Source organism: Ovis aries, chromosome 2 (assembly GCF_016772045.2).
Source record: "Ovis aries strain OAR_USU_Benz2616 breed Rambouillet chromosome 2, ARS-UI_Ramb_v3.0, whole genome shotgun sequence".
Lineage (NCBI taxonomy): Eukaryota > Metazoa > Chordata > Mammalia > Artiodactyla > Bovidae > Ovis > Ovis aries.
Genome location: NC_056055.1, coordinates 11881748 through 12004568, shown reverse-complemented (window position 1 = coordinate 12004568; position 122821 = coordinate 11881748). Strand labels below are relative to the sequence as shown.

General features: G+C 42.0%; 3 protein-coding genes, 1 non-coding gene and 2 pseudogenes across 9 annotated transcripts in view; 2 read left to right on the top strand and 4 right to left on the bottom strand.

Moving 5' to 3' along the window:
* Nucleotides 1-10298: 10298 nt before the first annotated feature.
* On the top strand, nt 10299-41093 carry ZNF483 (zinc finger protein 483). Its single transcript, XM_027964005.3, has 7 exons — nt 10299-10334; nt 10687-10788; nt 12435-12960; nt 13409-13497; nt 16555-16681; nt 17061-17156; nt 25123-41093. The coding sequence occupies exons 1-7, from the start codon at nt 10299-10301 to the stop codon at nt 26685-26687; spliced, it is 2541 nt and encodes an 846-aa protein (XP_027819806.2). The 3' UTR covers nt 26688-41093.
* Nucleotides 21833-22483, bottom strand: LOC114112854 (large ribosomal subunit protein uL15-like; annotated as a pseudogene).
* Nucleotides 41094-42920: 1827 nt separating the features above from the next.
* On the bottom strand, nt 42921-73723 carry PTGR1 (prostaglandin reductase 1). Of its 6 annotated transcripts, XM_012113517.5 has the most exons (11): nt 73681-73723; nt 72908-73053; nt 72366-72481; nt 63153-63198; nt 62168-62224; nt 59701-59868; nt 55504-55621; nt 52597-52752; nt 49089-49197; nt 46630-46748; nt 42921-43269 (listed from the first exon to the last, which is right to left on the bottom strand). In XM_012113517.5, the coding sequence occupies exons 3-11, from the start codon at nt 72469-72471 to the stop codon at nt 43159-43161; spliced, it is 990 nt and encodes a 329-aa protein (XP_011968907.1). In that variant the 5' UTR covers nt 72472-72481; nt 72908-73053; nt 73681-73723; the 3' UTR covers nt 42921-43158. The 6 variants fall into 6 exon arrangements, with proteins under 6 accessions (XP_011968907.1, XP_060264899.1, XP_004004063.1 ...); XM_060408916.1 differs by having other exon boundaries at nt 42921-46748; XM_004004014.6 differs by lacking the exon at nt 72908-73053.
* On the bottom strand, nt 67932-70483 carry LOC114113266 (pleckstrin homology domain-containing family A member 1-like; annotated as a pseudogene).
* Nucleotides 73724-77874: 4151 nt separating the features above from the next.
* LOC114113290 (U6 spliceosomal RNA) lies at nt 77875-77977 on the bottom strand. The gene has a single exon (XR_003588353.1). It is a non-coding gene; the product is annotated as a U6 spliceosomal RNA (small nuclear RNA).
* A 42898-nt stretch (nt 77978-120875) lies between these two features.
* Nucleotides 120876-122821, top strand: part of DNAJC25 (DnaJ heat shock protein family (Hsp40) member C25) — a 20552-nt gene continuing 18606 nt past the window's right edge. Inside the window, exon 1 of the mRNA XM_012113497.5 lies at nt 120876-121291. Within this exon, the coding sequence (XP_011968887.3) occupies nt 120959-121291 (333 nt within the window). The 5' untranslated portion in view covers nt 120876-120958. The remainder of the gene's footprint in view (nt 121292-122821) is intronic.

The window sequence follows — 122821 nt, the reverse complement described above, 5'->3', positions numbered from 1 at the left end:
AAAATATAGATTCTAAACAAGATCTTTTTCTAAATAAGATACTGATTTGATGTTCACCATCATCTGTTTAAAAAAATATATGAATATATAACTAGTAATAAGAAAATTTTACATAATTGCATTTCCTTATGGAACTTGTACTTTATTTACTTCAAAAGCTCACTGTACTCATGAATAACTTTGTTATTCTTAGCAATTTTTTTGGCCTCATGGCATATGGGATCTTAGATCCCTGACCAAGACTGAACCCAAATCTCCTGCACTGGAAGCAATTTATAATTTGTACTAATGCAATATAGTTTTAATCTTAAAAATCTTATTGTTTTACTTTGTCATCCTTTTCTGCAACAAAAATATGTATATAAATTTGAACATTTAAAGATTTTTCTATGTTTTTTAAAAACAAGTATTATGACCTGCTGCTGCTGCTGCTGCTGCTGCTGCTAAGTCACCTCAGTCCTGTCCGACTCTGTGCGACCCCATAGATGGCAGCCCACCAGGCTCCCCCGTCCCTGGGATTCTCCAGGCAAGAACACTGGAGTGGGTTGCCATTTCCTTCTCCAATGCATGAAAGTGAAAAGTGAAGTGAAGTCGCTCAGTCATGTCCGACTCTTAGCGACCCCATGGACTGCGGCCCACCAGGCTCCTCCATCCGTGGGATTTTCCAGGGAAGAGTCCTGGAGTGGGGTGCCATCGCAAGTAATCGTAATTAATAGTACACAATTTATGAAAACAACATGAATACATTACAAGCATTTTTAAGGCTTCAACTATTACTGATTAACATATTTTTTAATGTTACAACTTTTGAGTTATTAAACATAAAAAGTAAAATATTATTGACAGTGTATCTCAGTGAAAGAAACAGGAGCTTTTGACAGGAAATTTAAAAGGTACCCAGTTGCCTTCATTCACTTCCTTATTACCTGATTTGATATATCCAATTATCCCTTTGATGACAGTAGTGGAACTGTTCCCCTCTAAATGCAAACAACCCTAGTTAGCTGGGAGATGGCTAAGAGGCATGTCTTGCTTTTGTAATGTGAGAGAAGGGCTGTTGTGAAATAGAAACCTTGATTTTAGAGGCATGCTTAGGCAAAGCAATTTGAAGGAAGAATATATATCATCTAGAGATTGAGTCTCTTAAAACTATCCATGTTTCTATATCCTAAGAAAATCATGTTCTCCCAGAGGACCCTTGTTCCAGAACAATGCATCTTCAGTGTTCTTCCTTCTTATCCTAGTCTGTCTCCAAGTCTCTCCTTAAAAAAATAACCTACCCCAATACTTTTCTTTCCATTCTCATATCCGGGCTGCACCTTATTCTTTCCTCAACCACTTGGACTTTCCTGAAACTGATCTCTTGAAGACCAGCCAACTGCAAACTCCAGTGGTTACTTTTCATTCCAACCTCAGTAAGTACTATTGACTCCATCATCCCTTTCAAAACTCTCCTCTGTTGATTTTCCTTCACCACTTTCTCCTGATTCTTTTCTACTTATCAGTTACCTTCGTTGTCTTCTTTCTCTGCCACCCTCTCAAAATCATCATTTCTTTGGATTTTAAACACAGACCTCTTCTCACTCCACCTGTTCTTCTTTGCAATCCCTACTCCCTCATCTTCAATTACTAAATAGCCTTGATTTCCTTCTCCAGTTAAGTCATCTCTACCTAGATGTCCCACATGTTTGTCAGTATTAAAAGGTGAATTTTCATCTCCTTTCTCAAACCTTCTTCTGGTGTCCCTGAGACTGTGTGGATCCAGCATCCAGTTGATCAAACCAGAGACCTGGGAGTAGCCTATAATCCTATCTTCTCTTACACTTTTATTCACTATCTACAAATTGTCACTAAATAGTATCAGAGAAGGCAATGGCACCCCACTCCAGTACTCTTGCCTGGAAAATCCCATGGACGGAGGAGCCTGGTAGGCTACAGTCCGTGGGTTCGCTAAGAGTCAAACACAACTGAGCGACTTCACTTTCACTTTTCACTTTCATGCATTGGAGAAGGAAATGGCAACCCACTCCAGTGTTCTTGCCTGGAGAATCCCACAGACGGGGGAGCCTGGTAGGAGGCCGTCTATGGGGTCACACAGAGTCGGACACGACTGAAGCGACTTAACAGCAGCAGCAGTGTCAGTTGCGGTTTGTCTGGTTCCTGGTACAGAAAAAAGTTCATGAATGTATAACAGTATGTGAAGAAGAGTACCAGAGTAGTCTGGGCTTCCTAGATGGCGCTAGTGGTAAAGAACTCACCTGCCAATGCAGATGAAAAGAAATGGTTTGATCCCTGGGCCGGGAAGGTCCGCTGGAGGAGTACATGTCAACCTGCTCCAGTATTCTTGCCTGGAAAATCCCATGGACAGAGGAGACTGGTGGGGTACAGTCCATGGGGCAGCAAAGAGTCGGACACAACTGAGTGACTAAACACAGCACACACAGCACTGACGTAGTTTACAGAAACAAAGAAAAACTACACATCATGAAGGATAGAAACTGGGCGGTTCTCAGGATCTCCATAACAGAAACTTGAAGATCATCCCTCAAGGAACTGCCCCCAAATGATTCAGCAACAACACAGCCTTTCACTTCCAGATGTTGCAGAATAAGAATCATAAATCCCAAACTTTGATTCAACCTTCGTTGAAATTAAAACAGACCATAGGTTGAAATGATGATAGGTGAGACTTATGTATTGTTGACATAAATTCTCTTGGAATCCAAAGTACTCCGTTGAATTCCCTGGTAGTCCAGTGGTTAAGTCTCCATGCACCCACTGCAGGGGGCACAGGTTCAATCCCTAGTCAGGGTATTAACATCTCCCCTGTCACAAGGTGCAGTCAAAACAACAATAACAACAGAAAACCCAAGGTACTCTGTTGGTCTAATACTCAATAACAGAAGAGACGATTAGAAAAATTTACATTCTGATGACTAGAGGAGCACAATGAATAAGAGATTAACTCTTAAATGGACCAAGATCATGTTTAAATTTCCAACATATGTCGGTTCTGTTTCTTGTTATTATGATATAGTTTCTTTAATACCTAGTAAGAGACTCCTGTCTTAAGCAGTTGAATTTTCTTATTCACATCACAAATGAATTCACAAATCTCTGAGGCACTGAATATACTCTGTGGCTTCTTTTTATCAGCCCAAGCGTATTCTGAATTCCCTTTTCTCATAGCTGTAGAAATTAAAATCACCTCAGTTGGTTCAAACCCAAAGCAAAGTTTCATTTCTTTGACAGTGTCAAGTTTAAAAGCTTGGGATGAGAGAGTTGATTGATTTAGTTTAGATCACTGACCCACCCTGTGATAGGGAATGGGAAAATTGAGCAATAAAACAAACAGTAATAACCACATCCCACTAGTCTGAAGAGCAAATATTCATTCTCCCTAAAATAGCTCTATTTGGGAATTTCCTGGCAGCCCAGTCGTTAGGCCTAGGACTTCCATTTCAGGGAGGGGATGGGGTGATGGGGTTAAACTAAGATCCTGCAAGCTGTATGGTGTGCCCACCCCCCCAACAAAAAAAAGCTTTAATCTGTCACTTCCTGTCTGTGCCTTGCTTTAGTCTACTTATTTTAAAGACATCTTTTGGTAAAAAGAAGTCCTCTCTTTCATCTTTTGCATTCTAACTTCATTTTATTTTGAAAAAGATCACAACTGTTACTCTCATTATCAGAGATTTATTTATATTTGAGATACAGCGCACCTTATTGGCAAACTTTTTCTGCAAAGAACTAGCTAGTAAATAGGTTTTGTGGATCATACAGCTTCTGAGTTACTCTGCCATTATAACACTGAGAGTAGCTGTAAACAATGGAACCTGGCTGCGTTCCAATAAAGCTTTATTTACAAAGACAGCAGCCTGGCTCATAGTTTGCCTCTCATCTAGGAGAGTTCTGAGAAAAAAGAGTCTGGCGAGTGAACAGTGTAGACCTGCATGTCTGAAAACATCTGTATCTACACTTTAACAACCAGAATGACTGCAATAGAATTCTAAGTTGGAAATACCTTCTCACAATTTTGGAGGTACTGTTCAATGTTTTTCTACCTTCCAAAATGCCTCATTTCCTTCAGCTGAGCTAAATCCACTAGCCTTCAAAAGTAAGACTTTGCTTTAGGCTTTTATTTAGGCTTCCAGAGCTACTTTGCTTCATTATTAACTTTTTTTTTTCTTTTCTAAAAAGAAAATCCGTTTGAAGAAATTGACTGTTATGTTTTCCAGTGTCCTTCACCCAAGGAATAGCTTTTCCTATAATTTGGTACCAAAAAAAAGTTTGAATCTCAGAGAAACTTCTATTCTGTCTTTATGAGACAATCAGAATTAAATAACCCATTGTGATTTACTTGATTGTTAATGTCCTGTTACATTAAACTCATAACATATCAATTCATTTGTATACTCAGATGTTTAATAAATGGAAATAAATTGAAGGAAAGGAGACAGGGAAGCAACTATTTTGGCAGGTACTGCAGTATTCCAGATGAAAAATAGTAGAAATGGAAAGCTGAGCTTCAAATTCAAGAGACAATTCACGATAGATTCAAGAACAGGAAGACGAATCCTGAATTTTCCAGTTTAGGAAAGTTTCCAGGAAGTGACAGAGTAGCTAATATCACTAACCAAAGTAGGGGCTTTCCTGGTGGCTCAGACGGTAAAGAATCTGCCTGCAATGCGGGAAACCTGGGTTTGATCCCTAGGTTGGGAAGATCCCCTGAAGAAGGGAACCGCTACCCACTCCAGTATTCTTGCCTAATTCTTGGGCCACGTGATGTGAAGAGCTGACTCATTGGAAAAGACCCTGATGCTGGGAAAGATGGAAGGTAGGAGAAAGGAGGACAACAGAGGACGAGATGGTTGGATGGTATCACCAACTCAATGGATGCGAGTTTGAGCAAGCTCCCAGAGATGCTGAAGGCCAGGGAAGCCTAGTATGCTGCAGTCCATGGGATCACAAAGAGTTGAACACAACTGAGGGACTGAACAACGACAAATCAAGGTAGAGGAATTGGTATGGAGATGAGAAAAAAGCTAAGAGGCTAGGTTTTGAATATGTGAGCTGTCTTAAGTAAACATTATTGATTATCACTCCCTTCCTATCTGCTGCTGCTGCTGCTAAGTCGCTTCAGTCATGTCCGACTCTGTGTGACCCCATAGACGGCAGCCCACCAGGCTCCCCCCTCCCTGGGATTCTCCAGGCAAGAACACTGGAGTGGGTTGCCATTTCCTTCTCCAATCCATGAAAGTGAAAAGTGAAAGTGAAGTCTCTCAGTCATGTCCAACTCTTTGCGACCCCATGGGCTGCAGCCCACCAGGCTCCTCCGTCCATGGGATTTTCCAGGCAAGAGTACTGGAGTGGGTTGCCATTGCCTTCTCCGCCCTTCCTATCTACTTACTTTCAAAAAGTACTATAAGTGCCTTAAATATAGGAGAGGTTATATGGAAGAACAAAGATTGTCATTAACGAGAAATCCAAGTTGTAAAGCAAACAGGAACAGGCAGCTGAGGTCAATGCAAAGGTGAACATTCCTAAACCAGTAACCTTTCCTAGTTACATCCACTGTAACTAGGTAAGGTCAACACATTCAGAAAATCATCTGGCCACATTGCAGCCTGTCCTTGTTTCTTGTCCCCAAGAGCATCAGAGGCCAGCCAGTGGGGTCTTTGGAGCAAAACTGGCATCCAGTGTCTAGCAAGCAGCCAGCTCCAAGGATGAGAACTGATTCCTGGGTCATGAGTGCCTAGCATGTTTCATAGGAGTCCAGTTTTGTATTCAGGGCCTCAAAGAACATTTAATTCTAAGCCCCACCCAGAGAAATATACTGTGACTCTGCCCAGATTCACCTTTGGAACTGGATCTATGAGGCAAGGACGATTCATAGGCAAACAGTGCTATACACACTATCAGACAGAAGAAGAATAGCTGTTGACACCATTAAATTTACCCCAGGCTAGGATTATATCTACTACTGAGGGCAAGAATCCCTCAGAAGAAATGGAGTAGCCATCATGGTCAACAAAAGAGTCCAAAATGCAGTACTTGGATGCAATCTCAAAAACAACAGAATGATCTCTGTTTGTTTCCAAGGCAAACCATTCAGTATCACAGTGATCCAAGTCTATGCCCCAACCAGTAATGCTTAAGAAGCTGAAGTTGAACAGTTTTATGAAGACCTACAAGACCTTTTAGAACTAACACCCAAAAAAGATGTCCTGTTCATTCTCGGGGACTAGAATGCAAAAGTAGGAAGTCAAGAAACACCTGGAGTAACAGAAAAATTTGGACTTGGAATACGGAATGAAGCAAGGCAAAGACTAATAGAGTTCTGCCAAGAAAATGCACTGGTCATAGCAAACACCCTCTTCCAACAACATGAGAGAAGACTCTACACATGGACATCGCCAGATGGTCAACGCCGAAATCAGATTGATTATATTCTCTGCAGCAAAAGATGGAGAAGCTCTATACAGCCAACAAAAACAAGACCAGGAGCTGACTGTGGCTTAGATCATGAACTCCTTATTACCAAATTCAGACTGAAATTGAAGAAAACAGGGAAAACCGCTAGACCATTCAGGTATGACCTCAATCAAATCCCTTACAATTATACAGTGGAAGTGAGAAATAGATTTAAGGGCCTAGATCTGATAGATAGAGTGCCTGGTGAACTATGGAATGAGGTTCGTGACATTGTACAAGAGACAGGGATCAAGACCATCCCCATGGAAAAGAAATGCAAAAAAGCAAAATGGCTGTCTGGAGAAGCCTTACAAATAGCTGTGAAAAGAAGAGAGGGGAAAAGCCAAGGAGAAAAGGAAAGATATAAGCATCTGAATGCAGAGTTTCAAAGAATAGCAAGAAGAGATAAGAAAGCCTTCTTCAGTGATCAGTGCAAAGAAATAGAGGAAAAGAACAGAATGGGAAAGACTAGAAATCTCTTCAAGAAATTAGAGTTATCAAGGGAACATTTCATGCAAAGATGGGCTCGATAAAGGACAGAAATGGTATGGACCTAACAGAAGCAGAAGATATTAAGAAGACATGGCAAGAATACACAGAAGAACTGTACAAAAAGGATCTTCACGACGCGGATAATCACGATGGTGTGATCACTCATCTAGAGCCAGACATCCTGGAATGTGAAGTCAAGTGGGCCTTAGAAAGCATCACTACGAACAAAGCTAGTGGAGGTGATGGAATTCCAGTAGAGCTATTTCAAATCCTGAAAGATGATGCTGTGAAAGTGCTGCACACACAGAAGTAGATTTTTCCTGGAACTCTCTTGCTTGTTCAATGATCCAGCAGATGTTAGCAATTTGATCTCTGGTTCCTCTGACTTTTCTAAATCCAGCTTGAACAAATGCAAGTTTGTAAGTTCACAGTTTACATAATGTTGAAGCCTGGCTTGGAGAATTTTGAGCGTTACTTTACTAGCATGTAAGATGAGTGCAATTGTGTGGTAGTGTGAGCATTCTTTGACATTGTGTTTCTTTGGGATTGGGATGAAAACTGACCACTAGACCATTCAGGTATGACCTAAATCAAATCCTTATGATTATACAGTGGAAGTGACAAATAGATTCAAGGCATTAAATCCAATAGAGTGCCTGAAGAACTATGGATGGAGGTTCATGACATTTTACAGGGGGCAGGGATCAAGACCATCCCCAAGAAAAAGAAATGCAAAAAGGCAAAATGGCTATCTGAGGAGGCCTTACAAATAGCTGTGAATAGAAGAGAAGCAAAAGGTAAAGGAGAAAAGGAAAGATATACCCATTTGAATGCAGAGTTCCGAAGAATAGCAAGGAGAGATAAGAAAGTCTTCCTCAGGGACTGGCGCAAAGAAACAGAGGAAAATAAAAGAATGGAAAAACTAGAGATCTCTTCAAGGAAATTAGAGATACCAAGCGAACATTCCATGCAAAGATGGGCTCGATAGAGGACAGAAATGGTATGGACCTAACAGAAGCAGAAGATATTAAGAAGAGGTGGCAAGAATACACAGAAGAACTGTACAAAAAAGATCTTCATGACCCAGGTAATCACAATGGTGTGATCACTCACCTAGAGCCGACAGTCTGGAATGCAAATTCAAGTGGGCCAAAGGAAGCATCACTACAAACAAAGCTAGTGGAGGTGGTGGTATTCCAGTTGAGCTATTTCAAATCCTAAAAGATGATGCTGTGAAAGTGCTGCACTGAATATTCCAGCAAATTTATCTGGATGTAGCATGTTTCAATAAACTCTCCTTTTCATTGTTCTGAAGTATTCCATTGTATGGCTGTCCCATTATTGTTTATTTTGTAGCCATTCATCACTTGCTGGTCATTAAGATGTTTCCAGTTTTTAACCATTACCAAAAAAAAGCTGCTGTGAACAGTCACATAAAATTATGCTTTCATTTATATTGAGGTATAATTCACTCATAATAAAATTTACATATTTAAGGGGTACAAGTCTATTTATATAATGGCCAGGCTCTTCTGTCCATGGGATTTCCCAGGAAAGAATATTGGCGTGGATGTCATTCCCTTCTCCCGGAGATCTTCCTCATCCAGGGATTGAACCCAGGTCCCCTGCATTGTAGGCAAATTTTTTGCCATCTGAGCCACCAGAGAAGCCCATATAAGTTGACAGGCATACACAATTATGTAATGACCACCATAATCAAGCTATAGAATATTTCTATCACTCCAACAAGTTCCCTGAGTCCCTTCTTTCCACTCCTGGTAACTGGCTACCACTGATTTCATTTCTGTCCCTATAGCTCTGTCTCTCTAGAATGGCATGTAAATGGACTCATACGTTGTATATACTGTTTTTTTGTCTGGCATCTCTCACTTACAGCTTTTGAGATTCAGCTATACTGCTGTATATTTCAGCAGTTTACTCCTCTTTGTTACTGAGTAGTATTTCATTATGTGAATGTAAGACAATTTGTTCACTAGTTGCCACACATTTGAATAGTTTCCAGTTTGGGGCATATGCATTAATAAAGTGGCCATAAGCATTCCCATACGGCTCTTTTTGTGGGCATATGTTTTCATTTCTGGTGAGTAAATACCTAGGAATGGGGTAGGCTGGGTCAAAAGAGTCAGACACTGGTGAGTGACTGAAATGAATGAACTGACAGTAAGTCTACATTTAATTTTTTAAGTACGTGTGGTTAGGCAGGAGAGCCTTCTTTTTTTTCTTTTCAGGCAAGAGTCAGCACTCCTAGACAGGAAATCATGGCCTCTACTGGCTCTTGAATCCTTAGAGTCCCAGCTGAGCCAGGGCCGTAGGTACCGGAAACAAGGTCTTGATATCCCTGAGGCAGCTCACAGCTGCAGGAGCTCAGAGATCCCCAGAATCCTAAGGAGATACCTTGAAGGCTGCCTTTGGAACTCAGAGGTGGAGACGAGCAGGCAGGACCATGGCTTTTTAGTTTCTTTAACGTGGGGTGATTTTAGAGGAAGCAGAAAAATCGGACAGACTCACCCCTTCACACACACAAACTTCCTCCTCACTTCCATATAAGATATGGCCTGGAAGCTGGGCAAAGGACTGTGAAAACAGGAAACTGTAGGGTACATAAAAGGTCATAGGGGAATACTAGGCAGCAATGAAAATAAATAATTTTCATTGATTTGTAACCACAGGCAACAATAATGATAAACCTCAGAGACATAATGTAGATGAAAGGAGCTATATACAGAGTCCATGTGATGATTCTTGTTGTCTAGGCTCTAGGTTCCAGGTATGGAAACACATAAAATTGCTCTACTCTGTTGTTCTTGTTGTTCAGTTGCTCAGTCGTGTCCTGCTCTTTACTACCCCCTGGACCGCAATATGCCAGGCTTCCCTGTTCCTAGAATTCTCTCCACAAAATCACTGGAGTGGGTTGCCATTTCCTCCTCCAGGGGATCTTCCTGACTCAAGGCTTCATTGAGAGCATATGAAAGGGTGAGAACATGAGCCATGCAAGATATCTAGGCAGGTGGCAAGTCAGCCATAAGTACCAGGCAGGTTGGAGGGAGAAGGATAGCCAGGCGGTCACTGTGACAACACACAAGTAGAGGAAGAGGTCAGGGAGTTTATCAGTGGCCAGATTCCATCAGCCTTGTAGGTCACTGTAAAAATTAGAATTTCTACCCTGGGTGAAATGGGAAACCTTTTCAGGGTTTTCAGCAGAGGAAGTTCATAAGCTGTTTTCGTATTTTAAGCATCTCTCTGGTTGCAATGTGAAGAGACAAAAGAAGAAAAGTGAAATCAGGACGCCATTGCAATAATCCAGGCGAGGCATGATGGCGGATTGGACAATCATGGTGGCAGGCGTAAAAGTAATACGTTTGACATTTAATTCAAGTTGCGGCACTATGACTTGTATTGAATGCGTTGCTAATATGCTTCTGTGGTGGGGGTTTTGCAGCCTGGATTTCAGGGAAGGGTGAGGAAGGAAGAGGGGAAGGATGCTTTGAGGTTACCAAGGAAACAGAACATCATAGATCTGAAAACCTGAGATGACTCTAGGCCTTTAGGCCTCTGGCGCAGCAATAATTCCGCAGCTGAGACCACCAGCACTTCCCAAAGACCATGCGCAACAGGCCAGGGTGGGAGCCTATGGAAACCACAGACCTTTCGCAAAGCTGTACAAGCGCATCCCGGGAATCGTAGTTCTGCGCCCCTGCGCAGGCGCATTCAGCTCCCCGCCGCCTTGCGCGCGCAGCTCCTGCAGGACCAGTTTCTAGAAGCTCATTGCGGTGGCGTTGGTCCTGGCTGCGGGTCTTGACGCAGGTAGCGGTTGCCCCTGGCCTCTAGTTTGGGGGCCGAGGCCAGGTTGCTAGTTCTGAGGGCGTACCTGGGGCGGGGTGGGGGCCGAGAGCAGTCTCGCTGTGCACTCCCAACATTGCAGCTTCTGCCGGAGATAAGCGCGCTCCTGGATGGAGCTTTCCTCCATCCCTTCCCTGAGCCCACGGTCTTGCAACTTCGCTACTTTGGTATTTTGGGCGGGAAAAGTTATTGTGTGTGCGTGAGGGTAAGGGGGGCTGTACCGAGTATCGCGGAATGTTTAGCAGCATCCCGGGCTCCACTCATTAGGTACTAGCAGCATCCCTCCTCCCCAGTCGTGATAACCAAAACGTCTTCAGACGTTGCCGAACGCACCCCGTGGGGCAAATCTCCCCCCACCTCCTCTTTTGGGAACTTCTTTCTGCCTGCGTCACATTTTCACGGAGCCTTTATTGTAAACTCTTGGAGATCGGAACGAGTGTCTTAGCCACTGCAGAGTCCCAGGTGTCCAGAGCGGCTCTAGGTACGTGGTGGGCGCTTAATATTTGCAGAGGAATAAATGACGTCATGCATAGTGTGCGCGGCACTCTGTGCCCCTCGGAGGTGGGTAATTAATTGACGTTGTAGCTTTAGGAGAGTGTCCTCACTTGTCGCAGTGTAGCCCATCTAAGACATCTAAGACTATTGTCATTTCTTGAGTGCTTTAGGGTGGGGGTCCCGTCTGACCCGTTCACGTCTGAATCCATAGTCCCTGGTTTCAGATCGTTGTAGATGGTCAATTATTTGTGGAATGAGAACGCATGCCACACAGGGCAGACTGCGCAGAAGAGTACTTGGGGATCAGAGAAAGCCTCATACAAGAGGTGGCAGTGGAGTCGGGTTTTAAAGAAGGAGCAAGTTTGGTAGAGGAAAAAACGGCAGCATTCCAAGGGGAGGGAATGAATGACTCTAGTGCAAAGGCGGAATGGGGTAGAGTTGCTGGAAATGGAGAGATACCCCTTTATGGCTGCAGTGTCCATCAGGGGCAGCTGCAGCTGAAGGTGAGGTCATGAGGACAGGGTTTCAAGATCATCATGTGTGACTTTTGCGTTTGAATTTTGTGTTGAGACAGTTGGGGAATTACAAGACCGTATTTTGCATATTAGAAGAAATCCTTAGGCTTCAGTGTAAGACTGAAATTGAATGAGGCTGTTCTTAGGTAATTTCAGTAGGAGAGAATGGAGAGGTTCTTAGGAAATAAAGCCGCCAGAACTTGGTTATTGATTGTGTGAGAAATTTGAGAGTCAAATATGAAATCAGGTTTTTGAGTTGAGCAACTGGTGGGGAACTGTGTGGCCATTCACCAAGAGAGGGCAGGAGTGGAGTCAGTTTGGAGCCTCTTGTAGCAGTGAGCCTTTTCTGATATGTTTAGCTGATGAGTATCTGAAGAAACTGTTACCTTCATTTACCCTCAAGTAACTTCTCAGCTTTTCACTTAGGGGAGAAAATCATTCTTTTAATATAGTAGTCAGGCAGGGCAGTTCTACGCCTCTGAGAACGTGTGTGTATGTGTGTGTGTGTCTATAACAGAACCAAATCAAGAACAATGTTTTTTAGGATTCACAATTTGTTTCGCTTAATTTGTCTCTTATGTTTCTTGATGGTTTCTGCAGGACCATAAAGTGGATCCTTGGAACACTTGGTATTTTGCTGGAGAGTGCCTGTTGGTGGACTGTGCTGACATTCAGAATCTAAAGGAGACTGGATTTCTGTTGGTGATACATACTGCAAGCAGGAGTAGCCTAAACAAGATGACAGCTATCTCACCAGATCCTCACACTCTGGTCTCAAGTGAACAGAACAAAGTCCTTAGGATGGAGACTCCCGGGAATCCAGAAGCTGTCATGAAAAGAGACACTGCTGACCCAGAGTCTTTCAGACAGAGGTTCAGATGGTTTTGTTACTCTGAAGAGGCTGGACCCAGAAAAACTCTGAATCAGCTATGGGAGCTTTGCGTTCAGTGGCTGAGACCAGACATCCACACGAAAGAACAGATTCTAGAGCTTTTGGTGTTTGAGCAGTTCCTGACCATCTTGCCTGGGGAGATCAGGATTTGGGTCAAATCACAACATCCTGAGAGTAGTGAGGAAGTGGTGACCCTAGTAGAGGATTTGACCCAAGTGCTTGAAGAAAAGGAAGGTGAGATTAATAGGTAAAGGGGGGAAGTGGGGGAGATCATCTCAAGATATGACAGTAAACTCCCCAAAAGAGTGTTTTCATTCAGTAAGTGACTTTTGTGCAAAATGAAAGAAGCAAATTACTATATGATACTACACATATGATGTTCTACCTTAATACATCTCATAAGATTATTATGAAAAGTAAATACATTAAAGTAGTGGGTATATGGAATGAAGGAAATCAGATTTTGTGAGCCTAAGAATTGAAAGAATATTTTAGAGGGTAGTAGGGGAAAAAGCTTGGGTTTCAGTATGAAAATGTATGTGTGGCTGTCCTCTGTGTTTTAAGAGTGTAGGAAGAACTTTTTCTTTGTTTAATCTGATCTTTTTCTCCAGAGTGACAAATATAATAATTTTAGTCTGAGGAGCCCATTTGAAAGGCTGAATTGTTTTTCTCCCCTTCCTAGAACCAGTCTCTCAAGATTCTGTTATTTCTGAAGAGGAGAACCCTGAAGAAGATAAAACTGTTTCTATTCTTCCAAATACTGAGTCCCAGGTAAGCTTCCTTTCACTGGTTTTCATTCTTTTTTTTTTTTTTTTTTTACCATAAATTTTCATTCTTAAGTTAATTTTTAAATTGAGGTCTAGTTGACAACCAGCATTGTGTTAGTTTCAGGTATATAATGTAATGGTTTGATATTTGTGTATATTGTGAAATGACCACCACAGTAAGTCTACTTAATATATATTAACATATATGGCTACAGACCTTTCATTTTTAAGTAAATGCTCACTGAGCTCCTCCTGGGTGTTATAAAGACACTAGACTAATTCAGACCATCTCCTTTTCCTCTCAGTCTTCACATTCTTAGGGCTCATTCTTCAAATGCTATTTTACTTCAGTTATCAGAATTGGTCATAAGTCTGATTCTAATAAGCTCAAAATTATTTACTAAAATCCAGCAATTATTCTTCATAAGACTGGTCAGGTGGAAATAGAATTATATTTCCTGAACATGACCAAAAAACACATCTGGATAGTGTTGCAAAAATAAAAAGCAGTCCTCACAATACCATTAAAAAGATGAGGATGTCTCACCTTACTGTATTAATGAGTATTTTCTGAATATTTTAGCCAATCCAGTGTGATAAGAAACAAGTGAGGTAAGTATGGATATGGAAGAAGATGTATATTATTTACAGATAATGTAGTCTCTTTGGAAAACCTCAGAGAATCAATTGAACATGTACTGAAACCCATTTAGTGGCTGAGAAAAGTAGCTGATTACAAATCAGTGTTTTCTATATACCAATAATTTTCAGGAAAAAAAATTCTTACTCGCAGTGGTAAATAATAGTGCCCTAGTAGCCTGGTCAGAGAAGGCAATGGCACCCCACTCCAGTACTCTTGCCTGGAAAATCCCATGGGCGGAGGAGCCTGGTAGGCTGCAGTCCATGGGGTCACCAAGAGTCGGACACGACTGAGCGACTTCACTTTTACTTTTCACTTTCATGCATTGGAGAAGGAAATGGCAACCCACTCCAGTGTTCTTGCCTGGAGAATCCCAAGGACAGGGGAGCCTGGTAGGCTGCTGTCTATGGGGTCACACAGAGTCAGACACGACTGAAGTGACTTAGCAGTAGCAGCAGTATCCTGGTAATCGCTCTGATTACCAGGTAATGGCTCTGAGTAGACATATATCAGGGACATATCTCCCTGATGTACATCCACTTCCTTGTCTCTGGAACCTGAGAATGTTACTTTACCTGGAGGAGAGGTCTTTGCAGATGTGATAAAATAAGGATTGGTCATATGAGGACGTTATTCTGGATTGTATGGGTGGGCCCTCAGTGACATTAAAGTGTACTTAGAGTTTGAACACAGGAACAGGAGAAAGCGATGTGAAGATTGGAATGATAAGGCTGCAAACCAAGGAACACCATGGAATGCTGGCAACTAAGGAACCTGGAAGAGGCAAGGAATGGATTCTCCCTCAGAGGGCCCAGTTCCACCAACATCTGGATTTCAGACTTCTGGTCTCCAGACTTCGGGAAAATAAATTTCTGTTTTCTTAAACCACCAGAGTTATGGTAATTTGTTACTGCAGCCACAGGAAAGCTACTACAAGTGCTAATAGCCACTCTGCTGTACTGCCTCTCAAAATGTCTTGCTATAGAGGCTGCTATGAAAAGTGTATTGTAATGATTAATTGTGCTTGTTTATAATTTAAAGTAATTGTAAGTGTATGTTATTGAACACAGATCCTTGTTTGATTGTGAGAAAGTAATTGCTACTTAGAATTGAGAGGGTAACAGGCAGGAAGGCCAGGGGTCTCCAAATGGAGGAAATAGGGTGCAAGTGTCAGACAGTTTTATCTCTCATAAGAGGCAGGAGGAAACAAACTAGTGATATTTTTTTCCTTCTCTATACAAATTTAAAAGGAGGTTTCTCTTAAAATACTGTGTTGCCATAATGACACCTGGTTTCACTTGAAGTTAACTATTTTCAAACCTTGAGTTATTTTTCTTATGAAAATGTTTGTCTTAAGCTATGTTAATGTACTATACATTTACCCCAGACTCTGTCTTCAAGTCAGTTCCACCTAATGGCTCAGAACCTACTTGACCAGTAAGTTATACTCAGATATTGTTCCCCTAATCTATGTAAACGAAACTATTTGTATGGTAATCTACCCTTCTGCAAGATTCAAGTCAGTCATTTTATGGGCCGGGATGAATCATCTGGTGCCAAGATTATCCCAAAATGCATCTTATGGATAAGGGGCCTGGTGCCATTCTGAGTTTTAAGACATTCCTTTCTTTCATTAACAGACTGCTAGCATTGGAGAAGGAAATGGCAACCCACTCCAATGTTCTTGCCTGGAGAATCCCAGGGACAGAGGAGCCTGGTAGGAGGCCATCTATGGGGTCGCACAGAGTTGGACATGACTGAAGCAAATTAGCAGCAGCAGCAGCAGCAGCAGCAGTGACTATATAACATCCAGCTGAAGACTAGCAGAGGGGTACTCTTTCTGCCCCCTTCTGATGCCTATGTCAGAAGCTTTTTCTGTCTCCTGTATACTTTAATAAAACTTTATTACACAAAAGCTCTGAGCGATCAGGCCTCATCTCTGGCCCTGGATTGAATTCTTTCCAGATGCCAAGAATCCTGGCGTCGTTTCATACAGCAACAACTTTTCAGAATCAACTGGAAATTATAATTTGGAATGTAGTCAGTGATGTTTTTCCATGTTTAATTTAAGGCTTATAGAACTTATATTGATTCTGCAGATTTTGGGACTGGGAAATGTAATTTGTGTTCTTCATTTAATATTTTCTGTTAATTCTAGAAATCAGCATGTTAGGGCAGATTTGATCAATGTTAGTCATTCCAGAGAATCCTTGTATAGCATTTCACACCAAGGACTGAATGGAAAAGGAGGGGATTGTATCATAATCTTGTATATCACTTGTTATGGTCGTATAATAGCTACCTTGTAGTTTGCTTGCAAATTCTTAAAGACTTGAAAACCATCACATCTATTACTTTTCTGAATTCTTAGGATCTGTTTGGGAGTAACACAATGCACACAGGCTGTCTTTGGTGTTCTAGGAATCCATGACACTCAAAGATGTGGCTGTCACCTTTTCCAGAGGAGAGTGGAGGAAACTGGAACCTTCTCAGAAGGAGATATATAAGGAAGTGCTGCTGGAGAACTATAGGAACCTAGAATTTCTGGGTAAAGACATCTTCTCTTCATGATTTAGTGTCTAAACTGAGTATCTTTTTGTCCGCTAACATTGGAAGATAAGTGCTATTAAAGGTTTTAGCTGAGTTTACGGGAGTCATATGCCTAAACCTTAAAATGGGTCCTAAAAATGTACTTTTATATAGTGTTTTCTAAAAAAAAAAAGTATCTTTGCTCCATTGACCTGAAAATGTTGAGCACCATTTTGCTGTCATCAAGGCCATACCTTGCCCAATTTTCTCCTCAAATTCCAGTGCTGAAGTCTACTTTTGACAACTTCTTCTCTTCCCTGAAGAACTAAAGGCTATGAGTGTTGGAATGTCTTTGTTTTAGACCAAAAAAAAAGACATTTTCTATTTTCTCTGAACAGGCTTTCCAGTTTCCAAGTTAGATTTGGTTTCCCAGCTGAAGTGGGCTGGACTACCACGGCTGCTGCAAAAAGAAGTCTCCAAAGGCTGTAGACCAGGTGAGTTGGTGAAAAGTAGAGAAGGACATGGAAACAGTTGCCTACCAAGTCATTTGAAAGAGGTTGTGAAATGTTGGGTGGACTAGGTGCTAATATAGATGATGAAAATTTCTCCCTTGCCTTCTTGGAATATTCATTTTAATAGGAGAGACACTCAGTTTGGGTCCTCTGAGAAGGATGCCAAGATTGGCCCCATCAGAGACTTACTAGGGGGAATAATTCCAGGGACTGGAAGAGGCTGGGATTGCTATGAAGGTGATGCAGGTCTGATACCTGTGACAGGAGAGGGAAAGGAAGGAAGGCTGAGTCGGAAGAGTCTTAGATTGAAGTGCAGGTTGAAAAGATTTTAGTAAAGCCAAAAACGAACCTCCTTGACAAAGTCATCTAGCAGAGTCGTATGCCTCACAGAAATGGGCCCAAGTGTAATTGCCATTCTTGTCATTGACTGGGAGCACCTCTAGTGAAGTGGCCTTGATGTGATGCTGTGGTGGAGTCAGTGAGCATCAACAGGGGCTATCAAGTGCCCCAGAGGAGATTTGAAGGGCAAATTTCCATGGATGCTATAGATACAGAAATCAGGACAAAATGTGTTTATAATGGGATGTACACTATAATGATGGTGACTGCAGCCATGAAATTAAAAGACGCTTACTCCTCGGAAGAAAAGTTACGACCAACCTAGATAGTATATTCAAAAGCAGAGACATTACTTTGCCGACTAAGGTCCGTCTAGTCAAGGCTATGGTTTTTCCTGTGGTCATGTATGGATGTGAGAGTTGGACTGTGAAGAAGGCTGAGTGCCAAAGAATTGATGCTTTTGAACTGTGGTGTTGGAGAAGACTCTTGAGAGTCCCTTGAACTGCAAGGAGATCCAACCAGTCCATTCTGAAGGAGATCAACGCTGGGATTTCTTTGGAAGAAATGATGCTAAAGCTGAAGCTCTAGTACTTTGGCCACCTCATGCGAAGAGTTGACTCATTGGAAAAGACTCTGATGCTGGGAGGGATTGGGGGCAGGAGGAGAAGGGGATGACCAAGGATGAGATGGCTGGATGGCATCACTGACTCGATGGATGTGAGTCTGAGTGAACTCCGGGAGATGGTGATGGACAGGGAGGCCTGGCGTGCTGCGATTCATGGGGTTGCAAAGAGTCGGACACGACTGAGTGACTGAACTGAACTGAACTGACGCTATAATGATGGCATGTATAAGGAGCAATGGGAAAATATAGGAGCAAGGGTATAATTAACAATTGAATCTTGAAGAATAAGTAGGAATTCATCCAGTGGACAGCATGTTTACTATAATCCAGTTTTGTTAAAAGAAGAAAAAAACATACATATATATGTATGTCTAAATGTATAGATATGGGTTTTTACTATTAATATTTGGAGAGCATTCATGTTAATACTTGGAGAAGGCAATGGCACCCCACTCCAGTACTCTTACCTGGGAAATCCCATGGATGGAGGAGCCTGGTGGGCTGCAGTCCATGGGGTCGCTAAGAGTCGGACACAACTGAGCCACTTTACTTTTACTTTTCACTTTCATGCATTGGAGAAGGAAATGGCAACCCACTCCAGTGTTCTTGCCTGGAGAATCCCAGGGACGGGGGAGTCTGGTGGACTGCCATCTATGGGGTCGCACAGAGTCGGACACGACTGATGCGACTTAGCAGCAGCAGCAGCATGTTAATACTGGTTATCTTTGAGGAATTACATTTTTTCTTTATTCTTCTCTTTCTTAAACTTTAATAATGAATCTTCACTAGATTTTTAAAAATTATAATAAATGATTATTTATACATCAGTGGCTCAGACAGTAAAGAATCTACACCTACAATGCAGGGCACCCAGGTATGATCCTAGCATCAGGAAGATCCCCTCGAGGAGGGAATCTACCCACTCCAGCATTTTTGCCTGGAAAATTCCATGGACAAAGAAGCTTGGTGGGCTACAGTCCGTGGGGTCTCAGAGTAGGACACAACTGAGTGACTAATGCTTACACTTTCACTATATATCAATACTTTAGTTTAAGAAGAAACAGTAATTTACTTTGCTTTTTGTTGTTCAGTTGCTCATTCCTGTCCGATTCTCCTACCCTGTGGACTGCAGCATGCCAAACTTCTCTGTCCTTCACCATCTCTTGGAGCTTGCTCAAACTCATATCTTTTTATCCAACCATCTCATCCCCTGCCCTCCTCTTTTCCTCCTGCCTTTAATCTTCCCCAGCATCAGGGTCTTTTCCAATGAGTTGGCTCTTTGCATCAGGTGGCCAAAATATTGGAGCTTCAGCATCAGTCCTTCCAATGAATATTGAGGGTTTATTTCCTTTTGGATTGATTGGTTTTATCTCCTTGCAGTCCAAGGGACTCTTAAGAGCCTTCTTCAACACTTTTCTCTAGTCCATCTTCCTTTTTTTTTTATTTGCCATGAGCTGTAATTTTGGATCTAACTGGCACCCTTCTTCAGTTACAATGAAAGTGAAAGTTGCTCAGTCGTGTCCGACTCTGTGAGCCCATGGACTGTACATCCATGGAATTCTCCAGGCCAGAATACTGCAGTGGGTAGCCTTTCTCTTCTCCAGGGGATCTTTCCAGCCCAGGGATTGAACCCAGGTCTCCCACATTGCAGGTGGATTCTTTTATCAGCTGAACCACAAGGGAGGCCCAGGAATACTGGAGTGGGTGGCCTATCCTTTCTCCAGCGGATCTGCCTGACCCAGGAATAGAACTGGGGTCTCCTGCATTGCAGGCAGATTCTTTACCAACTCAGCTATCAGAGAAGCCCCCCTTCTTCAGTTAAATTGCCAGTAAAGAAGGTCAGGAAAACAGCTTTAGAATTTGGGTTGGGAGAGACGTATGCATGGAGAAACTGGGATAGTGGAGGGAGGTTTAGGGCTGAACTCCTCAGGAGTAACTGCCTGGCCCTCACAGGAAGATGACAGAGACTTAGATGTCATCCCTAGAAGCCATCTTGCTGGGGAGATGCCAACCACAGTCCCAGGTGCAGGGGGTGCCCTGGGCCTCCAGGACCAGACCTTGGGCCAGAGCCGTGTACCTGCTGGGGTCGTTGGGCTCATAGACTGACAGTACCCTCTCCACAATTAGCCCTTCATTTAAGTCAACCTCTTGGCTATTTACAGTGTAATTACATGAATAAAGGAAAGCAGTTGTCTTCCTATGTTTAAGTAACATCTGGTAGAGTAGTTTTGAAAATGGAATCTAAAACTGTTCTGAGTAAAATTTAGCAGCATTGGTATAAATACATGCCTCTCCTCCCAAACTGCTTATGTAAAAGAAGTATCATTTAGATGTGCAGTTTATTTCAGTTCAGTTCAGTCACTCAGTCACGTCTCTTTGCAACCCCATGAACTGCATGCCAGGCCTCCCTGTCCATCACCAACTCCCAGAGTTTACTCAAACTAATGTCCACTGAGTCGGTGATGCCATACAACCATCTCATCCTCTGTTGTCCCCTTCTCCTCCTGCTCTCAATCTTTTCCCAGCATCAGCTCTCATCTTTTCTAGTGAGTCACCCCTTCGCATCAGGTGGCCAAAGTATTGGAGTTTCAGGTTCAACATCAGTCCTTCCAGTAAACACCCAGGACTGATCTCCCTTAGGATGGACTGGTTGGATCTCCTTGCAGTCCAAGGGACTCTTTTCAAAGAGTCTTCTCTAACACCACAGTTCAAAAGCATCAATTCTTTGGCACTCACCTTTCTTTATAGCCCAACTCTCGCATCCATACATGACTACTGGAAAAACCATAGCCTTGACTAGACAGACCTTTGTTGACAAAGTAATGTCTCTGCTCTTTAATATGCTGTCTAGGTTGGTCATAACTTTCCTTCTAAGGAGTAAGTGTCTTAATTTCATCGCTGCAGTCACCATCTGCAGTGATTTTGGAGCCCCCAAAAATAAAAGTCAACCACTGTTTCCACTATTTCCCCATCTATTTGCCATGATGTGATGGGACCAGATGAAAAGTCATTTATAACTTACTGGTGAAAAAGTTTTTGACAGACAAAGTCATAATCAATAGCCATGGTTTATAAAAAGCTCATGCAGATCAGTAAGGAACCGTGAGTCTGTTAGAAAAAATAAGCAAAGAACTTCAACAGATAGCTGACCAGAGTAACTGACAGAAAGAAACTTTAAATAGCTATGAACATGAAAAAAATGTTCCAAGTCACTGGTCAGCAATGTAAGTTACATTTTAAAAACACTATTTATTATGAATCAAATTTGCAAAGGTTTAGAGAAAAAGCATTTGACCAGCGATGAGTAATCAAGTACTTTTAATCATGTATTATCTGGTGATAGAACTTTTCTACCCTTCGATTCAGTCACTTTTATGACTCACTTCTGAGGAAATATTAATCATTTGATAAACCTTCCATACAGAAATAGTAACATTGATATGATGGATTATTATATAACTCGTAAAAATTATCTATATGAAGAATTAACCAATGAGATGGGAAAGAATTATGAAAAAGTAACTACATATTATATACATAGATTTTCTATCCTAAAATATGTAGAAAATTTCTAGAAAAAATCAGAATTTTTAATAATGGCTAACTTCCAGGTAATAGGATTTTGTATTTTATTGTCTTTATTTTTTTTGAAAAGCACTAGTTAGCACTTAATGAACCTCCCATCCATGTAGGGTCAAGCTACCAGGACAGCACCCTTAATCTTCTCCTCAGCTCTTCTGCTAAAGAATTTGGCCTTCAGTGGGATGGGCTGTTTTGGGAGCTTTCTCTTCCCCAGAACTCAATATAGTAGCCCCAGTGTACCACATCATGAGAGGAGCAACTCCAGTTTTTTGGGCAGCATTTACCATATCAACTCACTCACTCAGGTCCATAGTTTATCCAGGTTGACATTTGGGCAAAAGCTCTGGTTCCTTGCTAAGTGGTAATGCCTCATCCCAACTTTCCCAAAATTAGTGTAGTGTAACATTTGTCCTTTAGTTGTGTCTGACTCTTTGCTACCCCGTGGACTGTAGCCCACCAGACTCCTCTGCCCACGGAATTCTCCTGGCAAGAATACTGAAGTGGGTAGCCATATCCTTCTCTAGGTGGTCTTCCCAGCTCAGGGATCAAACCTGGGTCTCCCATGTAGCAGGCAGATTCTTTACTGTCTGAGCCACCCGGGAAGCGCAACCTTACCTGGGGGATATTTGTCAAAATTGATCCTGTGGTGACACGTGCCACCAGTGTTACCCTGGCCTCCAGGAGGTTTCCAGTGTTTGCTGTGCCTGTGGTTCATGTGGCCCTTAAGTTTCCAGATCTTCCTTAGTCTGGATGGCATGTCGGCAACTGAGACCATAGAGGGACGCCCCCATGAAGTCTTCAGAGCTGTCCATCGTTTTGTATTTTATAGTTGTCTGGTTAAAAATCAATCTTACTAAAGTGATACTGTAAGCTCATGCTTAAGAGCCAAGATGAAAGAAAACATAAAAAAGAGCCAAGATGAATGATAAATATAGGAATTAATACAGGAATTCAAGATTCAGACCTTATTTTCTTGGGCTCCAAAATCATTGCAGATGGTGACTGCAGCCATGAAATTAAAAGATGCTTGCTCCTTGAAAGAAAAGCTATGACAGCATATTAAAAAGCAGAGACATTACTTTACTGACAAAGGTCTGTAGAGTCAAAGCTTTGGTTTGTCCAGTAGTCATATATGGATGTGAGAGTTGGGCCATAAAGCTGACCACTGAAGAATTGATGCTTTTGGATTGTGGTGTTGGAGAACACTCTTGAGAGTCCCTTGGACTGCAAGGAGATCCAACCAGTCCATCCTAAAGGAAATCAGTCCTGAATACTCATTGAAAGGGCTGATGCTGAAGCTGAAACTCCAATACTTTGGCCACCTGATGTGAAGAACTGACTCATTTGAAAAAGACGCTGATGCTGGGAAAGATTGAAGACAGGAGGAGAAGGGGACAACACAGGATGAGGTGGTTAGATGGCATCACCAACTCTGTGGACATGAGTTGGAGCAAGCTTTGGGAGTTGGTGATGGATAGGGAAGCCTTTTGTGCTGCAGTTCAGGGGTCACAAAGAGTCAGATACAACTGAGCAACTGAACTGAACTGAAGATTCAGAGAGGGGCACACACCTTGAGAGTATGGCATTAGAGACTCTGGGACTTGAACCCTAGGCCTTACCAGATTTTTATATTTGTGATAGTGAAGGTGCACCAGGGTTGAATTCTAGGCAGTCTGAAGCATTAAGACTGAGAAAACAGGACTGAGAATGCAGTCCTGTCATGGACAATAAATAGATGCTTGGTTAGAGTATCTGCAAGGTTGGTAGGGGCCTGGTGGCTCAGTGGTAAGGAATCTGTCTGCCAATTCAGGAGATGCAAGTTTGATTCCTGGATTGAGAAGATCCCCTGGGGAAGGAAATGAAAACCCACTTCATTATTCTTGCCTGGAAAATCCCATGGACAGAGGAGCATAGTCCATGGGATGCAAAAGAGTTAGACACAACTTAGGAACTAAACAACAAGGTTGGTAGGGCCAGATGGGTGGTAACCTTTGAAAATCTAACATAGGTGGTATTGCATGTTTGTGATGTGATTAACATTGTCTATAAACTTAGTGGTATTAGGCTGCTTTGAGGAGAGGCAGTGTGGTATAGGGATGGGATCAAAAGAGTGGGCTTTGATGTCAGTCTGGGTGGCTCTAGCACTTACATGTGACCTTGGGTAAGCGAATTATATTCACTCTGTGTGATTAGTTGTCATATCTATAAACCAGGGATTATGACAGATCCTACTTCATAGGGTTATTGTGAAAATTAAGTGACATTCAAGTAAATTGCTTGGTATGGGACCTGGCATTTGGTTCAGTTCAGTTCAGTCGCTCAGTCGTGTCCGACTCTTTGCAACCCCATGAATTGCAGCACACCAGGCCTCCCTGTCCATCACCAACTCCCGGAGTTCACTCAGACTCACGTCCATCGAGTCCATGATGCCATCCAGCCATCTCATCCTCTGTCATCCCCTTCTCCTCCTGCCCCCAATCCCTCCCAGCATCAGAGTCTTTTTCCAGTGAGTCAACTCTTTGCATGAGGTGGCCAAAGTAATGGAGCTTCAGCTTTAGCATCATTCCTTCCAAAAGAAATCCCAGGGCTGATCTCCTTCAGAATGGACTGGTTGGATCTCCTTGCAGTCCAAGGGACTCTCAAGAGTCTTCTCCAACACCATAGTTCAAAATCATCAATTCTTCGGCTCTCAGCCTTCTTCACAGTCCAACTCTCACATCCATACATGACCACTGGAAAAACCATAGCCTTGACTAGACGGACCTTTGTTGGCAGAATAATGTCTCTGCTTTTGAATATGCTATCTAGGTTGCTCATAACTTTTCTTCTAAGGAGTAAGCGTCTTTTAATTTCATGGCTGCAGTCACCATCTGCAGTGATTTTGGAGCCCCCAAAAATAAAGTCTGACATTGTTTCCACTGTTTCCCCGTCTATTTCCCATGAAGTGATGGGACCGGATGCCATGATCTTAGTTTTCTGAATGTTGAGCTTTAAGCCAACTTTTTCACTCTCCTCACTTTCATCAGGAGGCTTTTAGTTCCTCTTCACTTTCTGGCATTTGGTAATTATTCAGTAAACACTTGCACTATCATATTACTATTTGGAAAGAGAATAAATTGATGTAAGGAGAGTAAGTTTGAACCTATTACAGAAATTTGAAACAAGGGTGAGAACTTGGATCTCTAACTATAAAGCACAAACCTATCATCTTCCTCAGTGTATTTCCTAAACTCTCAGTTCCCTCAGTTTCCCCATGTCACTTTTCCCTTCCCTGCTTTATGAGACTCTGAAAATTTTTCCAGGCCCTGTTTCTTACAGTTTCTGTTGTCTCTGTTCCTAGTCCCAAGTGTAGTAGCTTTCTTTATTGCAAACAAGAAATACTCTGTTTGTTATTTCTTTCAGAGTGTGAACTTGATGGTGGATTGAAGGAATCTGGTGGAAGTCAAGATGTTCTTATGGAAGAATCGACTTTGGATAAAATAATAGAAAGGTATCTAATGAGTAGCGATTGTGACTCTATGGGAGAATCCTGGAAACATGGCAGATTCGAGGATGGTTGTAGCAATAGGGAACATTCACAAGGACAAATCACACAGAAGAAAACTCATGGGAGAGGCAGTAAGGGTGAAGAATTTGACCCAGAAAGAAGTCCCTTTGGAAGTAGCTTCAAACCACCTTCGGATCTAATTAAACATCTGAGAGTCTACTTAAGGAAGAAATCTCGGAGGTACAATGAAGGCAAGAAACCCTTTAGTTTTCATTCAGACCTTGTTCCGAACCGCAAAGAACACAGTGGTGAAAAGCCAAGGAAATGTAACGAAGGCAGAAAAGCTTTAAGTCACTCTTCTTCTCGGACTGAACATCAGAAACATCAGAAAAGCCGTGGGGGGGAGAAGTCTCAGAAGTGTAGTAACTGTGGAGTAGCCTTTACTCAAAGCTCATCCCTCAGTAAGAAAAACTCCTCTATGTGTCAAAAATGTTTGAAAGATTTAGGTCAAGATACATCCATAGATAAAGACGAGGGAACTGAGACTGGAGAAGGAACCCATAAATGCAGCAAATGTGGAAAAGCCTTTGGCTATAGCGCCTCACTGACCAAGCATAGGAGGATTCACACTGGGGAGAAATCCTACATGTGCAATGAGTGTGGAAAAGCCTTCAGTGACAGCTCATCTCTCACACCACACCACCGAACTCACAGTGGAGAGAAGCCCTTCAAGTGTGATGACTGTGGGAAATCTTTTACCCTAAGCGCCCACCTCATTAAACATCAGAGAGTTCACACTGGTGAAAAACCCTATAAATGTAAAGACTGTGGGAGGCCCTTCAGTGACAGTTCATCTCTTATTCAGCATCAGCGAATTCACACTGGAGAAAAACCCTACACATGTAACAACTGTGGAAAATCCTTCAGTCACAGCTCATCCCTTTCCAAACATCAGAGAATTCATACCGGAGAGAAACCCTATAAATGTGGTGAGTGTGGGAAAGCCTTCAGACAGAATTCTTGCCTTACCCGACATCAGAGGATTCACACTGGAGAAAAACCATATTTGTGTAATGATTGTGGGATGACTTTTAGCCATTTTACATCTGTAATTTATCATCAGAGGCTTCATTCGGGAGAAAAACCCTACAAGTGTACCCAGTGTGAGAAAGCCTTCCCTACCCATTCACTCCTCAGCCGTCATCAGAGAATTCACACGGGTGTCAAGCCTTATAAATGTAAGGACTGTGGAAAATCCTTCAGTCAGAGTTCGTCTCTCAATGAACATCATCGGATTCATACTGGAGAGAAACCCTATGAATGTAACTACTGTGGGGCAACCTTTAGCCGGAGCTCAATCCTTGTAGAACACCTGAAAATTCATACTGGAAGGAGGGAGTATGAATGCAATGAGTGCGAGAAAACATTCAAAAGTAATTCTGGCCTCATCAGGCATCGGGGATTTCACTCTGCAGAATAATTCTTGGAAATATAGTAAGGTGCGGGATGTGGGTTTACACAGTTCTCCCTCATTAAAAACCTAGGGTGTAAACTACCGCCGCATTGATTAGTAGGAAATTTAGTCACAGTGGTCCCTTATTAAAAACCTGGGGTGTATACTGCCACAGCATTGATTAGTAGCTGCAGCTTTGGTGGGCTGGCAGCTAGGAAAAGTATCGTTTTGTCATTTACCCTTCTTTGCGAGGATGTCAACTTTCGGTAGAGAGTGACAAAGCGTTGGTAAAGTCTGTGGGAAGAGGGGAAACTAGCATGTGGAATAATCCTAAAAGGCCAAATGTGAATATAAAAATCAGGGGAGGGTTGCAGGGGACCCACCTTACTAACCTGTTTTTTTTCAGACTTCTTTCTCTCCTAGCTTCCCCTTCTGCCATGTAGTGTTACAGAAAGAGGACCTTACTGCAGTCAGGTAACTTGAGTTCTGTCCCAGTTTGCCAACTAACTCACTGTATAACCTTGGACAAATCATTTGACCTTTCTGAATTTTCGTTTCTTTACTGGTAAAATGAAGGAGTGGGACTAATGATTTCTGAGGTTTCTTTCACTCCCTCCCTCCCTCTCTTCCTTCTTTTTCTACCTCTGGTAACCTTGAAGCTGTGGTAATAAGTTAAAACATTTTTGATTCATTGGCATTTCCAGTTTCTCTAGTGTAATAGAAAATAACTCATTTAAACTACTGAACTTCTGGCATAGTGAGAATGCAGTATGCTTTTAAAATATTTGATGCTGGAACTGCTCAAAAGCTATGCATGGATCAAGTCAGTAGAAGTCAAACAAGTTTGCCATCAGGGAATGTCTTGATTGGACAAAGCACCCCAACCCCTGTGTTTGCTCTGGATGTTGGCCCTGAGGACTGGGAAATTAAATGGCATATTCCAGGCTGTCTCAGCCGTGAGAGTGTAACTGTCCTAGGAAAACAGACAAGGGACTGGGAGGGGGTTGGGAAACGGGTACTGAAAACAGCTATTTTGGATGGATTGTCTTTTGCAAGATAGAGTTCTATTTTTAAAAGTTTGTCTATAGCAAGTACAGTTTCCTGTAATCAGAGTGTAAACATTTTTGTGTGGCAAAGGTCACAAGCTAAGATTGGGCCCTTTGATGTGTGTTAGTTGGTCTGCATGTGTGTGTGCACATGTATAAGTAGTTGTCACCATTTAAAAATTAGGAAATTTGATACCAAAAAGAAATTTGTCTTGAAAAGTTGCTGGGCTGACAACAATGGACCCATATTTCTGTGGGGTAGTCAACTGGTTTTGGGTATCGGCTGCCACATTTAGAGGGGGAATCTGTTCTCCTTGCAAAGTTCTGTCATTCATCTAACCTGACTTGCCCCCTGTAAGAAGCTGATATTATGATCCCCTACCACCTGGAGAGTACCTATCCTAAAACCTAAAGAGATTTCGTAGTAAAATTCAGGAAAAGAATGTAAAAATGATACAGAATAAATTTTCAATCAAGTTTTCCTTTATGAAATCAGACCTGAAAGGAATAGATGTTAGTGAGTTATTCCTTAAAAATATTAGTGGTGGAATCTGAATAATAATCTTTAACTGTGAAAAAGGAACTGAAAATCCTGGGTCAGTTAGATTTGGGTCTCAAGTTGTAGGATCCAGAAGCAGCCCCAATGACCACATGGTGCAGAGTTCCTAAAGTTGAAATTTGAGGCAGCTCTTAAGAACGAAATGGGTAAACTTTCAGGTTATGGAAGTGAAGACATGCTTAACGGTCATCTGAGATTCAGCAATATTTGCTGGGATTTAATGGGTTTAGTTTGCATTGCTACCTCTGGATAATGGTTTTGGTTTCTTCCTTGTCTCCTTCCCTAGGGTAGCTCAACTATTGCTGAGTGATAAATTGGTCTGTATAGTTACTTCTAAATGGACCAGCCAGAGACATTCTAGACATGGAAGGAATATGGCTTATCAGAGTTATTCACCCCGGTTGAAATTTTTTTGTGAAAAGATGAAAATCCTGATTTCTTTTCTGGAAAGATACAATCTATAGAGAGAATTAAATATGTAAAAATCTTGAGAAGAGGCTTGTTCCAGGATGTTTACTTGTTACTTTCCCCAACATCCATAAGAGGATGCTTTATATCTGTACCAGTTGGGAGTCTGGAACATAAACCTGTTTTTTTTTAAGTAGTTTTATTGAGATATAAATTACATATTGTGGAAGTCATTCAAGTGTATAATTCAGTGAGTTTTAACAAATTCAGTGAACTGTACAGTTGGCAACATAGTCTGTTTTTAGAACATTTTAGCACCTTAATAAGATCCCTCACACCCATTTGCAGTAATCCCATTCCCACCCTGATCCCAGGTAACCAGTAACCAGTCTACTCTCTGTCTCTGTAGAGTTGCCTTTTCTGAACATTTTATATACATGTAATCATATGTGGTCTTTTTTAGTTGTTCATTAACTTGTATCTAAGTTCATCCATGTTATTTTCTAAATTCATGTGTATTGTAGCATATCAGTATTTTAATCCTTTTTATTGTCAAATAATAGCTGATTGGATGGATGTGCCATATTTTGTACATTTCACCAGTTGAACGACATGTGGGTTGTTTCCCATTTGGGGCTGTGAAAAATAATGCTGCTCTGAACATTAGCATGCAAGTCTTTGTGTGGACATAATGTTTTCACTTTTCTTAGATGCCTGAGTTGCTGGATTATATGGTAAATTTTTGTTTTAACTATTTTAAGAAGTTGCCAAGTTGTTTTCCAAAGTGACTGCATTATTTTATATTCTGGACTTCAGTGTGTGAGGGTTCCTGATGAGGTTATATCCTCACCAACCCTTGTTAATTGTTCATCTTTTAAAAACATTTTATTATAGCTAATATGGTGATTGAAGTTGTTTCTCTTTGGGGCTAATGGTATTGAGGATCTTTTCATATGTTCTTTAGCTGTTCATGTACCTTCTTTGGTGAAATATGTTGCCCACTTAAAAAATTAAGTTATTATTAACTTATAGATCTTTTTATTCTACAATAAGTCCTTTATCCAGTATGAGCTTTCTAAATACCATGTACTAGCCACAGGGCAACCTCAAATCCTCCTGTACAGCTTTTATCAAAAGCTTGGTTTCAGTAATTGCTTATATAAGATTGCCTAAGGATATTTAATCTGGCCTATTATCTAAATACTTAAATTCATTTTGGAGTTATATCAAATAGTCAAAAGGTTTTAAATGTCTTTTGATTCCTTATAGAATTTTTTTTATTAACCTGTGTTATACTTACCCATTTTACTTTAAAATGAAGAACTTGCGTTTTAAAATGTTTCCTCTTTATGAGTTTCTATTGAAGAAATTTCTTTGTAGTCTCAGGAAAAGACAAGGCTTCTCTTGTCAATGCATTCACTTTTATTTACTTATTTTAGAATTTTTTTGTAATGTGGTAAAATATATATAAAATTGACCATTTTAACTCTTCTGAGATGTATAATTTAATGGCATTAAGTATGTTCATGTTCTTTCTCACGCATCCCCACCATACATCTCTAGAACTTTTCCATCATCCCTAACTGAAATTCACTCATTAACCAGTAACTCCTCAATCTCCCCTCCCCCAAGCCCTTGGTAACTACCATTCTACTTTCTGTCTATGAATTTGACTATTCTAAACACTTCGTATTGGAGAAGGCAATGGCACCCCACTCCAGTACTCTTGCCTGGAAAATCCCATGGATGGAGGAGCCTGGTAGGCTGCAGTCCATGAGGTCGCCAAGAGTCGGACACGACTGAGCGACTTCACTTTCACTTTTCACTTTAATACATTGGAGAAGGAAATGGCAGCCCACTCCAGTGTTGTTGCTTGGGGAATCCCAGGGATGGGGGTGCCTGGTGGGCTGCCATCTGTGGGGTGGCACAGAGTCGGACACGACTGAAGTGACTTAGCAGCAAACACTTCATATAAAAGAAATCATTCAATACTGTCCCTTTGTGTCTGACTTGTTTCACTTAGCATCTTTTTAAGGTTCATGTTATAGCATGTGCCAGAATTTCATTTTTTCATTATTTTAATGCTAAATAGTATTCTTTTGTAAATAGACCACATTGTTTGCTTATGCATTCATCTTTCAGTGGTCATTTAGGTTATTGCCATCTTTTGGCTGTTAATTAACACTGCTATGAACAGTGGTTTGCAAATATTGTTTGAGTCCCTGCATTTAGTTCTTTGAGATATATATCTAGAAGTGGAATTACTGCATGGTTCATCCATGTCTTAGTGTATGACAGGATTTCCTTCCTTTTTTAAGGATGAGTAGTTTTCCATTGTATGTATATGCCACGTTTTATTTATCCATTCATCCCTCAGTACACATTTAAGTTGCTTCTACCTCTTTGACTATTGTGAATAATGCTGCAGTGAACATGGGTGTGCAGGTATGTCTATTTCCAGCCTTCTCTTTATATACAAAAGCAAGATTGCTGAATCATGATAGTTCTATTTTTAATTATTTAAGGAACTTCTCTGCTGTTTTCTATTGCAGTTGCACCCATTTCACACTCTTACCAACAGTGCTTAAAGGGTTCCTGTTTATCCACATCCTTGCAACACTTAACTATTTTCTGTATTTTGGATAGTGGCCATCCTAATGGTTGTGAGATGGTATCTTGGAGTTTAGATTTGCATTTCTCTGACGATTGGTGATGTTGAACATCTTCTTATATGCCTGTTAGACATTTGTATATCTTCTTTAGAGACATGTCTGTTCAAGTCCTTTGCCCATTTTTTAAATGAAAATTTTCATTTCCTGTTCCACTCTTTCATTGTTTTCATTGTTTTCTTTGCTATGCTGAAGTTTTGTAGGTTTGATACAGTCCATTTGACTCTTCTTGCTTTAATTGCTTGTGCTTTTGGTGTCATATCCGAGAAATCATTGCTAGACCCAGTGTTGTGAAATTTTCCCCCTGTATTTTCTTTTAGGACTTTTATAGCTTCAGATCTTATGTTTAGATCTTTAATCCATTTTGAATTAACTTTTGTCTGTGGTATAAAATAAGGGTCCATATTCATCCTTTTGTCTTTAGGTATTTGGTTTTCCAAGCACCATCTGTTTCCACATTGTGTAGTCTTTTTACCCCTGTTGAAAATCCTTTGGCCGTAAGTACTAGTGCATTTCTGGGCTCTCTATTCCATTGGTCTGTATGTCTTTATGCCGGTACCATACTGTTTCAGTTACTGGAGCTTTGTCATACACTTTGCAGTTAGGACATGTGAAAAAACCTAGCATTTTTCTTCTTTCTTAAAATTATTTTGGCTATTTGGGGGTAAAGATTCCACATGAATTTGTGGGTGGTTTCCCTTGTTTCAGTAAAAAATCACTTGGGATAGTATAAATATTTTAACATACTAAGTCTTCAGGCCCATAAATATGAGATGTATTTCCATTTATTTGTGTCAACTGTTCTTTCAGCAGTGTTTTGTAGTTTCCAGTATACAAGTCTTTTACTTCCTTGTTTAAGTTCATTCCGTAGTATTTTATTCTTTTTAATGATAGTGTAAATGGAATTGTTTTCTTAATTTCCTTTCTGGATTTTTCAGTCACTGTATAGAAATGCAACTTATTTTTAAATTTTGGTTTTATATTCTATCACTTTTGCTGTATTTGCTTATTAGTTCTAACAGTTTTTTGTGTGTGTTTGTGTGTCTGTGTGATGTTTAGAGTTTTCCACATATAGGATCACGTCATCTGTGAAAAGAGATATTATTTCTTTCTTCCTAAGTTGGATGGTTTTTATTTCTTTATTTTGCTTGATTGCTGTGGCTAGGACTCAATTACTGTATTGAGAAGTGGCTAAAGTAGGTATCCTTGTCTTACTACTAATGTTAGAGGAACAGGTTTCTCTTTTTTACCATTGAGTATGATGCTAGCTGTGATCTTTTCATTAATGAACTTTATTATATTGAGATAATTTCCTTCTATTCCCTAGTTGAGTAAATTTTCCCTTATTTCTTGCTAGATTTGCTAGATACAAAATCCTCAACGAACTGTGGGTTTTTTTTTTTTTTTTTCCTTTATGCACTTTAACTAAATCAACCCACCCACTTCTGGTCTCCAAGGTCTCTGAGAAGAAATCAGGTAGTTTCATTGAGGTTCCTTTTTATAAAATAAGTTTTTCTTCTTGCTTCTTTCAGGATTCTTTGTCTTTGGGTTTTGACAGTTTGATTATAATTTGTCTAGATTTTTGTATTTTTGTGTTTACAAGCATACCTTGGAGATATTGTGGGTTCACTTCCAGACTGCTGTAATAAAGCAAATATTGCCTAAATTGGTTCACAGGAGTTTTTAGTTTCCTGGTGCATATAAAAGTAATGTTTATACTCTACTGTAGCCTATTATTAACAATTATGTGATAACATTATGTCTAAAAAACCAATTGTGTGTGTTTAAAAAACACTTTGTTGCTAAAAAATATACATCTGAGCCTTTAGCAAATCATAATCTTTTTGCTGGTGGAGGGTCTTACCTTGTTTTTAGGTGCTGACTGATCCAGGGTAGTGGTTGTTGAGTTGGGATGGCTGGGGCCATTTCTTAAAATAAGATAGCACTGAAGTTTGCTGCGTCAGTTGACTCTCCTTTTCATGAACAGTTTCTTGGTAGTGCTTAGTCTCAGTGCTGTTTGATAACATTTTACACCGCACTAGAGCTTTCAAAATTGGAGTCAATCCTTTCAAACCTTGCTGCTGCTTTATCAAGTAACTTTATATATAGATGATATTCTAAGTTCTTTGTTGTCCTTTTATCGGTCTTCACCAGGAATAGATTCCATCTCGAGAAACCATTTTCTTTACTCATCCAGAAGAAGCAACTCCTCGTCCATTAAAGTTTTAAATTGCAGCAATTCTGCCGCATTTTGAAGATCCATCTCTGCTTCTAGTTCTCTTCTGTTTCCACCACATCTGCAGTTCCTCCACTGAAGTTTTGAGCCCCTCACGGTCACTCATGAGGGTTGAAATCAACTTCTTCCACCTGTTGTTCGTGTTGATATTTTGGCTTCGTCCCATGCATCACATGAGGGTTCCCTGGTGGCTCAGATGGTAAAGAATCTGCCTCCAGTGCGGGAGACCTGGGTTTGATCCCTGGGTCAGGATCCCCAGGAGAAGGGAACGGCAACCCACTCCAGTATTCTTACCTGGAAAATTCCATGGACAGAGGATCCTGGAAGGTGGGCTACAGTCCATGGGGATCACAATAAGTTGAACACAACTGAGTGACTAACACTTTCATTTTCATGCATAACAAATGTTCTTAGTGGCATCTGGAATAGTGAATCCTTTGCAGAAGGTTTCAGTTGACTGTACCTGGATCCATCAGAAACACCTATCTCCCATCAAGTCATCTTCTGTTAATTCCTCTGGTGTGGTGTCTATTAGCTCTTAAATTTTCCCAAGATTGTATCTTGAAACCTTTCACCGCCCACCTTTTGCCATACCCCCAGTCTCTTTCATCATTTCCTTGGTTGGCTCTGTCGTAAGTTCTATGAGGTCATGTACATCTGGACAGCAGTTTGCTCCTGCAGGAATTTATTGTTTTCGGCTTGATGGCTTTCATAGCTTTATCTTTAACAATAATGGCATCTTCAGTGGTGTAATCCTTCCAGACTGTCCTGATGCCCTCTCTGTCTAGGTTCTCTTCCATATTGCCAACGTTGCTTTCCATAGAGTACCATGTGGAATGAGCCTTAAAGATCCATATGACACCCTGCTCCAAGGGCTGAATTAGAGATGTTGTTTTCAGGGCAGGTAGACCACTTTGACTTTTCCGTTGTTGAACTCGTGGGGATCTGGGTGGCCAGAGACATTGTGCAGTATTAAAAAGAATTTTAAATCGCAGTCCTTTATTGAAAGAGTTTTTCCTGACTTCAGGAATAAAGCACCAATGCAACCAGTCCAGAAAAAGCATTCTTATTACAGCTGGTGTTTATCTTTTTCCTTCAAGACTTGGTGTTAGCAGCTTCATAGTTAAGGGCAGACTGATCATAAGCTTGACTGCATTTACATAGACAGGAGAGTTAGCCTTCTATTCCTGCCTTAAATCCTGGTGCTTGCTTCTTTTCCTTACCAAAGTGTCCTTTGTGGCATTTTTTTTTTCCAGAATAGGACACTTACTCCTGCATTAAAAAGCCTGTTTAGGCAGATACACTTTCTCAGTGATTTTTCTTAGTGGCATCTGGGAAGGTCTGCTGCCTCTTGGTTGGCAGAAGCTGTTTCTCCTGTTATCTTGACTTTTTTTTTTTTAGGCCAAATCACTTTCTAAAATTCTCAAACCATACTTTGCTGGCTTTAAACTCTCCACCTTTATCTTGCTTTGCTCTAAGTTGTCACATAATGACTTTGCCTTTTCTTGAATCATATTAGAGTCTATAGCTGTGTCTTACTTAGAGCAAGCTTGCACCCACATAAAAGCTGCATTTAAAGAATAAAATGGTATATAGTTTTAATTAACTTTTTAAACTTTATTTAGGTTGTGTTTGGTCTTAGTTGTAGCACATGGGCTCTTTGTTATGATATGTGGAATCTTAGTTCCCTGACTAAGGATTAAATCCAGGCCCCCTGTATTGGGAGCATGAAGTCTTCACCACTGGAGCACCAGGGAAGTCCCTTTTTTAAGATTAGTTTTTGTTGGAGTATAGTTGCTTTACACTGTTGTGTTAGCTTCTAAAAGGTACGTATTTTGCAAAAAGAGCAAGGTTGAGCTAATATGGCTGTGGCTTGAGAAAGATTAAAACAGATCCAGGAACACTCATTATAGGCTGTGATAGCCTAACCTATGTGATAACATCCATAGGCTTTTAGACACAATTGGCAGTGATATTTGGAATTCAAAAGAAAATGGTTACAGGTAAGACCAAAAGATCTTGGGCATTGGACTATTTGTTTTTCCTATACATACACATCTATGATAAAGTTTAGGTACAACAAAATAATAAAAGGGGTTATTACACTGTAATAAAAATTTTGTGAATGTGGCTTCTCTCACAAAATGTCTTGTAATACTGTACTCATTCTTTTCATCATGATGATGATGTTCTGACCACGTGGCTCACAGGCTCGGGTTTTGTGGTGATGAGATTAGTTTCCGGGTTGTCTCTGGCCAATCATTCTGACTCAGGGTTCTTCTGGGGGTGTGCGCATCACTCAGCCAAAATGAATTCCAGCACGAAGGATTCTGGGAGGTTGGGAGGACATTTGGACTGGCGTCTCCTGTCTCCTTTTGACCTTTACTGAATTTTTCTGCTTGGTGGTAGCTTGTTAGTATCTTGGTCTTTACCAGGACCTCCTGTTGTAAAACAGTTCATCCAGATGGTTACTGTGGGTAACATTACTACCCAGGGTGGGTAGTTTTGATTAGTGGTTCCTCTAATAAAAACGATAAAATGCCTCCTATGTAATGTAGTGTAATGAAGGACATAGGCAATGTGACAAAGCATTTAGGCTGCTATTAACCTTTGGACACTGTCAGAAGAAGGGTCATCTGCTTTGGAAGTTCTTGGATCATTGAACTATGACAATGTTGTGTGGTGGATGTCAGGAGCAGAAGATATTGATGGTTGGGGATCTCCAGCAGGGCACAGCAAGATGATGTGAGATTTCATCATGCTATTGAGAATAGCATGCAGTTTTAAAACTTATGAATTGCTTATTTCTGGAATTTTACACTTAATTTTTGGGCTGTAGTTGACAGTTATTAAACTGCACAAAGCAAAACCATGGGTAAGTGGCGTGAGTACTAAAGTGTAGGTAGCTCTGGAAATCAATTTCTCCCCTTCCTCAGAATTTTTAAAATTGTTTTAGGGTATTTCTGTGCTAGGGATCAGTCTGTGGTGAAAGCCTTAACTTTTCTCAGGTCTTTTCTGAGCCCATCTTTTCCTGGGCAGAGGCAGTGGCTTTCCAAATTCTCACATACAGGCTTTTTGTTTCCTTTTTGTTGTTAGTCGCTAAGTCATGTCTGATTCTTTGTGACCCCATGAGCTGTGGCAGAAAGTGAAGAGGAACTAAAAAGCCTCTTGATGAAAGTGAAAGTGGAGAGTGAAAAAGTTGGCTTAAAGCTCAACATTCAGAAAACTAAGATCATGGCATCCGGTCCGATCACTTCATGGGAAATAGATGGGGAAACAGTGGAAACAATGTCAGACTTTATTTTTCTGGGCTCCAAAATCACTGCAGATGGTGATTGCAGCCATGAAATTAAAAGACGCTTACTCCTTGGAAGAAAAGTTATGGCCAACCTAGATAGCATATTGAAGAGCAGAGACATTACTTTGCCAACAAAGGTTCATCTAGTCAAGGCTATGGTTTTTCCAGTGGTCATGTATGGATGTGAGAGTTGGACTGTGAAGAAAGGTGAGCGCCAAAGAACTGATGCTTTTGAGCTGTGGTGTTGGGACTCTTAGAGTCCCTTGGACTGCAAGGAGATCCAACCAGTCCATTCTGAAGGAGATCAGCCCTGGGATTTCTTTGGAAGGAATGATGGTAAAGCTGAAACTCCATTACTTTGGCCACCTCATGCAAAGAGTTGACTCATTGGAAAAGACTTTGATGCTGGGAGGGATTGGGGGCAGGAGGAGAAGGGGACGACCGAGGATGAGATGGCTGGCTGGCATCACTGACTTGAAGGACGTGAGTTTGAGTGAACTCCGGGAGTTGGTGATGGACAGGGAGGCCTAGTGTGCTGTGATTCATGGGGTCTCAAAGAGTTGGACACTACTGAGCAACTGAACTGAGCTGAACTGCAGCACACCAGGCTCCGCTCTCCTCCCTGAGTTTGCTCAAATTCATGTCTATTGTGTCAGTGATGCCATCCAACTGTCATCATCTGCTGCCCTGTTCTCTTTTTGCCTAGTATCAGGGTCTTTTCCAGTGAGTCAGCTCTTCGCATTAGGTGGCCATAGTATCAGAGCTTCAGCATCAGTCCCCAAACCGGGTGTTTTGTTGTCCATTTAAATCCCCTGGGAATCACTTTAAGGCAGTGGGGTGGGGGTGGAAGAATGGCCATTCACCTATGTATCTTATCTTTCTTTATGATCAGAAGCAATCATCCACAATCAGGACCTCAGACTCATATTTGGAGGAAAAGGTCTTTATTGCCCATCTTGGTTCCAGCAAGTCCAAGTAGGAATGTTTGGGCTGGCTGATTGTGGGGTGGTAGCTGCTACTGAAAGGCTGAAATACTCTGCTATTAGTTTCGGTTTACCAGTTAAGGTTTCCTCTGGACATTGAAATCCTTCAAACAGAGCCTTGCATTCCACAGTAGCTCACTTTAAGTACTTCTGTCAGTGCAGTTGTCTAGATAGAGATGGATTCCTGGCACTTCTTACTGCTCCATCTTCCCTGACATCACTCCCTCCATGTCTTTGATTTTTATCCTGCTCTCTGAAAGTTGTCAACTTTTATTTTCCAACTCTACTACTAAATGTTTTGAGTGTTTTGTTTCTGTTGTCATTTTTATATTTCCAAGTACATTTTTGACTCTGCTTATTTTTTTTTAAATCATACTCTGTTTCATAGGTGAAATACTCATTTCTCTGAGGATGCTAATATGGTATCTTAGTGTTACTCAGCTCCCTGCATTATCTTTCCTCTGAGTAATTTTTATCTGTTTTTCTCTTTCACCTTGGAGGCTTTCCTCAAATCTCTGGTTATCTTTTGACTATTCATATTTAAGAACAGGGCCCTAAAAAGCCACAGGGAAGGTGTTTCAGTTCCTGCAGCACACTGTCCACTAATTATAGAATGTGAGCCACATAATAATATCAGATTTTTTTCAGGCAAGGCTTTATTGGGGCTCCTGTTGCTGCAGGGGGGTTTGAGAACAAACAACAGGTTCCCTTGCTTGCTCGCTCCCCTGAGGAGGTAAGCTTCTTATATGGGGTGAGGGTAGGGGTGTCCATGGGTCAGGCCAGAGGGGTGGGTTATGTGGTTTCCCAACCCCTTAGGTAGTGTTATGTGCAGAGGGCATGCATAGCATGCTGCTTTTGCTCTGGGCTCTTCAGAAGTGGCAGATGGCTCTTTTGATCTCTTTGTATCTTTTGTCCAAAATTTGCCCTAACTGCACACTTCAGATTTTGTAGTAGCCACTTTAGAAAGGTAGGAGAAGACAGGTGAATAATATATTTTGTTTTACCCAGTATATCCATAATCTTACATTAACATATAGTCAGTATAAAAAATTATTGGTGAGCTGTTGTTCTATATTATTTTTTGCGCTGTGTCCAAAACCCATGTGTTATAGTTGTAGCATATCTTAATTCATACTCTATCCATATTAATAAAACTTAGAGTTGAAAAGTAGATGCACATAGTTCTTCCAAATGTTCTTTGTTATTAGTCTAGATATACCTAAAGTTTTTAAGTGTTAGAAAATTATTTTCCTTCAATATTTGCATCCACATTGACAAGATTCATCATCTTTTCTTAGAAGAATTGATGTGATTTTGAATAAAAGGGTATCAATTTCAAAGCAGTATGTTTAAATCAACTCTTCTGTCAATTCTGTTATTAACATCACATTCAATTAAGTATTACATAGCTGGAAACAAAATTAAATTTATCAGTATCAACCGTTCTTCACATATTTTCTTACGTTTTGCAGCCAAATTATACAGTGCTGTTGATTACTTTGAAAATCTGCAGGTTGACTCATACTAGAAAAGTGTGTAAAGTCATTATTTTTTGTTTATATTATGAAATGTTTCAATTTTAACTAATTTTTCTCATCCAAGTAGGTCACACGTTTTTCCCATTCTAAGGAGCTTGAAATTTAGCTCATTCATATTTAGTGTGATCCTGCCACTTTTTGTCATTGATTATTGAATATTTTGCAGGCATTCCTTTTCATTCAAGAAGATCTTAAATTGAAATTCCCAGTAGAGGAATTTTTGTAAAATTCTTTTATAACTCAACCAAGGAACATTGGTAAAGAACACAAAATCATTAAAACATTATTTTCAACATTTTCATAAACTAGCAGTGATTATATCATTTCACATATGTACTGAAGAATTTTAACATCTATTCATGACTCCTGAAGTCTGCTTTGGAAAACTGAACAGATATTTTCAGTAGCTATCATATAGTGAAACAAAGCAGTGAGCGGAAATACTATTCTCTTGCTTTAGAATTCCAATATATTTATCTTTGGACCTAACATAATTTCAGTCTTGTCTTTATGAAAGAAACTAATTTTTCTGTCTCTTGCTGAAATTTTTCTTTTGTCAGGTTTAAAATGTCAAAAAACATGTCATGAGTTTGAGTTTTTAGGCAATGAATTGACATTTCTTTGTAAATTTGGATGATGAGACAGAATGTACTCAAAGTTTTCAATTGGCGGTGTCTTATATTACACACCTAAAGCTAAGTACTTGAAAGTTTTCTAATTTTGAACCAATTGATCTTGGATATTATGAGAAGCTTCTTGTATTCTAGGAGCAAAATTAATTAAAGGGTTAGTTAAAAATGTCAATTTCTACGTGTCCTTTTAAGTCTTCCTCATAATTTCCTAGTTAGATTATCATAACTAAAATGGTGATTTCTTCTGTCTTCTCTCCATCTGAGATTTGTGTGTGTGTGCACACGCGTGTGCACGAGTATTCAAACCATTTTATAGTTGGCCAAGTATAAGCTCAAAATCCTGTTAAAAATTGTTTTATTGTTTTGATGGTAATGTAATTTTTGTTTCATAAGACTTCATGGATTTTTCATTTACTATTAGGAAAATACTTATTACTAGAGCGTTACTAAAAAATGGCATAACTATTAGCTGCTGTCGTATGTAGTATCTACTGTACTGAACACTTGTGTACAACAAACAGCCTTCTCATTTTGCTGTGCCTGCAGTGAGTTGCAATTGCTGCTCATCCTTGAATGTGCTCTGTACCTTCTTGCACTCCGGTTTTCTTTGCTGTACTAGTTGTGGTACTAGCTTCTGTATTGCACTGAATTCTGCCTCAGTAATATGCCTTCATTAAAATTAAATATTTTTCCATGTTTTTTAATCTAGGAAATAATTTTATTATATTGCAATGAAAATAATAACTATCTCAGTGTATGACTATGGTTTACATATAGGTGTCGCTGTAACTTGTGCTGTATGCATAGGTGTTCTCTCACTTGTACTATCTGCATAAAATATCCAAGTAAACACTTTTGTGATGTTACTTCAGTGCATAGAAAAAAATCATCTGTACTGAGTCAAGTCTGTTGATATTAGATTGGTGGAGTGTTTATCTGTGATACTAGACATTATGCACGTTCCTATACAAACGTTACCGTACAACAGCAATGTCCTATGCTGTGCAACAGTCGAAGTGAATTGTAGTTCTCCCAAAACAATAAAGTTGTGTTTAATGGAAAAATATTCACTCTGCCTCAGTTTTTTAAACCTTGAAATATGGCACTGTGCATATTTCAGGAACACAGTGGCCTTCAGTGGCTACCACACTGAATAGTACAGAGTTGGAGAACGCAGTGCTCACCATGCAGAGCCCAACAGATCAGAGTGATGTAACTCAGTACAAGTTTATTTCCCAGTCAGGCCTCAACAGTTTCTTTCCAACATTTGCTAGTTATGCCATCTGGAACATACAGCCTCCAAGGTCTCAGAGGTAAGGAAAGCAAGACCTGGAACATTATACAAAGTTTTCAAACACTGGCCTGAACAGAGCTTAGAACCATGGGTCCCAGCTTGGTGCCAAGGTGTCCCCAGAGCACTGTAGAGAATTCATAAGGGCTGTCTGAAAGTAAAAATGTTAGTCACTCAGTTGTGTCCAATTCTTTGTGACCCCATGGACTGTCACCCACCAAGCTCCTCCGTGAGATTTCCCATATAAGAATACTGGAGTAGGTTGCCATTCCCTTCTCCAGGGGATCTTCCCAACCCAGGGATTGAACCTAGGTCTCCTGTACTGCAGGCGGATTCTTAACCATCTGAGCCACCAGGGAAGCCCAGGATATTTTAAATTTTAGGGAAATGTGTGTGTAGACCCATACACACATATACTTGACATCAGGTTTCTGATCTAGTATCAAGTCTGTCATAACAATAAAAACATTGAGCATAAAAAAACAAAAAACCCTTTGAGATGCAACAGAGACCTCAGGTCATGGGGTAAACTGCTACCCCAAGTTGGGAGAGTCAGATACCGAGTCACAAACTACTGGGATCAAAGCCCTAAAGTAAAACCCTCCATGGGACCCAGAGTGGGCTCAGGGACCTTCACCTGGAGGGGGCATGTTTGCTGGAGGCTCTGTATAGACAAGTTGGAGACGTAAAAACATGAGGGGGCACCCGGTCTTAGGGGTGACACCTCTCATATATATGTTTTATTTATCCCATGTGGGAAGACACAAAAAGGCAGAACTTTTTAAATTGTATTTGTAAATATTGAATAATTTCATTAGATTCAGAATTCAGAAAGTTCCAAAGGGCAGCTATTATAGTTTTTCTCTTATTCCCATCCTTTAAGCACACCTCACTTGTCTTCCTGGGGATGAACCATAGAATCGTATTTATTACCTCTCACCAGAGGTTTTATACACACACACACACACACACACACACACTTTTTTCTCTCGTTTTTTCGTTGTACTACAATTTAATCCCTCCTCTATTTGGTGGCGGGTGATAACCGTCGAGTCCAAGAACTAGGTAACCTTCCATGTTCAGTCTTTTGTGTTCCTCGGTGATGTTTTAAAACTTTGATCAGAATAATCTCACATTTTCGTAGGCTTATAAAGATTCATATGTGTTACTGTTTTTGTAGCTGCTGTGAGTGATAGATTCCTTTCTTGGTCTGTCATGTTAGACCCACCTGTGGAGGACCAGTGGAAGCTGCCCTGAGACCCTTGTGCATCAGCAATGATTATTTCTCCTTGTGTAACCATCAGCCATAGCAGTAGTAATCTTGACTTCCAATTCACAAATTTCTGCAGGGAGGTACTTATTGAGTACCTAACACGCCACGCATTATGCAGGTGGTCTAAATAAATGTATGATATGTATGTGACGCAGACATTTTTGTCTGCACTTCACAGATGAAAAATCAGAAGTTTATGGTTACGAAAGCAGGAAACTTCTGGACTCCAAAGCCATTATTTTCTATCATACTCCAGAAGGAACTACAGCAGGCAGTTAAGTTCAACTGGCCATTATTCAGTATGCAAATTTCATTCTCTGTTGCTAATTATATACCACTTCAATGTATTTTATTAGGTAGATCAATCACATTACAATTTCTGATTTTTAGATCATGAAAACACCACAGATTTTACTAAATGATTAAAAAGAAGCTAATCCAAATAATTTCTAGATTCCACTAGTCACTTTTGTTCATGCATTATGAAGTTAGTATATATTTAACTAAATGATTAAAAAGAAACTAATCATCTAGGTGATTTCTGGATTCCATGTGTCGTTTTTGTTCATGCTTTCACTATTGCCTTCCCCAGATTCTCTCCTTTTAGCAATCCCATAAATGCAGCTGGCATGTTTTCAAATCCTTCAGTGATGTGTTCATGGTACTGGATTTTACCCTGTATCAAAACAATAACAAATATAATAGATTAGTTTCATATTCTAAATGATACACTCTTCTCATCCTAGCACCAAATTAATGAGGACATCACAGGAAACTTGGAACTAGGAAGAGGAGAGCCTGTCCTCTTTGAATTTACAGTCATTTGGGGGGCATGATCCACATACGTAGTGTATATAACAGATTATGCATAATAGCTTATAAGAGGCATCAGGTCACAGTAAATAGAAAAAAGTCACAAGGAAGCAGTTAACCAATTTCTAGGTAAATTGAACAGAAAAGTTTAATAATGATCTCAGAAGAGGTGGAAGAAGGAGCAGGGGACACCCTTCCAGGGTATCATCTGTGTTCGTCACTCCAGTACCCAGTGCTGTAGCATCTTTACCTCTATCTGACCCCTGAAGACAGAACCTGTTCAGGAAATGTGAATACCATGACAGTAATAAGCTGTCTTTCCTTCAAGCCGAGATTTGTTCAGTACGTGTTCAACATTCATTTAGCAGTGTGGGAGTGAAGAGTTCATTTAGTGAAGAAGGGTTTTCATTTCTCCTTCTATAAGGCACAGTCTCCTAAATGGACCTAACTCACATTTTCACATTTTAAGGGGGTCTTATATGGGGACCTAAGTTACCTGATAACATTTTCCCCTAATGTATCCCAGTGATGGTTTAGCATCCTTTATGGATTTATGGAATAACTTACTTATTTGCTTGAGGTCTCTCAAGTAGTATGTGGGATTTGAACCCCTAACTAGAAAGCCCTAGCTCATTCCTGTACTTGAGGACCAAAGAACCTGGAAAGGGTCAAAAGCTATAATCAGACATTTAGAGGTTAAAAGTAGAGGATGAGGGACTTCCTTAGTGGTCCAGTGATTAAGACTCCACATTTCCAATGCAGGGGGCATGGGTAAAATCCCTGGTCAAGGAACAAGATCCCACATGCCATGAGGTGCAGCCATAAGACAAAAAAGCAGAGGATGAACACTAATATAAACTTAATGATATGGGAAATTAGGATATAGAATACAGGGTATATGGAAAGTCTCTGTACTCTCTTTGGAATTTTTCTTTATAACTATTCTAAGGTAAAGAATAGTTTACTATTCTGTATTACTACTGTAACACAAAAGGGGGGAAGGAGAAGAAAAATAAGTAGATGAGAGAGAATGACAATTCGCTAGTTACTTAGAACAAAATTAGAAGTAGGTTCACTCCATTAGAAGAAAGCGTTAGGGACACTGGCACAGTGGTGTCTGTTGTTAGCTGTGATCATATTTGATTTCACCAACAGAGACAAAGAGGCTACACACTGGGAACTCTAAAAGCATCGTTCTCTTCCCAGCTCCCTGGAAAGAGCCCAGCTCAGCACTCCAAGAGTGTTAGACTGAGAGAGATGCCAAGCTCCAGGGGCTGCCAGAGGAGCAGTCTATTTTTTCAATTTGGAGACAGTGATAAATCCAGAAGTTAGAAAATGTGGGACCACTTTTCTCCTTGGAAATGAAAATAATGCACCTTGGTATTCAGATTTCTGTTGACTAAAGCTCCACATTGTGTAAGGTGGGGAAATGATCACCGCATAGGACAATGGGGCTGGCTTCCTCCTCTGGATCTATGAGGTGTGACTATGAGAAGACTGCATTCTAGGACCTGGAAGAGCTATGGCCCAAATACATGCCCCTGCGATGCTCATTCACTCAATAGTATTCATCTAGTGCCTATACTGATTCAGAATATTCTAGGTGCTGGGGATACATCAGAAGTCAGAATGTGTGAACACTGATGCCCTCATGGAGGTTACATTCTCATGGAAGGGAGATGGGCAATAGATATAATAAATGAGTTATAGTATATATTATGTCAAAAGATGATAATTGCTATGGATCAAAGTAAGATAAGGAAGACCAATGAGTGAAGGTGGGTTGGAATTTAAAAATAGGGTCATTTTCAAAGCTGTCTCGTTCAGAAGGCAGTTTTCAGCAAAAACTTGAAGGTGTGTGTGAGAGAGAATTGAGTAAGCAATTACAGAGACGTGGAGGAGTGTGGGATGAACAAAAAGAAATGAAATTAGAGAGGTGATGGAGACCAGACAGTATCCAGCCTTGCAGGGTTTATTCTAAGAGAAATGGAGAGCTTTGTAGGGTTTTGAACATAAGAATGATTTGGTGTGAAGCTCACTCTGGCTGCTCTGTTGGGAATTGCCTGCAAGGTGAAAAAGTGAAAAAGCTGAATAGAGGCCACCGCAACATCTGGGCTAGACAAGATAGTGACCTAGAAGGATGGTGGGAGTGGAGGAGGGGGACCTGGGCAGATTCTGAATGTATTTCCAAACTCGGGACACCAGAATTTCCTGACAGATTAGATATGTGTATGAGAGAAAGAAAGGAGTCAAAGATGATTTCAAGGTTTTCGAATTGAGCAACGGAAAGGATCACCATAACTAAGATGGTGAAGTCTGTACATAGAAAGCAAGTTTGGCAGGAAAAATCAAGACATATTTGGTTTTTAATACATTAAGACAGAGATGAAGACGTGTGCTACACATCCAAGAGCAGCTATTGAATGGTCCAGAGATCAGAGAAGAGATCTCAACTGGAGACAGATAGTTGGGAGCGATCAGCATTTTGGTGATATTTAAGGCCAAGAGCCTGGATGAGATAACTAAGGGCTGAAGAGAGTGTGGACAGAGGTGAAAAGAGGCCCAGGGACCATGTATTGGAAAGCTCTGTTATTAATTTAGAGAGAAGAAAAGAAGCTAGTAGAGGAGTCTGAGAAGGACCAATACAGTGAGGAAAACCAAGAGCCGAGGGAAGCAAGGAGAGAGAGTGATGCCCTCTGTCACCACTCCCTACAGCCAAGTGATGCTAAGAATTGACCACGGGAGTTTACATGTGAGGCGCATTGGCAACCTTGACAAAAGCAGTGTTGGTGGAATGGCAACAGTGCAAAACATGACAGGCATGTTTAAGAAAGAGTGAAGAGGGACTTCCCTGGAGGACCAATGGTTAAGACGTTGCCTGCGCCAGTGCAAGCGATGCTGGTTTGATCCCTGGTTGGGGAGTTAAGATTCCACATGGCTCTCAGCCAAAAAAAAAACAAAAACAAAACAAAAAACCCAGTATATTAAAAAAGAAAAAGCAATATCATAACAAATTCAATAAAGACTTTTAAAACAGCCCACATAAAAAAAAAAATTTTTTTTTAATGGAGAGGAACTGCAGACAGTGAGTGCAAACAAGACTTCCAGGTGTTTCGTTATAAAAGGGGGAGAGTGCAATGAACCCATATTCACAGTGGAAGTGAAACCTGAAACCCCCACAGGGAAGGGCATCTGATGTCACAATGGCTCCGGGGCCCCTCACCTCTGAGACCCACTTCAGCAAGTCTCTCAGAGCCTTCTGGCGGACTTCTCCTTGCCAGCGGTAGACGACGAAGCCTTGCAAGTGGAGTTCCTTAAAGATGATAATTTCCGGCGATGGGCCTGTGAAGAGGAGGGCACGTTTGAGCAGCAGGATGCAGGGAGGTGGCCATGATGAAAATGCGCATGGTACAAGGCATGTCAGCATTCCCCTAGTGCTCTCCTGCCTGTGTCCTCCACTCTTCCCGACCCACAGGGCTGCCCCCAAATCAACATGCACTCTGTGCAGGCAGAGTAACTGCCCCAAGACGTCCATGTCCTAGTTCCCAGAGCCTTTACTATGTGACCTTACATGGCAAAAGGGACTCTGCAGATAGGACCAAGTTAAGAATCTTTAGGTGGCGAAATTATTCTGTATTACATAGGTGGGCTCACATGAGAGTCCTTGTAAGGAAGAAAGGAATACAGGGAAATCAGAATCAAGAAAAAAAATACGTGATGATGGAAGCAGGGATCATAGAGATGGAGGGAGATTTGAAGAATCAGTGCTGCTGGCTTTGAAGATGGAAGAAGGGACCATGAGCTAAGAGATGCAGGTGGCCTCGAGAACTTAAAAAGGCAAGGAATCTGAGCCTTCAGAAGGAAAGTAGCCCTGCTAACCCATTTTGAGCTCCAGAACTGTAAGAATAAATTTGTGTTGTTTCAAGTCATTAAGTTTGTGGTGATAGACACGACTGAGCACAACTCACAGCTGGAAGACTCGCCCCAGCTATATTTCTCTTGGGTTAAGGAGTGGAATCCTCATCTCCTCATCTTGGAAGAGGATGAAATACTATTCCTGGGATTGTCCACGCTACTGGGGATGTCGTTTCTTTATTGTGAGCAGAAAACAAATATGGCATGAAAGCCGGGGGAAACAATTACTTGTCTCTGAGCTCCCCTAATAGTGAAACGTGTTAGACTTCCTAGATATCACCGGCAGGCAGAATGTCACCTGCTTAAAGTGGAATGGACAACACCAGCTGACATCTCACAACCTGTCTGAGCAGCTGAATTTCAAAAAGGCTAGATCAAGTTACTGTATCCAAAATATTTGGCTGTGGTCAGGAAAATGCACCCTGGAGCTCCGCTCAATTGGCAGGAGAAGGATTCCCCAGGATTCTAGCTTAGCATCAATTAGAAAAATATGGAGGAAAAAACTCTCTAATAAGATTCTCCAGTGCACTTGGAGTGTCCTCTTTGACCTTTCACAACCCAACAGGGAATCTACAAGTGATCCTTCCTCAGCCCCTTCGACTCCCACCCACCTGTCTCAGTACAGCCGAGGTGCTAACTAGCACAGCTAATTTCTTCCTCACGAGTGAAGCCCATCGTAGAAAGAATAACCCATTTATTTATGGTTGTCAGGAACCTGATGGAGATCTGGATGATTCCTTTTTGTTTTTCTCCTCCTCTTTTTTTTTTTTTTTTTGTGACCAGGTAAATCTGTAATCTCTTCAACAGCACAGAATCCTTGTAGCAGAAAGGGGTTCTGTATGAGGAATTCAGAAGATCAGCCTTTGTTTTGAGGCTGTCACTAATGCTTCCCTTGTGGCTCAGCTGGTAAAGAATCCACCTGCAATGCGAGAGCCCTGGGTTTGATCCCTGGGTTGGAAAGATCCCCTAGAGAAGGGAACAGGTACCCACTCCAGTATTCTGGCCTGGAGAATTCCATGGACTCTGTAGTCCATGGGGTCACAATGAGTTGGATGCAACTAAGTGACTTTCACTTTCTGTCACTAATAGGAAAGAGTCTCTGGTCCTTTTGCCCATTCATCTCCCCACCTTCAATAAGAGACCTGGGCCTGGAGGTGGGAGGGGGAGGTCTCAGCATAAGAGAGGAGAAGCAGGAGTAGACGGCATGGCAGGGCAGAGGAGAAGCAAAACAAGGACATTCTAGGAACGCAGAGAAAGGACACTCCTTTCCCTTTTAGTGGAAAGTGTCAGTGTGGTGAGGCTTGGCTGTTCTGCTGCTCCAGGAAGCTCTGCCCACTACTGTCTAAAGGAAATGGCAGCCCGTTTCCCCTGTACCCACATCAAGTCTACCCATCCCCAAACCTCCAGCACATCCCCAGTATCCTGAAGACCTCTAATATTTTACCCGTCAGACCAATGTGTTCTATTTCCAAATGAAATCATGACTTTTTACAACTTTGTAGAGAATAGTGGGTAAAAAAACTAAAACTTTTAATAACTCTGTTTTGTCCATATTTTTCAGATCCTGTTCTTTCTCTATGTCAAAATCCAATATAAGCTGACTTAGCCCAAATATACACAATTACGTATTTTTAGTTAATACCATTTAATCAAGAATAATAGGAAATCTTTTAAAATATTTCAGTACTCACTGGCCTGTACCATATCTGTGAATCATCTCTCCCTCCCATCTTTCTACACCTCTGATCGTGTGCATGAACTCATTACCTGGGGGAAGTGGGCCGGTTCTGTTGTATACAGAGATGGCCCCACATATAGCAATTCTTCCAAATTTCTTCATCTGGGTGATAACAGCATTGGAAAACTCTCCACCCACCTAGCAGACAGGGAAACAAAACCCAAAACCTTTAAATAAACCCCACCAGATTCAGGGGAATCATTAAGTCACAATAATCATTTCACAATACTTGTTTTAGCAGCAATAACACTTATTAAGTTAGTACGGCAGGGCTGAAAACTGAATTTAGAAAAAGACTTTTTAGAAACTGGGCATTTTTATTTGACTGTAGGAACATAACTTATACATTTTGCTTTATTATATTTTGGGGTTTTCTTATCAGTTGAATAATCTCATTTTCCTTATCCAGAAGCATGGGAAAATAACTCAGAAGCCATATAAAGAACAAAGTTGGAGGACTCATAATTTCCGATCTCAAAATGTACTACAAAGCTATATTAATCAAGACAGGGTGAGAACAGAAACAGCTCAACAGTACTAAACTGAAAGTGCAAAAGTGAGCCCTCACATTTGTTGTCAATTGATTTCTGAGAAGAGCGCCAAAATAATTCAACAGGAGAAAAAACATCTTTTTAACAAATGGTGCAGAACAACTGTAGGCATCTACAAAGAAAAGAATGAAATCGGACTTCTCTCTTACAGGATACACAAAAAGTAACTTAAAATGTGTTATAGGCCTAAATGTAACAGCTAAAATGATTAAGCTCTTAGGTAAAAAAACATGAGTAAACCCTTTGTGACCTTGGATAAGGCGAAGCCTTCTTAAACATGACACCAAAAGCCCAAGCAACAGAATTTGGATGTCATCAAAATTTAAATACTTTTGTGCTTTCAGGACACCATCAAGAAAGTAAAAGAAAAAAAAAAAAACAACTTAAAAGCAACTTACAGAATAAGAGAAAATATTTGCAAACCATATACAGGAGGTATTTTAATTAAAAATATACTAATACATTCCATATTTGAGAGTTGGATTACTTGCTAAAATTTATTTATAACTCCAGAATCAATATTCAGAGCTTTCTCCGGTCATTCACAGACATAGTTCCCAGCTAAGGTCAAAAAAGGCCAAGGGTCTGCTTTCTTTTTTCAACTCTCATGCGGAGATTATCGGAAGATGAAGACAGTAGGGGGCAGTGCCGAGTGGTTCAAGAAGCTCCAGTTCTGGGGCCGGTTGGATGGGGTATGAATCTCAGCTGTGGGAGGGATTAGTTGTGGCAGAGACTCAGACAAGTTACTTAACACTTTTTAACCTCACTTAAAAAAAAGAAAGAAAGAAAGAAAATAGAAGCTACGAGAAGTACTTAAGAGTATAATCCATGTAAGATACGTGCATGTATGTGTATGCTTCCAGTTGGACCAATGGTTCAGTGTTTGTGGCAACTTTGTAGAATACAACAACCAGGAATACTGAGAATTGACTGTATCTGATAAGGGACTTGTATCCAGAATATATAAAAAAAACTGACAACCGATAACCCAACTGAAAGTTGGTGAAGGATTTAAGCAAACATTTCTTCAAAGAAGACATACAAATGGCCACTAAGCACATGAAAAGAAATTCAATATCATTAGTGACTGAAGAAATGCAAATTAAAACCTCAACAAATGATCACTCCAAACTCACTAGAATAGCCACAATCAAGATGACAGATAATAAATATGGTAAAGATTTGGGAAAATTGAAACCCTCATGATTGCTGGTGAGAATGTAAAATAGTGCAGCCATTTCGCAAAATAGCATGGCAGTTCCTCAATCACTGCAGATGGTGACTGCAGCCATGAGATTAAAAGACGCTTACTCCTTGGAAGAAAAGTTACGACCAACCTAGATAGCATATTCAAAAGCAGAGACATTACTTTGCCAACAAAGGTCCGTCTAGTCAAAGCTATGGTTTTTCCAGTAGTCGTGTATGGATGTGAGAGTTGGACTATAAAGAAAGCTGAGTGCTGAAGAATTGATGCTTTTGAACTGTGGTGCTGGAGAAGTCTCTTGAGAGTCCCTTGGACTGCAAGGAGATCCAACCAGTCCATCCTAAAGGAAATCAGTCCTGAGTATTCATTGGAAGGACTGATGCTGAAGCTGAAACTCCAATACTTTGGCCACCTGATGCAAAGAACTGACTCGTTGGAAAAGACCCTGATACTGGGAAAGATTGAAGGTGGGAGAAGGGGACGACAGAGGATGAGATGGTTGGATGGCATCACCGACTCAAAGGACATGAGTTTGAGTAAACTCCAGAGTTGGTGATGGACAGGGAGGCCTGGCGTGCTGCAGTCCATCAGGTAGCAAAGGGTTGGACATGACTGAGAGGCTGAACTGAACTGATGGCAGTTCCTCAAAATGTTAAACGTGGTGATACCATATGACCTGACAATTCTACTTGTAGTCAAGAGAAATGAACATTTATATCCACACAAAAACTGCATATGAATGATCAAAATAACCTTATACTTAATAGCCAAGTGTGAATGACTCATCTGCCGTTCTACTGATGGATGATTGATAAAACGTGGTGTATCCATACAATGGAATATTTTTGGCCATAAAAAGCAATGAAGCAACACTGAAAATCAACTACATTTCAATAAAAAAATGTATAAAAAGGAATGAAATACTGATAAACAGGCTACAACATGGCTGGATTTTGAAAACATGTGAAGTGTAAGAAGCCAGTCACCAAAGATCACTTTAGGGGGACTGACTGCTACTGAGCACAGCATTTCTTTTTGGAGTGATGAAAATGTTCTAAAATTGTGCAGAGTTGTACAATTCTGTGAATACACTAAAAATTATCAAGTCTTATACTTTAAATGGGTAAATTATATCTCAATAAAGCTGTTTTTTATTTTTGTTGTTGTTACATGCCTTCAAAAATTTTTTTAAATTATTTATTTATTTGGCTGGACTGGGTGTTAGTTATGGCATGTGGGATCTTTAGTGGTGGCATGTGAACTCTTATTTGTGGGGTCTAATTCCCTGACCAGGAATCAAACCCAGGCCCCTTGCACTGGGTACAGGGAGTCTTTGCCATTGAGCCACCAGGAAAGTCCCAATAAAGCTGTTTTTTTTTTGTTTTTTGTTTTTTAAGAAAAGGGCATATGGGCTTTCCGCATGTATTTTTAGATGGAAACTCTAGAAGTAGATCCCCTGGAGAAGTCAATGGCACCCCACTCCAGTAATCTTGCCTGGAAAATCCCGTGGACGGAGGAGCCTGGTGGGCTGCAGTCCATGGGGTCGCTAAGAGTCGGACATGACTAAGCGACTTCACTTTCATTTTTCACTTTCACGCATTGGGGAAGGAAATAGCAACCCACTCCAGTGTTTTTGCCTGGAGAATCCCAGGGACAGGGGAGCCTGGTGGGCTGCCATCTATGGGGTCGCACAGAGTCGGACATGACTGAAGTGACTTAGCAGCAGCATAGTGCTTTGTTACTTTGTTAGTAAGTCAGATAGTAAGTCTAATTTGTACTTACATTATCAAAATAACAATCATAACCCTCGGGAGCAGCTACTTTCAGAGCTTCTTCCAAAGACTTTACTGTTTTGTAGTTAAAGGCAACATCAAATCCATGCTTTTTAAGCCAAGCAACTTTTTCATCAGACCCTGCTGTTCCAACAACTTTGCAGCCCTAAATGGGGAGAAAAATGGTAACCATTTATAAACCACAACCAGGGCCAACTATATCCTCCTAGACTGGAAAGGCCAGGTTCCCCCAGAACACCCTCCTAGGTACTGAGTCACATATATAATGGGTCAATAGAACCTGGAGGTGAGATTAGTCCCTAAACTAGCCTATGATACAACCCAAATGTAACTTCAGCTTGCCTCTGCCCACCCAACAGATCCGTCCTACGTTTAGGTGGTTGGCAGCTCTTTTCAACCTGCTGGCTTGACAGCTTACTCATCTGACTCTCCTGTTTCTTCATGTTGGGGCTTCTTGCTTGCAGTGACTTCCATGCTACCTCTTGGTGCAGTGGCACTTTGGATGGTAATTTTGGCTCAAGCCTGTAACTCTCACATCATAGAGAGACCTCTTGGTAACTGCCCCATATTCTGTGATTTAGCCCAAAGCGTTGGACTAGATGCTGCCTAATGATAGAGGAAGCAGAGTGCATTCAGCTTGAGAATAGAGATTGTATTGGTAGAAAGTTCTATTCTGAATGCATCGTGAAGACCAGAATATCAGCCTCTGTTCACTTTCACCTGGACTGGGTACATACACGTATGTATCTGCACAAACAGCTGCCATATAGTTTTTCCACTCATTCCTGATTCAAGAAGAAATGATTTTGCGCAGTCTCTATCCTTGGTCCTTGTTCCTTCTAAACATACACTCTCATGACAAGACAGTGCACTAAGTCGTGTCCGATTCTTGTGACCCCATGGACTGCAGCCCACCAGGCTCTTCCATCCATGGGATTCTCCAGGCAAGAGTACTGGAGTGGGGTGCCATTTCCTTCTCCAGGGGATTTTCCAGACCCAGGATTGAACCCAGGTCTCTAGGATGATCTCATTTACTCTTACCACCTCACTGCTACCTTCCTGCAGATGATTCCCTTGTCTCTTAACTCTAGCCAGGCCTCTACCCTAGTTCCAAATCAGTATTTCTGAAGACCTCTACTAATCTACACTTGGATAGCCCGTGGAGCCTCGTAATCAGTGTGTCTGAAGTGGAATGTATTTTCTCCCTTGCTTCTTACCTGGTGTTCCTCCTCTGTTCTCTATTATAGTAAGTGATACTCAGTTACCCAGTTAACCAGACCTGAAACACATGGGTCGTAGGAGATGCTTGCTTTCCGCCCTCTTCTAGCCACATCCAATCACCAGGTTTTATTATTTTTCACCAAATATCCTTAAAAGCTACTTCTGACTTTCTGTCTTCACTGTCAGTCTATCATAATTTTCATCTGGATTATTGTAAGAGCCTCCTATTTGACTTCTTGTTCCTAGCATCATGTCCCTATGAACTGTTCTCCAAAGGCCAAGGTGATTTCTCTAAAATGAAGGGTTAAGCATGTCACTCTTCTAAGGATTAAGCACCGACTTCTCAGCATAGCAGTCGCTAGTGAAGCTTCTGAAAGAACAGGTTTAAAGATAAGTCCTATCAAACTTTTGAAATAAAAATTCCTTTAAAAAAATTATTTTTTTAACCATACCATGTGGCGTGAGGGCTCATACTTCCCTGACCAGGGACTGAAGCTGCATCCTCAGCAGAGAAAGCAGAGTCCTAACCATAAGGCCATCAGGGAGTTCCCCCCCACCCCCTCAAAAAATCCCTTAAAATTTTAATAAAACATTTAAAATTTGAATTTTGGAAATATTACTAATTCATTTTATAAGTCTAGTGTAACCCAAAGCTAAACACTGATATGTTCTAAACTTTAAACCAAACTCACCTATGAATATAGATGCAAAAATTCTATGTATAATGTTATTAGATCAATTCCAAAAGTATAAATTTGATATATACCATAGGTAAATAAAGATTATTCCAGAATGCTATTATGGCTTCAGATTAGGAAACTAACATAGTTCTTTAACTTCAAAGTATGATAAAATTCAACATTTATTCTTATTTATTTACTTATTTAAATAAATTCCTGCAACCACTATGATAGCCTTATCTATTTGTATTCCAAGTGCCCATCAGCACTGGATACCAGCCTGAACACTTGGCTGTTGGTCATAGCCCTGTATTCATCTGTATTCTCTCCAACTCTTTCACTAGAAACCAGGCCCTGAAACTAGGTCCTACATCCACCCTCTGGCAAAGGATCAACCAAACCAGATCACCTTGGGACATTTCTATAACGTGGTACATCCTGACCACATCTGAGCTGCCTGATGTCTTGTACTCCCACCATCAGATCAGATCTCTTGAGCACAAACACCTGTCCATATCAGAGCCAGTGTTTCCAAGGCCTGGGTGCCTCCCATGAGTTAGTTCCCAAGCTAGGGCCCCACTGCTCTGGGCTGACTGCACTAAGCTTTGAAATGGGGCCATAGGGGCAATGACTCTTGGTTGGCTGATCAAGTCCCTTCTTCAGTTGTTTGGGGCAGTCACAAAGAAAGGAGATTAAGCTGTAACAAGAAACATTCAGTAAAAACTACGAGAATAGTTCACAAACTCACTACTGTAGCAGAGTCCATTCCTGACGCAATACCTGCAGTGTTATCAAATAACAACATTCAGGTCATCACTGCTGCACCATTTTCCCTGTTCCCCCCATTTCTCAGTCATTCCCAATATCCAACTTCTACAAGAGGTCAACTAGACCAAACTCCTGGAGATGAGGCAAGGTCTGCTGTGTCCACTGCTACATTCCCAGTGCACACTGTGGGTGTCAAGCGAGTGGTTGTTATGGAGAAAGCCACTTACCTTGAGCTTAGCGATCTGCCCCACAACAGAGCCCACTGCCCCGGCTGCCGCACTAACCAGCACTGTTTCTCCACCCTTCACTCCACAGATGTCAAACAGGCCAAAGTAGGCTGTTAGGCTGAGGGAAGAAAAGCAAGACTATGTGGATAAATTTGTTTCTTTCCTCTGTATCTCATTTATTTATCCCTGAAGACCTTCTCAGAAGCCCAATGCCATGGGTCCAGGTAAAAGACAGAAAATATAGGAAATGGATAGTACCAGCTACCAATAGTCCACTTCCTCCTTCTTTACCTCTAGGAGAGGAACAAAGATGATGGGAACTATGGATGCAACAGTGAGGTGGCTCAAAAAGAGCAGTGTCTTGTCCATCCCAAGGTCAGGTTTCAAGGGTGAAGGAAAATTGGTTCCCCTTAAACCTTAGGGATCCTAGAACAGACAGCTTATGTAAGTTCCCATGTAAGTTCTAGGGAGACAATGAGCTTTATGGGGAAAGCCTCCATGTCGTCATGGCGCCCTAGTCCCAGAGCAGAGATGACTGTGTGTGGATGGTATCTAGGCCTGAGGGGTCAGGGAGAAACACATTGAGTTTCCCATGCTCTGAAGTGTGAGGAAGAACTCCTACAGTTCCCCCGTCTTGTTTGAAGTGAAATGCCAAGGTCAGCTGGCAGGGAAAGAACTAGTGGGCCTGCAAAGACGCAGCTCAGACAGCACCAATGGGGACGAGGTGAGGAAACCACCACGCCTCAGTAGAGTCCCAGCTCAGAAGGGACGTGGCTGAGGACTCAGTCGGAAAAATTACGCTTTGAAGTCTCAAAGCATAAGACTTATGACCAGCATAAGGCTAAGACAGATCAAGAGCAAGAAGTTGTCCCCACCGCTACTAGCACTGGGTTTATGTTAGCCCCGGGAGCCTTGCACCTACCCTAGGGAGAAGACAAAGGAAATTGTAGTATGATCCTGAAATGATGTGAGAAATCACTGGTCTGACTAAGATTTTACTGTATCAGCTGGAGATAGAAATGAAACACAGGAATAGAAAATTTTTAAGTTGTATTTTTGTACCCCTGAGTCTGAGCCCATGAAACCTGTTCCATCATGGTGATTGTGGAGCCACTGGCAAAATTTCAGACAGATTCTTAGAAAGTTATTTCTGTGTAAAACAAAGCTACACACTGGCATAACTTAAGCTTACTCAGCCTCTGATTACATTTGAGGGCCAGATACAGTTGGGCATTGAAGAGAAAGCAAAGAAGGCAGACAGCACTTTTTCTGAGGACCCAAATATCTAAAGTCCCCTTGACCCAGTGCTTTTCAAAAGATAGATAGAACAACCATCTGCCTCAGAATCAACTGAAGTTTTATTAAAAATTTAGATTCCCAGTCCCACTGATTTCCGGGATATGGAAATCTGAATTTAATAGGACTCTAGGTAATTCTTATGAATGCATGCAACGGGGAACCACTACCTTAATGGACGCTGATTCCAGAGTGTATGGATAAGTTAGCCTAACTCCCAGAAAGAAGCAGAAGGTATATTTCAGATAGGGTCATGCCACCCGCAACAATCCTTAGGCCCCCCTCCCCCAATATCCCTTCTAGATATTTGCAAAATCAGCCTTTAATTAGATAGACTGTCTTAAGACATACAAGGTCTTTCCCAAACATCGTCTTTTAAAAGTAAACTGGAGAACTTCCCTGGTGTGGCAGTGAATAAGTACCCACCTGCCAGTGCGAGGGACATGAGTTCAATGCCTGGTCTGGAAAGATTCCACATGCTGCAGAGCAAGTAAGCCCGCGCGCCACAGTTACTGAAGCCCATGTGCCACAGTTACTGAAGCCCATGCGCCACAGTTACTGAAGCCCATGTGCCACAGTTACTGAAGCCCATGCGCCACAGTTACTGAAGCCCATGCACTCTGGGGCCTATGAGCCTCAACAAGTGAGGCTCGCGTGCCTAAAGCCTGTGCCTCACAACAGGAAACGCCACTGCAGTGAGAAGCCCATGCACCACAAGGGACAGCAGTCTCCGCTTGCTGCAACTGGAGAAAGCCTGAGGGCAGCAACAGAGACCCAGCACAAACCACCCCCGCCCCAGAATTAATTTAAAAGTAATAAAAAATAAAAGAAAACTGGAGATAACATGGAGAAGCCAACAATAAAGAAATCCTATAGGGAAAATTTACGGTATGCTTTGGATGAAGGGTGACTGGATAGAATCAACATGTTGGAGAGAGAACCACTTAAACTCAGCCGAAGAGGAAGACAGAGGTCCCGTTGACAGAAATAATGCAATACTTTGGGAGGATGTGAAATCTTTGGAGCCTGGACAGCTGAAAGTCCCTAGGTTTCAAAGTTCAACTTCTTTCATAGATTAGCGGAAGCTCCTGGATTCTGGAAGTGTTGACCCATCCTGTTGGTAAGCAGCTCATCTAGGCAAAAATTCTCAAAGAATGGGTGATGTATTGCTAGGGGAGGCTAGAAATGTGACTTGTATAACCCCTCCCACTCAGTCTTTGAGAACCACTGTATGAAGTTGATTGGAGTAAAAACATACTCCTTAAGGGCTTGGAACAGGTGAATGAGAAATATACCCACAAGTGAATAAATTGTCTTCTGTTTTAGAATTCAAATCTCCTAATATTTTACAAATTACTTTCTCTCCAACTAGGTCATGGGAGACTGACCCTGTGGTTTCCTCGTGTCTGCCCTCACCCCTGTGCTCCTACCCCTGGGTCACAATTTAGAGAGAAGGATGGGTGGAATAACAAGGTGAGAGGAAGTGCTGTCACTGTAGAGGGTACAGGCCAGGCAGGAAAGATTGAGAAGGGCTATCATTCTGTTTAGTGCCCGCTATTTGCATGTAAGAAGGCATTGCTAAGTCACTTCGGTAGGGTCTGACTCTTTGCAGCCCCATGGACTATAGCCCACCAGACTCCTCTGTCCATGGGATTCTCCAGGCAAGAATAGTAGAGTGGGTTGCCATGCCCACCTCCGGGAATCTTCCTGAACCAGGGATCAAACCTGGTTCTCTTAAATCTCCTGCATTGGCAGGTGGGTTCTTACCACTAGCACCACCTGGGAGGCCCAAGAAGGCATTGGTGCTGCTGCTGCTGCTGCCACTAAGTCGCGTCAGTTGCGTCCAACTCTGTGCGACCCCACAGATGGCAGCCCACCAGGCTCCCTTGTCCCTGGGATTCTCTAGGCAAGAACACTGGAGTGGGTTGCCATTTCCTTCTCCACTGCATGAAAGTGAAAAGTGAAAGTGAAGTCGCTCAGTCGTGTCTGACTCTAAGCATCCTCTAATCTCACAATGTTGTCTCTTGACTGTGGTACTTCTGAGGAGTTCAAATTCTGAGTGTTACATGAACTTGAGATGTAAGGGATAGGTTATGCAGGAGGCTGATTCATTCAATGAAATGAATAATATTTCATCCTCTAGAAGTCCTCCAAAAGGTTAAAAAGGAGGGCAGAAGAGTGGGAAGAAGGAAAGAAGGAAGAAAAGGATCACATAACTTAGAGAAACTCTGCAGCCTAAAAAAGTTTTGGAGACTCTGAAAGGAATTTTGTCAACCTTACTTCTCCAGGGCATGAGAAGAACCTTGAGGTGCAGAGAGCAGCTGGGGCCTGGAGAGGAGACACAGGATGAACTGCTCAGGAGTCTTCCTGAAGGCCAGGCCAAGAGACACTGGGCTATTTTAAAGCTATCCACCCTGAGTGACTGTACAACTACTGTGATTCATCTCAGATATTAAATTTCAGATGCCCTGACACCTCTGGAAACTCAGATGTTGAAAGGTGGTGAGGAATCAGAGGTGATACAGAAAGGCCAAGGTACATTGAACTCTCTCTCCCTTTTAAGTTCTGAAACAGAGGCAGATGAGTGAGGGGTGAAGGAAGACCTTTCCAGGGACTGAAAGAGCTGGTTTCTTTGTGTCACCACTTGCCGGAGGCTTGAGAGGGACCGTGCCCCCTGCTGTTCCTCACTGTCACTTCCTCCTTGTACCTGAGCCCGCCTCTCTCCCCTTCAGCCCCAAAGCGAATTCCAGCCCCTCTTCTTCCCTTCTTAGTCCCATCATCCTCTCTAATCCACTCCTGAGCTTAGAATGCCTCTTCTTGTTAATCAAGCTCTGGACCAACCATTTTGGGAAACCAAAACGTCAGGGATTCAAACGAGTGAAATATACTCATGAAACTCACCCGGGCATGCCAACTGTCCCCAGAGCCAGAGACAGTGGTAATGTGTCTGGCCACTCTGCAAGCACCTTTTCCAGTTTTTCCCCATTAGAAATGGAATGCGTTGTCCAGCCAGAAGGAGCCACCACAATAGTTCCTGGTGGGAAAGCTGCATTTTTACTTTCCACAACTCTGAAAGAGAAAGCACATTCAGATGCATGAGACCCCTTTCCTTTCAAGGGAGTTTGGATGCTGCACCGTTAGTGTCCACAAAGGGGCACTGAGCTCGACAGTCCTTGATCAAATACCCTGCCACATCTCTCCATTAGAATAGCCACTGGTCTTTCCTAGAGAAAAAATATGGGCCATCAGAGAGGAATTCTCAACTGGTCCAGCATCTGTCCCTGTCATCACTCACTCCTCTCTAAGCAAGAGAAGTTCATCCTCCGGCTCAAGGTGACCTGGACATCAGCCTCTTCTCTTCTTCAGAGGCTGCCCTTCATCTCTTAGCCCTTCCTCTCTCTTCAGTCCTCAGCATTTCCTCTCTCACTGTCCCTCTCCCTCAGCATGGAAGTATGATCTACGTCACTATCGTTCAATCTCATCCTATATGAAGAAACCTGTTAATAGGCCATGAGACAAAAATGGATAAATAAAGAGATACATACCTTGTGCTTGGAGAGAAATATTGTAAATAAATCAGTTTCCCCTAAATGAATCTATTAAGCCATTGAAATCCCAATAAAAATCCAAATAGGATTTCAATAAATGATATTATAACTTGCCGGTCATTTGAAGTATAAACACTTTAGTCCTTGCTCCAAAATAAAAATTAAATGTCTAGAAGATAAAATATAACATACCAGAAGAAAAAGTGAATAAATATTCTAGCAATTTTGGATGGAAGAATGCCATTCTAATCATGAAATTTTATCAGCTATGACTGGACACAAAAGAAAGGCCCAAATGTTTTCAGTACTAATATTTGTAACACATAAAAAGTTTTACGGATCAATTTAAAAGATGAAAAGACTTAAAAGAAAAAGGCAAATGACATGAACAGATAATTCACAGAAGAAAATCATTAATTTTCAAAGAGAATGTCAACATCATTAATAATGAAAGAAATGCAAATTAAATTAAACATCGAATAAGCAAGATCAGTTAAGTATCATTTATTCACCTCAGATTGCCAAGTGATAGTTAGCAATGATCATATAGTCACCAAGGAAATAGGTTCTTTAAGACACTCTTGGTAGGAAGGTATATAATTTTTTTGAAGTGAAATCTGTCGTTATCTCTTCAAATTAAAATGTACATCTTCTTTGACCTAGAATTTACACTTCTGGGGATTCAACGTAAAGCAATAGTCATCCAGGTAGGCAAAGAATACAGAGACATACTCAGATCGATGTATGCATATTCCTTGCAGAACTAGGGAGTAGATAAGTTAAATGTCAGGTATCAATGGAAAGGGCTTCTCAGGTGGCTCAGAAGTAAAGAGTCTGCCTGCCAGTGCAAGAGATGCAGTTCTGACACCTGATCTGGGAAGATCCCCTGCAGTAGGAAATGGCAACCCACTCCAGTATTCTTACCTGAGAACCCACGGACAGAAGAACCAGGAGGACTACAACCCATGGGGGTTGCAAAGAGTAGGAGTTAGTGACTGAACAACAATAAAAACAATGGAGTAATCTGCAAGCCTTTAAGAGGTAAGTGGTATATTTATACACTGTCAACAAAAGAGAGCCATCACATATTGAGGAAAAGCAATTTGCTGAAGGGCTTTTAATCCCCTTAAAGATTATAAATATTAGTACATGTACTGAACAATTTTTGAAATAATAATATATTAACGACAGTCATCTCTAAGGTTCAGATGATGGGGGAACTTTCAGTTTCCAATATATACATTTTTATCTTATTTGAATTTTTATAATAATCAGGAACTGCATGAATACACTTTTTTTTTAGTACTTAAAAGTAAGGATAGCAAAGCTAAGTTGCAATGATAAGAATTTCACCTTCTTCCCTCCCTTACTTTCTTTCTCCAAGAAAGGGAAGTCGCTCAGTCATGTCCAGCTCTCTGAGACCCCGTGGACTGTAGCCTCCCAGTGTCCTCCATCCATGGGATTTTCCAGGCAAGAATACTGGAGTGGGTTGCCATTTCCTTCTCCAGGGGATCTTCCCAACCCAGGGATCGAACCCACGTCTCCTTCATTGCAGGCAGATGCTTTACCATCTGAGCCACCAGGGAAGCCCTCAAAAGTAAGGATAGCAAAGCTAAGTTGCAATGATAAGAATTTCACCTTCTTCCCTCCCCATCAGCTAGTCAGGAAAAGGACAGATTTCCCAAGTAATTTCCGAGGTTGAACAGTGAGTGACCCGCGCAACCTGAAGAAATTGTAGGAGTGATGGACAGAAACAGGGCCCAGCAGGAGGTAAAGGGGAGACATATTTTCCAAACACTAGGACAAAAGGATATCACTACCTGGCCACTTGTTCTCCCATCATCATGTCACCCTCCTTCAAGCTTTTTGCCATAATTCTGAAACAAAACAAAACCATTCTTAATATATAGGAGCATCTGGGAGAAAATGGTCTTAAGTTTCAAGCCAAATGGAAAACCACTAGGGAAGTGTATATAAAACTGAAACCCAGCCACATGAGGGCAGTACAACTGGGTGGAATGGGGGAGGAAAGCTGTTACAGACAGTTTTGATCTGGTAGGATTTTTCTATGAAATGAACATGAGAATCTTACCATCATGCTCAATTGTGGCTGAATTTCTACCAATGACTTTGAAAACATAACCCAGGTACCACTGGGCACATGTGACCCAAAACACTAGACATGCAAAAAGAAATGCTAATTAATATCTGGAAATACATTTTTCACTTTAGATTTGAATCTCTATCAATCAACTGTGAAAAAAAATATTTAAAAGAATGATGACTGCATTGTTCACCTAGGCAAAAAGTTATTGAGTCAGTGGCCAATGAAAGCTTTTATCCCCTCCCCACCCCGAATTGCTTACTAAGTACACACAGTTTAGTCAGCTGCGGATTACCTAAATTACAAGAATATATGTAAAGGAAAGGCAAGAAAATCTAATTTTAGTCTCAGCCATCTTCCTCTACCCAAATTATTTGCCAACAGTGACATGGAGAAACTGGAGTTTGGCTTATTTCTTCTTTTAGTGTTTTGGGAAGCAATTCTGATGAATGATGAGGGGCAAATTGAACACCATAAGATAGGGGATGCTTGTAAAATAAAGGGGCCAGTGTTGTCTACCACCATTCTGCGCAGACTTTTGCCTGAAAAAGATGAGCATCTGTGAATCCCATCACTAACATCATACTCTGAGAAATGGGGAAGTGACAGTGTTTTGAATCAGCTGGATTATTCTAAAATATTGCCCATGGCAAGGTAGTATCTGATGCACAACATAAGAATTTTCCAGAGGAAAATAATACCTCATGTAAGGATCCACAGTGAAGTACAAAGCTTCCAGCAGGACCTCTGCAAAATAAAGCATTCCACAGCAATTAGAAACCTTGGCCTTGTGCCTTATCTCTGGCCTTCTCAAAGAACAAAGACAGTCTTTCTGCTTCAGGCTTATGCTCTCATCTGTGCTTTCTGGATGTTTTCTTGTTTGTTTTTTGTTTTAGAATTAATTTTGAACATTTATTCTTATCATTACAGTTTTATATATAAAGACATCAGACATAAAAGTAAACATTGGGAAGCACACATATATTTCCATTCTGAAAGAAGTCATGTTATATTTACAGAAAAAAATGCAGCAAATATTAAGGTATTCAAAGTAATTTTTTGACAATTCAGATGTGGCATACTTACAACAAAAGTATAAGTTTTAAAATAATTAAATAATTTTCATAGAATTTTGAAAGTACTGAGATAAAGAGACCCTGAAACTCACAAGAACATTGTCCTATGCTATTGAATACAAAGGTAATTCTATAAAAAGTCCCAAAATGAAGCTAATATTTTTCCACTCTGAAGTATATTAAATTACCATACCAAAATATTAAAATGAACATGCAATGTGGAAGCTGTACCAAAGAAAACAGCATGAAAGTCCTGAATATTGACAACTGTCTGCACAATATGTCTTAGGTGTGTTCATGGAAAATGAGCTTTCTAAAAGAGCCGATGTAATGGATATATCTGCAGAGAAAGAGAATAAAGCCTTTTCATTCCATCATTTTCAAATGTGACTGCGAAAAAGAAAAAAAAATCTAATATAAGTTTTTAAAGTATTAGCTTATGAATAAAAATGGGGAGTGGTGCATTCTTCATGCATTTGGATTTTTAAACTGATGCTATGATCATTGTAGTAAAATAGATAGCAACTTCTAGACCCCAAAACTGTAGTAAGAAATCCACTCCCTCTTTCTCTTTCTCAAACAAGAAGTCATCTTCTTGTACTATAACGTGGCAAAAAATCATAAAAACAGCAGCGTGTGAAATTCAAGACTATTTTCTTAAAGCAAACTTTCAAGACTGAACCATAAGAACACTGCTTGGTCGTACCGGTCTATTATTCAACTCCTGAAAATAATGACTTTTTAGAGAGGTGCTTATATTTATGATATCCCCCATTATACTCAAATTTGTGTTTTAAAACATATATTGAGGAGCTTCCGTGGCAGTCTAGGTAAGACTTAACCTTCCAAAGCAGGGGGCTAAGATCCCATACGCTTTGGGGCCAAAAAACCAAAACATAAAACAGAGGCAATAATGTAACAAATTCAACAAAAGACTTTAAAATTGGTCCACATGAAAAAAAAACTGTTAAAAAGACACATTGAAAATATAAATATTACACAGATAGTAGAATAACAGTATTCCAGTATCTCTAACACAAAATGGTATGTTATTTAGCACGTTAACCTATGCTACTGACAATTAATTTTATCCCAATTGTATAAAACCCATCATATAGGACTTTTGAGTATATTAATCTCAAAACATTTCTAAACAAGAAAAAAAAACACAGACACTTGAATATAGATTATTAGTGACAAAAAGCAGAGACTACGATCACTGACTAAGGGTCTTTACATATAAACTTGAGGTCCTAAAAAAAAAACCAAAAAAAAAACTTGAGGTCCTTACATATAAATTTGAGGTCTTTCACTGATCCAAATATAGAAATAAGAGCCGAAGAGCTGACACACTGGAAAAGACCCTGATGCTGGGAAAGACGGAGGGCAAAAGAAGCAGGTGACAGAGGATGAGATGGTTGGATGGCATCACTGACCCAATGGACATGAATTTGAGCAAACTCCAGGAGTCTTTACATATAAACTTGAGGTCTTTCACTTACCCGAACATGGAAGTAAGGACTATTTACGAACCTTTGACAAGAAAATCAAATCTCCAAGAAATTTCACAGCAAAGAATTTTCACAAAATGCTGTATATCTTGACTACAGTTTTACAAATGTCCGAGTTATAGCTATTTGAATTCTAATTCTGCCCCTTTCTCCACCCCAGTATAACCCACAACCCTTACTGATAGTCCAATAATATCCTCTATGCAAAACTCACTGCTCACCTTGAGATTCAGAGCATCAAAAATGGTTATAATTTCAAAATTGTCCAATTTATAGTGTACATTTTACAGCGCCACAGATAATGTCAAGAGTTTAGATATCTCTGCCACTATTTCATTCAATAATATTAACCAATAAGAATGCGTAGAATTTGAACATCTCATTGGAAGTCACAGTAGCACTTAAAAAATAACCAAAATACTTAAGAAGCATTTTCATGTTTTAAATTGTGAAACATTTAAACTGTCAAATTCACAAGGAAAAAAATGTCACACACACACTTTTATCGCCCCGTGAGAACAAAGCATCAGACAGTTGCTCCTGAGACACATTAGGGCTTTTTTCTTTTCTTTTTAAAAGAAACTGTTACTGAGCCCAAGCTCGTTCTGCTCGCCAGAGTGTGGAGGGGCTCACTCTGGCACTGACCAAGGGTGCAAAAAGCCGCTGTTGTACCCTGAGTAGAAAGATGGGACACAAGAAATTGGCCAGGTCTCAGGAAGTAACGGGCTGCTCTGGCAAGGTCATCCTCAAGCTCTCAAGGAGCGAGACATGTGGGCAGCAGAGACCGCGATGGCCCCGCAGGAGGAGTTGACATGCCTGTTACTGGGATCGCTGTCTGACATGGCAGGCGCCCTGGGCTCAGCCTGCCGCTGGCTTCCCCGGTCAGTTTTGACCGATGAAGTGGCTAGGGAGCTGGCATCCCTGGAGCAGAGCTCCCACCTGGCCGCTTGCACAGTGGGTGGGCAGGGGGCACAGGCTGGTCTGGTGGGCTAGAGTTGCGGTGGAGTGGCCTCTGCCTTAGAGGCCCATGCCAGCTGGCTCCAGGGAGAGAGCAAGAAAGGGCCCATCACACTTTGGGTAGGCCACTATTACAAAACTACATTTAGTCAGGTTACTCCCTAGCTTCTTGGCTTGCTGTTGTCTGACTCTTTGCGACCCCATGGACTGCAGCACACCAGGCTTCCCTGTCCTCCACTATCTCTCTGAGTTTGTTCAAACTCATGTCCATAGACTCAGTGATGCCATCCAGCCATCTCACCCTCTGCCAACCCTTTTGCCCTCAATCTTTCTTAGCATCACGGTTTTTTCCAATGAGTCAGTTCTTCACATCAGGTGGCCAAAGTATTGGAGCTTCAGCTTCACCATCAGTCCTTCCAATGAATACTCAGGATCTATTTCCTTTAGGACTGACTGCTTTGATCTCCTTGCAGTTCAAGGGACTCTCAAGAGATTTCTCTAGCACCACAGTTCAAAAGCATCAATTCTTCGGTGCTCAGCCTTCTTTATGGTCCAACTCTCACATCCATACATGACCACAGGAAAAACCATAGCCTTGACTAGATGGACCTTAGTTGGCAAAGTAATGTCTCTGCTTTTGAATATGCTATCTAGGTTGGTCATAACTTTTCTTCCAAGGAGTAAGCGTCTTTTACTTTCATGGCTGCAGTCACCATCTGCGGTGATTTTGGAGCCCCCAAAAATAAAGTCTGACACTGTTTCCACTGTTTCCCCATCTATTTCCCATGAACTGATGGGACCAGATGCTATGATCTTCGTTTTCTGAATGTTGAACTTTAAGCCAACTTTTTCACTCTCCTCTTTCACTTTCATCAAGAGGCTTTTAGCTCCTCTTCACTTTCTGCCATAAGGGTGGTGTCATCTGCATATCTGAGGTTATTGATATTTCTCCCGGCAATCTTGATTCCAGCTTATGCTTCTTCCAGCTCAGCGTTTCTCATGATGTACTCTGCATAGAAGTTAAATAAGCAGGGTGACAATATACAGCCTTGACACACTCCTTTTCCTATTTGGAACCAGTCTGTTGTTCCATGTCCAGTTCTAACTGTTGCTTCCTGACCTGCATACAGATTTCTCAAGAGGCAGGTTAGGTGGTCTGGTATTCCCATCTCTTTCAGAATTTTCCACAGTTTATTGTGATCCACACAGTCAAAGGCTTTGGCATAGTCAATAAAGCAGAAATAGATGTTTTTCTGGAACTCTTTTGATTTTTCCATGATCCAGCGGATGTTGGCAATTTGATCTCTGGTTCCTCTGCCTTTTCTAAAACCAGCTTGAACATCTGGAAGTTCTTGGGTCATGTACTGTTGAAACCTGGCTTGGAGAATTTTGAGCATTACTTTACTAGCATGTGAGATGAGTGAAACTGTGCAGTAGTTTGAGCATTCTTTGGCGTTGCCTTTCTTTGGGATTGGAATGAAAACTGACCTTTTCCAGTCCTGTGGCCACTGCTGAGTTTTCCAAATTTGCTGGCATATTGAGTGCAGCACTTTCACAGCATCATCGTTCAGGATTTGAAATAGCTCAACTGGAATTCCATCACCTCCACTAGCTTTGTTCGTAGTGATGCTTTCTAAGGCCCATTTGACTTCACATTCCAGGATGTCTGGCTCTAGATGAGTGATCACACCATCATGATTATCTGGGTTGTGAAGATCTTTTTTGTACAGTTCTTCCGTGTATTCTTGCCACCTCTTCTTAATATCTTATGCTTCTGTTAGGTCCATACCATTTCTGTCCTTTATCGAGCCCATCTTTGCATGAAATGTTCCCTTGGTATCTCTAATTTTCTTGAAGAGATCTCTAGTCTTTCCCATTCTGTTGTTTTCCTCGATTTCTTTGCATTGATCACTGAAGAAGGCTTTCTTATCTCTTCTTGCTATTCTTTGGAACTCTGCGTTCAGATGCTTATATCTTACCTTTTCTCCTTTGCTTTTTGCCTCTCTCCTTTTCACAGCTATTTGTAAGGCCTCCCCATACAGCCATTTTGCTTTTTTGCATTTCTTTTCCATGGAGATGGTCTTGATCCCTGTCTCCTGTACAATGTCACGAACTCTCCATAGAAGTTAAATAAACAGGCTGACAATACAGCCTTGTCATACTCATTTCCCAATTTTGGACCAGTCAGTTGTTCCATGTAAAGTTCTAACTGTTGCTTCTTGACCCGCATACAGGTTTCTCAGGAGACAGGTAAGGTGGTCCTGGTATTCCCGTCTCTTTAAGAATTTTCCACAGATTGTTGTGACCCACACAGTTAAAGGCTTTCAGTTCAGTTCAGTTCAGTTGCTCAGTCATGTCTGACTCTTGTGACCCCATGAATCGCAGCACGCCAGGCCTCCCTGTAGTCAATGAAGCAGAAGTAGATGTTTTTCTGGAATTCCCTTGCTTTCTCTATGATTCAACGAATGTGGGCAATTTGATCTCTGGTTCGTCTGCCTTTTCTAAACCCATTTTGTTCTAGGCTTACCAGCTTAAAAGAGAGGACAGCAATGATGCAGGATACCATATGCATTAAAAGCCATTTCCCCTTTATGACTGGTGAGAAGCCTTGTGAAAGAACACTGAGAGCAGATAAGGCAGGTCAGGCTCCACATATTTCCACCTTACATACACATCACTGACCGGAAGGCTCATGCCCTCCAAGTCCACAGGGTCACAAACTTGTTCCTGAGGGCCATTTTTACTTTGAAGTTTTAGCAGAGCTTGTTCAGTCACTGTGGAAGCTGGTTCTTTTGGAAAAGACAGTCAAGCCTTTGAAGTTCCTTGGCTTGACCTTGGCAAGAGATTCATAAAATCCTCCCTCCAAAGGGTTGCTGCGAGAGGCTGTGGAATGTGGGGTGGCTGCCGCAGCACTGGCAGAGCGGAATGCCTGTTTGGATTCGGAAGGACTGTTGGATGCTCTTCTGTGTATACAAATTTCACAGCCTTCTTCCTGCGGCATAGAAGACGCAGATCTGCGGGTCCTATGGCACTACAATGGCACCCAAAACTGCTTGCATCCAACTGTGCCATCAGCCTGCACATAGAAAGTTCAAGATGATGTTACAGTCTCAAAGAGGGTATCTCTCACCATCCTGTCACTTAGTTACATTCCTGGACTTGATGAAGCTCTTTAAGTGGCTGTACCCAGGGAGGTTCCTTTTCCAGTTCACATCTGAAGTAGGCTATTGTGTCTCCATCCAACCGAAAATATCTTCTCTTTCAGTTTTTCATCACTGCTCCTTGTTCGACATAAGAACCAGCTTTGATCACTGCACTGTCTGAAGGCAGTTTGGGAGTAAAGTAAGGAAGATGGCTTTGTGACCGCGTCACCTTATTTCTGTCAATAGTTTCACCACATTCGTTTACTTCTTTTTGCTGAGTTGGGGTAACAATGGGCACACCACCAACAGTGTCAGTTCTGTAAGACATTTGCTCCTTTCACATTCACCTTGGTGACTTGGGTTATCAGAATGAGGCTGTGATGGGCAGCTGGATGGGAGAGAGGCTCAAGAAGGAGGGGATATATGTATACTTGGTGGCTGAGTGGTAACGAATCCGTGTGCCAGTGCAGGAGATGTGCTGTCCAACCCCTGGGTTGGAAAGACTCCCCCCCCTCTTCCCCCGCCCCCCCAGAAGAAAACAGCAACCCACTCCAGTATTCCTGCCTGGGAAATCCCACGGACAGAGGAGCCTGTCAGGCTATAGTCCATGGGGTCGGAAACAGTCAGACAGGACTTAGCAACTAAACAACAAATAGCTGATTCACATTATTGTACAGCAGAAACCAACACAACATTGTAAAGAACTTACCCTCCAATTAAAAATAAATTTAAAACAAAGAAAAAGATTAATACCTTGTTTTGGTACTGTAATTTTTATAGCTTTGTTCACCACATTTACTCATTCTAATAGATCCTGCTGATCACTGACTTGTAAGAAATATTTTCTCCTTCCTGCATTCACAACAAAACAGAACTCAGCCTTTGGCCTTAGTTGCATCATTGACCTTTGAAATGTGGGTGAGTTTAATGACTCCAACAGTGATGACGGATCCAGAAAGCAGGTTGTGTGGATGATCCATGTACCAAACAATATTCTCTTCTCTGGGATCCAGTATGAAGTACCTCGGAAAAAAATTCCCACTGTTTTCATTTTCTTCACTGTCTCAGTTCGGTTCAGTGGCTCAGTCGTATCCGCGATTGAGTCGTATCCGCGACTGAGCGTATCTTTGCGACCCCATGAATCGCAGCACGCCAGGCCTCCCTGTCCATCCCGAACTCCCGGAGGTCACTCAGACTCACGTCCATCGAGTCAGTGATGCCATCCAGCCATCTCTAAGAAACCACAAATGCGGTTCTGACAAGCCACGTAAAGCCTTTTCCAGCTTGAACATTACACAGCGCCCCGCCTATCCCTCGAGCCGCCCAGCGGGCTTCAGCGAGCTCTGAGCTCTACCGGCCGCGCCTCTCTCTGACCCGGCGCCGCCACGATTATCGATTATTGCACCAGTCTTCCTGTCAGCCCTTGGCCTGGAGCACCCGCGCAGGCCCGCCCCATGTCCCACAGGTACGGAGCTTCGGGTTGGGGAGCGGGGAAACAGACTGCTCCCCCGAAGGCTCCCCCACGCACTGCGCACCAGTGCCGGTGCAGCCAAGATTTCGGAGCCGGCACTCCCTGTGCTTTCTCTTATATCTATTTACTCAGCATTCATTTCATGCTTTACATAGATTATTTTCTATGATGTTCTGAACAATTATTGTTTCCATTTTATTAAAGCTTAGGTTAAGCATCTTGCCCAGGGCCCCATTTGTAACTGCTATGCCACAGGGCTCACGCAGGGTTTTATTATCAGCCCATTAGTATTTTACAATGCACGCATTTTCCTGGAGTGATTCTCATGCACCCATCCTCTGGAATTTTGATTCTGGGTTTTGGCTTTTGCAACCTAGATGGATGGATAACAGTAACCGTGTTAATTGCATGCCTGTTGGCTACCCAAAGCTTACCTACCTGAAAACAGCCCTTAGCAGATGCTCTGAAAGCTCATCTCCAAACACGTGATGGGATGCCTTGCCATTTTTCTCCCTTCGACTTCCTCAGGCTTGCCTCATCCCTCCAGTTCCCCCAAGGGAATGGGAGGCCCCTCAGTGAAGAGGCTTTCCCCTCCTTGTTTGCTCCAGGGATAAGTCTGAGCTTTGCACACAGCTGCTAGGCAGTGCAGCCCCACTTTTACCATGGGACTCACTGGGACAGAGAGGGAATCCTCCCCCATGGCTGGCCAAAGTCAGGAAGAACCATGCCCCCAGGCATGTGCTGCAATCACCAAGGAAAGAAGAGGGATCCTCCAACATGACATCGAGGCTTCACAGAGACAACCTTGGAAAGGTCTCTGCGGTAGATGTGAAAGGGCCACAGATACTACCCATCCCTGTGTGGGAGCATCTTTGCCATCTTCCCACCAAAAAGTCTATGATGGGACCTCCCTAGTGGTCCAGAGGTTAAGACCACGTTCCAGTGCAGGGGCTGCAGGTTCAGTCCCTGGTCAGGTAGCTAAGATCCCATATGCCTCTCGGCCAAAAAACCAAAGCATAAAACAAAAGCAATATTGTAACAAATTCAGTAGTTTAGTAGTTAGTAATTTGTCGCTCAGTCGTGTCCAACTCTTTGTGACCCCATGGACTGTAGCCTACCAGGCTCCTCCCTCCATTGGATTCTCCAGGCAAGAGTACTCGAGTGGGTTGCCATTTCCTTCTCCAGGGGATCTTCCCAACCCAGGGATCGAACCCGGGTCTCCCACATTGCAGGCAGACGCTTTAACCTCTGAGCCACCAGGGAACCCAACAAATTCAATAAAGGCTGAAAAAAAAGGTCCACATTAAAAAAAAAAAAATCTTAAAAAGGAAAAAGAAGTCTATGGCCATACTATGAATTTGGGCTTAGCTATGTGACTTGCTTTGATGAACAGCATATTAGCAAACAGTCCTTGCATATTGGAGCTTGCCAGTTCCTGCTGCTCTAGATTTATGAAATCACAGTAATAAACAAAGAGTTCAAACCAGCATGTTAGAAAGGCCACAGAAAGAACTGAGGAGTGCACCCTCAGCAGAAAGCCAGTTAACATGACATGTGAGTAACGCCGGAAGGAACCATTTAGCCCAGATAGATCTACAGAATGCTTGCCAACTTAATCCTGCCTAAACTGCCAACCCACAGAATCATGATCTAGTAAATGATTGTTTTAAGTCTCTAAATGTTGGGGTGGTTTGTTATTCAGCAAAAGTGAACTGACACAGTCTCTTCCAACTTCAATCTCCTGAGTATGACTTACCTCCATCTTTTAAGGGTGGGAGTTCAACTGTCTTCAGTTCAAAGTCACTATTAGTCGGGTAACCTACAAAGTGTTTCTTCAGGGTCCAGCTCTTTGCATGAACCATCCTGAAGCTCCTAGAATACAGTGAACATGTATTCAATGTCATGATGTGACTGATTTCTTACAGCTCCCTGAGTGTTGCACGAAGGCAAACAGAGGGTTTACCCATCATCAGCTTTCTCATTTAACCTCAGTCATGTTTATCTAGTATTCATTGTTCCTGCTGCTGTGCTAAGCACGGCCTACTTACCTCATTTTACCCTCACAACTTCCCTGTAAGAGGGGTATTATTATCATTGCCAGGGCACAGTGTACAGATGAGGAAATGAGTCTACCTTAGAAATCTCCAAGGCAAGAAATAATATTAACCCATACAGACTTTTCCTGGCCACTGCTAAGGCTTCCTTAGGAAGTGAACAGATAACTGGAGTGCAAATATTCCATTTCTCTCCTCATATGAAGCTAATTCTAAGAAAAAGCATCAAACACAAAGAACCTACTAGAAGTCCATGCACGTCTTTCAGACACAGCGCTGCCTTGTAAGACAAGCAGTCTCCAAAACTCCTGACAGCCACTGGGTGGCGATGCTTCTCAGCCTCATTTTCAAACGCGCGTTTTCTTTGGCAGCAAAGAAGAAATCATTTGCCTGCACCCAAGGCCAAGAGAAAATTCAAGTGACCCCGAGCTCTTGGGCCAGAATACTTTGCTTGGAGCGATGTAGGTGGTTCGAGCCACAACCTTACTGTTCCTAATTGCCTTTCCCCTCCAAAAAGGCAGCCGCTGAGAATTTTGGACTCGCCGTTAAGTCCAAAAGCACCCCTGGAAGGCGGACGACCCCAGACGCAGGCGAGGATCATGAGAAGTCCCACCCGCCAGAGAATGGGGACCAGGTGAGATGCTCGGTCCAGGATCACTCACCCCCGGATCCCGCCTCCTCGCCTTGCCCATACGCGGGCGTTAAACTCCTGCCTTTCTTCTTCCACACTTGTGCCACTTTTGCTGTCCCGCAAGTTCCTTGCTAGCCCCCTCCCCGGTGCAGGGGGCTACGCCTGCACCCCAAATGCTGCCAGGCCATGCCCTTCTCTTAGGCAGCCATCTGCGATCTCTAAGAACCCGCAGGGAGCAGGAATATGGCCGGGACATCCTGCTTTCAAATTTCCTCTGAGTCTTGCACTCAGAGGTTACCCAACATTAGGAGAGGGCGAGCACCGGGCAAACGCTGTGCCATGGCGGGTCTAGGTACCCTAGAAGTGGTGGGGAGGCGTTTACTTACGAGTCTGCAGGAGCCACTTCCTGAAGCCGAAGGTTGGGACTGCGGAGCAGAGTTGCCGGAGCAGAAATTTAGGGCTGGTCTCAACAGTGGGTGGGGCTTCTTCCAGGGCAGGACTGTTGGGACAGTTTACAGGAGTGAAAACCAGGGTTCCAAGAGAGGGAGGGAGGGAGGGAGGGAGGGAGAGAGAGAGAGAGAGAGAGAGAGCGCGCGAGTGAGCGAGCAAGCGAGAGAGACAGTGTGTGTGTGTGTGTGTGTGTGTGTGTGTGTGTGTGTGTGTGTGTGTGCGCGCGCGCGCGCGCGCGTGCGCGTATGCGTGTCTGTGTGTGTGTAGGGGGTTCTTGCAACATTAAAAGCCTCCATTGGAGCCCTACCCGGGTAGCACTGTATTTGCATCAGTGTCTTAAACCCACTGCAAGAGGCTGCCTGGGAACCAGCCGTTCCCCAGCCTCCCAGGCAGGGACGAGGAGTACAAAGGCGGGTCCCCTAGCGGCCTGAGCCAGAGAGTTCCTCCTCAGCCTTGCAGCTTTCAGTGCAGTTCAGTCCAGTCGTTCAGTTTCTGAGTCGTGTCCTACTCTTTGCGACCCCATGGACTGCAGCACGCCAGGCCTTCCCGTCCATCACCAACTCCCAGAGTTTGCTCAAATTCACCTCCATTGAGTCCGTGATGCCATCCAACCATCTCATCCTCTGTCTTCCCATTCTACTCCTGCCTTCTATCTTTCCCAGCATCAGGGTCTTTTCAAGTAAGTCAGTTCTTCGCATTAGGTGGCCAAAATATTGGAATTTCAGCTTTAGCTCCAGTCCTTCCAATGAATATTCAGAACTGATTTCCTTTAGGATGGACTGATTGGATCCCTATGCAGTCCAAGGGACTCTCAAGAGTCTTCTCCAATACAACGGTTTAAAAGCATCAATTCTTCGGGGCTCAGCTTTCTTTACAATCTAACTCTCCCATCCATACATGACTATTGGAAAAATCATAGCCTTAACTAGACGGACCTTTGTTGGCAAAGTAACGTCTCTGCTTTTTAACATGCTGTCTAGGTTGGTCATAACTTTCCTTCCAGGAGTTAAGCGTCTTTTAATGTCATGGCTGCAATCACCATCTGCAGTGATTTTGGAGCCCTCCAAAATAAAGTCTGCCACTGTCTCCACTGTTTCCCCATCTATTTGCCATGAAGTGATGGGACCAGATGCCATGATCTTAGTTTTCTGAATATTAAGTGTTAAGTCAACTTTTTCACTCTCCTCTTTGACTTTCATCAAGAGGATCTTCAGTTCTTCTTCGATTTCTGCCATAAGGGTGGTGTCATCTGCATATCTGAGGTTATTGATAATTTTCCCAGCAGCCTTGATTCCAGCTTGTGCTTCAACCAGCCCAGCATTTCGCATGACGTACTCTGCATAGAAGTTAAATAAGCACGATGACAATATACAGCTTTGACACACTCGTTTCCCATTTGGAACAGGTCTGTTTTTCAATGTCCAGTTCTAACTGTTGCTTTCTGACCTGAATATAGATTTCTCAAGAGGCAGGTCAGGTGGTCTGGTATTCCCATATCTTTCAGAATTTTTAAAAAGTTTCTTGTGATCCACACAATCAAAGGCTTTGACATAGTCAATAAAGCAGAAATTGATGTTTTTCTGGAACTCTCTTGCTTTTTCAATGACCCAACGGATGTTGGCAATTTGATGTCTGGTTCATTTGCCTTTGTTAAAACCAGCTTGAACATCTGGAAGTTCATGGTTCACATACTGTTGAAGCCTAGATTGGAGAATTTTGAGCGTTACTTTGCTAGCGTGTGAGATGAGTGCTATTGTGCGGTAGTTTGAGTATTCTTTGGCATTGCCTTTCTTTGGGATTGGAATGAAAACTGACCTTTTCCAGTCCTGTGGCCACAGCTGAGTTTTGCATATTTGCTGGCATATTGAGTGTAGCACTTTCACAGCATCATCTTTTAGGATTTAAAATAGCTCAACTGGAATTCCATCACCTCCACTAGCTTTGTTCATAGTGATGCTTCCTAAGGCCCACTTGACTTCACATTTCAGGATGTCTGGCTCTAGGTGAGTGGTCACACCATCGTGATTATCTGGGTCATGAAGATCTTTTTTGGTATAGTTCTTCTGTGTATTCTTGCCACCTCTTCTTAATATCTTCTGCTTCTGTTAGGTCCATACCATATCTGTCTTTGAGCCTATCTCTGCATGAAATGTTTCCTTGCTCTCTCTAATTTTCTTGAACATATCTTTATCTTTCCCATTTTATTGTTTTCCTCTATTGCTTTGCACTGATCATTGAAGAAGGCTTTCTTATCTCTCCTTGTTACTCTTTGGAACTCTGCATTCAAATGGGTATACCTTTCCTTTTCTCCTTTGCCTTTAGCTTCTCTTCTTTTCTCAGCTATTTGTAAGACCTCCTCAGACAGCCATTTTGCTTTTTTGCATTTCTTTTTCTTGGGGATGGTCTTGATCCCTGTCTCCTGTACAATGTCATGAACCTCCATCCATAGTTCTTCAGGCAGCCTATCAGATCTAATCCCTTGAATCTATTTTTCACTTCTACTGTATAATCATAAGGGATTTGAGTTAGGTCATACCTGAATGGTGTAGTGTTTTTCCCTACTTTCTTCAATGTAAGCCTGAATTTGGCAATAAGCAGTTCATAATCTGAGCCACAGTCAGCTCCCAGTCTTGTCTTTGCTGACTGTATAGAGTTTCTCCATCTTTGGCCGAAAAGAATATAATCAATCTGATTTTTGTATTGACCATCTGGTGATGTCCATGCATAGAGTCTTCTCTTGTGTTGTTGGAGGAGGGTGTTTGCTATGAACAGTGCATTCTTTTGGCAAAATTCTGTTAGACTTTGCCCTGCTTCATTCTGTATTCCAAGACCAAATTATCCTGTTACTACAGGTATTTCTTCACTTCCTACTTTTGCATTCCAGTCCTCTATAAGGAAAAGAACATCTTTTTTGGGTGTTAGTTCTAGAAGGTCTTGTAGGTCTTCATAGGACCATTCAACTTCAGCTTCTTCAACGTTCCTGGTGGGGGCATAGCCTTGGTTGATGGTTACACAAGGAGAAATAACCATTGCTGATGAACAAAGGCCTCAAGGAAGTCCCCACCGGTCCTCTGCTGATGGGTCTAACATGGCAGACCAAGGAAGGAATCTATCATTCACAACAGTCACAAAAATGATAACACATGGGAATATTTATAAACCTACAAAAATGTGATAGATTATTATGAAGAAAGCTTTAAGACATCACTGAGGAGTATAAAAGAAGACTGAACATTTGGAAAGGTTACCATGCTCTTGCACTGGAAGATTCACTATCAGTAAAACGTTATTTCTGCAGATCAATTTCTACCACCCCTTTTAATAGAGGAGGGATTAAATTGTAGTACAGTGGAAAAGATAGAGGAAAAAGTGTGTGATTGTGTGTGTCTGTGTGCATATGAAACCTCTGGAGAGATGAAATAAACTACTGATAATATGGTTTATCCCCAGAAAAGAGCAATAGTGGAAGAATTTAGAAAACTGCTCAGGGAAAGACAGGCTGAGAAATGACCTGAGAAAAGCTTAGGCTTTCATCACAGGCTGATCCCTGGCACAGAGATGCCCTATTTTACAAATTCTGAGAAAAGGGAGGACCTGATGTCTAGAGCTGCCACACTACACTAGTCCCCCATTTATCCATGGTTTTGCTTGGTGCAGTTTGTTAATAGCTGTCAACTGCAGCCCAAAGATATTAAATGGAAAATTTCAGAAATAAGCCCTGCATAAGTTTTCCAATTGCACACCATTCTGATTAGTGTGAGATTTCTGTTGTATCCTGCGGGGGATCCCCAACCATTAATTAATACCTTCTACTGCCAACATTCACCCATCAGCATCACCATTGTTCAGTGATCCAGGATCACTGAAAGCAGATGATCCTTCCTATGACACAGTATCCAAAGGTTGAAGTGAAGTGAAGTCGCTCAGTCGTGTCCGACTCTTTGCAACCCCATAGATTGTAGCCTATCAGGCTCCTCCGTCCATGGGATTTTCCAGGCAAGAGTGCTGGAGTGGATTGCCATTTCCTTCTCCAGGGGATCTTCTCGACCCAGGAATCGAACCCGGGTCTCCCGCACTGCAGGCAGACGCTTTACTGTCTGAGCCACCAGGGAAGCCCCCCGCTCCAAAAAAAATATATGGAACGCTTCACGAATTTGCGTGTCATCCTTGTACAGGGGCCATGCTAATCTTCTCTGTATCATTCCAATTTTAGTATATGTGCTGCCGAAGCGAGGGTTAATAGTAGCCTAAATGCTTGTTCACACTGCCTACATCTTTCACCTCATTTCATTACATAGGTATTTATCACTTCACATCATCATCATGCTAAGAAGAATGAGCACATTATAAAAAGATATCTTGTGAGAAAAATCACACTCACAAGATTTTTACTACAGTATATTATAATATCTCTGTTTTATCATTTGATTGTATCTAATTTATTTTTAAAGATATTTTTATTAATAGTTTTGCTGGGTCTACATTACTGCCCACAGGATTCTCCAGTTGTGGTGAGTAGGGGCTACCCTTCATCATGGTACACGATAGCTGCCTCTTGGGGCAAAAACGAGACCAAGCGTTAGTACCACCAGAGGACCCATTTCACTTGGTACCGAGCATGGACCATAGCCCAGTTGGCAGGTCGGTGTGGGAGGGTTACATATACTGAGGCAGGCAGATGCGGCCAGCCCCAACTGCATCGTCTATCCAATACCCGGGCAGGTGTGGGCACCCGTACAGCCCATATACCCACGGTGCTATGAGGACAAGGATTATACTAAAGGCCTCTTGATAACCCTACTCAAGACTAACTTTAGCACAGAGGGACGGGGGGTTCCACACTGCTGGCTCAGTACCGTCCCTTGTCTCTACACAAAAGAATGCAATTTCCCATAATTCAGCCCATGCAAGCAGGAAACCCTTTCCCGCAGTCCATGCTCTCCCTGGGGGCAAGGCATTTGCTGCCATTTCTTCACATCTTGTACAATCAGGCGCTTAGTCTCATTGCAGTCAGCCATCTTCTGATGTAACCAGAAGGTGCTTTGTTTCCGGGTCCAGTTAGTCCCAGTTGGAGGCTGAATCTGCCAGGGAAGCCCCAGGGCAGCCCCCACAGGGAGTTCGGTGCAGACCGAACATGCTGACACATTCTCTACCATCGCATAGGTGTGTGCTCAATCTACAATCATATCGGTCATGACACACACAGAACTCATGTTGCAGAACCCGTGGGGCCAGAGAGCCACCGGCCGCATGTGGGGTGCCTTTTTCTTCCATGGCCAATTCCATTCCACCGTCTGTCCCTGTGAAATCCTGGTCGGAGCTGGCAGCAAGATATTGCCTCAGGTTCCGTATCCAGGCCTTAACATAATGTCTGTTGTTACTTGCAACTATATAGGTGTGGCTAGTCTGGTTATGTGGTTTTTCACAATGTCTAGCTGTTTATGGGGAGGAGTTGAAAAGTCAATAATTGGTTTTATTTGGGTGTTTATGCCAAGATGACCGATGGTTGAAGAAAAAAGCAAAGAAGTTGAAAGCATGTGCCAGGGAATAGTTTTCCTGGAGCATGTTGGAATCTTATCTGAACTGGATGAAAAATTAATGTCTACTATCACTATGGGCATTAAGTCCCCAAAGCCAAAACCGGGGAAAGAAGAGCACATTAAGGAATTCCTTGGTGGTTCAGGGGTTAGGACTCCAGGCTCTCACTGCTGAGGGCTGGATTGAACCCCTGGCCAGGAAACTAAAATCCCTCAAGCCATTTTGGGGGGTGGAACACCCCCCCCCCGCCCCCGCTGACAAGGAAGAGCATATAAATAAAAGAACCACATACAATACTGAATAAGGATATTAAAATTTTGTGCTCTGACAGCTCCTGATTACTTGTTCCTTTTTGGGTAAAAGGCATTCCAACAAGCCTGACAAGTGCAGTGAGGGTGTTAGTAAAAGAACACGCACATTCCATTTCAGCCTCACCCAAGACAGGCATGCCTAAAAGTGTCCAGGGAGAACCCTCAGCCTTTGCTATGAGGACCAACCAAGAGATGTTTCCTCTCCCAAGTCTTTCAGAGAGATCAAAAAATATAAACCACTTTCTTGTTGCTATTGTTTAGTTACTAAATCGTGTCCGATCTTTTGCAACCCCATAAACCGTAGCCTGCCAGGCTCCTCTGTCCAGGGGATTCCTGGGCATGAATATTGGAATGCGTTGTCATTTCCTTCTCCAGGGGATCTTCCCAATCCAGAAATTGAAACTGCATCTCCTGCATTGGCATGTGGATTCCTTACCATTGAGCCACCAGGGAAGCCCAAACCTCCTTCTTACTGACTCGTTTTTCCTGGCCAAAAGCTTTTATAAATAGCTGAGCATGCAATAATTGGAGACCTGGGTTCGATCCCTGGGTTGATAAGATCCCCTGCAGAAGAGAACAGCTACCCATTCCAGGATTCTGTCCTGGAGAATTCCATGGACTATTCCATGGGGTCACAAAGAGATGGACACGACTGAGCAACTTTCACTTCATTCAGTAATCGGGCAGACAGATGGGGGCTTGTTATGAAACTCCATCTCCACCCACGCAGAATTTGGGAGGGCCAGCCCAGAGCTTGTGGGACACAGGCAGAATGAGATTGTCTCATGGACATGTGGAGATAAGGAGATGATGCAAAGGTGGAAATGTGTGCAGTAGACAATTAAGCATCAGGTACAAGATAAGGAGATGGCAAACAGAGACCTCAGGCTTCCCTGGTGGCTCAGATGGTAAAGAATCTGCCTGCAGTGCAGGAGACCCAGGTTCTGTCCCTGGACTGGGAAGATCCCCTGGAGAAGGGAAGGACTACTCACTCCAGTATTCTTGCCTGGAGAATCCCAAGAACAGAGGAGCCTGATGGGCTACAGTCCATGAGACTGCAAAGAGTCGGACACAACTGAATGACTAAGCTCACAAGCAGAGACCGCAGAACAGATTTCATGGCTTCAGAATGCCATGTAGGGGGATTCCCTGGTGGTCCAGTGGTTATGAATCTGTCTGCTAATGCAGGGGACATGGTTTCGACCCCTGGTCCAGGAAGATTCCACATGCTGTGGGGCAACTAAGCCTGTGCTTCATAACTACTGAGCCGCCACACCCTAGAACCCATGCTCCACAACAGGAGAAGCCATTGTAATGAGAAGTCTGTGAACCACAACTCAAGTGTAGCCCCTACTCACGGCAAGGAGAGTCTGAATGCAGCAATGAAGACCCATGGCAGCCAAAAATACATAAATAAATAAATATGAAACAAAAGAATGCCAGGCAGGAGCTGGGAGACATTTCCTGGGATGCTGGAGTCTAGTCCACAGTGATGTGGGACGAGAGTATCATAGGCCATTTAGATGACCTTGTGCCCACTCACATACAGCCTCCTACCCAGATCAGCATTAACAAAGCAGAACTAGATTTCCCTGGGTTCCCCACACTGAAAGATTTAACTCTGTACTTCTCAAACTGTACAATGTTCATCTGAATCATCCACAGATCTTGTTTAAAATCTAGTTTCTGTAAGAGTAGGTCTCACGTGAGACTTGAGATTCTGAATCTGACAAGCTCGTAGCGGATTCCAATGCTACTGGTCCAGGGACCACACTTGGAGGAGCAAGACTCCTGTACTCTTGATAGTGACCCATCTTCACAACCATTCCTCTATGTCCCAGGTTTTATGGTGAGTTCAACTTCTCCTGAGTAACATTCTCTTCTTATTTAACATGCCTTCATTGAATTTGGCATGCCAAAGAATAGCCAGAGATGGAATAAATACAACAGGTCCAGAGTTTTAGCCTTGGCCTGACAATTTGCATCCTTTGAAAGAACCCAAGTGACTATCCTCCAGCTTCAAACTTGGCCACCATGTGTAAATCATGGTGGGAAAACCATGTTCACCCCTTGGATTTTCTCTCTGGAGCTGGTACTGGTCATCATTCTTCCAACAACCTTTGTCCCTCTGGAGGATTTCCTAGATGTCCTACTTAGTGATCTATATTCTCTTAAGAATGAGTCAGTCATCAGGAAGTTAGTGGTAGTGAGTGGGTTGAGGAAGTAACGGGACAATAGAGATACTCTGGAGGAAGACAGGCATTGCATGCTGTAATGGTGAAGAGGGGGTCAACTAGATCCTGCAGGAAGTTCAGAAATGCAAATATGTTCCAAACCATCTGTGGCTCTGCCATTTGGCCACTGGTATGTGATTCTGAGTGCTTCCCTGGTGGCTCAGGGGTAAAGAATCCGCTAGCAATGCAGGAGAGGCAGGGGTTTGATCCCTGGGTTGGGAAGATCCCCTGGAGAAGGAAATGGCAACCTGCTCCAGTATTCTTGCCTGGGAAATCCATGGACAGAACAGCCTAGCAAGCTACAGTCCGTGGGGTCACAAAGAATCAGACACGGCTTAGCGACTAAACAATAACAACAAAAACAAGCGGTTTTGTATAATGGCCAGGTGGTTTATAGATTCCCAAAGTCATTAACAGTACCCTTCAAACCAGAAGATAGGATGGAGACCATGGCTGCATGAGGGAGACGCTGGATGGTGCTGTGGTTGTGCAATAAGAGAATTATGCATTGAATGCTTTCAACTATTCCTTTAGAGATGGGAGTGAAAGATGAAAGTAGCTCTTAATTACTTGAATTAAGTCACTTTTGGTTGCCATATTGAGCTTCTTTAAACATGACTGCATGTTCTGTACTCAGAATTGTCAAGAACTGCGGAGGGGCTGAGATTTTTACCTCCCTTTGCTAGCTGGTTACCCAGCCACATGGATGGTGGTAGAAGACACAAAATTCTCGGGTCAGAGATGAAGAACTTTATTACTCATGGCACAGCAAGCAGCGTGAAGTTCATGTTGATTTCCTCTTGCAACCCCAGTTCCACAGAGACAAGACAGAGGGGCCCATGTGAATGCCATGCTTGCAGAGGATTTGCATTTAGGCCGAGAAGCTCTGGACTTAGGGACCCCCAAATCTTTTATAAAAGACATTTGCACCAAAAGGAGACATCATTCCACTAGATAGAAAACCAACCTGGCCCCCTGCTCTGGAGGGAGACCCTATATCTTCCAAGGCCATTTGCCATACAAGCATCCTGGAGAAAATGGGCCAAAACAAAAGTGGCCAGTGCCTCTGCTCGCAAGATATGCAGAAACATGGAGAACTGTCTTCAGACAAAAAGAATATTAGCTACCCTCCTGTATTACTTTCTGCGCCCTAAGAAGAGCTCTAAGAGCTTTAGTGCTTTATACACATCATATCACTTAGTCCTCACAACGTTTCTTGGAGGTTATCCCCATTTCACAGATCAGAACATTCATTTTGTAATGATACAGAATAGTAGAGAGTCTATAATGATTCAGATACTGGGGATTCTGACTCCCCAGGTTTAGAAGGGGCATGGTGGTTCTTTTTAACCAGCCTCACAGGTGATTTTGACAGACACCAAACCTTAAGAATGTCACTAATTTAAAAGATAAAGTGAAAGTGAAGTCGTTCAGTCGTGTCCGGCTCTTTGCGACCCCATGGACTGTAGCCTACCAGGCTCCTCCATCCATGGGACTTTCCAGGCAGATAAGCATCTTTTAAATTCTCTTAACTATTTAGCCAAAGTTTTTACTCTTCTCTATATTTATGCTTACTTAGTAAAGAACTTTATCTCCTCTTATTTAAAACATAGGACTTGGAGTTCTTATTGTGTAAGGAAGACTCAGAATCAGAAAGTTATATATACATATATATATATCTACAGATTGTTTGTAATAAAAATGTTTAAAGAAAGTAGAAGCTTTGAAAGGACTGGCTCATTAAATTAAAAATGCAGCATGTATTTAAATGAAAAGAAAGTCACAAGATAAGGAAGAGTCCTGAGTTTAGCCTCAGGATGTTCTTAGTGGAAAAATGTATTTTGTCACATGATTGTGATAGCCATCAATGTTGCAAATTTGCAGAAGGCAAGGATGGAATCACGTGAAGGAGTAAGTAAGTACAGGAAAAATTCAATGTTCATTCATTTTGGCACTAAGAGTATTTGGGTTTTAAAAAAAAAGTTTGCAGGGTGATGGCCTTGGGTTTTTGTTTTGTTTGCCTTCAGTACAGAGTGCAAAGCATTCTTTACTAAACTGAGAAATGTGATATGCACTTGGTGATCTGTCAAGGAGAATGACTCATGAAATGAGAGGCTAGGGCAGACTTGAAATGCCTCTGAATCTTGCCTCTGCACCTTCCCAAATCGGGGTAATTTCTTCTTTCCTTCTTTTTTTTGACGTCTTTCTTCCTTTTCTCCCCCTTTCCTTCCCTCCCTTCCGCCTTTCTCCCTTCCTTCTTTTCATTCTTCCTTATACTTACTCCAGGACACACATTTTCCTATATGAGTTGGTTCATATATCAAAAGTTCTCACTGAAACGCGATCTATAGTAATCTATATAATAATGACAGGCTATATTCTGCATTTTCTAGTTATCTGAGTGAAAATTTGAAATGGGCTTAGTGTTTTCCTGTTGCCCTCACACTTTCCTCTTGAATCGCTTTATCCATTTGCCTGTGTCTTCTTTTGGAGAGTCTTCTAATCCTTGGCAGTCAAAATTGCCTTAAAGGAACCTTCCTACACTGTTGGTGGGAATGTAAATTGGTGCAACCACTATAGAGAACAGTATGGAGATTCCTTAAAATAACTAAAAATAGAGCTACTATATGATCTAGCAATCCCACTCCTGGGTATTTATCCAGAGAATACCATAATTCCAAAGATATAAGCTCCCCAATGTTCATGTCAGCAAGACATAAATGCAACCTAAATTTCCACTGACAAATGAATGCATAAAGAAGATGTGGTACATATATACAATGGAATACCACTCAGACATCTTTTTAAAAGAGTGAAATAAGGCCATTTGCAGCAACATTGATGGACCTACAGATTATCATATTAAGTGAAGTCAGACAGAGAAAGACAAGTATCATATGATATCATTTATTACTTCAGTTCAGTTGCTCAGTCATGTCCAACTGTTTGCAACCCCATGGACTGTAGCATGCCAGGCTTCTCTATCACCAACTCCCTGAGCTTGCTCAAACTCATGTCCATTGAGTCAGTGATGTCATCCAACCATCTCACCCTCTGTTGTCCCCTTCTCCTCCCGCCTTCAAACTTTCCCAGCATCAGGGTCTTTTCTAATAAGCCATTTCTTTGCATCAGGTGGCCAAAGTATTGGAGTTTCAGCTTCAGTATCAGTTTTTCCAGTGAACACTCAGGACTGATTTCCTTTAGGACGCACTGGTTGAATCTCCTTGCAGTTCAAGGGACTCTCAAGAGTCTTCTCCAACACCACAGTTCAAAAACGTCAATTCTTCAGCGCTCACCTTTCTTTACGATCCAACTCATATTCATACATGACAACTGGAAAGACCCCAGCTTTGACTAGACGGACCTGTGCTGGCAAAGTAATATCTCTGCTTTTTAATATGCTGTCTAGGTTGGTCATAACTTTTCTTCCAAGAAGCAAGCGTCTTTTAATTTCATGGCTGCAGTCACCATCTGCAGTGATTGTGGAGCTCCCCAAAATAAAGTCTTTCACTGTTTCCATTGCTTCCCCATCTATTTGCCATGAAGTGATGGGACCAGATGCCATGATCTTAGTTTTCTGAAAGTTGAGTTTTAAGCCAACTTTTTCACTCTCTTCTTTCACATTCATCTAGAGGCTCTTTAGTTCATCTTCATTGTCTGCCATAAGGGTGGTGTCATCTGCGTATCTAAGGTTCTTGATATTTCTCCCGGCAATCTTGATTCCAGCTTGTGTTTCTTCCAGTCCAGCGTTTCTCATGATGTACTCTGCAGATAAGTTAAATAAGCAGGGTGACAATATACAGCCTTGACATAACTCCTTTCCTAATTTGGAACCAGTCTGTTGTTCCATGTCCAGTTCCAACTGTTTCTTCTTGACCCTCATACAAATTTCTCAGGAGGCAGGTCAGGTGGTCTGGTATTCCTATCTCTTTCAGAATTTTCCACAGTTTATTGTAATCCACACAGTCAAAGGCTTTGGCATAGTCAAGAAAGCAAAAATAGATGTTTTTCTGGAACTCTTTTGCATTTTTGATGATCCAACGGATGTTGGCAATTTGATCGCTGGTTCCTCTGCCTTTTCTAAAACCAGCTTGAACATCTGGAAGTTCTCGGGTCATGTACTGTTGAAGCCTGGCTTGGAGAATTTTGAGCATTACTTTGCTAGTGTGTGAGATGAGTGCAATTGTGCGGTAGTTTGAGTATTCTTTGGTATTGCCTTTCTTTGGGATTGGAATGAAAACTGACCTTTTCCAGTCCTGTGGCCACTGCTGAGTTTTGCATATTTGCTGGCATATTGAGTGTAGCACTTTCACAGCATCATCTTTCAGGATTTGAAATAGCTCAACTGGAATTTCATCACCTCCAATAGCTTTGTTCGTAGTGATGCTTTCTAAGGCCCATTTGACTTCACATTCCAGGATGTCTGGCTCTAGATGAGTGATCACACCATCGTGATTATCTGGGTCGTGATAAAATCTTTTTTGTACAGTTCTTCTATGTATTCTTGCCAACTCTTCTTAATATCTTCTGCTTCTGTTAGGTCCATACCATTTCTCTCCTTTATCGAGCCCATCTTTGCATGAAATGTTCCCTTGGTATATCTAATTTTCTTGAAGAGCTCTCTAGTCCTTCCCATTCTAATTTTCCTCTATTTCTTTGCATTGATCACTGAGGAAGGCTTTCTTATCTCTCCTTGCTATTCTTTGGAACTCTGCATTCAAATGGGTATATCTTTTTTTCTCCTTTGCCTTTCACTTCTCTTCGTTTCTCAGCTATTTGTAAGGCCTCCTCAGACAGCCATTTCCCTTTTTGCATTTCTTTTTGTTGGGGATTGTCTTTATTCCTGCCTCTTGTACAATGTCACAAACCTCCATCCATAGTTCAGGCATTCTGTCTATCAGATCTAATCCCTTGAATCTATTTGTCACTTCCATTGTATAATCATAAAGGATTTGATTTAGATCATACCTGAATGGTCTTATGGTTTTCGCTTCTTTCTTCAATGTAAGTCTGAATTTGACGAGAAGTTCATGATCTGATCCACAGTCAGCTCCTGGTTTTGTTTTTGCTGACTATATAGAGCTTCTTCATCTTTGGCTTCAAAGAGTATAATCAATCTGATTTCAGTATTGATCATCTGGTGATGTCCAAGTTAGAGTCTTCTCTTGTGTTGCTGGAAGAGGGTGTTTGCTATGAGTAGTGTGTTCTCTTGGCAAAACTTTGTTAGTCTTTGCCCTGCTTCATTTTGTAATCCAAGGCCAAAATTGCCTGTTACTCCAGGTATCTCTTGACTTCCTACTTTTGCATTCTAGTCCCCTATAATGAAAAAGACATTTTTTGGGGGTGTTAGTTCTAGAAGGTCTTGTAGGTCTTCATAGGACCATTCAGCCTCAGCTTCTTCAGCATTACTGGTTGGGCATAGATTTGGATTATGGTGCTATTGAATGGTTTGCTGCCGGAAGCCAGCGTGAGGAACTCCACCCTAGTTCTAGAAGGTCTTGTAAGTCTTCACAGGACCTTTCAACCTCAGCTTCTTCAGTATTACTGGTTGGGCATAGATTTGGATTATGGTGCTGTTGAATGGTTTGCCTTGGAAACGAACAGAGGTCATTCTGTCATTTTTGAGATGGCACCCAAGTACTGCATTTTAGACTCTTATTGACTATTACGCTTGGCCAGCTTCTATACTGCCACCCTGGCACTCCAGTGCTGGCCCCTTGCCCTCCTGCCCCAAATGTCCCTGATGAACACCTATTTTCCTTACAAGAGCCAAAAGGTCACCTCCTCGTGTCTTAAAGTCTCCCAGGCACCAGTGAGCAATCCCTGTCACTGAGGTGCCCCACCCCACTGCAGCCCTACAATATCCAGCCCTTGGTAGGGTCTTTTCTCCCCCGGCCTCAGGAAGCAGAGTTGTCCAAGGGAGAGATTGTGCAGCAAGGTTGTTCCAGCAAGTGTTCCAGGGCTCTGGTTTCAGGCCTATGCCCACCACACCCACCACTTCATCAAGACGCATCTCTGAATGAGCTACTTAACCTCTTCCTGGATAATTCACTCATCTGCAAGATGTGGCTAGTACTTCATGAAAATTAAATCTTTTTAAGACTGAAATATAAGACATACTTGTGATCAGTCATGTCTGACTCTTTGCAACCCAAAGGGATTTTTCTGGCAAGAATACTGGAATGGGTTGCCATTCAATCCTCTAGTGGATTTCCCCTGGCCCCCTTGTCCTGCATTGCAGGTGAATTCTTTGCTGCTGAGCCACTGGGGAAGCTCTAAACATAAGATATAACACCATATAACTCCTAAAAGATAGCATAGGCAAAGCCTTCTCTGACATAAGTAACAATGTTTTCTTAGGTCGAGGGACACAGGCCTGAGACTGCCTTTCTCCCAAAGCAATCTAAATAACAAATCAGACTTGCAAGCTTTTGCACAGCAAAGGAAAACATAAAAACAAACAAAAAAAAATGAAAAGAAAACCTATGGAATGGGAGAAAATATTTTGCAAATGATGTGACAGACAAGGGCTTGATTTCCAAAATAGTCAAGCATTTCATACAACTCAACAACAATAATAAAAAGTAACCCAAAGAAGACCTCAATAGATATTTCTCCAAAGAAGACATACACATGGCCAGTGGGTACATGAAAAGATGCTCAACATCACTAATTATTAGAGAAATGCAAATCAAAACTAAAATGAGGTACCATCTCACACCACTCAGAATGGTCATCATTAAAAAGTCTACAAATAACAAATGTGGGAGAGGGTGTGGAGAAAAAAGAACACTCCTGCACCGTTGGTGAGAATGTAAGTTGGTACAGCTATTATGGAAAACAGTGTGGAAGTTTCTCAGAAAGTTAAAAATAGAATTACCATATGATCCAGCAAGTACACTCCTGGGAAGATATCCAGACAAGACTATAGTTCAAAAAGATGCATGTACGCCTATGTTCATAGCAGCACTGTTCACAATAGCTAGAACACGGAAGCAACCTAAATGTCCATCAACGAATGAATGAATAAAGAAGATGTGGTACTTATATGCAATGGAATACTACTCGGCCACAGAAAAGAAGAAAATAATGCCATTTGCAGCAATATGGGTGCAATTAGAGATTATCACACTAAGTGAAGTAAGTCAGAAAAAGAAAGACAAATATATCACTTATACGTGTAATCTAAAATACGGCGCAAATGAACCTGAGAAAAGAAACAGACTCCTAGACATAGAGAACAATCTTATGATTGCCAAGGGGAGTAGAGGAGGGAGAAGGAGGGACTGGGAGTTTGGAGTTGTTATATGCAAATTATTACATTTAGAATGGATTAACAACAAGGTCCTAATGTATATCACAGATAACTATATTCAATATCCTATGATAAACCATAATGGAAAAGAATACAAAAAAGTGTATATATGTGTATAACTGAGTCTCTCTGCTGTACAGCAGAGATTAGCTCAAAACTATAAATCAACTATACTTCAATTAAAAGAAGAAAATTATCTTTTTGAAGAATAAAATGAGTTAACACCAAATACTTAGGCAAGTACAGGTGCATGGTAAGCTCAATAAATGCTGGATCTTGAAAAATCTTTTCACCTCCCGCTGGCCTGGACTCAGTCTTAGGCATCCCACACTGTCTCATTCAATTGCACTCTTCCAGTTCTGAACCCAATCCTGATCAGTCATACAAACAGTGAAATAATGCAGAGATGTTTAAAGAACTCTGCCTGGTTTCCCGCATTGCCTTCTCTGAAAGGTAACAAATGTTACTTGTCCACTGTTTACCCTTTCCCTCCCTTCTCCACAGTCTTGCAGATGTATACATTTAGAAAATTTCCCCTCCATTTTTACAAATATGGGATCATTCTAAAGATGGTATCATGCATGGTTTTTTTTTTTTTAACTGTAATTTCCAGATGAAATATCTTAGGCCTGGTTTATCTAACCCTAGGTTGTCTAGGTTATCCCATACATCTGGGATACAGTTTGTTTTTCTCTTTGCTTAACTTTCAGTTAATAAGGCACTGAGTGAACAATTCAGAACTCTGAGACAGACTCTCAGTTTTTTGTGTAAGATAGCATTAAGTAATAATCAGATGTTAGCTACAGAGTATTGCCATTTTTGCAGTAAAGACTGTTGACTTCAAAAGTTTTCCACAGGGACTTCCCTGGAGGTCAAGTGGTTAAGACTCAAAGCAGGGAGCACAGGTTTGATTCCTGGTTGGGGAACTAAAATCCCACATCTCTCTCTTTGCAGCCCCAAAATTAAAGTAAAATAAGATAAAATTAAAAAATTTTTCCATGAAAGAGTTGAAAGAAATCTGAGTGTCTCTGAGAGTGTGTATATTGGCTTGCTAGGACTGCCATAACGAAATACCATAGACTGTGTGGCTTAAACATTTATTTTCTTGTGGTTATGGAGGCTGGAAGGCTAAGATCAAAGTGCTGGCAGGTTTGGTTTCTCCTGAGCCCTTGCTTCTTGGCTTGCAGGTGGTGGCCTTTTTGTGTCTTCTCGTGGCCTTTTCTCAGTGCACCTACATCCCAAGTATCTCTCTTCTTTAAGGACAGCAATCATGATGGATTAGGACCCCACCTAACAGTCTCAGTTGGATTTCATCATCTCTTTGAAGGCCCTGTCTCCAAATATGTGAACTAGAGCCCACCCATAGGATCTTGCTTACTCTTAATTACCTCGTTAAAGCTCTGTCTCCAGAAGTGATTACACATCAGGTCCTGGGGTTGGGGCTTCAACATATGAATTTTGGGAGAACACAATTCAGCTTAAAACAAAGTGTAAGGATGAAGCGTGGTGGACACACACAAGGAGGTATTAAGCAGCCATCAGAAACACTGGGTTAGATGGAAATAATGCAACCTGAATGGAACAATGCAACCATAATGTAACAATGCATGCATGCTAAGTTGCTTTCAGTCCAGTTCAGTCGCTCAGTCGTGTCCGACTCTTTGCGACCCCATGAATCGCAGCACACCAGGCCTCCCTGTCCATCACCATCTCCTGGAGTTCACGCAAACTCATGTCCATTGAGTTGGTGATGCCATCCAGCCATCTCATCCTCTGTCGTCCCCTTCTCCTCCTGCCCCCAATCCCTTCCAGCTTTAGTCATGTCCAGTTCTTTTCTACCCCATGGACTGTAGCCTGCCAGACCACATATCTATCCATGGGATTCTCTAGGCAAGAAAACTGGAGTGGGTGGCCATGCCCTCCTCCAGGGGATCTTCCCGACCCAGGGATCTAAGCCACATCTCTTACGTCTTCTGCATTGGCAGGCGAGTTCTTTACCACTAGCACCAACTGGAAAGCCCCAAAGCACAACACTGTATGAGAAACGTGAGGAACAGAAAGACAAGTGTGACCCAATATCACTCCTATAAATTAAAAGCAGGTACCTTAGTGCACATTATGCAAGAACATTTACCAAAATATATATATATATATATATATATATATACAAACTACTCATTAAATACAGCACAGTAGTTGCCTATGGTATCAGGAGGACAAGAGTAGGGGATGGGGATTTTTTTTTTAAGGCACAGAAATTAATGAGAGAGAGAAGGAGAATTTGGCAGACTAGAGGTGACATTATACTGTAAACTACCCTCTGGCTCTCAGGTCCAAAATGAAATACCAACAGTGAGGAAACCAGGGCACCCCTCCTCCATCTTCTTAGCATGGTGTAGAGAGAGATTTTGTTTCAGTCCAGATCCATGGACATAAGACAACCTGCTTTTCTCTTACCATCTGAGATGTTTGGCCCAAATGGTGACATCCAATTGCAGAATATTGTAACATTCCTTTTTCCATCTGGGGCACAGAGAATTTTTGGTTTCCTCTGTTCTCTAACAGAAATATTGCAAAGTAGCAGAAACTTTGTGAAGTGTAACAGGTATGTATACTTAATGGTAAAGAGCCAGAAATAAAGACTCTGAAAAACATTTGATGCCGGGTATATTCCACAGCAGACCATGTTGGTTGCCTGTCCTATATCCAATATGCTAACCCCAACACCCTGATTTATCCCTCCTCCTCACCTTACCCCTTTGGTAACCATCAGTTTGTTTTCTAAGTCCATGAGTCTGTTTCTCTTTTGCAAATAAGTTCATTTGTATCATTTTTTTTTTTTGATACCACATATCTTAGAGGTTGCCATTATCTTCATTACCTCCACCATAGTTTGGTCTCAGGTCAAACAATAGGGAGGGAACACAGCCCTGCCCATCAACAGAAAATTGGATTAAAGATTTACTGAGCATGGCCCTGCCCAACAGAACAAGACCCAGTTTCCCCCAGTCAGTCTCTACCATCAGGACACTTCCATAAGCTTCTTATCCTTATCCACCAGAGGGCAGACAGAATGAAAACCACAATCATAGAAAACTAATCAAACTGATCACATGGACTACAGACTTGTCTAACTCAATGAAACTATGTGCCTTGCTGTGTAGGGCCACCCAAGATGGATGGGTCATGGGGAGAGTTCTGACAAAATGTGGTCCACTAGAGAAGGGAATGGCAAACCACTACAACATTCTTGTCTTGAAAATCCCATGAACAATTCAGTTCAGTTCAATCACTCGGTTGTGTCCAACAATTTGTGACCCCATGGACTGCAGCACGCCAGGCCTCCCTGTCCATCAGCAACTCCTGGTGCTTGCTCAAACTCATGTCCATCGAGTCAGTGATGCCATCCAACCATCTCATCCTCTGTCGTCCCCTTCTCTTCTGGCCTTCAAACTTTCCCAGCATCAGGGTCTTTTCTAATGAGTCAGTTCTTTGCATCAGGTGGCCAAAATATTGGAGTTTCAGCTTTGGCATCAGTCCTTCCAATGAATATTCAGGACTGATCCTCTTTAGGATGCACAAGTTGAATCTCCTTGCAGTCCAAGGGACTCCCAAGGGTCTTCTCCAACACCACAGTTCAAAAGCATCAATTCGGTGCTCAGCTTTCTATATAGTCCAACTCTCACATCCATACATGACTACTGAAAAAACCATAGCTTTGACTAGATGGATCTTTGTTGGCAAAGTAATGTCTCTGCTTTTTAATATGCTATCTAGGATGGTAGTAGTGTTTCTTCCAAGGAATAAGCGTCTTTTAATTTCATGGCTGCAGTCACCATCTGCAGTGATTTTGGAGCCTCAAAAATAAAGTATCTCATTATTTCCGTTGTTTCCACATCTATTTGCCATGAAGTCATGGGACCGGATGCCATGATCTTATTTTTCTGAACAGTATGAAAAGGCAAAAAGATAGAACACTGAAAGATGAACTTCCCAGGTTGGTAGGTGCCCAATATGCTACTGGAGAAGAGTGGAAAAATAACTCCAGAAAGACTGAAGAGACGGAGCCAAAGTAAAAACAACACCCAGTTGTGAATGTGACTGGTGATGGAGGTAAAGTCCAATGGTGTAACAATATTGCATATGTACCTGGAATGTTAGGTCCATGAATCAAAGTAAAATGGAAGTGGTCAAACAGGAGATGGCAAGAGTTAGCATCAGCATTTTGGAATCAGTGAACTAAAATGGATTGGAATGGGTGAATTTAATTCAGATGACCATTATATCTACTGCTGTGGGCAAGAATCCCTTAGAAGAAATGGAGTAGCCCTCACAGTCAACAAAAGAGTAAGTATTTACTTACTTGATATCTAATAGAAGGTATGGATAAATTCTGGCCACACCGAGTCAAACAAGACCCTAGGCATCATGATTCTGTCAGACTTAATCAATGAGATTTGTCAAGTCATGGTGATTAGGTCAATGTTGTTATCACACACAGAGAGTTAGAAAGTGGGGTAAAAGGTCAAGGGAAAAGATTTCCCCTTTCTTTACAAAGATAAAACTTTAACCCAGCCTTAGATTTCAGGGAGCTCTGATCTAGCTAGCTGAGGGTACAATTCATTTAAAACAATAAATCACACAAGTACTAAGAGACTGCCTCGTGTCAAAAAATTCAGGCAATATGAATGTGCACATTGTGAGAAGAAAAAGCCCTTGTTATCTGTTTGGGGAGATTCCTTCCATTGTTTTTCTTTGGCCATGCACTTTCAAAGCAGACACTCATTTCCTTGTCCTTCTCTACCACTTCCGTTGCATCGGCCTGGTAAGATGATGCTTGGGAAACAATTATAAAACTGGGTAGGATTATTGTTCTCATAATTGAAAGAACCCCTGAAAACACAAAGGAAACAGTATTTGGGAGGAGAAGATTTATGCCTCTCCCCACAGTCTAGGAGATGTGCTGGTGGAGGACCGACTATGAGCCTCACCCTAGACCAGCTCTTGAAACCTAGTATTTCTAGTCCTCAAAAAAGTCCATGGCAGCCCATGTTCTTATTATCTTCCTCACAACCTAAGGAAACTGCAATTCCGAGCAATAAAATAAAATAACTTAGACTTCTCATGTAAGTAATCAGTCACAGGGCTGAGATTTGGATCTGAGTTAACAAGCTCCCAGGCCCTATACTATACAGTATTCTATTTTACCTTCCAATACAGGTGAGACAGATTCCTTTTATAGGTAAAAGCAAATTTAGGAAAGTTTATACTTATGAGATATCTGAAAACTACTAGTAGTGATGTTACTTTAGACAGGAAAAGATGTTACTGAACTCAGGTTCGCTGGCGTGCCACTTAGAAATCAATGGACTTCCCTAGTGTCTCAGTTGGTAAAGAATCTGCCTGCAATGCAGGAGACCTGGGCTCAGTCCCCGGGTCAGGAAGATCCCCTGGAGAAGGAAATGGCAACCCACTCCAGTACTCTTGCCTGGAGAATTCCATGGACAGAGAAGCTGGGCAAGCCACAGTCTACTGGATCAAAAAGAGTTGGACATGACTGTGTGACTAATTTTAACTTTAGTAACCAATACTCAAGAGGCAAGTGTTAGTGGAAAGGAAAGTTGCTTTCATCAGAAGAGTGGGCAATCTGGGGGAAAGGTGGGCTCATGTCTCAAAAGCAGCTCTGAAGGTTCTGCCTACTCGTGAAAGTTTTTAAAGGGGAAGGGGAAGTAATCCCAGTTATCACTGAGATAGGGAATTAGGAACTTAGCCATCTCCCTCTGCATCCAGGCTTGTTGATTCCTTGTGATCTTTCTTTAGATGGATATTGTTCACACAGTTTAAACACGAAATTACTGACGGTAAAACTAGGGAAGATATCTGACCATCTGTTAATTACTTATTATTCATTTCTACTTCTTTCATCTATGGAAGGAACTAACAAGTTACACAAGGTGTTATGGGCTCCAAAGATTTGAAAGGTGTCTTTGGGCTGGAGATGAGTGGAGCATGGAGTGACAGGTTAATGGTTAGCTACAATACAGCTTTGCCAAAGTGACAAGACAAGAGGGGTTTCCTGCAGAGAGTTCTTTCCTACTAAAAGCTGCTTACAAATCCCCACTTGTCAGAACATCATTCCACTTCTTTGGACTTATGAGCAAAGTTCTGTCTTCTGTAACTTTTTCAGAATGATGTAACAGCACCATATTCTTAGAGTGGAAAATGTTGGTATGGATGTATAGCACCTCTGCTGACAATTTTCGTTGCCCTCTTACATTAATGGACAGAATTAGCAACAGTTTCTAAAAGATTCTATTTATTGATTGATTTTTGGCTGTGCTAGGTATTCATTGCTGAGCAGACTTTTCTCTAGTTGTGGCGAGCGGGGGCTACTGTGTAGATGTAATGCATGGGCTTTTCACTGTGGTGGCTTCTCTTGTGGAGAAGCAACGGCTCCACGCTAATGGGTTTCAGTACCTGCAGGTCCTGGGCCCTAGAGCACAGGCTCAACAGCTGCGGCACACAGGCTTAGTTGCTCTGCTGCATGTGAGAGCTTCCTGGATCAGGGATCAGACACCGTGTCTCCTGCGTTAGCAGGCGGATTCTTTACCACTGAGCCACCAGGGAAGCCCTACAATTATTTTTTCAATATTTATTTTTATTTATTCACTTATTAGGTCATGCCAGGTCTTAGCTGCAACACGCTGGATCTTTGCTCTTCATGGGGCTTAAGGAATATTTAGCTGTGCCATGCAAACTATCAGTTGTGACATGCGTGATCTACTTTTACAGCCAGGAACTGAACCCAGGCCCCTGCACTGAGAGTGCAGAGTCTTAGCAATTGAACCACCAAGGGAGTTCCAAGGTCCAGTTATTTTGATGACACAGAGATATAGGCTATTGTGAGCAATAGTGTTAGTTCCGTTCCCTCGAGGTCAGTTCTTGGAACTGCAGTAGCCATAGATTCAGAACTGCTCATGTTGGAGCAGCTTATATCATGGCTGTAGTCTGGTCATCATGCAGTTAGCTTTTTCCCTCTGGCAGGCAGTTACAGTGTCTATGAAACAACTCAGGGATGTGCATCTAACCCTGAAGAATTGTGTGATTCTATTGTCCCAATCATTAACTGTTGGAGCCTGCTTATTTGGGACTCAGGGAAGGCTGAGAGATTTCAGTTTTTCTACAAACAAGAGGCAGGGAGCATAGAGATCCTTTTTACCTGGGGGATGGGTCCCCGCAGGTTTCTGCTGGGTTCCAAATATACTATCACCCATTGAATAAGTTACCAAGAGTTCATAAATGAAGAGCTAAGGAAAAGATCTTCCCTACAGAGACTTCGCTAGTGGTCCACTGGCTAAGACTCTGTCCTCCCAGTGCAGAGGGCACAAGGTTTAATACCCCCCTGCTCAGGGAACTAGATCCCACATGCCACAACTAAGAGTTTGCAAGGTATGGCTAAGATTCAGCATGCTTCAACAAACATTGAGAATCCCATGTGCCACAATAAAGACCCAACACAGCCAAATAATAAATACATATATATTAAAAGAGAAGATCTTCCTTAGAGTAGAGTACTAACTAATAAATGTGAGTGAAATGATGAAATTAAAATGTCACCACCTTGTAATCACTGTATTAATAATTCTTTCAGGCAAAAGTCATGGACGCTAGAAAAGCAGGTGAAACTTGAGGTGGAATAAGATCCAGCCAGTCTATTCTGAAGGAGATCAGCCCTGGAATTTCTTTGGAAGGAATGATGCTAAAGCTGAAACTCTAGTACTTTGGCCACCTCTTGCGAAGAGTTGACTCATTGGAAAAGACTCTGATGCTGGGAGGGATTGGGGGCAGGAGGAGAAGGGGACGACAGAGGATGAGATGGCTGGATGGCATCACCGACTCAATGGACATGAGTTTGAGTGAACTCTGGGAGTCGGTGATGGACAGGGAGGCCTGGCGTGCTGCAGTTCATGGGGTCGCAAAGAGTTGGACACAACTGAGCGACTGAACTGAACTGAACTGAAAATAACTTCACAAATTATTTGTTAAAGGAGAAAAGATAGGTTTACCGTGGAATAACCACACAGACAACTGGTTAATGTCAACATGGGTTTTGAGACAAACAGATATTATCTTATGCTTTCTGATACTGTACATTGAGAACAGAACATCAATTCTGTGATTGTTGCTGTTCAGTTGCTAATTCGAGTCTGACTCTTTGTGATCTCCTGGACTGCAACACGCCAGGCTGGTCTGTCCTTTACTGTCTCACGGAATTTGCTCAGAATTATGTCCATTCACGGAGAAGGCAATGGCAACCCACTCCAGTACTCTTGCCTGGAAAATCCCACGAATGGAGGAGCCTGGTAGGCTGCAGTCCATAGGGTCACTAAGAGTCGGACACGACTGAGCGACTTCTCTTTCACTCTTCGCTTTCATGCGTTGGAGAAGGAAATGGAAACCCACTCCAGTGTTCTTGCCTTGAGAATCCCAGGGATAGGGGAGCCTGGTGGGCTGCCATCCATGGGGTCGCACAGAGTCGGACACGACTGAAGCGACTTAGCAGCAGCAGCATCATCTCCATTCAGTTGGTGATGCTATCTAACCATCTCATCCTCTGATGCCCTCTTCTCCTTTTGCCTTCAATCTTTCCCAGCCTCAGGTCTTTTCCAATGAGAAGGCTCTTCACATCAGCTGGCCAAAGTATTGGAACTTCAGCTTCTGTATCCGTCCTTCCAATTCTGTGGCCTCCTGATTGAAATGCACAACATGGATTTCATTATGAGGAAATACCAGACAAATACCAATTGTAGAACCCTCTACAAAATAACTAACTGGTAATCTTCAAAAGTGTTTAAGTTCGTAGAAGTCAGGGGCAAGTTGAAGAACTGATTTTTAGATTAGAGGAGACTAAAGAGACAGGAAACTAAAAGCAGTGCAGGAACCTGGACTGGACTTGGGGCAAAAGGATAGTTATAAAGGGCGTGATTGAAACAACTGTGAAATCAGAACGCCCATAGATTAGATCAGGCATCAGCAAACTACGCATGCTCCTCTGGTCAAATCCAGCCCACTAGTTTTGTATAGCTTGCAAGCTAAGAACAGTTTTCACAATAAAAAGAAAAATTTGTGGTGGAGAGTGTAACATAAAATTTACCATTCTGAACATGTTTAAGTGGTTTTTTTTTTTTCCCTTAATTGCTTGGTTTGAGACCCCATGGACTGTAGCCCTTCAGGCTCCTCTGTCCATGGAATTTTCCAGGCAAGAATACTGGAGTGAGTCTCCATTTCCAGTGATCCAACCTGCGTCTCTTGCACCTCCTGCATTCTTTACTACTGTGCCACCTGGGAAGCCATTAAAAGATATGGCCCATATTATTATGTAATAGATCTCTAGAACTTTCTCATCTTGGAAAACTAAACCTCTGTGCCCCCTGAACAGCTCCCTATCCCCCTCTCCCCCCAGACACCGGCAACCACAATTCTGTTTTTTATTTCTATGAGTTTGACAGTTTTAGATGGCTTATGACATCATACAATGTTTGTCTTTTTCTGAGTAGCTTATTTCACTTAATGTTCTCAAGGTGTATCCATGTTGTACCATGTGATAAGATTTCTTTTTTTAGGTTGTATAATAGTTCATTGTATGTGTTTATCACTTTTTCTTGGGATTGTAATTAATTTTATTTTTTATTTTTTAAGAAATTTACATTGGAGTATAGTTGATTTAGACTGTTGCGTTAGCCTCAGGTGTACAGCGAAGTGATCAAGTTATACATACTTATATATCTATTCTTTTTCAGATTCTTTTCCCATATAGGTTATTAGAGAGTTCTGAGTAGAGTTCCCTGTGCTATACATAGGTCCTTGTTGATTATCTATTTTATATATAGTAATGTATATATGGGAGCTTCCCGGGTGGCTCAGTGGTGAAGAATCCACCTACCACTGCAAGAGGTGCCGGAAACTTGGGTTCGACCCCTGAGTCAGGAAGATCCCCTGGAGGAGGAAGTGGCAACCCATTCCAATGTTCTTGCCTGAAAAGTCCCATGGACAGAGTAGCTGGTCTGTGAGTCCATGGGGTCGCAAAAAGTTGGACATGACTGAGTGACTGAGCACACCCAAAGTGTGTATATGTTAATCCCAACCTCCTAATTTATCCCCCACAACAGTTTTCCCCTTCGGTAACATAAATTTGTTTTCCAAGTCTCTGTTTTGTAAATGAGTTCATTTGTATCATTTTATTAGATACCACGTGTAAGTGATGCCATGATATTCGTGTTTCTCTGTCTGACATTCACATAGTATGGTAATCTCTAGGTCCATCCATGCTGCTGCAAATGGCATTATTTCATTCTTTCTTGTGGTTGAGTAGTATTCTATTGTATATGTGTACTGGAGCTTTATCCAGTCATCTGTCAATGGACATTTAGGTTGCTTTTTAAACCTCTTGGTTATTGCACGTAGTGCTGCAAAGAACATTGGGATGCCTGTATCTTTTCGAATTATGGTATTCTCTGAATATATGCCCAGGAGTGGGATTGCTGGATCATACGGTAGCACTATTTTCAGTTCGTTAAGGAACCTCCATACTGTTCTCTATAGTGGTTGCACCAATTTACATTCCCACCAACAGTGTAGGAGGGTTCTTTCAGGGCATTTTTCACTGTCAAGGCTTAGAAGCCTCCCCAAAAGAAAACACAGAGAAATGAGTAAACAGATTCAAGAGGGAGATGTGACAGCAACAGGACAAGAGCAAACTTGTTTCAGATTTTCATGCAGATAACTAGAAAATGCAGATGACAGCCTGTTACTCTGATATAGATTACTACAGATCACCTTTCAGTGAGAACCTTTGATGTATACACCTGACTCATAGGAACACTTGTGTCCCAGAGTAAGTATAAGGAAGGAAGAAAGGAATGAAGGGAGAAAGAGGGAAGGGAGGGATGGAAAGAACGAGAAACAGAGGAAAGGAGCCAAAAAGAGGAAAGAAAAGAGAAATTACCCCAAATTTTGGAAGGCAAGGAGGCAGGATTCAGAGGCATTTCAAAACTGCCCTAACTTCTTGTGTCATAGAAGGAAATCTGTCCCAAAGCTCTTTTAGTTTGTTTTAAAGCAAAAACTTTGGGTGAAGGCAAAGTATTCTTTTTATTTATTTCTTTCTTGACCGCAGAGCATGGTATGTGGGATCTTTGGTCCATGGATCAGACCCACATCCCCTGAACTGGAAGGCAGACTCTTAACCACTGGACCACCAGGGGAACCCTGAAGGCAAATTATTTTTAGAATGCTCATGCTGTTGGGATTGAAGTGACCAGTGATACAGAGTTCATAAATTATACAGTAACACTTTGTTAACATAAATTGCTATGGTATTTTTGTGTCTAGGCATTTGCTGAATGAAAGAAAACATAATTTAAATTGGGAGTCTTCCTGCAGTTCTAGTCAAGTTCAGGCAGAAGCTCTCTGAATCAGCCTCTGACATGGCAAGAAATTAAATAATCAATCAAGAATTCATTGTTATTTGGTTAACCTTAACCAAAGACTTTTTTAAAAAATCACCCTTGTCTTCTTCGTTTGTTTGTTTTAAATTGTAAATATATGAAAAAAAAGTTTATTTTTCTCATTGAAGATTATGGATCTGAAGGCTGGTTTTACCTGCTTTGCGCCTTTGAGTAAATCACATCTTTTCTCCAGATCATACAAATCTGTTCCTGTACCTGACAGAGTTGCGACACAGTGTACACAGAAACAACCTCCAACCTCAAAGCAAAAGTGTGTGTGAAAGGGTTAGTTGCTCAGTCATGTGTGACTCTTTGCAACCCCATGAACTGTGGCTCACCAGGCTCCTCTGTCCACGGGATTCTCCAGGCAAGAATACTGGAATGGATAGCCATTTCCTTCTCCAGGGGAATCTTCCGAACCCTAGTCTCCTGCGCTGCAGGCAGATTCTTTATCGTCTGAGCCACAGGGAAGCCCTCCAACCTCAAAGGGGTGTACAAGTAATTGTTCATAACATAGGCCCAAAGTGATCTGTGATAAAAACGGTCAAAACATGCCCGCTTTCTGGGAGAGGCAGGAACAGCTGATCCTATTCACATTTCCTCCATTTCCCCTGCAGATCCACTCTCCAGCCGGTTCCTCACAAGTTTAGCTCCTTTCTCAAGCTTCTGCTTGGTTTGGGTGGGCCTGGTGCTGATTGTCCCTGTATTACTTAGGGCTGGCCGTGTCCTTCTAACAAAAAGCCACAGCTCTTTCAGACAGCCGCTGGGCAACACCCCCTTCCCACCCTGCCCCGCTGCCCGGACCCCTTTGGGCACAAGCGGTCTTCCCAGGCCCCAGTGGGTTCCCCTTTTCCCTGCATGTTGCCCTTTGGGTGGGTAAGTTGTCTGACTGCTGCTTAGGAGGCTGTGAGCATGCATAGTCAGCTGCGCTCAGTCCCTCTGTTGTATCTGACTCTTTGTGAGCTCATGGTCTGTAAACCGCCGGGCTCCTCTGTTCATGGGATTTCCCAGGCAAGAATACTGAAGTGGGTTGCCATTTCCTTCTCCAGGAGCTCTTCCCGATCTAGGAATTGAACTCGTGTCTTCTGTATCTCCTACATTTTCAGGCAGATTCTTTACCACTGAGCTACCTGGGAAGCCCAACATGGATAGAAAAAAACAAAAAAACAAAAAAACTTTTCTTAAGGTATTTTAGACAAACGGTTTAAATTAACAAAATCAGGAAAAGGAACCATTCCAAAGATATATGGATACAAATGACATCTTGCCATGTCACCATTGTGGAGAAATATGTACACTGCATTTCTCAACCCACTTTGCACTCTGAACTGTGAACAAGACCCAAGGTCCTCACCCCACACACTGCTTTCATTTACCCTGAATACTCTTAGTGCTAAAATGAATGAATGCTGAATTTTTCCTGTGAGTTCCCTACTCTTTGGCATAACTCCATCCTTAGCATTTTTCAACGCTGAATTTTTTGCAAATTTGCAACCTTCATGAGTATCACAATCATGTGACAAAATATATTTTTCCATTAAGAACATCCTGAGTTGTAAACTTGGGAATGTTGGCAACCTTGTAATTTTCTTTTCATTTAAATGCCCAGTGTATTTTTTAATGAGCCAGTCCCTTCAAAGTTTGTACTTTTAAAAAACAGTTTTATTGCAAACAATCTATGCTTTTTTCCTTTTTGGTTCCAAATCATCCTTACACAGTAAGAACTCAAAATGCCATGTTTTAAATAAAAAGAGATAAAATTCTTGACTTTATTAAGAAAGAATAAATGTCCATCAGCAGATGAATGGATAAGAAAGCTGTGGTACGTATACACAATGGAGTATTACTCAGCCATTAAAAAGAACACATTTGAATCAGTTCTAATGAGATGGATGAAACTGGAGCCAATTATACAGAGTGAAGTAAGCCAGAAAGAAAAACACCAATACAGTATACTAATACATATATATGGAATTTAGAAAGAAGGTAATGATGACCCTGTATGCAAGACAGCAAAAGAGACACAGATATGTAGAGCGGACTTTTGGACTCTGAGGGAGAGGGAGAGGGTGGGATGATTTTGGAGAATGGCAGTGAAACATGTATACTATCATGTAAAGAAAGAATTGCCAGTCTATGTTTGATGCAGGATTCAGGATGCTTGGGGCTGGTGCATGGGGATGATCCAGAGAGATGATACGGGGTGGGAGGTGGGAGGGGGGTTCATGTTTGGGAACTCATGTACACCCGTGGTGGATTCATGTCAATGTATGGCAAAACCAATACAGTACTGTAAAGTAAAATAAAGTAAACATAAAAATTAAAAAAAAAAGAATAAATATAGAGAAAAATTAAAGTTTGGCTAAATAATTAAGGAAATTAAAGAGATGATACTTATCTTTTAAATTAGTCATTCTTAAGGTTTGATGTCTATCAGAATCACCTGTGAGGCTTGTTAAACATCAAGCCCCTTCCAAACCTGGAGGGTCAGAGTCTGCAGTGATCTAAATCGTTACAGACTCTCCACCATTCTGTATCATTATAGGATCTAATGTTCTCATCTGTGAAATGGGGATAACCTCATAAAATTATTGTGAGGATTAATTGGGATAAGGTATATAAAGCACTTAGAGCTGTTCTTAATGCACAGTAAGTACTATAGGAGTATAGCTATTCTTATTTTTGTCCTGAGACAATTCTCTATGTTTCTGCCGGTCTTGCGAGCAGGGTCACTGACCGCTTTTGTTCTGGCCCATTTTCTCCAGGATGTTTTTGTAGCAAATGGCCTTGGAAGATATAGGGTCTCCCTCCAGAGCACGGGGCAGGTTGGTTTTCTGTCTAGTGGAATGATGTCTCCTTTTGGTGCAAATGTCTTTTATAAAAGATTTGGGGCTCCCTAAGTCCAGAGCTTCTCGGCTGAAATGCAAATCCTCTGCAAGCATGGCATTCACATGGGCCCCTCTGTCTTGTCTGTGAACTTGGGATTGCAAGAGGGAATCAACACGAACATGAACTGCATGCTGCTTGCTGTGCCGTGAGTAATAAAGCTCTTCATCTCTGACCCAAGAATTTGGTGTTTTCTACCACCATTTGTGTGGCAGGCTAACCAGCTTGCAAAGGGAGGTAAAAATCCCAGGCCCCTCACAGTTCTGGATAATTCTAGAGTACAGAACATGCAATTGTGTTTAAAGAAGTGCAATATGGCAAGCAAAAGTAATTTAATTAAAGTAATTTAAAAATAATTTCATGGAATTCCCTGGTGGTCCAATGGCTAGGACTCCATGCTTTCACTGCTGAAAAGAAGTTGTTTTATTTTTCACTCCCATTTCTAGATGAATATTTGAAAGGATTCAATTCATAATTTTCTTATTAAACAACCACAGCACCATCCAGCCTCTCCCACATGCAACCACAGTCCCCATCTTATCTTCTGGCTTGAAGGGTACTGTTAATGACTCTTGGAATCTAAATCCACCTGGCCATTATTCAAAATCACTTATCAGTGGCCAAATGGTACAGCCACAGAAGTTTGAAGAGAATTTGCATTTCTGAACTTCCTCTGGGATATCAGTTGACCCCTTGCTCACTATTCCAGCATGCGATGCAGAGTTTGCAACACCTTCCTCCAAAGCATCTCATTTCACAGCAAGTAAAGTTTTGTTCTGTTATTTCCTCAACCCACTCAATACCACTGACATCTTGATGGCTGACTCGTTCCTAAGAGAATGTAGGCCACCTAGGAGAACATCTAGAAAATTCTCCAGAGAGTCAAACACTATTTGAAGAATTATGACTGGTACCAGCTACAGAGGGCTTCCCTGGTGGCGCTAGTGGTAAAGAACCTGTTTGTCAGTGCAGGAGACATAAAGACGTGGGTTCGGTCCCTGGGTTGGGAAGAGTCCCTGAAGAAGGGCATGGCAACCTATTTCAGTATTGTTGCCTGGAGAATCCCTTGGGCAGAGGAACATGGCCGGCTACAGTCCATAGGGTCGCAAAGAGTCGGACATGACTGAAGCGACTTAGCAGGCGCGCTCTAGCTCCAGAGGGAAATCCAAGTGGTATACACTGCTAGTTCTCCACCATGGTTTACAAAAGTGGCCACGTCCAAAGCTGGAGGACAGTCACCTGGGTTACTTCAAAGGATGCAGATCCTCAGGCTGATGCCCTTTGAGCCCATGGTATCTGCTCTGTCTCTGACTGTTCTTTGGCATGCCAAATTCAATGAAGTCATCTTATATAAGAAGAGAATGTTTTTCAGGAGAAGCTGAACTCACCATAAATCCCAGGACACAGAGGAATGGTCGTGGGGATGGGACACTGTGAAGAGTCCTGGAGCCTTGCTGCTCCAAGTGTGGTCCCCAGATCAGCAGCATCTGTATCAGCTGCAAGCCTGTTAAAGATTCAGAATCTCAAGTCTTACTTGAGACCTGCTGATTCAGAAACAAGATTTTAAACAAGATCCATCAGTGATTCTAATGAACATTGTACAGTTTGAGAAGTACAGTGTTAAAGCTTTCAATGTGGGGAAACCAGGGAAATCTAGTTCTGCTTTGTTAATGGTGATCCGGGTGGGAGGCTGTATGTGAGTGGACACAAGGTCATCTAAATGATCTCTGATACTCTCCTCATTCCACATCACTGTAGACTGGACTCCAGCACCCCAGGAAATGTCTCCCAGCTCCTGCCTGGCTTTTTTTTTTTTTTAACATTTATTTATTTATTTTTGGGTGCACTGGGTCTTTACTGCTGCACGTGGAATTTTCTTTAGTTGCAGTGAGTGAGGGCTTCTCTCTAGTTGCGGTGTGCAGGCTTCTCACTGCATGGCTTCTCTTGTGAGGAGCATGGCTCCAGGGCATGTGGGCTCAGAAATTGAGGGCTTAGTTGCTCTGAAGCATGTGGAATCTTCCTGGGTCAGGGATCAAACCTGTATCCCCTGCATTAGCAGGCAGATTCTTAACTACTGGACCACCAGGAAAGCCCCTTGCCCAGCGTTCTGCAGTCATGAAATCTGGGGTCTCTGCGTGCCATCTCCTTATCTTGCACCCGATGCTTATTACTACACACAATTCCACCTTTGCATCTCCTTACCTCCACATGGCCATGGGACAACCTCATTCTGCCTGTGTCCCACAAGCTCCAGGCTGGCCCTCCCTAATTCTGCATACATGGGTGTGGGGTTTAGTAGAAAGTTCCTGTTTCTCTTGTCAGATGCTACCTGACAGAGGATGAGTTGGTTGAATGGCATCACCAACTCGACGGACATAACTTTGAGCAAGCTCCAGGAGTTGGTGATGGACAGGGAAGTCTGCCGTGCTGCAGTCCGTGGGGTTGCAAAAAGTTGGACATGACTGAGCGACTGAACTGAACTTAACTGAACCAACCCGTTTCTCTGCTCAGCTAGAAGCTTTTGGCCAGGAAAAAATGATTCAGTAAGAAAGTGGTCTATATTCTTTGATCTTTCTGAAAGACTTGGGAGAAGAAACATCTCTTCATTGGATCCTCATAGCAGAGGTTGAACGTTCTACCTGGACACATTTGGGAGTGCCTATTTTGGGCGAGGCTGAAATGCAATGCTGGTATTTTTTACTAATGCTCTCAACCACACTTGTCAGGATTGTTGAAAAGTCTCTTACCAAGAAAGGAACAAGCAATAAGGAGTTGGCAGAGCACAAAGCTCAATTTTAATATCCTTATTAAGGATTCTTCATGGGTTTTTAATTTATGTGCTTTTTTTTTGGTCATGCTGCATGGCTTGACGGATCTTAGTTCCCTAGCCAGGGGCTGAACGGATCCCCAGCAATGAAAGTGCAGGCTCCTAACCACTGGACTGAGAAGGAATCCCTTTATGTGCTCATCTTTCCCTTGTTTTGACATTTGGGCCTTTTATTACTATAATCAAGATTCCAACATGCCCTATAATAATTATTCCCTGGCAAATTCCTTCAGCCTCTTTGCTTCTTTGTTCATCAATTACCTTGGCATAAATTCCTGCATAAAAGCAACTACTGACTTTTGCATTTCTTTCCATGGACAGCTGTACATTGTGACAAACCACAAAACCAGACTAGCTGGTTTTACTTTCATTATCACAGACAATATGTATGTACACTCAACCCTGCCCAGAAACTCCAGGATTCTCTGTTAAGCTTGCTTTCTCACACACTGTGGCTACAGCTTTATATTTTCATTTCTATTCTCAGCCCTCAAGAGATACTCTTACCTTGTGCTTCACTGGGAAAATAGAAGCCATTAGACTGGAGACCTTGTCTTTTCAAGGTCAAAGCTACCAACTTCTCTGCATCTACACCCACTTTTTCTTTTCTTCCTGCTGCTGCTGCTGCTGCTGCTAAATCGCTTCAGTCGTGTCCGACTCTGTGCGACCCCATAGACGGCAGCCCACCAGACTCCCCCGTCCCTGGGATTCCCCAGGCAAGAACATTGGAGTGAGTTTCCATTTCCTTCTCTAATGCATGAAAGTGAAAAGTGAAAGTGAAGTCACTCAGTCGTGTCTGACTCTTAGCAACCCCATGGACTGTAGCCCACCAGGCTTTTCCGTCCATGGGATTTTCCAGGCAAGAGTACTTGAGTGGGGTGCCATTGCCTTCTCCGTTTCTTCCTACAATGATGGAGGAAGTGTCTCTCCTCCTAGAAAAGGCTAATGTAATAATTGGATCTTAAATCTTCTAATGTTCTTAGGCTTATTTGGATTGTTTCTTTTCTCCTGCATAGCCAACCACTTCTGTATCAACTTGAAGCTTTTCACTGCAAATAGACAGAAACTACTTGTAGACTAAAAGCTCCTCTGCTTGAGGTCTGGAGCCAGACACCTGAGTGGAGTTTATACTAATCACATGTCCTTAAGCTTCCCATGTAAAACCTTATTATAGAGAATCCTTATGAAAAGGCTGTCTGCCTAACTCACAGATTATTTAAATTCCATGGAGATGGTCTTGATCTCTGTCAAGACCTCTAGTCTTGACAGGCTAGACAAGCCTCTAGTGGTTCTCTAGTGGTCAGCAAATAAGCAGCTGGCTTCTGTCTCCTTGATGACCTAGTGGGTGAAGGATATAAACCCACTAGGAGTGGACTGTGTGAGTTGTGTGATTTTTTCATTTGCTTAAAATAACAATGGTTGAGGAGTGGGAGAATTGTAAATGAGTTTCTCCATAGAAGTGACTGAGTGGGCTGGACAGCAAAGGGCAAATGAGTGCAAAAATAAAAGGAAACGAATATTTTCAGAATCTCCTCCCCACTCCATTCTTCAAGTGGATGACTGATAGAAGAGAAAGAAACAGATATTAACTCTTTTTAAAAAGGAAGCATGTATCAAGGGAGCAGAAGAGAGGTTATAGTCATACCAGTCTGACAAAATTTATAAACTGGATTGGCAATGAAACTCATGATGTTCCAACTACATAAACTGACTCACTCCCACTAGCAGACCTCTGTGCTGGAGACAAAACCAAAAGAAAGTTGATGAGCAATGCTTGCTTTTAGTTAGCCACCCTCACCCTAGTTTAAAAATTTAAAAAATAATCTTGTAGTATCAATGCCGTGCCTTATAAATACAGTGAACTTTAAAACACTGCAATATCCCAAAGTCATATGTAGAATGGTTGTTTTTCACCTATTGATTTGTGAGTGTGTAGGTTGTGACTCTTGCTCACTCAATACAGTCAACTTTTAGGCCAAACAGGTCAATGGAAGTATGAAAAAAGTATACTCAGTTTGAATGGGAAGACCTTTCAAAAGTCTTATACCTAGAAATTATAATAAGAGGTCTTCTCTCATTTCAGGTAAGTGGAGATTATAGCTACATGTGCACAGGTCTATGAGTTTTGGTCAGCCAATCAGTAGTCACCCAGCACAGCTGTACAAGTGTTGGGTTCTCTAGGTGTATGAATTATGACAGTGAAGATCCATTAGGCTAAAATTTATGATTAGAGCCGTTTTTATCTTTATTGTTTTGCCATTGGATATGCAGCCAAAGTCATTTCACTCCAAATTATTCTAACCAGATTATTTGCCTTGTAGGTTAATCAATTTAGTCATCATTCAGGAAGTACCCACTGAATGCTAATTACATACAAGGCATTACAGAAATATAAAAAATTACAAGTCATGGCCTTAATACTTATTTACAGACATTTTTAGAACAGCTTAGTTCACAACAAAATTGAGGGGAAGGTACGGAGATTTTCCATATGCCTTTTTCCCCACATATGCATAGTCTCCGTCATTATCAACATCCCCCTACCAGAGTGGGACATTTGTTACAACTGATGAACCTACACTGACCCATCACAATACCCAAAGTGCTTAGTTTACATTAGGGCTCATTCATTCCTCTAAAGCATTCTATTTGTTTGGACGAATATATAATGACATGTATCCATCATTATTATATCATACACAGTATTTTCATTGCCCTAAAACTCTGTGCTTCGCCTAATCATCCCTCTCTCTCCCAGTCCCTCTCAATCACTGATTATTTTTACTGTCTCCATAGTTTTGCCTTTTCCAGAATGTCATATAATTGGAATCATATAGTATATAGCCTTTTCAAATTGGTTTCTTTCACTTAGTAATACGCATTTAAGCTTCCTCAATGTCTTGGTAGCTCATTTCTTTTAAACCCTGAATAATATTCCATTGCCTGGATGTACCTCAATTATCTACTCACTGCAGGACCAACTTGGCGCTTCGAAGTTTGGGTAATTATGAATAAAGCTGCTATAAATGACTATATGCCGCTTTTTGTGTAGACACATTTAAATCCTTCGGGTAAATACCAGGGAGTGCAACTGCTGGACTGTATGGTAAGAGTACATTTAGTTTTTTAAGAAATGCCAAACTATCTTCCTAAGTGACTGTACCTTTTTTGCATTTCCACTAGCAATGAATGAGCACTCCCATTGCTGAATTTGAGCAAGAAGGGATACATATACACATGTCTGGCTGAGTCCCTTTACCGTTCACCTGAAACTATCACAACATTGTTAATTGGCTATATCCCAAGTTTAAAAAATAAATAAATAAATTCTCACTAAAAAAAAAAAGAACTACCATTTTTCCACATCCTCCTCAGCATTCAGTGTTGTCAGTATTCCAGATTTTAGCCTTCCCAATGCGATTCATGGGATTGCAAAGAGTCGGACACAACTGAGCGACTGAACTGAACTGAACTAAATGGATGAGTAGTGATATCTCATTTTTGTTGTTTTTTGTTTGGTTGGTTGTTTTAGTTGCGGCATGTGGGATCTAGTTCCCTGACCAAGGATGAACCTGGGCCCCATGCTTTGGGAGCATGGAATCTTAGTCACTGGACCACCAGGGAGGTCTCATTGTCATTTCAATTTGCATTTCCCTGATTACATATGATGTGGAACATTTTTTCGTATACTTATTTGCCATCTGCATATGTTCTTTGGTAATGCTGGTAATACCAGGGAAGCCTGGTGTGCTGTGGTTCATGGGGTTGCAAAGAGTTGGACACGACTGAGCGACTGAACTGAACTGAACTGAATGAGTCTGTTAAGATTTTTGGCCATCTTTTAATGAGGACTTTCCTTTCCTCATTGCTGAGTTTTAAGAGTTCTCGGTATGTTCCAACAGTTCTTTATCAAGTGCATCTTTTGCAAATATTTTCTCCCCTTCTGTGGCTTATATTCTTATCCTCTGGACACTGTCTTTCACAAAGCAGAAGTTTTTAAATTTTAATGAAGTCCAGCTTCTCAATTATTTCTTTCATGCATTGCGCTTTTGGTGTTGTGTTGTTAAATTCACCCACATACTCAATTGAGTCAGCTTTTTTGATCTGTGATTTTTGTTTTAAAACATACATGCATTGCAGCATTTTTTTCTTCATTTGGAAAAGAAAGATTTTGAGACTTCTTGCATGTGCATGAATTAATTGTGCATGTACTTACAAATTTGCAAATGTTACTATTAATAAAGACTTTTCTTTTGGAGGGCTTCCCTGGTGGCTCAGCTGGTAAAGAATCCTCCTGCAATGCAGGAGACCTGGGTTTGATCCCTGGGTTGGGAAGGTCCCCTGGAGAAGGGAACAGCTACCCACTCCAGTATTCTGGCCTGGAGAATTCCATGGACTATATAGTCCATGGGGTCACAAAGAGTCAGGCATGACTGAACAACATTCACTTTCTCTTTTGGAATAAGTATGTGTGTTTGGTCTGTGGCAAGTTAACATCAAATGGAATAAAGTTAAATTTATGGAAGTTTCAAGTCCATATTGATACTAGAAAACTAATTATATTCCATATGACTTTCCAATACTGTTTGTTGAAACTTAGAAATGCTGTAGGGATCAATCTAAGTTGCTAGAATCCAAAGTTCATCTGTGACTGAGTTGCTACTCAGGAACTCTACTTTAGGCTATATGTCTATTAACTCATGGAGGTCATTTAACTGAAGGTTTTCTGTGAAGAAATCACTGTTTACTATGTTTATTATTTCTTCTTTTATAGAACTCATAAAGAGATACAAGATTTAAAACCCTGGGCACACATAAATAATAAAATGTAATGGACTGGAATGGGTGAATTTAATTCAGATGACTATTATGTCTACTACTGTGGGCAATAACTCCTTAGAAGAAATGGAGTAGCCATCATAGTCAACGAAAGAGTCGGAAATGCAGTACTTGGATGCAATCTCAAAAAAGACTGATCGCTGTTTGTTTCCAAGGCAAACCACTCATTATCACCATAATCCAAGTCTATGCCCAGAGCAGTAATGCTGAAGAAGCTGAAGTTGAACGGTTCTATGAAGACTTACAAGACCTTCTAGAACTAACACCCCCAAAAAATGTCCTTTACATTATGGGGAACTAGAATGCAAAAGCAGGAAGTCAAGAGAGACCTGGAGTAACAGGTAAATTTGACCTTGGAGTACAAAACGAAGCAGGGCAAAAGCTAATAGAGTTTTGCCGAGAGAACGCACTGGTCATAGCAAACAACCCCTTCCAACAACACAAGAGATGACTGTACACATGGACATCACCAGATGGTCAATACCAAAATCAGATTGATTATATTCTTTGCAGCCAAAGATGGAGAAGCTCTATACAGTCAGCAAAAACAAGACCAGGAGCTGACTGTGGCTGAGATCATGAACTCCTCATTGCCAAATTCAGACTTAAATTGAAGGAAATAGGGAAAACCACTACACCATTCAGGTATGACCTAAAACAAATCCCTTATGATTATACAGTGGAAGTGACAAATGGATTCAAGGAATTAGATTTTATAGAGTGCCTGAAGAACTACAGATGGAGGTTCATCACATTGTACAGGGGGCAGGGATCAAGACCATCCCCAAGAAAAAGAAATGCAAAAGACAAAATGGTTGTCTGAGGAGGCATTATAAATAGCTGAGAAAAGAAGAGAAGTGAAAGGCAAAGGAGAAAAGGAAAGATATATCCATTTGAATGCAGAGTTCCAAAGAATAGCAAGGAGAGATAAGAAAGCCTGCCTTAGTGATGAATGCAAAGAAAGAGGAAAACAATAGAATGGGAAAGACTAGAGATCTCTTCAAGAAAATTAGAGATACCAAAGGAACATTTCATGCAAAGATGGGCACAATAAAGGACAGAAATGGTATGGACCCAACAGAAGCAGAAGATAATAAGAAAAGGTGCCAAGAATACACAGAACTATATAAAAAAGATCTTCATGACCCAGATAGCCATGATAGTGTGATCACTCACGTAGAGCCAGACATCCTGGAGTACAAAGTCAAGTGGACCTTAGGAAGTATCACTATGAACAAAGCTAGTGGAGGTGATGGAATTCCAGCTGAGCTATTTCAAAACCTAAAAGATGATGCTGCACTCAATATGTCAGCAAATTTGGAAAACTCAGCAGTGGCCACAGGACTGGAAAAGGTCAGTCTTCATTTCAACTCCAAAGAAAGGCAATGCCAAAGATAGTTGAAACTACCGCACAGGCTAGTTGCACTCATCTCACAGGCTAGTGAAGTAATGCTCAAATTCTCCAAGCCAGGCTTCAGCAATACGTGAACCGTGAACTTCCAGATGTTCAAGCTGGTTTTAGAAAAGGCAGAGGAACCAGAGATCAAATTGCCAACATCTGCTGGATCACGGAAAAAGCAAGAGAGTTCCAGAAAAACATCTATTTCTGCTTTATTGACTATGCCAAAGCCTTTGACTGTGTGGGATCACAATAAACTGTGGACAATTCTGAAAGAGATGGGAATACTAGACCACATTACCTGCCTCCTGAGAAATCTGTATGCAGGTCAAGAAGCAACAGTTAAAACTGGATGTAGAACAACAGACTGGTTCTAGTCAGGAAAGGAGTACATCAAGGCTGTATATTGTCACCCTGCTTATTTTATATGCAGAGTACCTCAAGCAAAATGCTGGGCTGGATGAAGCAGAAGCTGGAATCAATATTGCTAGGAGAAATATCAATAACCTCAGATATGCAGATGACACCACCCTTATGGCAGAAAGTGAAGAAGAACTAAAGAGTCTCCTGATGAAATTGAAAGAGGAGAGTGAAATTGTTGGCTTAAAACTCAATATTCTGAAAACTAAAATCACGGCATCTGGTCCCATCATTTCATGGCAAATAGATAGGGAAAGAATGCAAACAGTGACAGACTTTATTTTTTTTACTCCAAAATCATTGGAGATGTTTGCTCCTTGGAATAAAAGCTATGACCAACCTAGACAGCATATTAAAAAACAGAGACATTACTTTTCCCACAAAGGTGCATCTAGTCAAGGCTATGGTTTTTCCAGTAGTCATGTATGGATGTGAGAGTTGGACTGTGAAGAAGGCTGAGCGCCGAAGAATTGATGCTTTTGAACTGTGGTGTTGGAGAAGACTCTTGAGAGTCCCTTGGACTGCAAGGAGATCCAACCAGTCCATCCTAAAGGAAGTCAATCCTGAATATTCATTGGAAGGACTGATGCTGAAGCTGAAACTCTAATACTTTGGTAAAGAATTGACTCTTTTGAAGAGACCCTGATCCTGGGAAAGGGAGGAAAAGGGGACGACAGAGGATGAGATGGTTGGATGGCATCACCAACTCGATGGACATGGGTTTGAGCAGGCTCCAGGAGTTGGTGATGGACAGGGAGGCCTGGTGTGCTGCTGTTCATGCGGTTGCAAAGTCAGACAGGACTGAATGAGTGAACTGAACTGAATTGATAGGCTACATCTCAAATCTCCATGTTCAGTTATCTAATTTTGAACTTTGGACTAAAATAAATAGAGTCAAGGCCAGAGATTAGATAAAAAGGATGTTTTGGCTTCAGAGGTAATTGCTTAAGTTATTTAATATTTGTTGACACAATCCACCCAGAAGATTGTTCTGATTTATTGAACATGTTTTCACCTAAGCAGTTTAGCCAGAGGAGGTAATAGATCTTAAACCTCATTCCTTGTCTGGGCTCTATTATAGTATGAAGTGAACCAATGAGTGATAGTCTCCCTGCTTCTTCTATTACAGTCTTGGGAAAGAAAGTCAGGAAGGAAGAAGTTCTGCTCCATGGACAGGGGTTGTGGGGAAAAAGTTACCAATGGGATAGTCCCTGCGGCTGCAGTTAGTGGTAACGCCCATTCCTATTGGATCAAGATGCAGGGCTTTTCACAATCACTGGTGGATTCAATTAGCTGTTATTGTTTTCTTGTACAGCCCTTATCTGGTTTTGGAATCTATATTACACTAACCTCATAGAATGAGTAGGCAAATTTCGAAAGTTTTTTTTTTTTTTTATATAATCACTTGTTCTTTTCAGGAGAGACAATGTGATGACTTCCAGTTTCCTTAATATTTATACAAGCACCACTTTTGGCATTTTATATATTTCTAGGAACTTTTGCATCCCATCTAACTTTTCAATGTACTATCTATTTGGTGGGCTTCAATATTTTATTCCAGATTCTATTTTATGGAGCTTTCTACAATGAGAGACAAGAGCATCATCTACCTCTCTGAGTAGGGTGATTCTGTCCAGGATGTAGCATCCTTACGACTGGTCTTATCATCTGACCCTGACCTGGCCCTTCTGTAGTCCTCCCATGCTGCCATCTAGTTCGTCTTACCTTTCCTCAGAGTTCTAACCCCAGCTTAGGCACCCTCCTTGAGGGCGCTGGCCATGGTTAATAACCAAAAGGAATAAAAAAGAACTCAAAGGGGTACACAGCAAAATAACTAGTAGATACATGCCTAATAGGACAGGATTTCCTTCTGGGGTGATGAGAGGTCTAAGAACTAGATTATGGTGATGATTGTACAACACTATGAAGCTACTTCATGCCACTGAAGTGTGCACTTTAAAATGGCATTCCTGAAACTAATATAATATTGCATGTCAATTGTTCATCAATATTAAGTACATACATACATACATTGGGCTTCCCTGATAGTTCAGGTGGTAAAGAATCCACCTGAAATGTAGGAGACCAGAGTTCAATCCCTTGGTTTGGGTAGATCCTCTGGAGAAGGAACTGGCTACCCACTCCATTATTCTCGCCTGGAGAATTCCACGGACAGAGGAGCCTAGGGGGCTGCAGTCCATGGGGTCACAAAGAGTCAGACACAACTGAGCAACTAACACTTCACTTCAAAATATACATAATAAAATTTACTGTCTGAATCAGTGTATGTATATAAGTAGTGTGTGAGTCGCTCAGTCGTGTCCGACTCTTTGTGACCCTATGGACTGTAACCTGCCAGGCTCTCTGTGTATGGTATTCTCCAGGCAAGAATACTGGAGTAAGGAGCTAGTCCCTTCTCCAGGGGATCTTTCCAACCCAGGGATCGAACCCAGGTCTCCCACATTGCAGGCAGATTCTTCACCACAATAAAAAAAAAATCTCAGACTTGGGGCAAGAGCCTCCTCTGAGTTTCTGAGGTCCTTATTTATTTACTTGCCCTTCAGGTGCAAGGGTAGTAGCTACCTTTTGCATTTACTATTTCTTTAAATTTTTTTCTTGTAGATAAATGTAATATAAAATCTACCACTTTATCCATTTTGAAGAGTATACACACTTCTAGAGGTTATGAGCTGAAACTAAGTTGTCGGCAGGGTTGGTTCCTTCTAGGCTTCCCAGGTGGCTCAGAGTTATGAGCTGAAACTAAGTTGTCGGCAGGATTGGTTCCTTCTAGGCTTCCCAGGCGGCTCAGAGGTAAAGGCTCTGCCTGCCAATGCAGTAGATTGCAAGAGACGCGCCTTCAGCCCCTGGGTGGAGAAGATCCCCTGGCAACTAACCCCAATATTCTTGCCTGGAAAATTCCATGGGCAGGGAAGACAGCCCATAGGTCACAAAGAGTTGGATACGACTGAACGACTGAGTGACCGACTTGGCTCCTTCTGGGGCTTCCGCGGGAGGGTCTCTTCCATGGCTTTCTCCCAGCTCTTGCTGGTTGAACCCTGATCCTCAGGGTTCCCTGCCTTGTGACCCCATAACTCCAATTTCTGCTTCTGCATGACTTCACATGCTTCACATGGCTGTCTTCCCTGTGTTTTCTCCTCTTGTAAGGTTACTTCTTATTCAATGACTTCATTTTCATTGATTACATCAGCAAAGACCCTATTTCCAATTAAAGTCATATTCCCTGGTATCAGAGGTTGGGACATGAACGTATCTTTTGGGGGAGGACACAATTCAAGCCACGGCAGAAGCCATCACCAAGGTGGTGACCACGCAGTTTGCACCACGTCTGCACATAGATCTGTTTTCTTTCAGAAAAAAAAAGGTCTTTTCCTTTTCCAGTCTTGCAGTGTGCTTCAAGCACCCTCTGTTGGCAGAGTTTAATATCCAGCCAGCTGGGAACAGGGCAATGCAGTTTTCTGCATACTGTATTCTAGGGCAGAGGCAACACATTCGTAACAGCCACAGGCTAAAGATCTGGGAGCCTTCCCTATGTTAGTTTTATCTTGACCATGGAGTTCAGAATCAGCTATGTTAGTTTTATCTTGACCATGGAGTTCAAAATCAGCTGTGGGACTATAACCCGAAGAGTCCAAATAGAGGTAATGCTTAGGCTAGATCTGGTAGGATACAGGGGGTGGGAAGGTCTTGAAGTGGGAGAGGGATGATATTTTAGGCAGAAGGACCAATACGAACAGAAGCAGAGTGTGTGATGGAATAGATTGTTACAGAATCCTGAAGGCTGTGCTAAGATACTTGAATGCTAATCTGAGGGTGAAGTTGGGAAACAGCTGTATGAACAAATTTGTAATTAGAAAATGTCCCTTATCTCCCGGCAGCATGGGAAGTCCTTCCATTTGGAAGGAAACCCTGAGCAGGTAGCAACAAGCTTCTACAGGAGGAACGCACATAAAGTAGACTGGGAAACTTGCATAGCTGAAGAGTCTGATGGGAGACAAGGTTCAATAAGAATCATCACATGTTTCAAGTATGGAAACATGATCCGACGTGCATGTGGCTGGCATCTCAAATACAACATGTCTCAAATGAATGCATCGTCTTACACTGTAAGTTTACCTTCCTTCTGTGTTCCTAATTTCAGGAATGGCACCTGGTTTCCCAAACCTGAGTTTTATCAGGACTCATTCCCCTTCTTCACTCTTTCAGAATTACAAAAACAAAACAAAAAAAACAAAACAAAAAAAAAAAACCTGCCCATTTTTTCTTCATAAATGGGTCTCCACTTTTCTCCATTCTTTGTCCATCCTTGCTGCTACCACCTTGAAATATTCCTGCGGCATCACTTGCTTGGACTGATAACTATCTCATTACGGTCTACCTAACATCTCCCAGCTCATTTTCTCAGGCAGAATAATTGTTCTGGAATGCAAATTTGAAGGTACCACTTTCTTGAAGTAAAAATTCTACACTGGCTCTACATTGCTCTTAGGATAAAGAGCAACTTCTTTATTCTGAAATAAAATGACCCCTCATAATCTATCTTTCTCCAGTTTCATCCCCTCCACTCCTCATTCCCCACTACACCCCTAATCCAGCCATATAGACTTTTATTTCTTGAAAAGCTTCATGTTATTTTCTTGACTGTCTCTTTTTTCTGCTTGGTACTTAACATCCCACCTCCCTTATCCCAAAACTTCCCCCTTACTCCCACCCCTCAAATTATCCTCTATTTGTCCTATATTTATTTATTTTTATCTTGAATGAGTGCTGAATTTTATTTAGAAATTTCCTGCGTCTATTAAGATGATTATATGTGTATCCTTTCCCCCTCTTTTAGTATGGTAAATTCCACTGATTGAGTTTTCAAATTTTAAGCCAGACTTGTATTTCTGAAAATAACTCCATTCAGTAGTGATATACTAGCCTTTTCATATGTTGCCAATTTTTATTTGGGGAAAATATCATGGAGTATTTTTGTGGTACACAACACATGAAGGCTGTGAGTATCTTTCTCTCTCTCTCTCTCTCTCTCTCTTTTTTTTTTTTTGGACTGAGCGGCATGTGGCATTTTACTTCCCTGACCAGGGATTGAATCTGCACCTCCAGCAGTGGAAGTGAGGAGTCTTAGCCACTGGACTGCCAGGGAAAGTTCCTATTTGTCCTTTAGAGTCAGTTTTGATGTTAATTCCTTCTGGAATAATTGACATAGGGTATGTCTCATATACCTATGTCTCTAACTGACATAGGTATACCCATGGCTGATTCATGTTGATGTTTGGCAGAAACCAACACAATACTGTCAAGCAATTATCCTTCAATTAAAAAGAAATAAATTTAATTTTTAAAAGTAGAGTCAGTTTAGATGTTAATTCCTCCTGGAATAATTGACCTGAACTAGCACTTGTCTTGATTCTAATAATTTTAAGGTAGACAGCTTTCCTATATGTTTCCATTACTTCTTTCTCTCTTTCATATGTGTGTATATATATATATATATATAAACATAATACATATATATGAATATAATATACATATACACATATATAGTATATATCCTATGTTAGAGGATATATCTATCTTTACCTTGTTTCCTTTTCTTAAAAGAATCTATTGTATCTTAAAATTTATTTATTTGCTTGTTTATTGTCTGTTATCCTCCACCAGAATATATGCTTCATAAGATCAAGAACCTTGTCTTCTTTTCTCACCACTATGTCCCCAGAGCTTACAACAGTACCTGCTGCTGCTACTGCTAAGTCACTTCAGTCGTGTCCGACTCTGTGCGACCCCATAGACAGCAGCCCACCAGGCTCCTCTGTCCATGGGATTTTCCAGGCATGAGTACTGGAGTGGGTTGCCATTTCCTTCTCCAACGCATGAAAGTGAAAAGTGAAAGTGAAGTCGCTCAGTTGTGTTCAACTCTTCGCGACCCCATGAACTGCAGCCCACCAGACTCCTCCGTCCATGGGATTTTCCAGGCAAGAGTACCGGAATGGGTGCCATTGCCTTCTCCTAGTTCATAGTAAAGACTCAAGGGATATTTACTGAATGAATGATACAAACAACTTTGTTGAGATAAAGTTCTTCATGCTGTTATACAGTCCCATGTAATATTTGGGACATTGTTATGCTAAAAATGTTTGTCTGAAATTCAAATTTAACTGAATGACCTGTATTTTTTCTTGCACCTGTAACTCCAGAACACATTTGAGAAGACGTGGATACATTTCCGAGGCTTCCCAGGTGGTGCTAGTGGTAAAAGAACTTGCTTGCTAATGCAGGAGGCGGGTTTGATTCCTGGGTTGGAAAGATCCCCTGGAGGAGGGCATGGAGAATCCCATGGACAGAAGAACCTGGAGAGCTACAGTCCATGGGGTCGCAGAATCGGACATGACTGAAGCGATTTAGCACCCATGCACCGATACATTTTTGATTGTCGGGATTAGGGTGGTGGTACTGGACTGGAAGAAGCACAAGCTGGAATCAAGATTGCAGGGAGAAATATCAATAACCTCAGATACGCAGATGGCACCACCCTTATGGCAGAAAGTGAAGAGGAACTAAAAAGCCTCTTGATGAAAGTGAAAGAGGAGAGTGAAAAAGTTGGCTTAAAGCTCAACATTCAGAAAACAAAGTTCATGGCATCTGGTCCCATCATTTCATGGGAAATAGATGGGGAAACAGTGGAAACAGTGTCAGACTTCATTTTTGGGGGCTCCAAAATCACTGCAGATGTTGATTGCAGCCATGAAATTAAAAGACACTTACTCCTTGGAAGGAAAGTTCTGACCAACCTAGATAGCATATTGAAAAGCAGAGACATTACTTTGCCAACAAAGGTATGTCTAGTCAAGGTTATGGTTTTTCCAGTGATTATGTATGGATGTGAGAGTTTGGACTGTGAAGAAAGCTGAGCACCGAAGAATTGATACTTTTGAACTGTGGTGTTGGAGAAGACTCTTGAGAGTCCCTTGGACTGCAAGGAGATCCAACCAGTCCATTCTGAAGGAGATCAGCCCTGGGTGTTCATTGGAAGGACTGATGCTAAAGCTGAAACTCCAGTACTTTGGCCACCTCATGCGAAGAGTTGACTCATTGGAAAAGACCCTGATGCTGGGAGAGATTGGGGACAGGAGGAGAAGGGGACAACAGAGGATGAGATGGCTGGATGGCATCACTGACTCGATGGACGTGAGTCTGAGTGAACTCCAGGAGCTGGTGATGGACAAGGAGACCTGGCGTGCTGCGATTCACGGAGTCGCAGAGTCGGACATGACTGAGCAACTGAACTGAACCGAACTACTGTCATCTAGTGTGTCTCTTACAATGCGTAGGACAGCCTCTAAAAGGCAAAGAATTATCCAGTTGAAATGTCAATAGTGTGGAGGCTAAGAAACCCAGAACAAGATGGCCATGCACTTTAAGTCAGGTAACGTCTAGAATCTCTAAAAGTTTAGTTTACTTTTGGAAAGGCAGAATGGGGTTATCGAGACCCGACTTTAAAACCCTGGGTACACATCTTGACGTTGAAAACCAGACCGCATGAGAGCTAGATTACCAACCGCAGCCGTTGAGGTCGTGATGCCTTAAAAACCGCGTGGGAAGGGGGACAATAGAGCGCTATGCACACACTGGTTAAGTGCACCTCAGAGACAGAGACATCCTTTAGGTCTGTCAGGCTGAGAACAAACCCAGTTCTGTGGGACTAGGAACAAATTTCCAGAACTACCGGAAGCGGCCGGGCTGCTGAGGCGTCCTGTTCCCCTAGCAACGGTCGTGAAGGAAGTGGTTGCGGCCGCCGCGCCCGGTGCGCCTGCGCCGAGGCGCCGCGTGCTGACGTGGAGCTGAGCCCGGGCCGCCGAGTAGGGCGCAACGCGGAGTGCCGGGGTGCGGCTGGGCTCTCGGAGCCGTGGCCCAGCCGGGATGGCGATCCCGTTCGCTCCGAGCCGGCGAGCCGGGGCTGCCAACCTCCGCTGGTTAGTGCTGCTTCCGCCCCTGCTGCTCGCGCTGCTGCTCGCGCGGCCCGCGGCGGCCCTGGTGGAGGGACTCTACTGCGGCACGCGGGACTGCTACGAAGTGCTGGGCGTGAGCCGCACGGCCAGCAAGGCGGAGATCGCGCGGGCCTACCGCCAGCTGGCCCGGCGCTACCACCCCGACCGCTACCGGCCCGAGCCTGGCGAGGAGGGCCCGGGACGGACGCCGCAGAGCGCCGAGGAGGCCTTCCTGCTGGTGGCCACCGCCTACGAGACTCTCAAGGTAAGCCTGGGGGCTGCGAGGACCTGGCAGGGAAGCGCGCGGCGCGACCCCGTTGTCACCTGGCCGGTGGAGCGAGGCTCCCTGTGATTCCGGCGCCTGGCTCGACCGCCTCTACCATCACTAGGATGCTCGGGCTTTCCCAAGTGAGGGAGCCCACATGGCCCACTGACGAAGATGGGAACCCCCTCAGTCTTGGGGAGTAGCTAGCCCCCTACTTTTTGTGGCTGTCTTCGGTATGCAAAGGCATTTTAATAAGATGCAGCTCACACTTGGAAAGCAGGGTGATTATTCTTACCGAGGTCTGTGATAGAACACTGGAAAATCTCCAGTGACAGTGCGACCGCCCCAGTCTGACATGACGGAAACTTGGTTTCGGGGGATGGTATTGTGACATTCAGCTTGGGCATAAGGTTCTAGAAAAACACTGAGAACACCAGGTGTTTGACTTTTGCCTCTGACACCCCCATGTGACCTTGGATAGTGACTTAATATGTTAGAGTACCTGTTTCTTCATACGCAGGATTATGGCCATGAAACCTGCGCAGAAGGTTATTTTGAGGATTAAATGATCAATGGAAAACCTCCTATATAGGAGATGTAATTTGGTGCTTAATGACTTGAGTTTCAAGACTCTGAGAATTTCTAGTAGGAAATATTTTGTGAATATTTCTGTAGTTATTTAACAAAGGATTTATTGAGTCCTATGCAAATGGGGAGGGCTTCCCTCCTAGCTCAGTCAGTAAAGAATTTGCCTGCAATGCAGGAGACCCAGGTTCAGTCCCTGGGTTGGGAAGATCCCCTGGAGAAGGAAATGACAACCCACTCCAGTATCCTTGCCTGGAAAATCCCATGGACAGAGGAGCCTGGTGGGCTGCAGTCCATGGGGTTGCAAAGAGTCGGGTTATGACTGAGCGACTAACACACTTATGGGGTTGGGGAGATTTAGTCTGATCCTGTTTTCTACTGCAGCAAAAAGCAAACTATAAGAAATCACAAAGTACGAATCATATTTGGTGTGTTACTGTTTCAGGGGTCTCTTCATGCTAATACAACAGCAGTTGCAGTTATACTGTATTTTTTCCTATTTTTTCTTTCTTTTTGAGGCACAGTTTTTCATGTTGTTGTATGGTCTGCTTTTAACGACTACTTTGAGTGGGGATAGTATAATTCAACTGTGAATTATCTTTCCAGATAAGATTTCTAGGGCTGAAAATTCTGAGTCAAGGAGTTTATGGCTTGCTTTCCAGAGCAGTTCAGATAATATAGAGCCATAAAATGCACCAAATTCGTACCAGCATTGGTGAGATTGCAGTTTTCACTGGCAGTTACCTGAGGGGGGGGGTTTGAGAAAGTGCTGTGGCCACAGGGAACCAAGAGGGCTTGGTTGTCTATTATTTAGGATAAAGAGTGAGTAAGGAAAGACTGCCGAAAGATGGGGAAATTCTTCATCCAAGGCAGCCCAGCACCTGAAACTCCAGTCTGTTTTCTTCAGTGAGGAAAGAGCGGTCCAACAAGCAGCCAGAACGCCTG

What these genes read in the sequence shown, in the direction of transcription:
- ZNF483 (XM_027964005.3), top strand. Translation starts at nt 10,299, where the DNA reads ATGGCGGATTGGACAATCATGGTGGCAGGCGTAAAA. An exon ending in GGCTGCGGGTCTTGACGCAG is followed by an intron (nt 10,789 to 12,434) that starts GTAGCGGTTGCC and finishes TGGTTTCTGCAG; the next exon opens with GACCATAAAGTGGATCCTTG. An exon ending in TTCCAAATACTGAGTCCCAG is followed by an intron (nt 13,498 to 16,554) that starts GTAAGCTTCCTT and finishes TTGGTGTTCTAG; the next exon opens with GAATCCATGACACTCAAAGA.
- PTGR1 (XM_060408916.1), bottom strand. Translation starts at nt 72,471, where the DNA reads ATGGTTCATGCAAAGAGCTGGACCCTGAAGAAACACTTTGTAGGTTAC. An exon ending in ACTGTGGATCCTTACATGAG is followed by an intron (nt 62,225 to 63,152) that starts GTATTATTTTCC and finishes GTTTTGTTTCAG; the next exon opens with AATTATGGCAAAAAGCTTGA. An exon ending in GGGACAGTTGGCATGCCCGG is followed by an intron (nt 55,622 to 59,700) that starts GTGAGTTTCATG and finishes TTCTTCCCTCAG; the next exon opens with CCTAACAGCCTACTTTGGCC.